At 39.8% G+C, this 125,000-nt stretch overlaps 4 protein-coding genes across 6 annotated transcripts; 3 read left to right on the forward strand and 1 right to left on the reverse strand.

Annotated features, from left to right (window-relative positions):
• The first annotated feature begins 2,857 nt into the window (after nt 1-2,857).
• samd1b (sterile alpha motif domain containing 1b) lies at nt 2,858-27,739 on the forward strand. Its single transcript, XM_061988106.2, has 7 exons — nt 2,858-3,878; nt 12,509-12,713; nt 12,868-12,983; nt 21,721-21,757; nt 21,846-21,963; nt 25,611-25,725; nt 25,824-27,739. The coding sequence occupies exons 1-7, from the start codon at nt 3,060-3,062 to the stop codon at nt 25,968-25,970; spliced, it is 1,557 nt and encodes a 518-aa protein (XP_061844090.2). The 5' UTR covers nt 2,858-3,059; the 3' UTR covers nt 25,971-27,739.
• A 21,447-nt stretch (nt 27,740-49,186) lies between these two features.
• On the forward strand, nt 49,187-58,755 carry ndufb7 (NADH:ubiquinone oxidoreductase subunit B7). The gene is made up of 3 exons (XM_061987794.2): nt 49,187-49,473; nt 51,271-51,439; nt 58,596-58,755. The coding sequence occupies exons 1-3, from the start codon at nt 49,362-49,364 to the stop codon at nt 58,681-58,683; spliced, it is 369 nt and encodes a 122-aa protein (XP_061843778.1). The 5' UTR covers nt 49,187-49,361; the 3' UTR covers nt 58,684-58,755.
• Nucleotides 58,756-61,355: 2,600 nt separating this feature from the next.
• tecrb (trans-2,3-enoyl-CoA reductase b) lies at nt 61,356-98,870 on the reverse strand. 3 transcript variants are annotated; one of them, XM_072916415.1, is made up of 12 exons: nt 98,758-98,870; nt 89,980-90,030; nt 79,656-79,707; nt 79,536-79,580; nt 79,358-79,461; nt 68,247-68,362; nt 68,001-68,106; nt 67,861-67,934; nt 67,745-67,802; nt 67,610-67,667; nt 63,579-63,667; nt 61,356-61,659 (listed from the first exon to the last, which is right to left on the reverse strand). In XM_072916415.1, exons 1-12 carry the CDS (start codon nt 98,770-98,772, stop codon nt 61,486-61,488), a joined length of 942 nt encoding a protein of 313 aa, XP_072772516.1. In that variant the 5' UTR covers nt 98,773-98,870; the 3' UTR covers nt 61,356-61,485. The 3 variants fall into 3 exon arrangements, with proteins under 3 accessions (XP_072772516.1, XP_061844088.1, XP_061844087.1); XM_061988104.2 differs by having other exon boundaries at nt 67,745-67,788; nt 67,862-67,934; nt 98,758-98,861; XM_061988103.2 differs by lacking the exon at nt 98,758-98,870 and having other exon boundaries at nt 67,745-67,788; nt 67,862-67,934; nt 89,980-90,232.
• Nucleotides 98,871-107,317: 8,447 nt separating this feature from the next.
• On the forward strand, nt 107,318-120,978 carry dnajb1b (DnaJ heat shock protein family (Hsp40) member B1b). Its single transcript, XM_061988105.2, has 3 exons — nt 107,318-107,727; nt 119,749-120,332; nt 120,424-120,978. The coding sequence occupies exons 1-3, from the start codon at nt 107,517-107,519 to the stop codon at nt 120,655-120,657; spliced, it is 1,029 nt and encodes a 342-aa protein (XP_061844089.2). The 5' UTR covers nt 107,318-107,516; the 3' UTR covers nt 120,658-120,978.
• Nucleotides 120,979-125,000: the final 4,022 nt, after the last annotated feature.

Consider the following 125,000-nt stretch of genomic DNA (forward strand, 5'->3'; position numbering starts at 1 on the left):
GTTTTATTGTCATCTCACTCACAGAGACTTCATATGATAAGACACTATTGGAGTGAGTTACCCAGAACAGTGATAAATACAAAACACATTTGTAAAAAAAACCATTTTACTATAAGAAATCACATAATTGGGACATTTTTCCTGACCTTTTTTTAGCATATGTGATGAATGATTACTGTAACTTGACAAAATATTTCGGCAAATCCACAGCAATCGTCATTGTTTACTTTGAAGTGGGCCTATACGTAAAGACCTAAAGAGAAAGTAAAAATATCCTGTAATCTTTTCAAGAACTGCTCAACAATTAATTAAAATTTGAGACAAATACAAAGGTTTGAAAAAAAATCTGGAGATAAATAAAAATGACAGCATAGAGTATAGGCTACATGTGAAGACTTAGGCAACAGCAATGTTTGAAAAAAAAAATAATCTGGAGATAAAGATGTGTGTATCACAATCCTAAGTGTGTGTGTAAAGTGTGAAAATGGGTGTATCACAACCGTTATATGTGTGCAAGATGGGAAGGTGTGTGTAAACCAGTGGCCCAGTGGTTAGAGTGTCCGCCCTGAGATCGGTAGGTTGTGAGTTCAAACCCCGGCCGAGTCATACCAAAGACTATAAAAATGGGACCCATTACCTCCCTGCTTGGCCCTCAGCATCAAGGGTTGGAATTGGGGGTTAAATCACCAAAAATGATTCCCGGGCGCGGCACCGCTGCTGCCCACTGCTCCCCTCACCTCCCAGGGGGTGAACAAGGGGATGGGTCAAATGCAGAGGACACATTTCACCACACCTAGTGTGTGTGAGACAATCATTGGTACTTTAACTTTTTCAACCTTTTTTGAGCCAAGGCGCATATTTTTCATTGAAAAAATCTGGAGGCACACCACCAGCAGAAATCATTAAGAAATTAAACTCAGACAATAAAAAGTCGTTCTCGTAATTGTTGGATATGACTTTAAACCATAACCAAGCGTGCATCACTATAGCTCTTGTCTCAAAGTAGGTGTACTGTCACCACCGGTCACATCAAGCCGTGACTTATTTGGAGTTTTTTGGTTGTGCTCCTGTGCATAGTGTTTTACTTCTTGTCTTGCGCTCCTATTTTGGTGGCTTTTCCTGTTTTGTTGGTATTTTCCTGTAGCAGTTTCATGTCTTCCTTTGAGCGCTATTCCCCGCACCTGCTATATTTTTAGCAATCAAGAATATTTAAGTTGTTGCTATCTTTTTTGTGTGTGGACATTGTTGATTGCCATGTCATGTACGGATGTACTTTGTGGACGCCGTCTGCTGCTCCCACACGCTGTAAGTCTTTGCTGTCGTCCAGCATTCTGTTTTTGTTTACTTTGTCGCTATTACAGTTTTACTTTCGTTCTGCATAGCCTTCCCTATAGCTTCAATGCCTTTTCTTAACGGCACTCACCGTTTGTTTACTTTTGGTTTAAGCATTAGATACCTTTTTACCTGCACACCTGCATATTGTGATCACGACAAACCATCGTCGTCTCACACGACTTGTTCCCGACATCTACAAAGCAATTAGCTACCAGCTGCCACCTACTGATATTGAGGAGAATAACACGGTTACTCTGCCGAGCTCGAGACAGCACCAACACTCAACAACAACACATTATTTGCAGATTATAATTACTGGTTTGCAAAAAATATTTTTAACCCAAATAGGTGAAACTACATAATCTCCCACGGCACACCAGACTGTATCTCACGGCACACTAGAAATATATGTATATCGCTATTACAGCATACATGTAAAGTAAAGTAAAGTACCAATGATAGTCACACACACACACTCCACTGTAAAAAAATATTCTGTAAAAAAACGGTCATCTACTGGCAGCTCGGGCTGCCAAACGAAAACCATAAAATTAAAGTATAACATTGTAAACCAAATAATGATCAAAAACATTATATTTACAGAAATGTTCATGAAACGTTTTGCGGAAAAATATCGTAATTTTACATGAATTTGAAAGTAATTTAAGAAAACAGAAAATGCTATGTATAATTAATTTGGTATTTTTCTGTAAAAAAAAAGAAGAAATATACATAGTTTGTCATTACTGGCATATTACTTAAAATAACACGCGGATTGTTTATTTACAGATCATGTCTTCAATTCTACAGTTTTATAAACTATTTAAAAAAAGAAAAGAAAAATTACAGTAGAAATTTAGAGTAAATTAACTATAAAAATATATATATTTTTTTTACAGTGTAGGTGTGGTGAAATTTGTCCTCTGCATTTGACCCATCCCCTTGTTCACCCCCAGGGAGGTGAGGGGAGGAGTGAGCAGCAGCGGTGGTCGTGCCCGGGAATTATTTTTGGTGATTTAACCCCCAATTCCAACCCTTGATGCTGAGTGCCAAGCAGGGAGGTAATGGCTCACTTTTTTTTTTTTTATAGTCTTCGGTATGACTCGGCCGGGGGTTTGAACTCGTGCAACAGTGCAATACATTTTCATAACATGGTCACTACTGCCTAGTTTCTCTAGTTACATTCTTATTTTTTCTGTTATATTTGAATTCTTATTGTGGCTTTTTATTTTTAAATCTTAATTGTTATATTTTCTATTTTATTTCCATTTATACCTCCTTTATTTACTTTTTAAATTCGATCTCAATTCTGTACACTGCTGCTGGAATTAAAATGTTCCTGAGAGAACGCTCCTGGAGATATCAATAAAGTACTATTTTTCTAGTATCCGCAGTGTCGATATTCCAGTATCGACCCGCACATTACTAGTTCCTCACCACGCGGCCCGCACGTACGGACACGCACGTACCGCGCGTCAGTCTTTATGTTCCCACCGTGGACCGGACGCGATGACACTGCGAACAAAGAACGCGGCTGTGATGCGCCAAAAAGCGAGACAATTCCACCTTAAATAGCGTTGAGCGGGCGCCATCTTCAGTCCACCTTAAGCGCACGTTGTGGCGAAAAAAGGAACGCCGCGGAGTCCTAAGCGGGCTTCCGTAGCCGGGGAGTCGCACTTGAGGAACAACCCCGCCGAACATCATCCGCATTATTGGGGGAGAACATGTCCGGACCGAACAACAAGTACCGGGAGTGGATACTGGAAACCATCGACTCGCTCCGCTCCAGGAAAGCGCGCCCGGACCTGGAGAGGATTTGTCGAATGGTCCGCCGACGACACGGGTCAGACCCGGACCGAACCAGGGCGGAACTGGAGAAACTGATCCAGGATCAGACTGTGTTGAAAGTTAGCTACAAGGGGTCTATCTCGTACCGGAACGCGGCTAAGGTGCAGCGGAAGAGCCGGAAGAAAGAGGCGGCGGCGGCGGCGGAGCTTGTGAGCAACAACAACGGCGACAGCGCGCTCAGCCTCACCGACCAGGAGGAGGACTCCGGGGAGCCCAGCCCGGACCACCGACCGGTGAAAAAGAGGCGAATTAATAAGTCTCACGGGAGTGGTGGTGCGGCGGCGGCGGCGGCGGAAGAAGATGAATCAGGACCGCCAGAAGTCCGCCCGGACACGCGGGACAGTGAACCGTCCGAGCAAAGTTCCACCGCATGCGCCGGCGAACACCAACAAAACGCGCCGCTTCGCCCCAAACTTGGACTCGGGAGACCCGCATCCAACTTGGACCTGTCCGAGCGGAGCCTCCGCCTCGGCCCCGACGTCGCCATCCCCGCCAAGCCGCTCGTACTGCGAGAGCTCTGGGGCTATCTCAGCGGCCAGGAGCGCCTCTCGGAGGAGAAAGTCAAAGTGGTGATGGAGAAAGAGGTGGCGGTGAGAGGCCGGCTGCGCAGGACCCGCTGCGGGAACGCCACTCTCCCCCCGCGGGGGGCGAGGACGGCGGAGGGGTCCGGCGGGAGACTCGCAAAGGACAAAAAGGTGGGCGACATAACAATAAACTTAACATTGGCGACACGTCCGGGGGGGGGGGTCGTGCATGCGCGCGTTGGCGGGGGCGAGCGTGCTGTCTGCTGCTTTTAATGACCACCGTGCGACGCGCGCCAATGTGTTTTGCATCATCACACGTACACGCGTGTGTGTGTACGTGCGCGCGGGGTGGGAAAAAAAAAAAGCCGCTTCATAAATAAACACGCGCGCGCATCTCATAAATAAAGACACGCGCGCATCTTGTGAGTGTCTCTGCATGGCGCGTGCACGAGAGAAGTGGGGTCGGTGACGTGTATACTCAACATGGGCCAGCTGGTGACCCAACCCACGTACGTGACGCTCCCTTGCTCATTTGCATAATCACCTGCTCACTTTTGCTTGTTTTTCCCCACGCCACACACGCACACACACATATTCTTGTATTTGTTACCTTCTTGAGACCTCCGAAAAAAAAATGCCTACCTCTTTAGGACCACCCTTTCTAGATATTAATGTTGTAAATACAAATCTGTATATAATATATACATACTATGCAAATATAAGAAACGCTTGTTGTGAATGTCACAATTTCACACGAGAAACTTAATAAAAGTCGTAATTTTACTCAACGCAAGTCAAGAAAAACTGAACATTATTGCAATATTATCAATCAATCAATCAATCAATGTTTATTTATGTAGCCCTAAATCACAAGTGTCTCAAAGGGCTGCACAAGCCACAACGACATCCTCGGTATAGCCCACATAAGGGCAAGGAAAAACTCACCCCAGTGGGACGTCGATGTGAATGACTATGAGAAACCTTGGAGAGGACCGCATATGTGGGTAACCCCCCCCCTCTAGGGAGACCGAATGCAATGGATGTCGAGTGGGTCTAACATAATATTGTGAGAGTCCAGTCCATAGTGGATCCAGCATAACAGCAAGAGTCCAGTCCACAGTGGGGTCAGCAGGAAACCATCCCGAGCGGAGACGGGTCAGCAGCGCAGAGATGTTCCCAACCGATATACAGGCGAGCGGTTCACCCCGGGTCCCGACCCCGGACAGCCAGCACCCCATCCATGGCCACCGGATCTGTGTGTCTCCCCTTCCACAAGGGATAGGGGGGAACAGAGGAGAAAAGAAAAGAAACGGCAGATCAACTGGTCTAAAAAAGGGGGGCTATTCAAAGGCTAGAGTATACAAATGAGTTTTGAGATGGGACTTAAATGTTTCTACTGAGGTAGCATCTCTAACTGTTACCGGGAGGGCATTCCATAGTGCTGGAGCCCGAATAGAAAACGCTCTACAGCCCGCAGACTTTTTTTGGGCTCTGGGAATCACTAATAAGCCGGAGTTCTTTGAACGCAGATTTCTTGATAAAAATTTGAATTTTACTCAATAACAGTCGCAATTTTACAAGAAAAGCTTAAAAATTTGGCAATTTTGCGGAAAGAGTCGTTATTTTACTCGACAAAAGTCACAATTTTATAAGAAAACTTAAAAATGTTGGCAATATTCTAATAATAATCGGAATTTTACTTGGCAAAATGATGACAAAAGTCATTATTTTACTCAAAAAAATGTCACTGTTTAACAAGAACAACAACAAAATTGGCAGTATTGTGATAAAAGTCAGAGTTTTAGAAGACAAATGTCACGATTTTGCATTAAAAAGTAATCATTTTACATGAAAAAGTCATAATTTTACGAGAAAATATTGCAATACTACAGAAACAGAAAGAATATGAGAGATTGTTCCCAAATTTATAGTAAAAAAGTCAACATATTGCGAAAAAAAGACTGCTTTTAGTTGTTTTTTTGTTTGTATTTGTTACTTTCTTGAGACCTCCGAAAAATGCCTACCTCTTTAGGACCACCCTTTCGAGATATATAAAGATTTGTATTTACAACATTAATAATATATGCCTACTATGCAAATATAAAAAACGCTTGTTGTGAAAGTTGGAATTTCACAAGAAAATGTCACAACTTCACAAGAAAAACTTGATAAAAGTCGTAATTTTACTCAATGCAAGTCAACGTTTTACAAGAAAAACTGAACATGTGTGCAATATTATGATAAAAGTTGGAATTTTACTCAGTAACAGTCGCAATTTTATGAAAAGAGTCGTAATTTTACACGCCAAAAGTCACAATTTTATAAGAAAATGTTAAAAATGTTGGCAATATTATAATAATAATAATTGGAATTTTACTTGGCAAAATTATGACAAAAGTCATAATGTGGCAAAAATCATAATTTTACTCCAAAAATGTCACTCTTTTACAAGAACAACAACAAAATTGGCAGTATTGTGATAAAAGTCAAGAGTTTTAGAAGACAAATGTCACGATTTTGCATTAAAAAGTAATCATTTTACATGAAAAAGTCATAATTTTACGAGAAAATATTGCAATACTACAGAAACAGAAAGAATATGAGAAATTGTTCCCAATTTTATAAGAAAAAAGTCAACACTGAAAAAAAGACTGCTTTTAGTTAATTTTATTTTTTTATTTTTTGTTTGTATCTGTTACCTTCTTGTCACCTCCAAAAAATGCCTACCTCTTTAAGACCACCCTTTCGAGATACATAAAGATTTGTATTTACAACATTAATAATATATACCTACTATGCAAATATAAAAAATGCTTTTTGTGAAAGTTGGAATTTCACAAGAAAAATGTCACAATTTCACAAGAAAAACTTAATAAAAGTCGTAATTTTACTCAACGCAATTTTACTCAACATTTTACAAGAAAAACTGAACATATGCGCAATATTATGATAAAAGTTGGAGTTTTAGTCAGAATTTTACTCAAAAAATTTCACTATTTTACAAGAACAGCAAAATTGGCAATATTGTGATAAAAGTCAGAATTTTATAAGACAAATGTCACAATTTTGCATTTTAAAAAGTAATAATTTTACATGAAAAAGTCATAATTTTACAAGAAAATATTGAAATATTACAGAAACAGAAAGAATAAGACAAATTGTTCCCAATTTTATAAGAAAAAAGTCGACATTGTGAAAAAAAGACTGCTTTAGTTAATTACATTTTTAAATTTTTTGTTTGTATTTTTACCCTCTTGTTACCTCTGAAAAATGCCTACCTCTTTAGGACCACCCTTTCTAGATAGACAAATATTTGTATTTACAACATTAATAATCTAAACATACTATGCAAATATAACAAAACGCTTGTTGTGAAAGTTGGAATTTCACAAGAAAAATGTCACAATTTCACAAGAAAAACTTGATAAAAGTTGTAATTTTACTCAATGCAAGTCAACATTTTACAAGAAAAACTGAACATGTGTGCAATATTATGATAAAAGTTGGAATTTTAGTCAGTAACAGTCGCAATTTTATGAAAAGAGTCGTAATTTTACACGCCAAAGGTCACAATTTTATAAGAAAATTGTAAAAATGTTGGCAATATTATAATAATAATTGGAATTTTACTTGGCAAAATTATGACGAAAGTCATAATGTGGCAAAAGTCATAATTTTACAAGAACAACAACATTGGCAATATTGTGATAAAAGTCAGAATTTTATAAGACAAATGTCACCATTTTGCATTTAAAAGTAATCATTTTACATGAAAAAGTCATGATTTTACGAGAAAATATTGAAATATAACAGAAACAGAAAGAATATGAGAAATTGTTCCCAATTTTCTAAGAAAAAAGTTGACACTGAAAAAATACTGCTTTTAGTTAATTTTATTTTTAAATTTTTTGTTTGTATTTGTTACCTTCTTGTCACCTCCAAAAAATGCCTACCTCTTTAGGACCACCCTTTCTAGATATATAAAGATTTGTGTTTACAACATTAATAATATATACATCCTATGCAAATATAAAAACGCTTGTTGTGAAAAATGAGTTGGAATTTCACAAGAAAAATTTCCCAATTTCACAAGAAAAACTTGGAATTTTGGCGGTGTTAAGTCGTAATTTTACTCAACGCAAGTCAACATTTTACAATAAAAACTTAACATTATTGTAATATTATAATACAAATTTGAATTTTACTCAATAACAGTCGCAATTTTACAAGAAAAGCTTAACAATTTGGCAATTTTACGAAAAGAGTTGTTATTTTTCTCGACAAAAGTCACAATTTTATAAGAAAACTTTAACATTTTGGCAATATTATAATAATCTGAATTTTACTTGCCAAAATGATGACAAAAGTCATTATTTTACTCAAAATATTTCACTATTTTACAAGAACAACAACAAAATTGGCAATATTGTGATAAAAGTCATAGTTTTAGAAGACAAATGTCACGATTTTGCATTAAAAAGTAATAATTTTACATGAAAAAGTCATAATTTTATGAGAAAATATTGCAATATTACAGAAACAAAAGATATAAGAAATTGTTGCCAATTTTAGAAGAAAAAAGTCAACAAAATGTGAAAAAAATACTTCTTTTAGGTTGTTTTTTTTTGTGTTGAATTTTTTGTTTGTATTTGTTACCTTCTTGAGACCCCCGAAAAATGCATACCTCCTTAGGATCACCGTTACTAGATATATATGTATCCCTCCATCCATTTTCTACCGCTTGTCCCTTTTGCATTTACAACCTAATACATACATACTATGCAAATATAAAAACGCTTGTTGTGAAAAATGAGTTGGAATTTCACGAGAAAAATATCACAATTTCACAAGTCGTAATTTTACTCGATGCAAGTCAACATTTTACAAGAAAAACGGAACATAATTTTACATGAAAAAGTCACAATTTTATGAGAAAATATAGGCAAAATAGGCAATATTGTGATAAAAATCTGAATTTTAGATGGCAAATGTCACCATTTTGCATTACAAAGTAATCGTTTTACATGAAAAAGTCATAATTATGAAAAAAAAATCCAAAATTTATAAGAAAAAAGTCGACATAATGTGAAAAAAAGACTGCTTTTAATAAAAACAATTTTTTGGTATTTGGTACCTTCCTGAGATTCCTACCTCTTGAGGACCACCCTTTCTAGATATATAAATATTTGTATTTACCACATTAATAATATATACAAACTATGCAAATCCAAAAACGCTTGTTGTGAAAGTTGGAATTTTACAAGAAAAATGTCACAATTTCACAAGAAAAACTTAGAATTTTGGCAGTATTATAATAAAAGTCATAATTTTACTCAATGCAAGTCAAAATTTTACAAGAAAAACTGAACATTTGTGCAATATTATGATGAAAGTTGGAATTTTACTCAATAACAGTCACAATTTTACAAGAAAAGCTTAACATTTTTGCAATTTTATGAAAAGAGTCTTAATTTTACTCGACAAAAGTCACAATTTTATAAGAAAACTTTAAAATGTTGGCAATATTATAATAATAATCGGAATTTTACTTGGCAAAATTATGACAAAAGTCATGTGACAAACGTCATAATTTTACTCAAAAAATGTTACTATTTTACAAGAACAACAACAAAATTGGCGATATTGTGATAAAAATCGGAATTTTAGATGACAAATGTCACCAGACATAATAATCTTAGGGAGAAATGTAATTTAAAACATTTGTATGCACGTACAACACTTAAGACCTTCAGTATATCAGTATGTGGAATTAAATTATGGAATGGATTTAAGCAAAGCAATCAAACAATGTACTAATATGATCCACTTCAAGAAACTCTTCAAACTTAAAGTGTTTACAAAGTACAAAGAAGAAGAACCATGATAAACATTCTGAATTTATTTAACTCATCCATTCTTTCATTATTTCACTCACAAAATAATCTTACTTATCTCAACATATGAAATGTAACTTACTTCACCAATTATCATTTATTTACTTATTGTATTGTGATTACTTATGGAGTATATTGTGAATAAATTGAGAACAGGAAGTGAACAAAAGTTTTAGCAACTGTTATGTAAAAGAAAAGGGGTAGGATTAAATAAGCTCTGCTTCTTCCTACTCCTTTTCGAACATGTTGAAAAGAGAAACTGGAGATTGTGATGTATCATGTTGTATACTTGCATGTTCGAAATAAACTCAAACTCAAACCATTTTGCATTAAAAAGTAATAATTTTACATAAAAAAGTCACAATTTCACAAGAAAAACTTAGAATGTTGGCAGTATTATAATAAAAGTCGTAATTTTACTCAATGCAAGTCAAACATTTGTGAAATATTATGACAAAAGTCGGAATTTTACTCAATAACATTCGCAATTTTACAAGAAAAGCTTAGAATTATGGCAATTTTATGAAAAGAGTCATACTTTTACTCGACAGACGTCCCAATTTATAAGAAAACTTAAACATTTTGGCAATATTATAATAATAATCAAAATTTTACTTGGCAAAATTATGACAAAAGTCATAATGTGGCAAAAGTCATTATTTTACAAAAAAAAAAATGTCACAATTTCACAAGAAAAACTTAGAATTTTGGCTGTATTATAATAAAAGTCGTAATTTCAATCAATGCAAGTCAAAATTTTACAAGAAAAACTGAACATTTGTGCAATATTACGATAAAAGTTTGAATTTTACTCAAAAAAAGTCGCAATTTTACAAGGCGCAGTCAGGGCGTTGAGGGGATCCGGTTTGGTGGCTGCAGGATTAGGTCTCTGCTTTTTGCAGATAATGTGGTCCTGATGGCTTCATCTGGCCAAGATCTTCAGCTCTCACTGGATCGGTTCACAGCCGAGTGTGAAGCGACTGGGATGGTAATCAGCACCTCCAAGTCCGAGTCCATGGTTCTCGCCCGGGAAAGGGTGGCGTGCCATCACCAAGTTGGGGAGGACATCTTTCCCCAAGTGGAGGAGTTCAAGTACCTCAGAGTCTTGTTCACGAGTGAGGAAAGAGTGGATCGTGATACCGACAGGTGTATCGGGGCGGCGTCTTCAGTAATGCGGACGCTGTATCGATCCGTTGTGGTGAAGAAGGAGCTGAGCCGGAAGGCAAATCTCTCAATTTACCGGTCGATCTACGTTCCCATCCTCACCTATGGTCATGAGCTTTGGGTTATGACCGAAAGGACAAGATCACGGGTACAAACGGCCGAAATTAGTTTCTTCTGCCGGGTGGCGGGGCTCTCCCTTAGAGATAGGGTGAGAAGCTCTGTCATCCGGGGGGAACTCAGAGTAAAGCCGCTGCTCCTCCACATCGAGAGGAGCCAGATGAGGTGCCTCAGGCATCTGCTCAGGATGCCACCCGAACGCCTCCCTTGGGAGGTGTTTAGGGCACGTCCGACCGGTAGGAGGCCACGGGGAAGACCCAGGACACGTTGGAAAGACTATGTCTCCCGGCTGGCCTGGGAACGCCTCGGGATCCCCCGGGAGGAGCTGGACGAAGTGGCTGGGGAGAGGGACGGCTGGGGACGGCGTGGCGAAGTTGGTAGAGTGGCCGTGCCAGTAATCGGAGGGTTGCTGGTTACTGGGGTTCAATCCCCACCTTCTACCATCCTAGTTACGTCCGTTGTGTCGTTGGGCAAGACACTTCACCCCTTGCTCCTGATGGCTGCTGGTTAGCGCCTTGCATGGCAGCTCCCGCCATCAGTGTGTGAATGTGTGTGTGAATGGGTAAATGTGGAAATACTGTCAAAGCGCTTTGAGTACCTTGAAGGTAGAAAAGCGCTATATAAGTATAACCCATTTATCATTATTATAAGTCTGGACTTCTCTGCTTAGGCTGCTGCCCCCGCGACCCGACCTCGGATAAGCGGAAGAAAATGGAAGGATGTATAAATGGATGTTGATTTATTTATGATAACAAAGTTATATACCTTCCAATTACAGTACAAACAATTCTACAGTAATGAAAAATAAAAGTTGATATATTTTTAAATGGTCACTTGCATTATTATATATTATGATTACATTACATTATAAACACTGTATGGTTTTTATCGGGTATTTCTTCAGTTTAAAAGCATGATATAGACAAAAGCTCAGAGTCTGTCTGCATAAAGCCAACTATTTTTAAAAGTAAATTATTACATATTTTTCTAATGTGTGGCACTTTTAGACAATAATATGTTGATTCACAGTAACATATCTTCCTTCAGTTGTTATTTTTGCAGTTTTATGCGTTTATATGTATAAATTATAAAAATGTAGGTTTTTTATTAAAATCGTGCAGCCCTAATTCATACAATGTATTACTTTTAATTATTTTTCATGTATAAGACCCACATTTTTGAAGTGTGGCAGCTTTTATTTTGCCGTGGTGCCACAATCAACTCCATATAGGAGAAACCCTGCAATAGTGTTTCTCACCTTTATCAGTGCTGATGCTTTCACCTTTCTTTGGTGCAATATCTGAAACATCATACGAAAAGGGAGGCCGTTGTACATCGTTAAAGCACCTTCAGTTTGAATTTGAATAGTCGTTTTTTGGGGGGTTAGAGTCTATCAGCACAGCAATATTTGCTCACCTTTCCCCGCAAATGTGCTCCAAATCTGTCCGATCTCTTTTGCCCAGCGCTCAAGGTACCCCTCAAGTTTTTGTGTCAATTCTACCATCTTGTGAGTTTTTTCCTCCTTAACTGCACTTTCTGCTCCACAGAAGCAGCACAAAGTCCTCCTTAAAGTTGTTTCCATTCCTGTCAAAACAGCCAATTCTGACGACTTACACATTGCTCCAGGCTCTACAGGAGAGCGAACGGATGGAGGCAGCCGGTGAAATAGGTGTGCAAGAGAACGAAGAGGAGGATCCCATTGAGGAGGGACGAACATCCCTGGTAGCCATGACAACCACAGCAGGTGTCAAGGAGAAAGCCACAGAAGATGGTGAAATCCAAAGATCCTTGGAGGAGGAGAGTTCTGGTCAGCATGAACATAGTGACAAAGGTGTGTATACCATACCTCTCTGTACTTTTATTTTGTGCATATTTTCCCTAATGAATTGTCTGGTGACTAACATACAGTACTGTATGTTTTAATGAGCATATATATAAGCATCTGTGATAAGTGCTTATCTCCTTCTCCTCGTTAACATGTGCAGAGGGCCTGTCAGGTGTGGACCCCATCGCTATGACTGAGTGTTCGCCTCCTTTGGGTGCTTCCCCATCACGATGCAACAGTAAACATGCGGACCAGACACCTGCCACACCTGATCAGGTACCTATGGACACACAGGCCAATCACTATTTGTGATTATAATCATTAAAACCAAATTATTTAACTTCCATCACGTTTTGTAAAGAATAATGCCCCATCCACATCATTTAGCAGCTTTATATGAAAATATGAATGCAAGTAGATTAATACAGTGTTTTTCAACCGCTGTGCCGCGGCACACTAGTGTACCGTGAGATATTGTCTGGTGTGTTGTGGGAGATGATGTCATTTCATCTAATTGGGTTAAAAATATTTTTTTGCAAACCAGTAATTATAATCCGCAAATAATGTGACGTTGTTGAGTGTCTGTGCTGTCTAGAGCGCGGCAGAGTAACCGTGTAATACTCTTCCATATCAGTAGGTGGCAGCAGATAGCTAAATGCTTTGTAGATGTCGGGAACATGGTTTGTCGTGATCACAATATGCAGACGACAGCGGGAGACAACGTGCAGGTAAAAAGGTGTCTAATGCTTAAACCAAAAATAAACAAAAGGCGAGTGCTGCTAAGAAAATGCATTGAAGCTTAGGGATGGCTATGCAAAACGATGCTAAAACGGAACTGGCTGCAAAGTAAACTAAAACAGAATGCTGGACGACAGCAAAGACTTACAGCGTGCGGAGCAGCAGACGGCGTCCACAAAGTACATCCGTACATGACATGACAATCAACAACAAAATAGGAGCGCAAGACAAGAACTAAAACACTACACACAGGAAAACACCCAAAAACTCAAAACAAGTCACGGCGTGATGTGACAGGGTGGTGACAGTACACCTACTTTGAGACGAGCTATAGTGATGCATGCTTGGTTATGGTTTGAATTTATATGCAACAATTGTACGACTTTTTACTGTCAATATCGGCTGCAGAGTTTCATTTTTTAATGTTTTCTGCTGGTGGTGTGCCTCGGGATTTTTCCAATGAAAAAAATGTGCCTTGGCTCAAAAAAGGTTGAAAAACACTGGATTAATATACATTGGAATGGGCACCAATTACTTTTATAAATACCGACCATGTTCTGTCGGCAATACCAAGTACCGATTCACATAAAATCAAACGGTACTGTCATAATAGCTGGCGGTGTGAGCCTGAGATGCAGTGGCGGCAAGCGAATTGCAAAAGAGAAGGTATTTTAATTAGGACTAGGCAGGCAAAAATCCAAAGACAAACCATCACCACCATTAGTCATTAAAGTAGTCTCGAAGGAAGGCGACACTGGCAGGTAAATCCTTTTAATTAGTGATAAGGGACAGGTTAGCCACCGGATCACAAATCAAGGACACGTGAGGAGAAGCAGCACACAAGCTATAGGTAAGTTGGCAGAGAATGAGGGCAGACCGGAAGTGGAACGGGAAAACAATTAGCGCTGCACAGGAAACAATACCAAAAACAGAGCAACAGGAAGCATAAGCACAACTTGTCATGAGCAATTTTGACAGGTATCATTTCGATACCTTTGTTGCACGCGACATCGCGCCCGGTTGCAGACTCTTCGGCACCGGCTCAAGCACTTGGCGGGCAAACAGTCGTAATTGTAGCGGATTGCCTGTTAGAAAACACTTGAAAGTAACGCTCCACTTTTCAAATTGCATTAGCCCGATGTAATTTACATTTATTATGCCATATACATGCTACTGATTAGCAAACTGCTGGTGTGTAACAAGTATCGTATTTTCCGGACCATAGGGCGCACCGGATTATAAGGCGCACTGCCGATGAACGGTCTATTTTTGATCTTTTTTCATATATTAGGCGCACCGGATTATAGGGCGCATTAAAGGAGTCATATTATTATTATTTTTTTCTAAATGGAAAACACTTCCTTGTGGTGTACATAACATGTAATGGTGATTCTTTGGTCAAAATGTTGCATAGACCATGTTTTACAGATCATCTTCAAGACGCTTTCTGACAGTCGCTTCCGGATGCGCCGTGTTGTGGGTGGTCTTATTTACGTGGTTCACCTTCGGCAGCGTCTTCTCCCCGTCATCTTTGTTGTAGCGGTGTAGCGTGCAAGGACGGGAGTGGAAGAAGTGTCAAAAGATGGAGCTAACTGTTTTAATGACATTCAGACTTGACTTAAATCAATAATTGAGCAGCATCTCCTCACCTGGAAACAACAACACAGGAAATGTGTTCCGTGAAAAACCGTCCGACCGGAACTCTCTAATAACTAAAGTTCCTTGGGTGAATAATGTAAACTCACTACACCGGTATGTTTTAACATGGCGAGTTTACTGACAGATATAAGAACTTTACACTACTTCATGTTAGAAATGGCAACAGCGGAGGATGAATGCCACATAACAAGAAGATAGAGGAAAAAAGAAGCTTATCGACTCGCGGATGCGCGCAATTTTTCAGGACTTATGCAGATCCCAAATGCAGATCAGCAGGTACCAGAGGGTAAGAAAAGTTGCTGTTGCATAATATTGCGAAACAAAACACCAGATAATGTCTTACCTTATACACACACTATAATAATACTCGTATGTTGAATGCGCCGACAATCCATCAAGCGGTGCGGCTTCAAAGCTTACCAAAGTCGTACTAAAACATTTTGATAGATTTTTCAGCGCCGTGTGTAATGTTCTATATTTTCATTGGAACATTTACTTGAGACATATTGCAAGCATAGTGCTGTCTGCCATCTACTGGTCACACTTATTACACCATGCAAATAAAATAAGCGCAAAGTAAGCGCAACCATACGTATTCCTTACATTAGGCGCACCGGGTTATAAGGCGCACTGTCGAGTTTTGAGTAAAACATAGGGTTTTAAGTGCGCCTTATAGTCCGGAAAACACGGTACAATACTTAATATTATGTAGAGCTAAAAAAAAAACACAGGACTGACACATTAATCTTAATGGCAGAGACTACTTCCTGACTACAACAACACACCTCGGACAAACTGAAATTAACGCATGCTTGCAAATGAGACTCAAGTGTAAGAGAACAAAATATAGAAACTGGGTGGCACATTTATTATCAGGTCACTGTTAAATGTTAAATAACAAAATAAATATTATTATTAAAGAATTAAATAACATTGATTAACACATGAACACACACAAAAGTAGCAAAAATAGGGACCATTGAGTACCGGTATCGATTCCCGGCAGTCACGTGCAGTGGCCTTTGACGCCTTTGGAGGTTATTTTTGTAACTTAAATTCATATGCTCTCATATTGTTAATAAAGGTCGTACACTAAAATAACAACAAAAAGAAGGGACTAATTAATATTTCATAAAAAACATTGTGAAAATGATATGATATGATGAATAGAACCAAAACGTATTTGATAATGTCGTTATTAAATGCTTTTTGGTCCCATTAGCTTTAAGGTTATTTAGTATCTGAAGTAGGGTTGCGCGATATTGTCAATTTACGTATTAAAAGATACACAGTACAGGCCAAAGGTTTGGACACACCTCATTTAATGCGTTGTCTTTATTTTCATGACTATTTACATTGTAGATTGTCACTGAAGGCATCAAAACTATGAATGAACACATGTGGAGTTATGTACTTAACAAAAAAAAGTGAAATAAATGAAAATATATTTTATATTCTAGTTTCTTCAAAATAGCCACCCTTTGCTCTGATTGCTGTTTTGCACACTCTTGGCATTCTCTCAATGAGCTTCAAGCACATCTGTGAAGTGAAAACCATTTCAGGTCATCTAATCTAATAAAAACACATTTTGCAAAGTTAGTAGTGAAATAAGACTTCTGTGGTTACAAAAATAGTGTGTGCATGCACAAATATTGCATAGATTGTATTTGTGCCATAAAAAAATGGGTTTTCTTGGACAAAAAGGGCGTAAAACAAAAAAATAAACTTTATGTGGATGGACAGAGCTAAAGTTTATCTAGAGATTTAAGCGTTGAAAATCGGAAAAAAATATATTAATGCACGTCCGGCCGATAGACCCAGGACACGTTGGGCAGACTATGTCTCCCAGCTGGACTGGGAACACCTCGGGATCCCCCAAGAGGAGCTAGACCTGGAGAGAAGGTAGTCTAGGCTTCTCTACTTAGGCTGCTGCCCCCGCAACCCAACCCCGATGGATGGATATTAATGTTTATGACTTTAAGAACTTTTATGGCTGAAACTTTTTCAGATACCTGGGACCTCTAATATTCCCTGCATCTGTGGGATCCCCAATGTGTAATTATACAGATCTATACGTCTGAGCGCATCAAAGACACATTAGGTCATTTCAGGTTGTCACCAAAGCAGACGCCTCAGGGCCATGAAGCTCATCAAGCAGAAGAAATGCTAAAACTGTGAGCCTTCAAAGGAGTTACGGATTTTATTTGACATGGCAACTCATCGACATTCTCAAGAGTCCATGAAACTGAATCGATACAAGACATATGCCAATGTTTAGGTCGGGGGTCAGCAACCCGCGGCTCTTTAGTGCCACCCCAGTGGCTCCCTGGGGCATTTTTAAAAAAGGATTAAAAATGGAAAAAGATGGGGGAGAAATATTTTTTTTGTTTTAGTATGTTTTTTGTTTGAGGACAAACATGACACGCATATTCCCGATTGTTAGAAAGCCCACTGTTTAATATATTTGTGTGTATGCTTCACTGATGAGAGTATTTGGTGAACATCGTTTTGTCCTACTAATTTTGGCGGTTCTTGAACTCACCATCGTGTGACTGTGACGCAACAGGTTGTTTACATGTAAAATCTTCCACTCCTTCTTTGTCTCATTTTGTCCACCAAATGTTTTATGCTGTGCGTGTATGCACGAAGGTGCGCTTTGTTGATGTCATTGACATTGGCCATCTGTATGTACATATTGCATCATTATGCCTTATTTGTAGGTATATTTATATATTTTATCTTCTTTGTATATAATTTAGTTTTGCATGTCTCATGACACATTATGTGTATGTAATATTGGCTGCATTTCAGATAGTTGTTTGTGTGCCATGTTGTTCCAGACCACAGCAAACATTACCTAACTTGCCAAAGATTGTAATATATCTATTGTTTCCTTTAACTTGGACACACACATCTATACCTTTGGCCATTAAAAGCCAGTAATTTCCAGAAGTTATCTCACCTTCTAAGTAGCCTCTGATTTACTAATGGTTTCTAATGTTGTAAAAATGTGTAGAATAAATATAACATTTCAACATTTCTGTCAACAAAGATTTGCTTCAGCCTGCGACACATAGTCATTTTGATAGTATGCTATTATAGCTAATATAGACACTTACATCATGTGTTGCCTTCATTATAACACTTATATACACTTATACACAGCTTTTAATTTTTTACGGCTCCAGACAGATTTGTTTTTTTGTATTTTTGGTCCTATATGGCTCTTTCAACGTTTTGGGTTGCCGACCCCTGGTTTAGGTCAACAAATAAAAAATTAAAAAAGTATAATCTGGCCTTCACACAGCTTGGTGTTTGGGCCCTAAAAAGATACTTGAAAATAACCAATGAAGTCATTTTCAATTCTGTTGTAACACTCGATATCAAAGACTTTATACCAGCAGCATGACTTTCTGGGAAATCCAATTGGAACCACACAAAATGTTATTAGCAAGATGTATGTATTATTGCAATGTATTGCAGTATCAAAACATAAATAAATAAAGAACACAGTAGCTGCAGTACACAAGGCTGTACAAGGGAGGGCGCTCAGAGTTAGACTGTTACAAGTAAAGTCTTTATATGTTTTCATATTGACTCATGGACAGCTTTCCCAAAACAAAGAGAGAAAGGACTTATTTAAGCAAGTAAAGTTGCATTATAAGTTAAAGTTAAAGTCCCAATGATTGTCACACACACACTAGGTGTGGTGAAATTTGTCCTCTGCATTTGACCCATCCCCTTGATCACCCCCTGGGAGGTGAGGGGAGCAGTGGGCAGCAGCGGTGCCGCGCCCGGGAATCATTTTTGGTGATTTAACCCCCAATTCCAACCCTTGATGCTGAGTGCCAAGCAGGGAGGTAATGGGTCCCATTTTTATAGTCTTTGGTATGACTCGGCCGGGGTTTGAACTCACAACCTACCAATCTCAGGGCGGACACTCTAACCACTAGGCCACTGAGTAGGTCCACTAGGCCACTGAGTAGTATAAAGGGTTATCTTACGTCAATATGAAAATATGGTAACACTTTAGTATGGGGAACATATTCACCATTAATTAGTTGCTTATTAACATGAAAATTAGTAATATAATGGCTCTTAATTAGTCATTATTAAGTACTTATTAATGCCTATTTCTGCATGGCCTTATTATACAACCAGTAAGCCATTAACTAAGAGTCTTCCCTCAATAACCTCAGAATTATTGCTTATTGGTAACCCTAACCCTAACCCTTATATGTTCCCCTAGTGTCCAAATAACTCTAAATTAAGTCTTTGTTACTTAGAACAGTGGTCCCCAACCACCGGGCCGCACAAGAAATTAAAAAATAAATAAATAAATATATTATTTTATTTTTTTATTTATTAAATCAACATAAAAAACACAATATATACATTATATATCAATATAGATCAATACAGTCTGCAGGGATACAGTCCGTAAGCACACATGATTGTATTTCTTTAGGGACGGCGTGGCGCAGTGGAAGAATGGCCGTGCGTGACCCGAGGGTCCCTGGTTCAATCCCCACCTAGTACCAACCTCGTCATGTCCGTTGTGTCCTGAGCAAGACACTTCACCCTTGCTCCTGATGGGTGCTGGTTAGCGCCTTGCATGGCAGCTCCCTCCATCAATGTGTGAATGTGTGTGTGAATGGGTAAATGTGGAAGTAGTGTCAAAGCGCTTTGAGTACCTTGAAGGTAGAAAAGCGCTATACAAGTACAACCCAAAGTTGGCTCGGGCGAGACGGGAATGTGAGTACATGATTTATTAAACACTATCAAAAAAGAACAAACGAAAGGCGCACACAAGAGTGGAGGTAAAAAAACTTGGCTAATGAAAACAAAAGACTTGCATAAAGGCAAAAGACTATGAACAAAAAACAAAAACTTACTTGGCAAGTACAACCCATTTATCATTTATCATTTATGACCAGAAAAAAAATAAAAATAAAAATACCCCACCCCCGTTGACTGGTCCGCAGCTACAAAAAGGTTGGGGACCACTGACTTAGAATATGTTCCCCATACTAAAGTGTTACCGAAAATATTAGCAAATTATTTTTTTCATTATGAAATGTGTCAATTTGAAAAAAAAATAATAATTGAAAGTTACAGTGGAATAGATCCACCTAGTGTATCATTGGGTCATGATGAGTTCAGTGTATCGGACTGTAGGTCAGCAATTCATTTCAGTTATTGTCATTAAGCAAACAAGTGCGGCAGCATCACAATGATGTCATCCGCTGCTGAATTTGTGAGTTTTGGTCTGTAAAATTGTCAATTTATGAATTCATGGATGCAAAACTGTCGTATTATTTGGTTGACCACTGACCGAAGAAATAATAAACTAAACTAATATAAATTTGGCCGACAAGAGCGCTTTTAATACTATCGTGATATCGTGATAATGCATGTTGATGACATTCCAGCTGTATCTCGCAAATTTGAGAGCGACAGGTGAACAAAGGCTTTCCTCAACGCAATGTAGCATTCTCACTAGCGGCTAATGTCCCTCTACAGTGCAAAGCCACTTCGAAGTCAACAATCCTCGCCACCATGGCGGCAAATAAACTATGGTTCTAACAAGTAGCATTATCACTGGAGGACGAGGAATAGCTCAACATGCTACACTACACACTGTAGGAGGATATGCTAACCCCAAGCTGGAGCTCTTTAATGTAAACAAAGGTGGATGGATCGATACAGATAACAATAACGATACCAAGTTCAGTATCATTGTATGGTCGATAGTGCAGTGATTAGATCAATTATTTTTTTTCTCACAAGATTTTTTTGTAGTTTTTGTTATTGTTTACAAACTGAGGAAATAAGTCCGTGGACACAGGATGACTCTAAGGGCAAAAACCGTATGGATTCAAATCAGAGCCAATAGTATGAAATCATTTTAATATTAAATTGCTATTGTTACGAGGCAATCCTGTGTTTTTGTCTGAATATGATTGTGATCAAAAATTGAATTATTTATCGAGCTTGAAAATTTGAAGAATCAGTATCAGCACGGGTAAGACCGATACGGCCCCTGTAACTAACTCAATTTGTAGTATCACCTAAAAGTATCCAAACAACAGAAAAATAAGTTTTACATTTTAACAGAAGTGTAGATACAACCAGATTTAGAAACAGTAAATTAGCAAGTTGACTAAAATAATGACCAGAAATGACGCAATATGTTACTGCATATGCCAGCAGCCAAATTAAGAGCCTTTGTAACCCATTCTGAAATGGTTATGCTATAATTTACATAGCAAATAATATATTGTGATATATATATCGTTATATATATTGTTAAAAGCTATGAAAATAACTTATGGGAGACAAATTGTAATAGACACAAAATAAATTAAACAAATTCAGACAAATAAGAGTTTATTTAAATAGAATTATATGATCAATTATACTGTTATAAAATTATATTATTACATTTAAACTAAACGATATGTAAGTGAGTACAATAAGTATTTAATCCCCTGCCAACCAGTACTAATCCTAACCCCAACAGTCAAATTAGCATCATTTTACCAGAGACACCCTTTATAACAGGTGCCAACTTTTTGTTCATTGGTTTCATTTAAAAAAATATTTTTCCATGCAGATCGATTCGCTCGAAGACGCCCAGTCGGGCTTTAACGGTGAGTTCCTTGCTCCTTCTCAAGATGGATGTGTGTTGATTAAATTGTACTTTGAGTGGATTTTAGCCACCGTTTCTTTTGCGATTAGGTGTTGAGCGTAAGACAGAAGTGGGCGTGTCCTCCTGCCTGCTCACACCCACCGCCTCCCCCAGAGACAACGGCCTGTCTGAAGAGCCCGGGATGAATTGTGGCGTTACCAATGGAGGGTAAGCACAGTCTTTAGTCACATGTAAAAAAAAAAAAAAAAACTGAGGAAAAATTCCCACACGGTACATATTAAATAGTGAAAGACTGCAATATTATTATTACTATTTCTGTATGAATTCATTAATCAAATACAAGCAGTCACCAAAGGTAAAGTATTTGCCGCAGGAATGAAGATCCAGACATGGGGCTGGGCGATATGGCGAATAACTGTATCACGATGTGTTTTACATCGGCCGATATCAATAATAATAATATGTTTGTGATCCATTAAAAATAAGGACTGGGAGAAAAATATCTTAAATGTAAATATTTTTTATTTCAAAAGTAACCTTACCCTGATTATAATCCCCAAAAGGGCCCCCTTGAAGCTCATCTGATATCTTAAAATTATTGTATTTTTATTTTTTTCACCGCCGCCATGAAAATTGAGGTGTGGAAGCGTGCAGCCCAGTGTTTTGATTAGCAGGAGTCATGACTAGTGATAGTGCTAAAAAGACTACGAACCTAGAGACTCTTTTCTATTGTTCGATGACACAAATCTTTTGTAAGGCCTTTCAGGTGTTCACTATACGCCTATATTTAATTGTATTCATTTAAGTCAGGGGTGTCAAACTCATTTTAGATTGGGGGCCACATGGAGAAAAATCCACCCCCAAGTGGGCGGGACTGGTAAAATCACGGCACGATAACTTAAAAATAAAGACAACTTCAGATTGTTTTCTTAGTTTAAAAATAGAACAAGCACATTCTGAAATTGTACAAATCATATTGCTTTTTTGAGAGAGAACTGGTTCCAGAGCCCTTGCTGTGCGTCGAAGTGAGTCCGACTATATCTAGCCGGAACTTCTCGACCTCGCGCACTAGCTCAGGCTCCTTCCCCCCCCAGCGAGGTGACGTTCCACGTCCCAAGAGCTAGCTTCTGTAGCCGAGGATCGCACCGCCAAGTGCCCTGCCTTCGGCTGCCGCCCAGCTCACACTGCACCCGACCTCTATGGCCCCTGCCATGGGTGGTGAGCCCATTGGAGGGGGGACCCACGTTGCCTCTTCGGGCTATGCCCGGCCGGGCCCCATGGGGACAGGCCCGGCCACCAGGCGCTCGCCATCGTGCCCCGCCTCCGGGCCTGGCTCCGGAGGGGGGCCCCGGTGACCCGCGTCCGGGCGAGGGAAATCTGGGTCCTTTATTTTTATTCTTCATGGAGGTCTTCGAGCTGCTCTTTGTCTGATCCCTCACCTAGGACCAGTTTGTCTTGGGAGACCCTACCAGGGGGCATAAAGCCCCCGGACAACATAGCTCCTAGGATCATTGGGACACGCAAACTCCTCTACCACGGTAAGGTGGCAGCTCAGAGAACAGTGTGTTTTTCGTCCTGGTCGTGGAACTGTGGACCAGCTCTATACTCTCGGCAGGGTCCTTGAAGGGTGCATGGGAGTTTGCCCAACCAGTCTACATGTGCTTTGTGGACTTGGAGAAGGCATTCGACCGTGTCCCTCGGGAAGTCCTGTGGGGAGTGCTCAGAGAGTATGGGGTATCGGACTGTCTGATTTTGGCGGTCCGCTCCCTGTATGATCAGTGTCAGAGCTTGGTCCGCATTGCCGGCAGTAAGCCGGACACGTTTCCAGTGAGGGTTGGACTCCGCCAAGGCTGCCCTTTGTCACCGATTCTGTTCATAACTTTTATGGACAGAATTTCTAGGCGCAATCAAGGCGTTGAGGGGATCCGGTTTGGTGGCTGCAGGATTAGGTCTCTGCTTTTTGCAGATGATGTGGTCCTGATGGCTTCATCTGGCCAGGATCTTCAGCTCTCGCTGGATCGGTTCGCAGCCGAGTGTGAAGCGACTGGGATGAGAATCAGCACCTCCAAGTCCGAGTCCATGGTTCTCGCCCGGAAAAGGGTGGAGTGCCATCTCCGGGTTGGGGAGGAGACCCTGCCCCAAGTGGAGGAGTTCAAGTACCTCGGAGTCTTGTTCACGAGTGAGGGAAGAGTGGATCGTGAGATCGACAGGCGGATCGGTGCGGCATCTTCAGTAATGCGGACGCTGTATCGATCCGTTGTGGTGAAGAAGGAGCTGAGCCGGAAGGCAAAGCTCTCAATTTACCGGTCGATCTACGTTCCCATCCTCACCTATGGTCATGAGCTTTGGGTTATGACCGAAAGGACAAGATCACGGGTACAAGCGGCCGAAATGAGTTTCCTCCGCCGGGTGGCAGGGCTCTCCCTTAGAGATAGGGTGAGAAGCTCTGTCATCCGCGGGGAGCTCAGAGTAAAGCCGCTGCTCCTCCACATCGAGAGGAGCCAGATGAGGTGGTTCGGGCATCTGGTCAGGATGCCACCCGATCGCCTCCCTCGGGAGGTGTTTAGGGCACGTCCGACCCAGGACACGTTGGGAAGACTATGTCTCCCGGCTGGCCTGGGAACGCCTCGGGATCCCCCGGGAAGAGCTGGACGAAGTGGCTGGGGAGAGGGAAGTCTGGGCTTCCCTGCTTAGGCTGCTGCCCCCGCGACCCGACCTCGGATAAGCGGAAGAAGATGGATGGATGGATGGATGGATAATGCTTTTTTGTTGTTGTTTTTTTTACAATTACCTGTTGCGGTTAATAGTATATATACTTTATTTCTCGTTATTTATATTTTCTGAATAAATTATGAGTAGGGATGTCCGATAATGGCTTTTTTGCCGATATCCGATATTCCGATATTGTCCAACTCTTAATTACCAATACCGATATCAACCGATACCGATACATACAGTCGTGGAATTAACATATTATTATGCCTAATTTGGACAACCAGGTATGGTGAAGATAAGGTCCTTTTTAAAAATAATAATAAAATAAAACAAGATAACTAAATTGAAAACATTTTCTTGAATAAAAAAGAAAGTAAAACAATATAAAAACAGTTACATAGAAACTAGTAATTAATGAAAATGAGTAAAATTAACTGTTAAAGGTTAGTACTATTAGTGGACCAGCAGCACGCACAATCATGTGTGCTTACGGACTGTATCCCTTGCAGACTGTATTGATATATATTGATATATAATGTAGGAACCAGAATATTAATAACAGAAAGAAACAACCCTTTTGTGTGAATGAGTGGGGGAGGGAGTTTTTTTGGGTTGGTGCACTAATTGTAAGTGTATCTTGTGTTTTTTATGTTGATTTAAAAAAAAAAAAAAAAAACGATACCGATAATTAAAAAAACGATACCGATAATTTCCGATATTACATTTTAAAGCATTTATCGGCATCTCTAATTATGACATAATGTTCATCAGTCAACTCATTGGTGTTAATTTTCAATGTATCAAGATAAAACAATTATATCAAAATCAAATTACAGTATGTTATTTATGTAGTTTGGTCATTTTCCTTGACTGATGTACTAACATCATGTGGTTTATTTTGTACATATGTAGCATCGTCTACAAAGATACAAAGAACTGCTATTGCGACATCCAGTGGACACATTTAGAACAGCTGTTTCTTTCATTCAAAAATTTCAGGGTAATTTTTATACTTAGCAAACTCATCCCGCGGGCCGGATATAACCTGGTCGCGGGTCTGATCCGGCCCTCGGGCCGTACGTTTGACATCCCTGATTGTTAAGTCATGAATTGGAAGCCTCTCTTGCTTATCTTAACAGGTTTATTAAGATAGAAGTGGTCAGCGGGAGCCCAGTGAACTGGACCGTGTCTGATGTGGTCTCCTATTTTACCAGCGCCGGTTTCCCCGAGCAGGCCGCTGCCTTTGGGACACAGGTGAGTCCGCATCTCCTCTCGCCACCAGCAGGGAGCGCCACAGGCAGACAGTACACACATCCAATGCATCTCGACATGGCTTTTGCTCTCTGCCTCAGGAAATCGATGGGAAGTCCCTTCTCCTAATGCAGCGTAATGACGTTTTGATTGGCCTGTCAATCAAACTGGGCCCCGCCCTCAAGATCTACGAGCACCATGTGAAGGTTTTGCAAAAAACTCACTTTGAGGATGACGACTGTACATGAATACGCGCGATAGTCAAATATTTAAACAGACGCACACATGCATAAACACTTCCAGGGCCTTCTCTGCTCAATGAGTGGCAATACACATAAAAATGATTTCTCACCAATGTGAGAAGTATTCAACATGTTTGGTTTTTTTCAGCCGTTTCTCAGTCAAAGTGTGCGCAGTTTTGCTCATGGGCATTCACAGATGCTGACTTTGATGTTAAAAAAGTGAGAACTTGCAGACGACCTTCAAGCTATTTGGCATATCCGTGCACGACGCCGAGTAGATTTTTGGATGCTGTGAAAGGCGCACGTCTCGCTGAGAGTCTCTGCGAGGGGGGATGTTTAATGGAGCATGTCGGATTGAGAGGCAGCAAATTAGAAATTAATCAGATTGACACGTCATTAGGCTCAGTCTAATGCGATACAGTACCGGAGCTGGTACTTTATTACAAGGTCTGCATTTACAAAGATAGGTGTGATTGACACAGTCGTGCAGTGTGTTGATGTAGTTTGCAGTGGTGGACACCTCCACTGCAGGATACTGAAATGTATCAACTATTAATTCGCTATCTTAGACCACAGGTGTCAAACTCAAGGCCTTATGTGGCCCGCCTTGTCATTTAATGTGGCCCTCCATGTCATTTATGTGGTCTGATGTATCATTTTATGGGCCGCGACATTATTTCAAGTGGAACATAGCTCGGTTGGTAGAGTGGCCGTGCCATCAACCTGAGGGTTGCAGGTTCGATCCCCGCTTCCACCATCCTAGTCACTGCCGTTGTGTCCTTGGGCAAGACACTTTACCCACCTGCTCCCAGTGCCACCCACACTGGTTTAAATGTAACTTAGATATTGGGTTTCACAATGTAAAGCGCTTTTGAGTCACTTGAGAAAAGCGCTATATAAATGTAATTCACTTCACTTCCGCCATCCTAGCCACTGCCGTTGTGTCTTTGGGCAAGACGCTTTACCCACCTGCTCCCAGTGCCACCCACACTGGTTTAAATGTAACTTAGATATTGGGTTTTCACTATGTAAAGCGCTTTGAGTCACTAGAGAAAAGCGCTATATAAATATAATTCACTTCACTTCACATTTAAAAAGTTAAAGTTAAAGTACCAATGATTGTCACACACACACACTAGGCGTGGCGAAATTATTCTCTGCATTTGACCCATCACCCTTGATCACCCCCTGGGAGGTGAGGGGAGCAGTGGGCAGCAGCGGTGGCTGCGCCCGGGAATCATTTTGGTGATTTAACCCCCAATTCCAACCCTTGATGCTGAGTGCCAAGCAGGGAGGTAATGGGTCCCATTTTTATAGTCTTTGGTATGACTCGGCCGGGATTTGAACTCCCAACCTACCGATCTCAGGACGGACACTCTAACCACTAGGCCACTGAGTCAGCCGCATTTTTTTATGTGGCCTCCCACAACATTTATGTGGTCTGCCACATTGTTTCTTAGTTTAAGTGGCCTAACAAATTATTTTATGTATCGTTTATATCAGGGGTCCCCAAATTACGGCCCGCCAGCGTCTGAAATCTGGCCCGCGGGAAGTCCCAGGTTAAAAAAAAAATTATAATTTATTTTTTTTATTATCCTTTTTTTAAATCTGTCCTTTCTCATCCATTTTCTACCGATTGTTACTCTCCGTGTCTCCGAGGCGCTCGGGCAAATCATGAAAATGCATTTTCCCATCGATAACGTGATATCATCGCGCTCAGAATATACAGTCGTGGTCAAAAGTTGACATACACTTGTAAAGAACATAATGTCATGGCTGTCTTGAGTTTCCAATCATTTCTACAACTCTTATTTTTTTGTGATTGAGTGATTGGAGCACATACTTGTCGCTCACAAAAAACATTCATGAAGTTTGGTTCTTTTATGAATTTATTATGGGTCTACTGAAAATGTGGGTCAAAAGTATACATACAGCAATGTTAATATTTGCTTACATGTCCCTTGGCAAGTTTCACTGCAATAAGGCGCTTTTGGTAGCCATCCACAAGCTTCTGGTTGAATTTTTGACCACTCTTTGACAAAATTGGTGCAGTTCAGCTAAATTTGTTGGTTTTCTGACATGGACTTGTTTCTTCAGCATTGTCCGCACGTTTAAGAGCTTAACAGCTACCAAACAGCTACATTTTTGTTTCATCTGACCACAGAACTTTCCTCCAGAAGGTCTTATCTTTGTCCATGTGATATCAGATGGAACAAAAATTGAGCTGTTTGGCCATAATACCCAGCAATATGTTTGGAAGAGAAAAGGTGAGGCCTTTAATCCCAGGAACACCATGCCTACCGTCAGGCATGGTGCTGGTAGTATTATGCTCTGGGCCTGTTTTGCTGCCAATGGAACTGGTGCTTTACAGAGAGTAAATGGGACAATGAAAAAAGAGGATTACCTCCAAATTCTTCAGAACAACCTAAAATCATCAGCCCGGAGGTTGGGTCTTGGGTGCAGTTGGGTGTTCCAACAGGACAATGACCCCAAACACACGTCAAAAGTGGTAAAGGAATGGCTAAATCAGACTAGAATTAAGGTTTTAGAATGGCCTTCCCAAAGTCCTGACTTAAATGTTGTCATGACGAGGATTATTTTCCCGGGATGCAAACCGACTAGACAAGACATCGGTAGAAGGTAGGAACATGATTTAATCTTGACTATAAAAAGTACAAACAAAAGGCGGAGACACAAACTTGGCGCAGGGAACAAAACTAATACTTTAACGTAAACTATGAACATAAAACAAACAACACTTAGTGGGACATGAGCAGAGCAGCATGAACTATGAACTATGAACAAGAACTATGGCGTGGACAGAGCAAACACAGAGTAGAAATGAACGTCCATGTCGCCAGGCCGACTAACTGAAAAAGACAGGCTTAAATAGTCTCTCCTGATTAAAGCCAGGTGCGTGTGTCAAAATGAGTCAGGTGCAACTAATGAGTTGCCATGGTGACCAAACAAGGGAACTCATGGAGTCCAAAACTAACAGAACATAACTAAACAAAACATGATCTAGACCACCGATCATGACAAATGTGTGGACAATGCTGAAGAAACAAGTCCATGTCAGAAAACCAACATATTTAGCTGAACTGCACCAATTTTGTCAAGAGAAGTGGTCAAAAATTCAACCAGAAGCTTGTGGATGGCTACCAAAAGCGCCTTATTGCAGTGAAACTTGCCAAGGGACATGTAAGCAAATATTAACATTGCTGTATGTATACTTTTGACCCAGCAGATTTGCTCACATATTCAGGAGACCCATAATAAATTCATAAAAGAACCAAACTTCATGAATGTTTTTTGTGAGCAACAAGTATGTGCTCCAATCACTCTATCACAAAAAAATAAGAGTTGTAGAAATGATTGGAAACTCAAGACAGCCATGACATTATGTTCTTTACAAGTGTATGTCAACTTTTGACCACGACTGTATATATATATATATATATATATATATATATATATATATATACAGCCGGACACCGGGCCAATTTTTTTTAACCCAATGCCGCCCCCGAGTCAAAAAGTTTGCTGACCCCTGGTTTATATGGTCCCACCACATTATTTTACAAGGCAGGCCACTTCAATCATGTGGTCCGCAAAATTATTTTTGCGGGGCTTGCGAAATGCTGGAAATGATGAAGCAATTTCTGGCTAAATGTATTTTTTTTTTTCAAATTTAAGAGAAAACTGTATTGCATGCAATTGCATATGTTCTACACTTAAATGTTCCATCCATCCATTTTCTACCGCTTGTCCCTTTCGAGGTCGCGGGGGGTGCTGGAGCCTGTCTCAGCTTAATTAATTTAATTTAATTATTGAAAATAAATACTCATATCTGTCACCTTGACTTACGATTGACTTACGATTTTCACACACGTACACACAAGATTTTCCTTTCTGTCATTTAAATATGTAAGTTATACAAAAAAAAAACTTGATATGAAATAAATATTGCCGTAAACCTTTAATAATAAGGTTGCTTGAATCAAAAAAGGAATGCCTAAGAGTTCTATAGCTTCACCCCCTATCAAAAATGCAAAATATTTGTTCTGCCTGCATAGTGGAAAACCCAGCATGGAACCCTCGACTCGACACAGACGTCATAACGTCGTCAAAGCTCACATTTAACCCTTGGGGAGACCTGGGACTTTTGTAGGTTTTTCATTGCCTTTAAAGATGACATCATGCAAAAGGTTAGCAAGATTAAATATGGCCATATTGTCCGTTCTTTGCTAAGTTATTTTTAGCACGAGCTATTGAGTGAGTAAACATTGGAGTTCCCCGGGACCTTTTTGTCCCCCATTGACTCCCTTTTATAATGGCCATTTTTATATACTGTAAACCTATTATTTTATAACGCTTTTTCCATGAAAACCAAATGAATCCAAGCATTTCCCTTTGAAATATGTGCAAATCCTCTTAGAGGTATAATTTTACCCCTCAACCAGAGTACCATATAGAATAGAATAGAAAGTACTTTATTGATCCCTGGGGTAAATTCAGCACCACAGTTCGCTCACAATAAACAATAAACACTTAGGTATTTTTTACATGTGAATAATATAAATACAGTCTATTATACAGCATTATTTACACGTGAATAATATAAACACAGTCTATTATACAGCATTATTCACATGTGAATAATATAAATACAGTCTATTATACAGCATTATTTACACGTGAATAATATAAACAAAGTCTATTATACAGCATTATTTACATGTGAATAATATAAATACAGTCTATTGTACATTCAAGTAGTCAAAAAGGAACATATGCATTATACAGTATCTTTATATTAGACGCATAGTTGCTTTGCCAACAACTTATATGTAATAAAAAACAATGTGAGTTGGTAGTGACATAAGAGTTGTGTGGATGTGGTTTCAAAAATATTGTGCGTGCACAAATATTGCATAGTTTGTTTTTTCTATGAAAAAAAGGCTTTTCTTTGACAAAAAGGGCACAAAACAACAAAAAACTCAATAACTTTATATCATCGTAGATTTGAAGTTGATCGAGAGCAGTGGTGTCAAACGTACGGCCCGAGGGCCGGATCAGGCCAGCGAACAGGTTTTATCCGGCCCACGGGATGAGTTTGCTAAGTATAAAAAATAATCTGAAATTTTTGAATGAAAGAAACAGCTGTTCTAAAAGTGTCCACTGGATGTCGCAATAGCAATTCTTTGTATCTTTGTAGATGATGCTACATATGTACAAAATAAACCACATGATGTTATTAGTACATCAGTCGAGGAAAATGATCAAACTACATAAATAACATCCTGTAATTTGATTTTGATATTATTTTTTTTTATTTCGATTGATTGAAAATGAACACCAATGAGTTGACTGATGAACATCATCACATAATTTATTCAGAAAAAGAACGACAAATAAAGTATATATACTTTAAAAAAACAAAAGCAACATTATGATTTGTACAATTTCAGAATGTGCTATTTTTAAACAAAGAAACCAATCTGAAGTTGTCTTTATTTTTAAGTTATCGTGCCGTCATTTTACCAGTCCGGCCCACTTCGGAGTAGATTTTTCTCCATGTGGCCCCCTAAATGAGTTTGACACCCCTGATCTAGAGATTTAAGCGTTGAAAGTTAAAAAAAAATCAAATATTTGACTTCCTTTTACGACTTTAATGACTGAAACGCTATAACCTATAACATTCGCCACATTTGGTGGATCCCCAAGGGTTAAGCATTCACACAGAGCACCAGCATGTTGGACGATGTGATAAAAGAAAGGTAAAAACAAAATAAATCTATATTAATTAGCATAGAAGAAAGTTATGCACTGTATTTTTCGGAGTATAAGTCGCATCGGATTATAAGTCGCACCTGCCAAAAATGCATAATAAAGAAGGGAAAAAACATATATAAGTCGCACTGGAGCCCGGCCAAACTATGAAAAAAACTGCGACTTATAGTCCGAAAAATACGGTACAAGTTTTCACTTTTTGCATCTCATTGCGCTTAACTGTGATGCGTTCAAAGACCCTCGATTTAAAGTTAGAAACAGAGGTGTCACTAAGTTTTAAAGACAGAGGGAGACTTAACCACTAGGAAATGTATTAATTTATCATATTAATATGATTCATATTGTCCGCTAATAATAATCCTATGTATATCTCTGCTTTACACTCTGAAGTAAAGGGAAACTTGACAGATTTTTTTATCATATTTAAGTGAATGACATGTTTTATAATTATTAAAAAATCATATCCTGGCCATTTTATATTCAATTAGTTTGCATTGTTTTAAAAAGTTGGTTTAATAATTATTAATCAGCTGGGACGTTATTCACTATAGTGTGTCCACCATGTCTCAAAACCACCTGCAGAGTGAAAAAAAAGAATTAATGTGGAAAATATTTAAGTGTTTTGTGTCAGTTTCAGTGGGCGTTTAAACTCGGGCTGTTACAAGATATTAACATTTGTAATCAGATGAATTACCGTCTGTTTTTATAAACAAATTATGCATATTAATGTGGACCTGTTACTCGTTTTGTGTTATTGATGTGCTCTTTTACGATGGAATTGCTTCGGTGAGAAGAAAACGCCTTCTTGCAGAGTGTCGCTCGACTTTTTTTTGTCATATTTTGGTTTTTTTTTCGGTACCCAAACTTTCCAAGGAGAGTACTTCCACGCTGTGTGGCGTCTTCCATATTGACATGTGCAGCCTGTCACTACCGCATCAACTGCACGAACACTCTTTGGACAAACTGCCTTGCCAGAGATGTTCTGGAGATGGGTTAATTTACTCATTTTTAATCAGATTAGTAATGATGACGAATTAATTCACGTAACATTCATTTAGACGGCCTTATGGGCCTGCTGCAATGCAAGCGCCCATTCACTGGGCCCGTTCATGTTGCCCATATAAGGGCACGTGGATTTTTTTTAACTTGAATATGCAATTTCGGGAAAAAATTGTGTGTGAGTGCTGAAAAGCGGAGCTGAAATACGAACAGGCAGCACCGCCCGCCAGGTAGTGTCGATTTACAAAGCATGCCCTGACTCTAGGACCCATGTCAGTAAAACTGACACATGCTAACAGCATGTGTCAGTTTCCACCCAAAACAGATGCTTATAAGGTGTCGTTTACTTTGTTTAGCTACAAAAGATAGGTAAATGGGTTCCCTTGGGTGTGTGATTAACTGGCAGATTGCAGTCTCAAACTGCAATAGAAACAATCAAAAATGAGCATTATTATCTTTGTAAAGGCAGAATGCTCTTGTATATGATCTATTTAGGTCTTTTTAAGTGTCCCTAATTTTGCGAATGGTTAATCTTATGTTTAAAGGGGAACTGCCCTTTTTTGGAAGTGCGTCTATCATTCCCAAACCTTAAACAAACACACGTTTTCCGTTTTTTTTTTATGCATTTTAATGTGTAATATAAAGCATGTACGAGGTGGTTAACAATACAAGTAATGGGTTTTGCTCTATTTTGCCTATAAAGCGTTCTAAAAAGCACCCCAAAAAATCTCCAACATTGTTTCATATACAAGCTGTAGGTATATATGTAATGTAGTAACAGGCACTATTATAATAACATGTAATAGTTACGTATTTTGCTCATTTTAAGCATTCACAACGTTCGCTATTTCTTTCAACAACAACACCACTACTCATGGCAGACTTCCATGAGACAACAACCACTACTTCGGGACAAACGATGATTCAGAACCTTATATTTTTGAGCCTGAATATAAGGAGGATGACTTACAAGTATTGAAAGCTGAGCGATAAGCAGATCCACCAATTCAAATTACGAACATAATAAAATAATCACTTCCTGTACAATGTCTGCTCTCACTGGGATGCCGACGGATAGGATGTTTTTATCTTTCCGTTTGAATAAATAATTAATCATAATCCTCATTAGACTTCTTTCTGTTTAAATAAAAAATGAATCATAATCCTCATTAGACTTAGACTTAGACAAACTTTAATGATCCACAAGGGAAATTGTTCCACACAGTAGCTCAGTTACAAAGGATGGAAAGGGTAATGCACCCAAGGGCACAAAAAAAGGGCAAAAACAAAAGGTATAAAGTAGACTAAAAATGTACCTCATGCAGGTTAAAAAAAAAAAAGGGAGAGGGATGAATTATAACCTAGAATGAACTTTTACCAATTCAGAGGCGAAGCAGCAGCTCACCGACTCAGTATGTCAATAGATGCATAAACTAGTTACCTCCGCAGCTAAAAGTAGTTCCTCGGCGTTAGCATTATATTAACACTGTCGCTAATGCTTAGTTAATATTCAGGTCACACCATGTAAATGGAGTTCTGCTGATGTTTTTTGATTATTTTTTTTATGAGTGTATTAGATGACTCCCCGCATTGTTAACCACCTCGTACTTGCCATATATAGAACTTATGTGTTCTTGTTTAACATAATGATTGTGAATGAGAGGCAAAATTACCCCCCAAAAAAGGGCATTTCTCCTTTAAACATAAGATTAACCATTCACAATACTAGGGACACTTAAAAAGACCTAAATAGATTATATACAATAGCATTCTGCCTTTACATAAATAATAATGCTCATTTTAGATTGTTTCTATTGCATTTTGAAACTGCAATGAGAAACATAAAAAAATGATATGATCATATTTTCCTCACACAAACATTTTTAAAATAAAAGTGTTCATATTGTTGTAAATAGACACATGAGCGAGTGTTAACAGAGAGAAAAAATTTAAATATATCTAATCTTCTCTTCCCAATTAGTTGTAAATGTAATTGATTCCCCCAGCAACAAAGAGCCCAGGTTGTACAGTTTGACACAAAGTGTGTTTATACTTGACGTTTTGTGACGTATGTTCTCCAACACCACATTCAGCATCGCTACCTCTCTCTCTCTCTCTCTCTCTCTCTCATCGCACCGTTCTCTTAAAGTCGCGGCAATCTTGTCATCCGGAGCGTGTCCGTTTGATTCTCACGTTGAGGGCGCACAGTCAGACTCTGACCTCTCTGTTGTGATTTGCTAACATTTAGTAATAAAACATGAATAAAAGAACAAAGACGTGTCTCCTCTTGAGTGTGTGTGTCCATACAGTTACTATATGATACAGCAGTCTCTCATTACAACATGTTTAAAAAGCAGAAGAAAGAAGCAGATATTATTGTATCCTACACTTTTTCCATTTTATAGCAATTACTTGCTTTTTAACATAATGTACTCCACAAATAAAGTTCTCAATAAGCATAAATTGAAAATCACATGAGATTTTTGAAATAATTTCATTTTTTTTTAAATGTTTGTTTGACATCTTTACTTATTCTATTCCATAATTTAATTCCACACACTGATATGCTAAAGGTTTCAAGTGTTGTACGTGCATACAAATGTTTTAAAAATAGAAGGTTATAATTCTCCTTTTTGAGAAGAATTGTAGATTCTTAGGTAGAAGGTTATAATTTGCTTTGTACATCATTTTAGCTGTTTGCAAATGCACCGAGTCGTTGAATTTCAATATTTGTGATTCAATAAATAAAGGGTTTGAATGTTCTCGATAGCCAACATTATGTATTATTGTAACTGATCTTTTTTTTGTATCATGGTTAGTGAATGAAGTGTACTTTTGTAGTTGTTTCCCCATATTTCTACACAATAACTGAGATATGGTAACACTAGCGAGCAGTAGAGAATGTGGAGTGATTTTTGGTACATATTTTGCTTTATTCATTTTAGAAATATTTCTTGCCACTTTATGTTATACGAGATTTCGAGTTCATTTTTGTCACTTATTATTGCACCCGAAAATCTGATTTCTTTCACCCTGGCAACTCTGTCTATTTGTACTTGTGTTTGACTTTCTCTTCTACTGTTACCGAATAGCATTATTTTGGCTTTACTGAGATTTAAGGACAGTCTGTTTTTGTCAAACCATCTCCTTAATTAATTACCGTATTTTTCGGACTATAAGTCGCTGTTTTTTTCATAGTTTGGCCGGGCTTCAGTGCAACTAATATAGGTTTTTTTCCTTCTTTATTATGCATTTTTGGCAGGTCCGACTTATACTCCGGTACGACTTATACTCCGAAAAATACGGTAATTTCTTCTGTTTTTATTTGTTTTATCTTTTGTGCGTTTTCTCCTAAACAAAACACAGTCGTGTCGTCTGCAAATAATATTAACTTTAAAGGGGAACATTATCACCAGACCTATGTAAGCGTCAATATATACCTTGATGTTGCAGAAAAAAGACCATATATTTTTTTAACCGATTTCCGAACTCTAAATGGGTGAATTTTGGCGAATTAAACGCCTTTCTAATATTCGCTCTCGTGACGTCATCGGGAAGCAATCCGCCATTTTCTCAAACACCGAGTCAAATCAGCTGTTATTTTCCGTTTTTTCGACTGTTTTCCGTACCTTGGAGACATCATGCCTCGTCGGTGTGTTGTCGGAGGGTGTAACAACACGAACAGGGACGGATTCAAGTTGCACCAGTGGCCCAAAGATGCGAAAGTGGCAAGAAATTGGACGTTTGTTCCGCACACTTTACCGACGAAAGCTATGCTACGACAGAGATGGCAAGAATGTGGGGATATCCTGCGACACTCAAAGCAGATGCATTTCCAACGATAAAGTAAAGAAATCTGCCGCCAGACCCCCATTGAATCTGCCGGAGTGTGTGAGCAATTCAGGGACAAAGGCCCTCGGTAGCACGGCAAGCAATGGCGGCAGTTTGTTCCCGCAGACGAGCGAGCTAAACCCCCTATCGACCCTAGCTTCCCTGGCCTGCTGACATCAACTCCAAAACTGGACAGATCAGCTTTCAGGAAAAGAGCGCGGATGAGGGTATGTCTACAGAATATATTAATTGATGAAAATTGGGCTGTCTGCACTCTCAAAGTGCATGTTGTTGCCAAATGTATTTCATATGCTGTAAACCTAGTTCATAGTTGTTAGTTTCCTTTAATGCCAAACAAACACATACCAATCGTTGGTTAGAAGGCGATCGCCGAATTCGTCCTCGCTTTCTCCCGTGTCGCTGGCTGTCGTGTCGTTTTCGTCGGTTTCGCTTGCATACGGTTCAAACCGATATGGCTCAATAGCTTCAGTTTCTTCTTCAATTTAGTTTTCGCTACCTGCCTCCACACTACAACCATCCGTTTCAATACATTCGTAATCTGTTGAATCGCTTAAGCCGCTGAAATCCGAGTCTGAATCCGAGATAATGTCGCTATAGCTTGCTGTTCTTTCCGCCATGTTTGTTTGTGTTGGCTTCACTATGTGACGTCACAGGAAAATGGACGGGTGTTTATAACGATGGTTAAAATCAGGCACTTTGAAGCTTTTTAAGGGATATTGCGTGATGGGTAAAATTTTGAAAAAAACTTCGAAAAATATAATAAGCCACTGGGAACTGATTTTTAATGGTTTTAACCATTCTGAAATTGTGATAATGTTCCCCTTGAAGTCTTTTGTAAATTTACAAATGTTGTTTATACAAAGATTCAACAATTTTGGTCCCAGTATCGATCCCTGCGCATACCACCGTTCAGGCCTCTGCCAGCGCCGCTGAGAGCACCGCCGGACACGCCCCTACACGGGGCACCTGTTCCTGATGAGACTCCACACCATAAGAGCCAGCATGTCCTGAGATCCAGTGCTAGAACATAGTTCTCTGATCCCATATTCCTTCCGCATCCTCGGTTCGAGATGTGCGCCTCGCTTCCCTGGACTCCCCCCCTTCATTTTGACTGCCACCCTGGATCCTCGACCTTCGTTTGGACACGGACTCTGACGCCTCTCTCCAGCCCCGGACCTCCTGCCTGTTTTACGGACCTTCCACCAGCCTCACCCTATTGGACTTCCTGACTCCCATTCAACAACTCCTGGTAACATTTCATTGCTTTGATTGATTGATTGATTGAAACTTTATAATTAGTAGATTGCACAGTGCACAGTTGTAACAAATAATAATTCTATTAAATAGGCTTTACTTTGCATTTTAATTAACGTGGGATTATTTTTTGTATTTAGAAATAATAGTACCAACTTTTTTTCTCTTTTTTTTTTTTTCTCTCCAACATTTGTGGCACTTGCGTGGCGCCCCCTGATGGACGGCGCCCTTAGCATTTGCCTATACGGCCTATGCCACGGGCCGGCCCTGGTTACAGCAGCATTTAACCGTATGTAAATTTGCATACTAAACATTTTTCATGCATGCGTTATTTATTTTCTTTAACAACCAGCAACATGCATGTTTATGCAACTTCTTTAGTACATGACATAGTCCTTAGTCCAGTTAGGCGGTTGCCTACACCTCTCAGGTCTACTGTTCACATTTGTCTCTTGTTTAGGTTCGGTCTGTACAGTGTCATTGTCCATAGTGGTCACTTGTGGTAGTACAGAAAGGTGTGATGTATTCCAAACTCTACCATCATCCAACAGGTAGGTGTATGGGCCTTTCTTCCGCACCACAGTTCTTGGCTTTGTGAACTTTTGTTCTCCTTTCATTACCTTCCATGGCTTCCGAATCCTGACCTGATCACCAGGGTTGAAGAATGTCTTCTTTGCACTCCTCTTCCTGTCTGTGTACTGTTTTGCGTATTCCTTTATCTTTTTAACTCGTTCACGCACCACATTCTTATTTACGTGGACAGGAGTCACATCCATGATTTGGAGTTTTGTTCTCATTTGTCTTCCATGAAGCAGCTGTGAGGGGCTCACCCCAGTGGTTGAGTGTGGAGTAGCTCTGTAGTCCATAAGAAAGGACCTTGTGAATGGCTTCCAGGGTGTCCCTTGTATAGAAGCAGTCTGCAGGCAGTCTTTGAGCACTCGGTTGAACCTCTCAACTTCTCCATTTGCACGGGGATAATATAGAGATGATTTCAGGTGCACAATTCCTCTTTGTTTTAGGAAATTTTCGAATTCAGCTGATGTGAACTGAGTACCATTGTCACTCACTAACTCTTTTGGATTACCTTCCCGTGAAAAGGTTGCTATGAGGAACTGGATGATTGTTGCAGTATCAATCTGTGCCACAAAAGCTACTTCCGGCCATTTACTGAAGTAGTCCACAAGCGTTACAGCATATCTGCAGTCTCTTGGTGCAGATTCAAAAGGACCAACGATGTCAATTGACACTTTTTCCCATGCGGCATCAGGCAAAGGCACAGGTTGGAGTGGGGCATTGTAGGTAGTAACTGACTTGTCATTTTGTCTGCATGTAGTACAGTCTTTGATGAGTGATTCAACTTGTGCGTCCATTTTAGGCCACCAGTATAGTTCTCTGATGCGTTGTTTTGTTCTGACAATGCCCTGATGAGTCTCATGTGCAATATCTATGAGCCTTTTCTGTAGTGACCCTGGAACCACGAGACGGTGAGTGCCTCTGACCACGCAGTCATCCAAAATTGCCAGTTCGTCACGTATCAAGTAGTATGGCTGTAGGTCATGGTCAAGCACTTTTTTTTGTCTTGGCCAAGGCTTTTGTAGCTGTGCGCGAAGTTTGGTCAGCACAGGGCACAAGTTACTCTCCGCTTTGAAGTCCGCTTGAGTGACTGCTTGAATGTCGTCCAGTATTGTTGCGACTGACTCCACGGTCTCAGTATAATCCTTGTTTGTCGCAGGAAGTGGTAGTCTGGATAAGCAGTCGGCGACGCTGTTCAGTGTTCCAGCTCTGTACTGGACCTCATAGTCAAACTCCATTAAGCGAGCAGACCACCGGGCAACCCGAAGTCCAGCTCGATTATTTCCCTTGGTAGTCAGGAGTGTAGTTAGAGCTTGATGGTCAGTGCGTAACAGGAACTTCCTTCCCCAGAGCCACACACGCCACTTTTCAGCAGCCCAAACGCATGCGAGAGCCTCTTTTTCAACTATAGAGTACTTTCTTTCAGCATCTGATAAACTGCGGGAGGCGAAAGCGATTGTGTCTTCCTCTCCTGCCTCATTCACCTGTGTCAAAACAGCTCCAAGTCCATAATCAGAAGCGTCAGTTGAGACCACTGTTGGTTTGTTTGGGTCAAACAGTGTCAGTGCTGGGCTGTTGACAACCATGTTTTTGACTTGATCAAAGCTCTGTTGTGCTGCATCATTCCACTTGAAAATTGTATTCTTCTGCAACAGAGCTCTCATTGGCTCTACCAGGCTGGCGTAGTTAGGTATAAATTTGCTATACCATGCACTTAAACCCAGGAATGAGCGCAGGGTAGCTGCATCGGTAGGAGCAGGCGCATTCAGGATTGCAGTTACATGGCCATCGCTTGGCTGTAAGCCTTCAGGTGAGAGTCTGTGGCCCAGGAATGTCAGTGTAGTCTGACTGAAGAGGCATTTTTCTTTGTTGAGCTGCAGACCCGCTTCCTGAATACGGTTCATTACAGCTTTCAGGTTAGCGTCATGTTCTTCCTGTGAGGGCCCATAGATTATGACATCATCTAGGTAACACTTAACCCCCTTTAATCCACTGAGTATTTTTGTCATCATTTTCTGGAATGCTGCAGGAGCTGAACTTAGTCCATAAGGAACTCTGCGGTATCTGTACAATCCTTCGTGTGTAATGAAAGCAGTGAGATTTCTGCTCTCCTCATGCAGTTCCAGTTGATGGTATGCGCTTTTCAGATCCAAGGTGGAGTACATCTTTGACCCGCGCAGCTCAGCAAGTACGTCCTCGATCAGTGGTAATGGATGGCTGTCAGGGACCACTGCCTTGTTAGGTTCCCTCATATCCACACACATGTGGATTTTCCCGTTCTTCCTCCGAGTGACTACAATAGGGGAAACCCATTTGGATGAATCAACTCCCTCTATGATTCCCTGCTTTTCCAGTTCATTCAGCTCTGCCGTGACGGTATCACGTACTGAAAGCGGCAGGCGTCTGAGTTTTTGTTGCACTGGTTTAACATCTGTGCGTATCTGCACCTTATGTACAAAACCTTTAGCATGTCCAATGTCCAACGTGGTTGTAGTTTCAGGGAGTTTAGGTAACTGTGAAAGCATGGCACAATCCACCGTTGGTTCCACCAACTTTCCTCCTTTAATCTCTGTGTTGAGGTCTTCACATAGATCTAGCCCAATGAGGGGTGTACCGGACTTTACAATGTTGAAAAATCCAGTTGCAGTTCTCTGTTGGTATGTTACTGTCGCTTTAAGACGTCCAAAAACTTTTAGGTTCTGTCTTGAGTATGTCAACAGTTTTACTGTAGGTGGGCTAAGTTTACTTGTGCTGAAGTTTTCTTTGTACAGTTTTTCGGGTAGTATTGAAACAGCAGATCCTGTGTCAACTAACATGTCACTTGTATGTGTACTTGTAGGTGATGTAGCCAGAGTGAAAGTTCCAATTAGTTTTCCTTGTATATCAGTCTTCTTGCCAACATTGAGGACAGTCACTTCAGGCAAACTCACTTCATTGACTGATTTAGCAGAGGATTTGCACACTCTGGAATAGTGGCCTATCTTCCCACATGTTTTGCATTTAACTTCTTTAGCTGGGCATGACTGGTCGTTAGCAAGGTGATCAGCAGAGCCACATCTGTAACATTGTTGAATGGCGTCATTCCGTTTTCCCCCTTTGTGCTTATACTTGTCTTTGGGGTGTCCTGCCTTCTTGTTTCCCTGTCTGTAGACTGCAGAGACTAGCTTCGTTCCACTGTCAGTGAATGTTTTTGCATCAGCAACGGCAATTTCAATTCGTCTGGCTAGTGTAAGTGCCTTGTCAAGAGTTAGCTCGGGTTCTAACAGTCTTTCACATATACGAGGCACACACGTTTTCTCCACTATCTGATCACGTATCATTTCATTTTCCATTGCACTGAAATTGCACGTTTTTACTAGCTCACGCAGCGCTGCCACATAGTGATCCGTTGACTCACCCATAGCTTGAGCGCGCTGCCGAAAACGGTACCTCTCGGCGACCACGTTGACTTTCGGGGTGAAGAATGTTTGCAAAGCCAGTAAACTACCATTGTAGGTATCCTCAGTAAGCGGCAAGGTATTGTACAACCTTTGTCCTTCTGTTCCCAGACAGTGAATCAGCAGGGCTCTTTTCCTCTCCGCGGAAAATTCTTGACCTCCGATTGCTAGCAAGAAGTTGTCGAATAGCTTCCTCCAATCCTCGAACGTAATCTTCGGCTCTCCCGGGCACTCCAGGAACGCAGAGGGCGGTTGTAAACCGAGTAAAGCCATTCTTTTATTTCTTTATCCTCGTCGCCACTTGTTATGTTGGGTGTGTAGTAGTAACCAACACGAACGCGTTACCGTATTTTCCGCACTGTAAGGCGCACCTAAAAACCACAATTTTTCTCAAAAGCTGACAGTGCGCCTTATAACCCGGTGCGCTTTATTACGATTCATTTTCATAAAGTTTCGATCTCGCAACTTCGGTAAACAGCCGCCATCTTTTTTCCCGGTAGAACAGGAAGCGCTTCTTCTTCTACGCAAGCAACCGCCAAGGAAAGCACCCGCCCCCATAGAACAGGAAGCGCTTCTTCTTCTACCCGCCCCCGGAAGAAGAAGAAAAAACGCGCGGATATCACCGTACGTTTCATTTCCTGTTTACATCTGTAAAGACCACAACATGGCTCCTACAAAGCGACAAGGATCCGGTTCATAAAAAGACGCAATCTCTCCATCCGCACACGGATTACTACCGTATTTCACAGCAACTGATATTCCTGTGAACCGCACTGTGGAACGGGAGCACGTACGGTGAATATTCGCACCACAGGGAATGAGAAGTCATCCTTCACTGTGGTTCTAGCTTGCCATGCTAACTTCCACCCATGGTGATATTCAAAAGGAAGACCTTGCCAAAAGAGACCTTTCCAGCCGGCGTCATCATAAAAGCTAACTCGAAGGGATGGATGGATGAAGAAAAGATGAGCGAGTGGTTAAGGGAAGTTTACGCGAAGAGGCCGGGTGGCTTTTTTCACACAGCTCCGAAGGCGAACACACCTTCACTAAGACGGGCAGACAGCGCCGGACGACATACGCCAACATTTGCCAGTGGATCGTAAATGCCTGGGCAGATATTTCGGTCACAACTGTGGTCCGAGCTTTCCGGAAGGCAGGATTCACAGAACTGCTGCACAACAACAGCGACACTGAATCCGATGACTTCGACGAGACGGAGCCGGCCATTTTTGGATCCCACGCTTGCGCAACTTTTCAATTCGGACACCGAAGACGAAGAATTCGAAGGATTTACGAATGAAGAATAACTTCAGAAGGTGAGCGCTATGTTTATTTTGTGTGTTGTGACATTAACGTTCGAGCAACATTATGTTGCTTTTGCTCTACACCATTTTGAATTTTACTATGTTTGTGATTGCACATTTGCGTACATTTTGGGACAGAGTTGTTAGAACGCTGGTTTTCAATATATTATTAAAGTTTGACTGAACTATCTGACTGTTTTTTTGACATTTACTTTAGCGCAGCGTTTTTTTGACATTCACTTTAGCGCAGCGTAGGCGCGGCTTATAGTCCAGGGCGGCTTATTGGTGGACAAAATTATGAAATATGTAATTCATAGAAGGTGCGGCTAATAATCCGGTGCGCCTTATAGTGCGGAAAATACGGTACTTTCCAGTCAGCATCTTTATTCACGTACCTGTATTTACCTACATTACATTCTTCTTCTCTCCTCACCTCACCGCACCTCCTCCGTCTGACTCACTACGCCATCTAGAGGCTGTACAATGTAACTGAACTAACTATATGGTTACCTCAATGCAGTAGTGAACACAACACCACGTTAAACCCAGATTCCGATCTAACAAAGGTCTTAACTCATTCTACTTCTATGCCACTTCAATATGGAATGCACTCCCAACAGGTGTAAAAGAAAGGGCATCTCTATCCTCCTTCAAAACCGCACTAAAAGAACACCTCCAGGCAACTACAACCCTAAACTAACACCCTCCCCCTTCCACATCCCACCTCCCCAGATTGTAAATAATCAAATGTAGATACTTTTTCTTATGCTTTCTGATCTCTCTCTCTATGTCCACTACTTGCTGTACATATACTACCAAGTCAGTCCTACACTGTTTCAATATCCATTTCTCTGATGAGGCAATTGTTGATGACTGAAGTGATGATATCAACCAAACCTAACCCCCCTCCTCCACACACCACACCTCGGATTGTAAATAATGTAAATAATGCAATGTATATACTCTGATGATTAACTTGTGTGATGACTGTATTATGCTGATAGTATATATTTGTACCATTAATTGATTAACGTGGACTTAAACAAGTTGAAAAACTTATTCGGGTGTTACCATTTAGTGGTCAATTGTACGGAATATGTACTGTACTGTGCAATCTACTAATAAAAGTTTCAATCCATCAATCAAAAGTCTCGAGTGTTGTAAACCGGTTTTCATTTTGTTTGGGAATTTGCCCGTTTGAAATGATAAAAATAGATAACCTACCTGGAAAGTGTCCTATCAAATATAGAAAGTCTACAATCACCGAATGTCACCTTGAAGAGTGATGCATGACTTCAAAAGGAATCCTGGAGACGCAATGAAGAATGTTGAAATCAGCACTGCATGAAGATATAAAGGTCCTTTGCTGTGAAAAATACCACACTGCAGATGAGATGGATAGGAAGACAAGAATGAATAATGTGATTGTGACTGGGCTCCGGATTGGACCTCGATCACATGCCAGAGCAGTTGACAACACAGGAGAACCAAATTAAATGGATGTTGCCTTTGACACATGCTTTCCATTGTGATGATAAAACAATACCACACTAGTCATGATTGTTAAGGTTGTGTAAAAATAAATAACAATTGCATCATCAGAGAAATGGGCATTGAAACAGTGTAGGTCTGACTTGGTAGGATATGTACAGCGAGCAGAAAACAGTTCAGATAGCATAAGAACAAGTATATACATTAGAAATACATTTGATTATTTACATTTGGTTATTTACAATCCGGGGAGGTGGGATGTGGAAGGGGGAGGGTGTTAGTTTAGGGTTGAAGTTGCCTGGAGGTGTTGTTTTAGTGCTATTTTGAAGGAGGATAGAGATGCCCTTTCTTTTACACCTGTTGGGAGTGCATTCTATATTGATGTAGCATAGAAAGAGAATGAGTTTAGACATTTGTTAGATCAGAATCTGGGTTTAACGTGGTTTGTGGCGCTCCCCCTGGTGTTGTGGTTATGGCGGCCATTTACGTTATAAGGAAGTAGTTTGACATGTACTTCGGTATCAGGGAGGTGTAGCGGATTTTATAGACTAGGCTCAGTGCAAGTTGTTTTACTCTGTTGTTTTACTCTCCAAACATGTGTGTAAGAGGGAAACATCATAGGACATTAAAAGAGCAGAGCTGATGCAACCAGATGCCACTCCAGCAGTGCCTTTTCTACATACAGCTACAAAAGTAAAACAACAAAAAATAATTAAGCAATAATATATATTGCGCATACACGATTGCACCATGCATAGACAAGCAACCAAACAAAAACATCTCAACACCCATATACACTGTGGTGGCCTCTGCGGCATACTTGCCAACCCTCCCGGATTTTCCGGGAGACTCCCGAAATTCAGCGCCTCTCACAAAAACCTCCCGGGACAAATTTTCTCCCGAAAATCTCCCGAAATTCAGGCGGAGCTGGAGGCCACGCCCCCTCCAGGTTTATTGTTAGGCAGTTTCATTAACGTCCTCCCAGCACGGCAACAACACACAACAACAGCAGTCACGTTTTCGTCTACCGTAAAGCAGTTTGTCTGCCGTAAACAGCAACGTTGTGACACTCTTAAACAGGACAATACTGCCATCTACTGTACATGCATATGTGACATTAACATCTAGGGCTTTTAGAGAGTGCAGTGCACAACTGCGCACACAACAAGGAGACGAAGCAGAATGCATCATCAGAGAGGGTGTTCAGCATGGTTAGAAAAATAGTGACAGAGCATAGAACAAGGATGGACAATTCAACCCTTAACTCAACAATGAGTAGATGAGTGTTATGTGTGTGTATATGTGTAAATAAATGAACACTGAAATTCAAGTATTTCTTTTATTTATTTATATATATATATATATATATATATATATATATATATATATATATATATATATATACATATATATATATATATAGCTAGAATTCACTGAAAGTCAAGTATTTCTTATATATATATATATATAGCTAGAATTCACTGAAAGTCAAGTATTATATATATATATATATACGGTATATGAAATACTTGACTTGGGGAATTCTAGCTGTAAATATACTCCTCCCCTCTTAACCACGCCCCCCGTCCCACCCTCGACCACGCCCCCCTCCACCCCCACCCCCCACCTCCCGAAATCGGAGGTCTCAAGGTTGGCAAGTATGCTCTGCGGTGTTCCACGCCATAGTCTGCTGGGGTGGGGGGAGCACGGCCAGAGACAGGAGCAGACCCAACAAAGCAACCAAGAGAGCCGACTCCACCCTCGGCCGCCCACTAACTCTCGGCCAGTGTCCAATCCGCATGCATGAGCGAGGATGCGTCTAAGGAGACCACTTGTTTGATTTGATTCCACTTGTTCCAACAAGGGTTTATGTGAGTGCTCAATAGCGCCCCCGGGCTATAAATAGGCAGGACTGGCATTACAGCTGCCAGTTCACTACTGCTATAATCAAGGTGAGTAGGGGAGCGCTGCTCAAATACAAATGATGTACTATTTTTCATAGTGTGTTGTAAAGGGCGTCACCGGTGCACATTCCATTCCACATCAGGTAAAGGTTGATGTAAAATTTAAAATATATTCAGTACTGCCATGATCGAGTGTGTTGACCGGTGCACATTCCATTCCACATCAGGAAGTAAACGGTGTCCATAACATCACTCAAGTCTACTGTCTATCATTACAAAAAACACAACGCGGAATAACAAAAGCTTTAATTGAGCTATCACTCAACATATTTGATCATCAGCATGAATTTGTAATAGTCCACGTTTTTGTAAATGTCCTGAAACTTAGCGTATTAAACATTGAAGTGAATTAATCAACTCATTATGTTCAACATATGGTGAATGTTTATATTCAACTTGGAGAAAGCGAACCACCAGATTTAAGTAAATATTGGTTGAGTCCATAATAAATTAAGGAGCCTTAGTTCATACTTGCCAACCCTCCCGAAATTCAGCGCCTCTCCCGAAAACCTCCCGGGACAAATTTTCTCCCGACAATCTCCCGAAATTCAGGCGGAGCTGGAAGCCACGCCCCCTCCAGCTCCATGCGGACCTGAGTGACGTGTCAACAGCCTGTATTCACGTCCGCTTTCCCACAATATAAACAGCGAGCCTGCCCAAACACGTTATAACTGTAGAATGATCGAGGGCGAGTTCTTGGTTTCTTATGTGAGTTTATTGTTAGGCAGTTTCATTAACGTCCTCCCAGCGCGGCAACAACACACAACAACAGCAGTCATGTTTTATTCTACCGTAAAGCAGTTTGTCTGCCGTAAACAGCAATGTCGTTGTAATATATTGAGTTGGAGGCAACAAACAGGCGAGGTGATGAAGTACGTCTCTTTAGTGTAGACTTCAGAACATGACTCACACACTTGACGTCAGGTGCGCAACACCACGTAAATCGTTGGCCAACCAAAAGGTAACCCCAGTACGCTATAGCCAACATTCACCAGGAGATGGCAACAGACAAACATAGATCACTCTATTACATTCCTCCCCTTTTAGAAATGTAGAAGTTACTCAAAATAAATAAACAACCCAACCAAAAAATGCAGCAGCTCAATTAAAGAACTGTACTTAAGCCACATTCTTTTTTTTTTTTTTTTTAGTACTGAACTCTTAACCCTCATTTGTAAACAATAACATGCTTATTATGCAAACAGTATTTGAACACCTTTAACACTGATTTTTATACTGTCTTCAGAGATTCAGTTTTTTTGGTGGTGCTCGAAACCTTTCTGGGTACCTGTGAAAGGGTGTTCAGCATGGTTAGAAAAATAGTGACAGAGAATAGAACAAGGATGGACAATTCAACCCTTAACTCAACAATGAGTAGATGAGTGTTATGTGTGTGTATATGTGTAAATAAATGAACACTGAAATTCAAGTATTTATTTTATTTATATATATATATATATATATTCTATATATATATATATATACATATATATATATATAAATAAATATATATATAGCTAGAATTCACTGAAAGTCAAGTATTTCTTATATATATGAAATACTTGACTTGGTGAATTCTAGCTGTAAATATACTCCTCCCCTCTTAGCCACGCCCCCAACCACGCCCCCACCCGACCACGCCCCCACCCCACCCCCACCTCCCGAAATCGGAGGTCTCAAGGTTGGCAAGTATGCCGTAAGTCTTCAACTATACTAAGTCTTTCAATGCTTGGAATCTGCATGATATACTAGTTACTCTCACAATATTATGTCAGACCCACTCGACATCCATTGCTTTCGGTCTCCCCTAGAGGGGGGGGGGGTTACCCACATATGCGGTCCTCTCCAAGGTTTCTCATAGTCATTCACATCGACGTCCCACTGGGGTGAGTTTTTCCTTGCCCTTATGTGGGCTTTGTACCGAGGATGTCGTTGTGGCTTGTGCAGCCCTTTGAGACACTTGTGATTTAGGGCTATATAAATAAACATTGATTGATTGATTGATTGAGTTACCATGGTCATCTAATTAGTTACTTTGGTCACTATGATATATCTCAGATTGTAGGTGTTTTTTTTTTTTACCCCTCGCGTTCATATTTCACTATGTTTGTTGCATTTTGGTTGTGTTTTGCTTGATTGTAAAATATGTTGTCAATATTCAGTGTTTTATCTTTCATAGTTAATATTGTTAATCCCACATTTTTTATTTTCATGTACATTCTGGTTGTCCCATTCAGTAAAAAAAAGGCAAATACCATTCCGTTTTTTAAGGCGGTCTGTCATAACGTTTTTAGCTTTGTGAGGTTTTATATTAGTGTTCCTAAAAATAGATATACCGGCCCCCAGACACACTTTAAAAAAAAAATCTAAAATCAGGATTAGACCTTATCCATGTTAAAAAAAAATGCAATAAAAGGAGGCAAAACAAGTGCTCAAAGCAATATATTACTACGTTTTATGAGTTACACAGCGTCAAATTAATAATAGAAATATTAGAAAAGAAGTATCAGACAATTACTTAAAACGTGTATTAGCGGAACTTTTATTTTCTTACTGGGGAGGACATTTCTGAAGAACACAATCTCGCCGCTGTTTATTTCCGGTGGAAGCGGAAGTGGAGGCAAGGTGCTGGTGTAGGTGACCGTAAAGAAGATTGTTAAAGAATATTGTCAATATTAGCCGGCAGTCGAGCACAAGACAACCCCATTAAAGTATTTCGACGTCGTAACCATGGGAGCTCACCTGGTGAGGCGGTATGTCACCGAGACGGACACCGAACCTGACCCGGCCAGGAAATTCGAGTTCGACCCCCAGTTTGGTTTCGCGGAGAGGAAAGAGCGAGGTTTGTGACAAAATGTCGGCTCATTGCAGCCTTAAATGTTTTACTGCAGCTTCAATACAACGCAGATATATTAGCAACCTAGCATGTAATAATAATAATAATAATGGATTATATTTATATAGCGCTTTTCTAGACACTCAAAGTGCTTCACGGAGAAGTAAATATTAATATGTTTCCAGAAGTGGTCCAGAAGAAAAGCAAAGGTATGAACAAATGTAAAACAAATATGTACATCATAAAAAGGAGTTAATCTATAACATCATTAAAAATTAAAAATGATAATAACGCGTTAACTGAGCGACCTCGTATTAACCCATTTATGTAATGTATGTGTCAAACATAATGTTGCTGCTTTTGTGTTTTTACTGGGTTAAAAGACTTGCTTTATCCTAAATGTGTTGTTTTGGTATCTTCTTGTGTCAACCATTCAGTGCCATTCTTATCATTGAGGTGTGATCTTAATACTAGTATCAATACCGACGTGATGAGATTAATATGTTTGTTAATTTTCACCAGTATCGTTTTTTTGTTATTGTGTTCATATTGCTACATTGATTATTTTATTATTTGCAAACTAGGAGTAACGTTAAACTAGGGGTATACTTTTTCCCCCCTCAAAAATAAATAAATAATAAATGATAAATGGGTTGTACTTGTATAGCGCTTTTCTACCTTCAAGGTACTCAAAGCGCTTTGACACTACTTCCACATTTACCCATTCACACACACATTCACACACTGATGGAGGGAGCTGCCATGCAAGGTGCTAACCAGCACCCATCAGGAGCAAGGGTGAAGTGTCTTGCTCAGGACACAACGGACATGACGAGGTTGGTACTAGGTGGGGATTGAACCAGGGACCCTCGGGTCGCGCACGGCCACTATCCCACTGCGCCACGCCGTCGCAGTAACTAGGACGCTGTTGCGTCCTAGTTTATATTGCAGGATAAGGATCAATACAGATTGCATGCGTGCAGGTAAAAAGGTATCCTAATGCTTAAACCAAAAATAAACAAAAGGTGAGTGCCCCCAAGAAAAAGCATTGAAGCTTAGGGAAAGCTATGCAGAATGAAACTAAAACTGAACTGACTACAAAGTAAACACAAACAGAATGCTGGACGACAGCAAAGACTTACTGTGGAGCAAAGACGGCGTCCACAAAGTACATTCGAACATGACATGACAATCAACAATGTCCCCACAAAGAAGGATAAAAACTGAAATAGTCTTGATTGCTAAAACAAAGTAGATGCGGGGAATAGCGCTCAAAGGAAGACATGAAACTGCTACAGGAAAATACCAACAAAACAGGAAAAGCCACCAAAATAGGAGCGCAAGACAAGAACTAAAACACTACGCACAGGAAAACAGCAACAAAGTCACGGCGTGATGTGACAGGTGGTGACTACACCTACTTTGAGACAAGAGCTATATTGATGCATGCTTGGTTATGGTTTAAAGTCATATCCAACAATTGCAACAACGGCTTTTTACTGTCAACTGAGTTTCATTTTTTTTATTATTTCTGCTGCTGGTGTGCCTCCGGATATTTTCTATTAAAAAAATGTGCCTCCGCTCAATTTTTTTTTTAAAACACTGCAATAGACAATCTATTTAATTAGTTTCTTTTGTGAGATAATCCTGGGCGGTGGACGGCGTACACCCTGTATTATTCACCATTCTCACTAATAGTTTGGAGTCTCCATTCAACCTAATATTTTTGGGATGGCGGAGGAGGCCATTTTGTTCTTATTTGACAAGTACTCCTGGTCATGGGTTATTTGTCCCCTGTTGCAGAGATGGTTGCCACCCAGGAGCAGATGAACTTGGCCCAACTGCCTTTGGAGCAGAGGGACTTTTGTGCTCATCACCTCCTCAAGCTGATGAAGTGCAAGAGGGACCACTGGCCCAACTTCCTCGCCTGCAAGCATGAGAAGCATGACTGGGACTACTGTGAACACCAGGAGTAAGTTCATAACAAAATGTGTCTGAGTTGGTGTGTGTGTGTTACAATTATGATCGTTCTACATTTTTAGAGTTAGGTTTGTGTGTAATATAAAATGAATATGATAATTACACACTGTTGGCGTTAACGCACTTTTTGTGTCTTTTTACGCATTTAAATCAGAAAGGACGCGCATTTTCGGAAGTCCGAAATAGTTTTTAGCGACCCTGCCTTCTCCGTGTCAAATTGGTGTTTTGTTTAGGGCTGGAAGTAACGATTAACTTGATAATCGATTAATCTGTCGATTAGTACTTTGTTTAATCGATTAATAATCGGATAAAAGAGACAAACTACATTTCTATCCTTTCCAGTATTTTATTGGGAAAAAAAACAGCATACTGGCACCATACTTATTTTGATTATTGTTTATGTTTTATAAAAAAATAAAAAATAATAATAATAAAAAATTGCCTCTGTGCATGCGCATAGCATAGATCCAACGAATCGATGACTAAATTAATCGCCAACTATTTTTATAATCGATTTAATCGATTAGTTGTTGCAGCCCTAGTTTTGTTTATATTTGCAGAGTCAAATTTCCGTCCCCGTTTATTGCGTTTTTATTGGTCGACTTCAAAGTAATGGACTTTGCGGTACAATTTCTTACATTTTGATTCGCCGAAAGTTTTATCGATCACAAATACTGCATTTCCGGTATTAGGACTCAAGCGTGTTATTGTTTTGGTCATGGCGAGCAATAAACCCAAGAAGCGAAGCTTCATTGAAAAGTGGCTTCAGGAGCCACTTTTCAGCAAATGGCCCGCTTATGAAGATGGAAAGATGTTTTGCACGCCATGTGAACGGGCTAAGATAAAAAAAAACACCTTTACGACCGGGCGCACTGATTTTAAAACATCATTGTACATCCTGCTTGTCGGCTCCCAGACCGTGGTCGAGGAGCGCAGGGGAGACGTTCCCTCCAAGGCCGATATATTGTCTGGGGTAACATCCTCCACTTTACCCGGCAGTGGGGCCCTACAGTTCCGCTCTTTGGTTGGAATGACGAGGCCGTCGATGTATTACAACTCTTCATTTATGTTTACCACAAAGCCAAGCGGACATCCAAAATGCTGTTAACACTCCTGAACATGCTAGCGCTCCCTCTCCTAACTTGCCCACTCACTTACACACCTCACTCACATACCGCCTTCTTAAAGGGGACCCACAGCTCATGGCCATCATGAAGCCAGACATGAAATGCTAGAGGCATTGAGTGCCACTCTATTAAATTACATTGGAACTAAAATTCTAAGTTTGTTGGCATTATTTGCCATGAAAGTGTAGATGTGGTAGTTTTTAAACGACTGATGATCTACATACAGGTGAGAATAATCTATTAAATTTGTCATATGCATGTATGCCCTGGAACACCATTATCATCATTTCATAACTGAAGCAAAAAACTTTTTACACATTTTTCTACTGAAATAAATACACCTAAAACTTATTAAATGAAATTTTTTTTTTTTTTTAAATACCGGCAGCGGTAAAGTTTAGATCCATGAAGGAAAGATGAAAGTGAATGAATGTTTATAACTGAATACATTTACATATGCATAAAAATGTGTTTTCTTTTGGATTATTTTTTTAATGAATTGAGTTACGTTTATGACAACCTTTTTCCAAAACACAATATAGAATGTGAGATATAACAGGATAATGCATACATTTATAATTTGTTTTCAAAAGGCTTACAAAAAAGTGGGACTCCAAAAATGTACTATTGGACCCCATTTTTATGACTTGATGGGGTCCCTGGGACCCAATTAAAAAAATTCCTAGCGCCAACACTGATTACAGGATTGAGCCAATATATAAGGCGACCTTTTCTCAGGGTTTCCGCCGGTCATTAAAACGCATTAAAAGTCATTTAAAGGGGAACTGCACTTTTTGGGAATTTTGCCTAATATTCACAATCCTTTTGAAAAACATGACGGGTGTATTTTTTTATGCATTCTAACTTGCGAATAAAAGTCAGCTTGCAGCGGAACCAATGGGATGTCCTCTATTTAGCCCATAAAACCCAATAAAAAAAACATCCAAAAACCACCAACAATACTCCATTTACATTTTGTGACTTGAATATTAACCAAGTATTACTGATTCTGTTATTATAAGCGCATACGAAGACAAACTATTTATAGCGGCGTTGTGATCACGAGCTTGTGTGCCGATGTTGACATGATCGACTGATCAGCTGCTTCCTCGTTTCCTTGCCCGTCAAACTTTATTGTAGATCATTATTCATGCCTCGCACCTGGATAGTGGAAGGATGAAGACATATTCTAACAAGTTGGTACACTTTGACAGCCAATTTAGACCCGGAAATGGCGAGAATGACACAAAAAGATGCTTGGTTCCACCCACTTTTTCTTCGCGAGGACTATGAGTCATTCTTCGTCTAAAAATGGGAATACATCAACATCCCAAAAGTCAGCATCCTAATGACAGCAGACCTTGTACAGTAAGTGATGTGTTATTATGTTTGTTGGCTCTCATGAAGTCTGCAGTGAGCAGAAATCAAAGATGTAGAGGGGAAAAAAACGAACGCTGTAATGCGTTTTTGAAATGACTGCGTCGTGTATGCTTAAAATGAGCAAAATACGTAAATATGAAATGTTATTTCAAATTTGCCCATTACTACATTACATATATACTTACATCATGTAGATACAACCTTAATGGAGGTGTTTAGATGTTGTTTAAGGGCTTTATATGCAGAATGGAGCAGCTCCCATAGGTTCCATTGGAAGCAGACTTTTAATCACATGTATTACTACTTAGAAAAAACATTTTTTTTTAAATACATCCGTCGTCATGTCTTTCTTCATGACTAAATAATAGGCAACATTTAAAAAAAGTGCAGTTCCCTTTTAATTGATTTTTCCAAAATTAAGGCCTGAAATGGCATCAAAAACCATTAAACGTAATGTCATACAATGCATGCCCGGCCAGTAGTCAATAAGTCAATTAATTGAACGATAAATGACGACATCGATAAATTGCTGTGTCCGTGTGTCTTTTTTTTTTCTTCATGTCCGTCTTTCGAAATGGATTAAGGCTGAAACGACGCGTCGACGTAGTCGACGTCATCGGTTACGTAAATACGTCGACGTCGTTTTTATGCTTCGACGCGTCGCATATTTACGTCACACTGCCGTCATGGCGGAGCGCAAAGCAGATGATGCGAGCGGTGCGAGCGAGGGAAAAAAAGCACGCCAAAAGTCGTCAAAAGTGTGGGAGTATTTCAATAAATAATAATGTTGTAGCGGTGAACAGCTGTCTCGTCAGCTGAAGCGCGAGCTCGCAACCGTGGCTGTTTAGCAACCAGCCAAACCCCACTTAATAAAATTATATTTTATCTTAGAGCACATCCGCATCCCTATTCACCTAGGCAACCCCAGGAAATGTATATAATTCGGCATTATTTCGGCCAGTCGGCTTATAAAATCATAGCCGATCAGTTTACGTTCGCGCGCAGGTATAACGCGGCGCGCTGCTGTCTCATCTGCTGGTGCGCGAGCCCGGTAATTAGACCGCTGTGTCAAATCAAGGAGTACAAAAGACGCCAGCGCAGAGTGGAAAAAGGTTTAGTTCATTACAGATAACCAAGAGTTGTGCCAAAAGTATGTAAGATTTAATATTTCTCTTCGTGTGTGTGGCGCACCTGTTGCGCTGGTGAGATATGGAGGGGGGGGGTTGTGTGCATGTAGCGTGCTTAGTCTGGAGGCTAAATACACGCAGTGTGTTATGTAACTGTTGTTTAGTGTTGATATTCTTTGCTTAGTTTGATAAATGTTGGAGCAGTTTGCTTCATCAGGAGGGTGAAGTCGCTCAATTTAAAGTGTTGGATTTAACTGTGTTGGTGAGGGCGTAGAAAAAGGGGCATTTTTCTACCAGTAGACAGCGTTTAAGATTGAGTGTTTCACTGCTAAATTAATAATATATTTATATTGAATATGGATTTTAAATATGTATCTAAATAGGTGGTTAATTGGTTAGGTATTTATGTATTTGCATATCGGGTTTTCTGTTGCATTTATCTATTGTGTTTCTGGTGTTAAATGTATTTTATATGTATCTTGGTGCATTTATGTTGAGACAATTTATTTAAAATCTGTTTTAACTTAAAGGGAAAAGATGTGTCCATTTTCTTGCACTTGTTTAATGGTTAAGAGTTTGATAGCCTAATTAATAGTTGTAAATTATGGGATTGATAATTGATTGATTTTTTTACAGCATGTTAATCTTGTGGTGTTTTGTCCTTAAAGGTTTTTCACCTACTAAAGAAGCTAAAGGCTACTAAAGGCTACTAAAGACAGCTAATGACAGCTAAAGAAACTAAAGTCTATTAACACTGCTAAAGACTGCTAAAAAGACTAAAGAAGAAAAAAGAAGCTGTTTCTTGGTTGGAAAAACTGTTGCAAACTAAAGGAAAATAAAAGGAAAAAGTAACTACGGTCTGGTCTTTTGAGTGAAATCCAGAAGCCACATTCAGCACTGGTACATCCCTTCAAGTGTGGGATAAGCACAGCGAAAAAAGCAAAACACTTGACAGTTGTTGTATGCACACTGTGTCGAGCGGAAATGGCCTATCATAGCAGCACAACGGCTATGAAGGAACATTTGAAAAGAAAACACCCGACAGCGTTCTTGCCATCACCATCAACTAGTCAATCGTCCGCGTGAGTATACGTTGTCATCATTACACAAAATCATGAATGTGTCATTTGTATCTGCGTTGTAAATTCATAAACTAAAACACCGTTTCGCTCTGAGAGGCGCGTTTGGCGTGCCTGTTCAGTGTTTACAAAGACGCGCTCCTCTTTAACGCTAACGTTAATTAGTTGTGCAAATACCTTTTACAACATTAACAGTTACATATACATGTACAAACCAACAATTAACTTTCACTTTAATCATACTATCATTGTTGTGTTATTAAGCAAAATAAGCAATACTTTGACTTTTGTTGAAATGTTTACACTGTTACAGAATATTTCCTTTTGCACTTTTTTGTATTGGATGTTTATCTTTATTTTTGCACATTTTAAAGCAAAATAAGCAATAATTTTACTTTAGAAATGCTTATACTATTGCAGAATATTAAGATTTGCACTGGATGTTTACTTTTATATTTGCACATTAAAAAGCAAATAAGCTACTTTTAATTTTGTTAAATGTTAAAAGTTTTAAATGTTTACATTGTTACAGAATATTTTGTCATGTTGTTGTCAATGTTGACTGAGTGGCCATACTTTTTTTTTTTTGTATATAAAAGTCATGCCTTTTGAAAAAACTGGCCAACATTTATTTTTTCATCTTCATTTTAAATAAAAAAAAATAATCGGGAAAAGGAAAAATAATCTATAGATTAATCGAAAAAAATAATCTATAGATTAACCGATTAATCGAAAAAAATAATCTATAGATTAATCGATAGAAAAATAATCGTTAGCTGCAGCCTTAAAATGGATGCAAGAGTTATCAGCCTGGACGAACTCGCAAGTATGTCGCAATGTCTTTGGCAACAAAAAGACAACAAAACAAACCACCCGACCGAGTTTTTCCAACCGGGTAAAAAACTGCACTTCAAGATGTTCAATATTTGTTGAAGTGCAATTTTTGCTAACAGAGATTGAGAGTCCATTTTATTTTTGTTTGTTTACCTATATAAGACCTTCCAGGTGCAATTGTAAAAATACTACAGTAATGATAAATGTGGTTATTGTGTTTTGAAAAGGTCACTTGCATTGTTATTATAACTATATATACACTATCATTATTAATGTAACTGTAACCTTAAAAAGAAGTTTGTTTAATTGTAAGAACAAATTAAAGTAATATAATGTATTTTAGCCTCCAGGAGGAGTCAAACTTCATATACGGTATTTTTCGGAGTGTAAGTCGCACCAGCCGAAAATGCATAATAAAGAAGGAAAAAAACATATATATGTCGCATTTTTGGGGGAAATGTATTTGATAAAACCCAACACCAAGAATAGACATTTGAAAGGCAATTTAAAATAAATAAAGAATAGTGAACAACAGGCTGAATAAGTGTACGTTATATGAGGCATAAATAACCAACTGAGAACGTGCCTGGTATGTTAACGTAACATATTATGGTAAGAGTCATTCAAATAACTATAACATATAGAACATGCTATACGTTTACCAAACAATCTGTCACTCCTGATCGCTAAATCCCATGAAATCTTATACGTCTAGTCTCTTACGTGAATGAGCTAAATAATATTATTTGATATTTTACGGTAATGTGTGAATAAGTTCACACATAAGTCGCTCCTGAGTATAAGTCGGCCAAACTATGAAAAAAACTGCGACTTATAGTCCGAAAAATACGGTACACGCAAGGTCTTATGTTCTTAAATTTACTCAATCGATGGATTGCTTTTTAAAAAGACTTTGGATCGATACCTATCTTCCAGAAGGCAAACTGGCCGAGCATTGATCAATATACTTAAAATTTAGGAATATAAATGGATTAATCGCAACACCCCTAATTAAAAAGCATTAAAATAGATTGGCTGAAAGCCAGGGATGGGAATTGGTAAGATTCTTTCCATTCTGCTTAACGATTTGGTTGTTTAATGGTTTTCTTATTAATTCTTATTTGGAAGTAAAGAGAAGAAAAAGGCAGATTAGCATCAAATGTGTCAAGTTTTGCTTTTTGCATGGGACTAATGCGTCTGTCTCCAATATTGTCCACACCTGTGGCCTTCTATAAGAGCAGTGCGCTCTTAAACACACACAACACTCCACGGGAGTGAAGCGAAGCGATCGACTGCAGCAACCTTGGGAAAAACGAGTTAATAATAATGTTAAATTTGGAGTTTGGCGTGGTGATATGCTGTTGGTGCACATTCACACACAATGGTCTGGATGCTTCACAGAGTTGTTCTCTGCCATTGCGCTTGTGAATTGTTATGGAGTGGCGCCTGCGAATATTGCCGACAGCCAAGATTAAGATTAGATTTGTGCAGCCCTAGTGTTTAACTTTACTAAAACACGTTTTAATGACACACTCAGCATATTCCAGGAGCAACATTTACCTCCAAGCAAATATTTAGTGATCTTTTTTGTTTGTTTCCAGCTATGTGATGCGGATGAAGGAGTATGAGAGGGAGAGGAGACTCCAACTGAGAAAGAAGAGAATTGAGGCCAAGGCTCAAGCTGCATAAATAAACACACTTAAGTTATATACATAGAGGAAGGAACTTATGTTGCTCACATTAAACAGTGCTGCATAGGAAGCTTTGGTCGACTTTGCTTACTGCAGGCTGCGGAGTTGTCCATTGTTGAAATAGCCAGAAGTTGATCTGTTGTGCCCCCTTGTGGCCATATAGCAGTACCGTTTTTCATTTATTCTGTTCAGGGTCAGCGGTGAGCTGGAGCGTATCCCAGCTAACATGGACATACTAACCTTGTACTATTCACTTGATTCCCCAAAATGAAATACAAAAATAACTAAAGCTTCAACATCTGCATAAGAAGCTCAAATATTTAACAAAATAGTCATGGATTGAGGAGGGGAAAAGGCACCAAGCCTTTAACTAAATGGGTAATAAGATATACAGGTAAAAGCCAGTAAATTAGAATATTTTGAAAAACTTGATTTATTTCAGTAATTGCATTCAAAAGGTGTAACTTGTACATTATATTTATTCATTGCACACAGACTGATGCATTCAAATGTTTATTTCATTTAATTTTGATGATTTGAAGTGGCAACAAATGAAAATCCAAAATTCCGTGTGTCACAAAATTAGAATATTACTTAAGGCTAATACAAAAAAGGGATTTTTAGAAATGTTGGCCAACTGAAAAGTATGAAAATGAAAAATATGAGCATGTACAATACTCAATACTTGGTTGGAGCTCCTTTTGCCTCAATTACTGCGTTAATGCGGCGTGGCATGGAGTCGATGAGTTTCTGGCACTGCTCAGGTGTTATGAGAGCCCAGGTTGCTCTGATAGTGGCCTTCAACTCTTCTGCGTTTTTGGGTCTGGCATTCTGCATCTTCCTTTTCACAATACCCCACAGATTTTCTATGGGGCTAAGGTCAGGGGAGTTGGCGGGCCAATTTAGAACAGAAATACCATGGTCCGTAAACCAGGCACGGGTAGATTTTGCGCTGTGTGCAGGCGCCAAGTCCTGTTGGAACTTGAAATCTCCATCTCCATAGAGCAGGTCAGCAGCAGGAAGCATGAAGTGCTCTAAAACTTGCTGGTAGACGGCTGCGTTGACCCTGGATCTCAGGAAACAGAGTGGACCGACACCAGCAGATGACATGGCACCCCAAACCATCACCCAACCATGCAAATTTTGCATTTCCTTTGGAAATCGAGGTCCCAGAGTCTGGAGGAAGACAGGAGAGGCACAGGATCCACGTTGCCTGAAGTCTAGTGTAAAGTTTCCACCATCAGTGATGGTTTGGGGTGCCATGTCATCTGCTGGTGTCGGTCCACTCTGTTTCCTGAGATCCAGGGTCAACGCAGCCGTCTACCAGCAAGTTTTAGAGCACTTCATGCTTCCTGCTGCTGACCTGCTCTATGGAGATGGAGATTTCAAGTTCCAACAGTACTTGGCGCCTGCACACAGCGCAAAATCTACCCGTGCCTGGTTTACGGACTATGGTATTTCTGTTCTAAATTGGCCCGCCAACTCTCCTGACCTTAGCCCCATAGAAAATCTGTGGGGTATTGTGAAAAGGAAGATGCAGAATGCCAGACCCAAAAACGCAGAAGAGTTGAAGGCCACTATCAGAGCAACCTGGGCTCTCATAACACCTGAGCAGTGCCAGAAACTCATCGACTCCATGCCACGCCGCATTAACGCAGTAATTGAGGCAAAAGGAGCTCCAACCAAGTATTGAGTATTGTACATGCTCATATTTTTCATTTTCATACTTTTCAGTTGGCCAACATTTCTAAAAATCCCTTTTTTGTATTAGCCTTAAGTAATATTCTAATTTTGTGACACACGGAATTTTGGATTTTCATTTGTTACCACTTCAAATCAACAAAATTAAATGAAATAAACATTTGAATGCATCAGTCTGTGTGCAATGAATAAATATAATGTACAAGTTACACCTTTTGAATGCAATTACTGAAATAAATCAAGTTTTTCAAAATATTCTAATTTACTGGCTTTTACCTGTATGTAAAGACATGCACCTGGGGATAGGTTGATTGGCAACACTAAATTGGCCCTAGTGTGTGAATGTGAGTGTGAATGTTGTCTGTCTTTGTTGGCCCTGTAATGAGGTGGTGACTTGTCCAGGGTGTACCCCGCCTTCTGCACAAATGCAGCTGAGATAGGCTCTAGCACCTCCGTGACCTCGAGAGGAACAAGCGGTAGAAAATGGATGAAGAAAAAGGCACCTCTGGTTAGGGATTATTTAACAAAAGTAACTAGTATTTTTTTTTAACACAAGTATGTTTAAACTACTAATGACCCGACTTTATTCTAGTATCACTATTTCTTAAAAAAAGACAACATTATTCTCATACATTGTTTTTAGCATGAGCCTAAAACACCATAGCCAAACATTAACATATTAAGAAAAAACTAAACTAAGTTAAGTGTTTTATAATATTCCAAACAAAGAAAAAAAAATGCGGTTCGTTTTTTATTAATAAATTACGTTCTCCAGACACACAGTTTCAAATGTAGATGAATGAATTTGAACAACAATTGAAAGACAACAAGACCTACACTGTAAGTTGTGTCTTTCATTGCACAAAAAAGTCTGAACAGCTCTGGAGATCTGCAACATAATTCAAATAGGCAAGAAGGGAAATGAAGCCAGTGTGGTGTTAAACATTAATTTCAGCAACGACCAAAATGGTTTTGGGGGCATGTCAGTCAGTTTAGATTCCAGTGTATATTTGGGGGAGAATGCTATTCTAAAGTTTGAGCGCAGAAGTGAGGTTTCTTAGATAAATGCAGCTGATTGAGCGTCCGTGAAGAGAGTCCGTTACAGCACAAAGGGCAGGATGGGTGATCGGAGCGGAGGGTAGTCTCGGAACTCTTTCAGGTAGCTGCGATGCTTTCCTTTGGCCCACACGGTCATCTGGATGAAACCCACCAGGGTGAAGAAGGCCACGGGCAGACACTGAGTCATCACAGTGAAGCCCAGCCAAGACCCCAACTGCAAGACAAGGAGGACGCTTCCAGTTACAGTTACTTTACAATCCTAACTGGACAGTATTTTAAACGAAAAGAAACAAATTACTTTCCCTTCAATTTACAGGTACTTTCCAGGAACAATTAACTTCCTGTTAGTTACTTTCCAGTTATGATTACCTTCCAGTTAGTTATTTTTCTGTTGGTTACCTTCCAATTAGTTATTTCCAGTAACAAGTACTTTCCAGTTACAGTTTATTTACGGTTACAGTTACCATTACTTTTCAGTTACAACTGCCTTAAAGTTAGTCATTAGGGACAGAGGACCCTATTGAATTTCTAGCGTTTTATTATTTTTTGAGCTGTAATTTGACCCCCTTAACATGCTTCAAAATTCACCAAATTGGACACACACATCAGGACTGGCAAAAATTGCGATCTAATCAAAAAACCAAACCCCAAATCTTAAAATTGCGCTGTAGCGCCCCCTAGGAAGAAAACACAGACAAAACTGCCTCTAACTCCCAGTAGGAATGTCGTAGAGACATGAAACAAAAAACTCTATGTAGGTCTCACTTAGACCTAGATTTCATACACTGACAACCCCCAGCAAAAGTCAACAGGAAGTTTGCAATTCCCCCTTCAAAACAAAAGTTGTGTAAAAACAGTCACCTTTTTTCAAACATTATCTCCTCTGAGCGCGTTTGACGTGTCTGCTTCAAATTAGCACAGGAGAGAGATTGAACCCTTCTGATTAAAAGTTGATGAAAGAGTTTTAATTACTGCTCCAGTTTGGATTTTATGAGCCCTCAAAGTCGGTCCCGTCCATCGCTGCTTGCAGCTTTAATTTTTTATCTAGTTACCTTCCAGTTACCATTATTTTACGGTAAAAATTACTTTCCAGTTACAGTTACAGTTATTACCATCCAGTTACAGTTACCATTACTATTCAGTTACAGTTACCATTACTATCCAGCTTCAATTGCCTTAAAGTTAGTCATTTTCCAGCCAGTTACTTTCCAATCAGTTACTTCATAGCTAGTTACTTTCCGATTACAAATACTTTCCAGTTAAAGTTAGCATTACTTTTCAGTTACAATTGCCTTAGAGTTAGTCACTTTCCAGCTATTTACTTTCCAGTTACAATTACTTTCCAATCAGTTACTTTACAGTTACCATTACTTTCCAAGTAGTTTCTTACCAGTTACCATTATTTTGCAAGCAGTTATTTTACGGTAAAAATTACTTTCCAGTTACAGTTACAGTTATTACCATCCAGTTACAGTTACCATTACTATTCAGTTACAGTTACCATTACTATCCAGCTTCAATTGCCTTAAAGTTAGTCATTTTCCAGCCAGTTACTTTCCAATCAGTTACTTCATAGCTAGTTACTTTCCGATTACAAATACTTTCCAGTTAAAGTTAGCATTACTTTTCAGTTACAATTGCCTTAGAGTTAGTCACTTTCCAGCTATTTACTTTTCAGTTACAATTACTTTCCAATCAGTTACTTTACAGTTACCATTACTTTCCAAGTAGTTTCTTCCCAGTTACCATTATTTTGCAAGCAGTTATTTTCCGGTAACAATAACTTTCCAGTTACAGTTACTTTCCCGTTACAGCTATATTGCAGTTACTATTTCTTTCCAGCTAGTTACTTTCCAGTTACAATTACTTCCTAGATACAGTTACTTTCCATTTACAGTTGCCTACTTTCCATTTACAATTACCTTGCAGTTACTTTCAATTTACAGTTACTTAACATTTAGTTACCTTACAGTTACTTTCCATTTACAGTTACTGAACATTTAGTTACCTTACAGTTACTTTCCATTTACAATTACTTTCCAGTTATAGTTACTTAATATTGCTTGTTTCAAGCAACTTTTTAGCTGCAGTCTGGAATGCACCAGAAGCGATTTAATGAGAATAAAAGACAACCTCATAAGTGTAGTTGGGGCACGAGACCAGCAGGAAGATCCAGGTGAAGGGGTTCTTTGTTGGGTAGGGAATCTTTCTGGTCTTGGACCCTGAGTAAACATGGAAGCAAGAGAAAACACATTCATCTGAGAGCAGGATAGATAGATTCAGTCTGACCAATTGAAGTGTTTGAGCATGACGTGGAACATCTTCTAAGACAAATCGGACAGTCCAGTTGCCTGCTCTGACATTACAATGAGCTGGACAATGAGAACACCCATAGACAGGATAGATAGTATTAACCACTACCAAGAAAGAAGGTCAAGTAGTTTGTTGTTTCTTTCATGCCGATGAACACAACACCCTTACTTGATTTGGAAACAATCTATTTCACTAGTCCACCTTTGGCCAACAGAAATTGTTATAGAATGTGCATCCCTCTAAAATATTAGGAGAGCCCAAACAACACCTCGGGTGATCGTGTATGGCAGAGCTGGGCAAATATTTGACTTGGGGGGGCCACATTGAGAGAACAAAATGTGTCTGGGGGGGCCGAGGTGTATGTGTGTATAAATGATATGTACACATTTAGCTGTAAAAATCTGCTGTACAGTATGTGTGTGTGTGTGTGTGTTTGGGTCCCTTAATTTTCAGGAACACTAATACCAAAAGTTACAGTTCTAAAAACATTAGGACAAACCACCTCAAAAAAACGGAATGGGATACCAAAAAATGTACATGAAAATATAGAAAGTGGGATTTACAATATTAACTATGCACAATAAAACACTGAATATTAACATATGAACGTCAATCCTCTTTTACTTCTCAGACCAGCTCCTCCATAGTTGTGTATCTTTTACAATCAACAACAACAACAATTTAAAAAACAGCAAAATATGAATGCAAAGTGTAATAAACACCGACAATATAATATACTATCACGTAAAACAGCAAAATATGCATGCAAAGTGTAATAAACAGCAAAATATGAATGCAAAGTGTAATAAACACCTACAATATAATATACTATCACGTAAAAACACCTACAATATAATATACTATCACGTAAAAACACCTACAATATAATATACTATCACGTAAAAACACCTACAATATAATATACTATCACAACAGCAAAATATGAATGCAAAGTGTAATGAACACCTACAATATAATATACTATCACGTAAAAACACCTACAATATAATATACTATCACGTAAAACAGCAAAATATGAATGCAAAGTGTAAAAAACAGCAAAATATGAATGCAAAGTGTAATAAACACCTACAATATAATATACTATCACGTAAAAACACCTACACTATAATATACTATCACATAAAACAGTAAAATATGAATGCAAAGTGTAAAAAACAGCAAAATATGAATGCAAAGTGTAATAAACAGCAAAATATGAATGCAAAGTGTAATAAACACCTACAATATAATATACTATCACGTAAAAACACCAACAATATAATATACTATCACGTAAAACAGCAAAATATGAATGCAAAGTGTAATAAACACCTACAATATAATATACTATCACGTAAAAACACCTACAATATAATATACTGTCACAACAGCAAAATATGAATGCAAAGTGTAATAAACAGCAAAATATGAATGCAAAGTGTAATAAACACCTACAATATAATATACTATCACGTAAAAACACCTACAATATAATATACTGTCACGTAAAAACACCTACAATATAATATACTATCACGTAAAACAGCAAAATATGAATGCAAAGTGTAATAAACACCTACAATATAACATACTATCACGTAAAAACACCTACAATATAATATACTATCACGTAAAAACACCTACAATATAATATACTATCACAACAGCAAAATATGAATGCAAAGTGTAATAAACACCTACAATATAATATACTATCACGTAAAAACACCTGCAATATAATATACTATCACGTAAAAACACCAATATAATATACTATCACGTAAAACAGCAAAATATGAATGCAAAGTGTAATAAACACCTACAATATAATATACTATCACGTAAAAACACCTACAATATAATATACTATCACGTAAAAACACCTACAATATAATATACTATCACGTAAAACAGCAAAATATGAATGCAAAGTGTAAAAAACAGCAAAATATGAATGCAAAGTGTAATAAACACCTACAATATAATATACTATCACGTAAAAACACCTACACTATAATATACTATCACATAAAACAGTAAAATATGAATGCAAAGTGTAAAAAACAGCAAAATATGAATGCAAAGTGTAATAAACAGCAAAATATGAATGCAAAGTGTAAGAAACACCTACAATATAATATACTATCACGTAAAAACACCTACAATATAATATACTATCACGTAAAAACACCTACAATATAATATACTATCACGTAAAAACACCTACAATATAATATACTATCACGTAAAACAGCAAAATATGAATGCAAAGTGTAAAAAACAGCAAAATATGAATGCAAAGTGTAATAAACACCTACAATATAATATACTATCACGTAAAAACACCTACACTATAATATACTATCACATAAAACAGTAAAATATGAATGCAAAGTGTAAAAAACAGCAAAATATGAATGCAAAGTGTAATAAACAGCAAAATATGAATGCAAAGTGTAAGAAACACCTACAATATAATATACTATCACGTAAAAACACCTACAATATAATATACTATCACGTAAAACAGCAAAATATGAATGCAAAGTGTAATAAACAGCAAAATATGAATGCAAAGTGTAAGAAACACCTACAATATAATATACTATCACGTAAAAACACCTACAATATAATATACTATCACGTAAAAACACCTACAATATAATATACTGTCACAACAGCAAAATATGAATGCAAAGTGTAATAAACACCTACAATATAATATACTATCACGTAAAAACACCTACAATATAATATACTGTCACGTAAAAACACCTACAATATAATATACTATCACGTAAAACAGCAAAATATGAATGCAAAGTGTAATAAACACCTACAATATAATATACTATCACGTAAAAACACCTACAATATAACATACTATCACGTAAAAACACCTACAATATAATATACTATCACAACAGCAAAATATGAATGCAAAGTGTAATAAACACCTACAATATAATATACTATCACGTAAAAACACCTGCAATGTAATATACTATCACGTAAAAACACCTACAATATAATATACTATCACGTAAAAACACCTGCAATGTAATATACTATCACGTAAAAACACCAATATAATATACTATCACGTAAAACAGCAAGATATGAATGCAAAGTGTAAAAAACAGCAAAATATGAATGCAAAGTGTAATAAACACCTACAATATAATATACTATCACGTATAAACACCTACAATATAATATACTATCACGTATAAACACCTACAATATAATATACTATCACGTAAAACAGCAAAATATAAATGCAAAGTGTAAAAAACAGCAAAATATGAATGCAAAGTGTTAAAAAACAGCAAAATATGAATGCAAAGTGTTAAAAAACAGCAAAATATAAATGCAAAGTGTTAAAAAACAGCAAAATATGAATGCAAAGTGTAAAAAACACCTACAATATAATATACTATCACGTAAAAACACCTACAATATAATATACTATCACGTAAAAACACCTACAATATAATATACTATCACGTAAAAACACCTACAATATAATATACTATCACATAAAAATCTACTTCCGCATCTGTTTCTGACACAGGCGTTTCGGACTGCCTGCTCTGAAAACAAACCCCCTCACTCTGCTTTGTTCCTCGTCTGAGCTGCTGTGACCTAGATTACCGTTATAACTCCTATAACACTCAAAAGCGCAGATTTCGACCATTGAAATACTTTGTATAGTTCAAGACTTACGATAATTCAAAAACAGCACTGCCCGCCATAATGGCGGCGACAGTTTTGATGTTAAAGGTCTAAATATAAATGGTGTAGAACGTAACGGGCCTTAATTTGCCCAGGGCTGGTGTAGGGTGTACCTGGGGGACGGAGGTTGCGGAGGGCAATGTGGATGGAAAAGTTGCCGATTTGACAGAACTGAAGGAGAGAAAGTGACATCACTGATTAGACCGGTGTGGATGTACGAGGAGGTCACGTGACCGAAGGATTCTCACCAGGAATAAGATGAGGGCCAGTCTGATCTGTTGCTCTCCATAAACTGGAACAATAAATCCCACACAGGAAGTCAGGATGGCAACAGTGTGTACATTATGTGTAGTGAATGCACTCACCAGGTGGCGTATAGAGCGGGTGATTGATATAATAGGCCATCCACGCTGCAAAGCCCCAATAGTATGTACAATTCTGAGAAAAAAATAAGTACATTTTGACATCAGAGTATTGACGACAGGTGGGATGATTGAGGCTCACCTTGAAGATGTTACGTAGCGGCATGGTTCCATGAGAGAAGCGATGGACGAACAGAGTCTCCAGGAGCCTCTTGACGTAGTGGAAAGAGTGACACATGCAGGCCAGACTGGGGACAGCAGAGGATTTTTGTTAAAAAAAGCTCACCGCCTTGTTGTCATGGCAACAAGGTGTCACGAATGCATCATGTTGCGAAACACCAGCCATGCAAAACCGTCATTTCCCAGATGGGTTTTGTGGGCCACTCACTGTACGACCCAGTGTTTACTGGTGGTGAAATCATATTTGGGTGCGTAGATGAAGGGCACCCTGAAGTAGAACATCAGGTAGATGACAAGAGGACCCGTGTACTCCGTCAGGAACACCTGGAAGTCACAACGACACACTGCAAAAAGTCCGTGCTCAAAAACAAGAAAAAAATATCAAAAAATTAGGGGTATTTTATTTGAACTAAGCAAAATTATCTGCCAATAGAACAAGAAAATTCGGCTTGTCAAGACTTTCCGAAACAAGTAAAATGAGCTAACCTCAATGAACCCAAAAATACCTTTAAAATAAAAAATATTCTCACTAATAACAAGTGCACTTTTCTTGGTAGAAAAAAAAGAGACCTTTTTGCTCAATATGTTGAAAAATATTCTTAAATTAAGTAAATGCTAGTGCCATTATCTTGACATCATGATATGCGCTCGGCATCATGGCTTTTTTTTTTTCATGCTTGAAGTAAGAAATGATTACTTTAAAAAAAGTAGTTGTATACTTGTGAGTGTTAATAACACAGCTTTGCATCAGTTGATATTCTAGTTTCAAGCAATATACCGTATTTTCCGCACTATAAGGCGCACCTAAAAACCACAAATTTTCTCAAAAGCTGACAGTGCGCCTTATAACCCGGTGCGCTTTATATATGGATAAATATTAAGATTCATTTTCATAAAGTTTAGGTCTCGCAACTACGGTAAACAGCCGCCATCTTTTTTCCCCGTAGAAGAAGCGCGCGGTGCATGCTGGGATATGTGACGTTTCATTTCCATTTGTGTGTTTATGTAAAGACCCCAAAATGGCTCCTATTAAGTGTGTTGTCTGTCTAATTATAAATAATGCAGACGAGGCGTGTTAACTGAGTTCTCAACGTTTACTCACAGCGTGCTCATAACCACATTCTAACTGCCAGCATACAACGCTTCTCAGGGCTACCGCGCATGCTCGTAACTATCGTTGCATGCTGGGTAGTGTACCGTATTTTCCGCACTATAAGGCGCACCTAAAAACCACAATTTTTCTCAAAAGCTGACAGTGCGCCTTATAACCCGGTGCGCTTTATTACGATTCATTTTCATAAAGTTTCGGTCTCGCAACTTCGGTAAACAGCCGCCATCTTTTTTCCCGGTAGAACAGGAAGCGCTTCTTCTTCTACGCAAGCAACCGCCAAGGAAAGCACCCGCCCCCATAGAACAGGAAGCGCTTCACCCGCCCCCGGAAGAAGAAGAAAAAACGCGCGGATATCACCGTACGTTTCATTTCCTGTTTACATCTGTAAAGACCACAAAATGGCTCCTACTACGCGACAAGGATCCGGTTCATAAAAAGACGCAATCTCTCCATCCGCACACGGATTACTACCGTATTTCACAGCAACTAATATTCCTGTGAACCGCACTGTGGAACGGGAGCACGTACGGTGAATATTCGCACCACAGGGAATGAGAAGTCATCCTTCACTGTGGTTCTAGCTTGCCATGCTAACTTCCACCCATGGTGATATTCTAAAGGAAGACCTTGCCAAAAGAGACCTTTCCAGCCGGCGTCATCATAAAAGCTAACTCGAAGGGATGGATGGATGAAGAAAAGATGAGCGAGTGGTTAAGGGAAGTTTACGCGAAGAGGCCGGGTGGCTTTTTTCACACAGCTCCGAAGGCGAACACACCTTCACTAAGACGGGCAGACAGCGCCGGACGACATACGCCAACATTTGCCAGTGGATCGTAAATGCCTGGGCAGATAGTTTCGGTCACAACTGTGGTCCGAGCTTTCCGGAAGGCAGGATTCACAGAACTGCTGCACAACAACAGCGACACTGAATCCGATGACTTCGACGAGGCGGAGCCGGCCATTTTTGGATCCCACGCTTGCGCAACTTTTCAATTCGGACACCGAAGACGAAGAATTCGAAGGATTTACGAATGAAGAATAACTTCAGAAGGTGAGCGCTATGTTTATTTTGTGTGTTGTGACATTAACGTTCGAGCAACATTATGTTGCTATTTATTGCTCTACACCATTTTGAATTTTACTATGTTTGTGATTGCACATTTGCGTACATTTTGGGACAGAGTTGTTAGAACGCTGGTTTTCAATATATTATTAAAGTTTGACTGAACTATCTGACTGTTTTTTTGACATTCACTTTAGCGCAGCGTTTTTTTGACATTCACTTTAGCGCAGCGTAGGCGCGGCTTATAGTCCGGGGCGGCTTATTGGTGGACAAAATTATGAAATATGTAATTCATAGAAGGTGCGGCTAATAATCCGGTGCGCCTTATAGTGCGGAAAATACGGTAGTTGTTATATTTGCTAGCTCATAACAGCACATTAAGAGACACGCTTACGCGCTTAATTCAATACTCGCCGTCATTCCGGGTGGATTGACAAAAGACCTCCAGCCGCTAGATATTGGTGTCAACAGGGCATTCGAAGCTAGACTGCTAACTGCGTGGGAACAATGGATGACAGAAGGCGAACACACCTTCACTAAGACGAGGAGGCAGCGCCAGACGACGCCAACATCTGCCAGTGGATCGTAAATTTGCCCAACTTTTCACTTCGGACACCGAAGACGAAGGATTTACGAATGAAGAATAACTTCAGAAAGTGAGCGCTATGTTTATTTTGTGTGTTGCGACATTAACGTTCGAGCAACATTATGTTGCTATTGCTCTGCACTATTTTGAATTTTACTATGTTTGTGATTGCACATTTGCGTACATTTTGGGAGTGAACAGAGTTGTTAGAACGCTGGTTTTTAATATATTATTAAAGTTTGACTGACCTATCTGACTGTTTTTTTGACATTCCCTTTAGCGCAGCGTAGGCGCGGCTTATAGTCCGGGGCGGCTTATTGGTGGACAAAGTTATGAAATATGCCATTCATTGAAGGTGCGGCTAATAATCCGGTGCGCCTTATAGTGCGGAAAATACGGTAGGTCATAAAATCTCAGCAACAAGCTGCAATATCTTACTGAGATCATTTAGGACCAAAACCCTTAAAACAAGTAAAACACTCTAACATAAAATCTGCTTAGTGAGAAGAATTATTTTATCAGACAGAAAATAAGCAAATATCACCCTTATTTGAGATATTTAATCTTACTTAGATTTGAGTTTTTGCAGTGCACGGACTTCAAATTGCAGAGAAATACTACTCCGGTATATAATTACCGTGCTTGTCAGCAAAAAATAAATGATTGACAAGAGATCTGCTCAAAGACTAGCGCCAGCAGGCAGACGCCGGAGGATGCGGTCTTATTTAAGTGCCTCCCCTTTGATAGAGTCTTCTACCCGCCATCTTTGTTGTACAGGTAGTTTTAGCGCTTCCATAGCGAGTCTACTCAAAGATATAAGTTAGAACTGTATAGAATAGAATAGAAAGTACTTTATTGATCCCTGGGGGAAATTCTGCACCACAGTTCGCTCACAATAGACAATGATAATAATAAATAATATAATATATTATATATATAATATATGAATAATATAAATATATTCTACATTTAAAGGGGAACATTATCACCAGACCTATGTAAGCGTCAATATATACCTTGATGTTGCAGAAAAAAGACCATATATTTTTTAAACCGATTTCCGAACTCTAAATGGGTGAATTTTGGCGAATTAAACGCCTTTCTAATATTCGCTCTCGGAGCGATGACGTCACAACGTGGCGTCACATCGGGAAGCAATCCGCCATTTTCTCAAACACCGAGTCAAATCAGCTCTGTTATTTTCCGTTTTTTCGACTGTTTTCCGTACCTTGGAGACATCATGCCTCGTCGGTGTGTTGTCGGAGGGTGTAACAACACGAACAGGGACGGATTCAAGTTGCACCAGTGGCCCAAAGATGCGAAAGTGGCAAGAAATTGGACGTTTGTTCCGCACACTTTACCGACGAAAGCTATGCTACGACAGAGATGGCAAGAATGTGTGGATATCCTGCGACACTCAAAGCAGATGCATTTCAAACGATAAAGTCAAAGAAATCTGCCGCCAGACCCCCATTGAATCTGCCGGAGTGTGTGAGCAATTCAGGGACAAAGAACCTCGGTAGCACGGCAAGCAATGGCGGCAGTTTGTTCCCGCAGACGAGCGAGCTAAACCCCCTATCGACCCTAGCTTCCCTGGCCTGCTGACATCAACTCCAAAACTGGACAGATCAGCTTTCAGGAAAAGAGTGCGGATGAGGGTATGTCTACAGAATATATTCATTGATGAAAATTGGGCTGTCTGCACTCTCAAAGTGCATGTTGTTGCCAAATGTATTTCATATGCTGTAAACCTAGTTCATAGTTGTTAGTTTCCTTTAATGCCAAACAAACACATACCAATCGTTGGTTAAAAGGCGATCGCCAAATTCGTCCTCGCTTTCTCCCGTGTCGCTGGCTGTCGTGTCGTTTTCGTCGTTTTCGCTTGCATACGGTTCAAACCGATATGGCTCAATAGCTTCAGTTTCTTCTTCAATTTCGTTTTCGCTACCTGCCTCCACACTACAACCATCCGTTTCAATACATTCGTAATCTGTTGAATCGCTTAAGCCGCTGAAATCCGAGTCTGAATCCGAGCTAATGTCGCTATAGCTTGCTGTTCTTTCCGCCATGTTTGTTTGTATTGGCTTCACTATGTGACGTCACAGGAAAATGGACGGGTGTATATAACGATGGTTAAAATCAGGCACTTTGAAGCTTTTTTTTAGGGATATTGCGTGATGGGTAAAATTTTGAAAAAAACTTCGAAAAATATAATAAGCCACTGGGAACTAATTTTTAATGGTTTTAACCATTCTGAAATTGTGATAATGTTCCCCTTTAAGTGCAGTCAAGGAACATGTGCATTATACAGTCTGATGGCTGTCGGTATGAAGGACCTCCTGTGTCGTTCCGTGTTGCATTTTGGGAGTCTGAGCCTTCCACTGAACGTGCTCATTCTCTCCGCAAGGTCCCCGAGTGTAGTGGGTGGGAGGTGTTGTCCATAATGGCAAGGAGTTTTGCTAGACTTCTCCTCTCTGACATATACTACTTAGTATTAGAAAATGGCAACAGCAAAGGATGAATGCACCACAAGAGGATAGAGAAACAGAAGGAGTTTATGGACTACATCGCAAAGCACTTTGGATAAACCTTTACCGTGGATAATCCGCTGATGTCAATTCAACAGACATCATCCTGCAACCCACACGTACATCTTATGTGTGACTGCCATCTACTGGTCACACTTACCATTACACAATCTACCAAATAGAATTGCTTCTGGGTCGGTAAGTCTGGGCTGCCGTGGAAGATGGATGTATTAAGCGCACTGGTTTATAAGACGCACTGTGCGCCTTATAGTCAGAAAAATACGGTATATCATATAATATCATGAAGAGAAAAGTTAAAGTACCACTGATTGTCACACACACACTATGTGTGGTGAAATTACTCTCTGCATTTGACCCATCCCCTTGTTCCACCCCCTGGGAGGTGAGGGGAGTAGTGAGCAGCAGCGGCGGCCGCGCTCTGGAATTATTTGGTGATTTAACCCCAAATTCCAACCCTTGACGCTGAGTGCCAAGCAGGGAGGTAATGGGTCCCGTTTTTATAGTCTTTGGTATGACTCACAAACCTACCGATCTCAGGGCGGACACTCTAACCACAAGGCCACTGAGCAAACCAAATAGTTTGATTTTAATGTATTTGTTTATATTGAGTTCTTTGGAAACTTGAAAACACAGATGTAACATATACCTGTAATTAGAGAGGTCCGATAATGGCTTTTTTGCCGATATCCGATATTGTCCAACTCTTAATTACCGATTCCGATATCAACCGATAGCGATATATACAGTCGTGGAATTAAGACATTATTATGCCTAATTTTGTTGTGATGCATTAAACAATGTAACAAGGTTTTCCAAAATAAATCAACTCAAGTTATGGAAAGAAATGCCAACATGGCACTGCCGTATTTATTATTGAAGTCACAAAGTGCATTATTTTTTTTTAACATGCCTCAAAACAGCAGCTTGGAATTTGGGACATGCTCTCCCTGAGAGAGCATGAGGAGGTTGAGGTGGGCGGGGTTGGGGGGTAGGGGTTAGCGGGGGGTGTATATTGTAGCGTCCCGGAAGAGTAAGTGCTGCAAGGGGTTCTGGGTATTTGTTCTGTTGTGTTTATGTTGTGTTATGGTGCGGATGTTCTCCCAAAATGTGTTTGTCATTCTTGTTTGGTGTGGGTTCACAGTGTGGCGCATATTTGTAACAGTGTTAAAGTTGTTTTCTTCGGCCACCCTCAGTGTGACCTGTATGGCTGTTGACCAAGTATGATTGCATTCACTTGTGTGAAAAGCCGTAGATATTATGTGACTGGGCCCGGCACGCAAAGGCAGTGCCTTTAAGGTTCATTGGCGCTCTGTACTTCTCCCTACGTCCGTGTACACAGCGGCGTTTTAAAAAGTCGATAATTTTGAAACTGATACCGATAATTTCTGATATTACATTTTAAAGCATTTATCGGCCGATAATATCGGCAGTCCGATATTATCGGACATCCCTAGTTTTTACTGCATGAAATACAGTCAAGCACTAATAGAAAAGCTTTCTGTCCAACTTCCTTCTCACTAACTACGTTGCCATACACTAAATTAGTCTGATTTCTCAAACAGTTGTTTTTTTCTGTATTTACACCCCTATGTGTGAAGTCCAAGTGACCGTGCACTCTCTCTAACGAGACTATTGGTCATACGCGCTTATTTCTTTCTAGTGCGGATAAATATATCGCTTTTCCGGTTGACCTCGGACGTTGACTAGGCTCCGTGGCTCCTTACAAGTTACCATGTTGTACGTGATGTCCGCTGTAATATGGGCACAGATTACAAACATTACATCGCTAACGGCTATGCTGATATTATATAGCAGACAGCATCAAGATATGATCTTAGATGGCGCCATGATAACTACCAACAATGTATCTGAGCGGATGCAGCTCCAAAGCAAAGAAAGAAAGGCGGGAGAGTTTTTTCGAAATAATTTTCGGACGGAGAATCACGGAAACAAAACTTCTGAATGTCTCGGCATTCATTTAAAAGGCTTTGTGGATTGATGGAAGGAGTTTTAAATCCGACACAACAGAGCGTTGGTGCCCCGGCAAATACTGTTCCAGGTGAGGGTCGCTATTGTTCTGGACTATCTTGCCAGTTGTGTGGAATACAGAGTTATTTTTAATCATTTGGCTTGCACAAATGCAGTGTGAAGAGGTTTGTGTACGCTTTATATGTGCCTTGTTATATACCTGCTTCTTTTTCCTCCATCTCATCTGTATTTAATTCGTGAGTCCGAATTAAAGCTGACATTCTCCATTTCCTTCGCTACCTTCTTCGGTAAATCTATTTCTTTTTTTTCTACCATTTATGCACTTGTAAATGTTCTGTTATTTTAATTTGTGAAGCTCAGTGGCCTTGTGGTTGGAGTGTCTGCCCTGAGATCGGTAGGTCGTGAGTTCAAACCCCGGCCGAGTCATACCAAAGACTATGAAAATGGGACCCATTACCTCCCTGCTTGGCACTCAGCATCAAGGGTTGGAATTGGGGGCTAAATTACCGAAATGATTCCCGGGCGCGGACACCTCTCACCTCCCAGGGTGTGTGTGGAACAAGGGGATGGGTCAAATGCAGAGGGTAATTTCACCACACCTAGGGTATGTGTGACTATCAGTAGTACTTTAACTTTTTTTTTAAACAGTCTACTCTTCATTACAAATGTTGCTATGTTTTTACTGAATGATATCTGCTTCTGGGTTGTATTCCGTGCATTTAGACTGGTGCATGGGCTATACGAAGGGTGCACTCGGGCGAACACAACCACTTGAGAGATCTGGTTTCCAATTGCATAATCCAGGTGTGTTAGTTTGATTTTTCAAAAAAAACCGAACACGATCGGATTATGGCGTTTCAATGGGCTGTAGAACGCAAATTTAGGGCCAAACTATTTGGGAAATCGGACTAATTTAGTGCAAGGACATGTACTGACTGTCTTTTTCCTCCCTACAGGGGAATGTGCTTTACTATACCCTTTTTCTCTTCAAAGTCCACTGCAAATGTCAGCTTTACAGATGCCAGGTCAGAGTATCTATTAGAGTGGAGGCCACTTTTTAAAGGGGAACATTATCACCAGACCTATGTAAGCGTCAATATACAGGTAAAAGCCAGTAAATTAGAATATTTTGAAAAACTTGATTTATTTCAGTAATTGCATTCAAAAGGTGTAACTTGTACATTATATTTATTCATTGCACACAGACTGATGCATTCAAATGTTTATTTCATTTAATTTTGATGATTTGAAGTGGCAACAAATGAAAATCCAAAATTCCGTGTGTCACAAAATTAGAATATTGTGTAAGGCTAATACAAAAAAGGGATTTTTAGAAATGTTGGCCAACTGAAAAGTATGAAAATGAAAAATATGAGCATGTACAATACTCAATACTTGGTTGGAGCTCCTTTTGCCTCAATTACTGCGTTAATGCGGCGTGGCATGGAGTCGATGAGTTTCTGGCACTGCTCAGGTGTTATGAGAGCCCAGGTTGCTCTGATAGTGGCCTTCAACTCTTCTGCGTTTTTGGGTCTGGCATTCTGCATCTTCCTTTTCACAATACCCCACAGATTTTCTATGGGGCTAAGGTCAGGGGAGTTGGCGGGCCAATTTAGAACAGAAATACCATGGTCCGTAAACCAGGCACGGGTAGATTTTGCGCTGTGTGCAGGCGCCAAGTCCTGTTGGAACTTGAAATCTCCATCTCCATAGAGCAGGTCAGCAGCAGGAAGCATGAAGTGCTCTAAAACTTGCTGATAGACGGCTGCGTTGACCCTGGATCTCAGGAAACAGAGTGGACCGACACCAGCAGATGACATGGCACCCCAAACCATCACCCAACCATGCAAATTTTGCATTTCCTTTGGAAATCGAGGTCCCAGAGTCTGGAGGAAGACAGGAGAGGCACAGGATCCACGTTGCCTGAAGTCTAGTGTAAAGTTTCCACCATCAGTGATGGTTTGGGGTGCCATGTCATCTGCTGGTGTCGGTCCACTCTGTTTCCTGAGATCCAGGGTCAACGCAGCAGTCTACCAGCAAGTTTTAGAGCACTTCATGCTTCCTGCTGCTGACCTGCTCTATGGAGATGGAGATTTCAAGTTCCAACAGGACTTGACGCCTGCACACAGCGCAAAATCTACCCGTGCCTGGTTTACGGACCATGGTATTTCTGTTCTAAATTGGCCCGCCAACTCCCCTGACCTTAGCCCCATAGAAAATCTGTGGGGTATTGTGAAAAGGAAGATGCAGAATGCCAGACCCAAAAACGCAGAAGAGTTGAAGGCCACTATCAGAGCAACCTGGGCTCTCATAACACCTGAGCAGTGCCAGAAACTCATCGACTCCATGCCACGCCGCATTAACGCAGTAATTGAGGCAAAAGGAGCTCCAACCAAGTATTGAGTATTGTACATGCTCATATTTTTCATTTTCATACTTTTCAGTTGGCCAACATTTCTAAAAATCCCTTTTTTGTATTAGCCTTAAGTAATATTCTAATTTTGTGACACACGGAATTTTGGATTTTCATTTGTTGCCACTTCAAATCATCAAAATTAAATGAAATAAACATTTGGATGCATCAGTCTGTGTGCAATGAATAAATATAATGTACAAGTTACACCTTTTGAATGCAATTACTGAAATAAATCAAGTTTTTCAAAATATTCTAATTTACTGGCTTTTATCTGTATACCTTGATGTTGCAGAAAAAAGACCATATATTTTTTTAACCGATTTCCGAACTCTAAATGGGTGAATTTTGGCGAATTAAACGCCTTTCTATTATTCGCTCTCGGAGCCATCGGGAAGCAATCCGCCATTTTCTCACTTTCGTCGGTGTGTTGTCGGAGGGTGTAACAACACGAACAGTGACGGATTCAAGTTGCACCAGTGGCCCAAAGATGCGAAAGTGGCAAGAAATTGGACGAAATTTGTTCAAAATACGAGGCTGTGGGGAAAGCCGACGAAATGGTCAGTCGTTTGTTCTGCACACTTTACCGACGAAAGCTATGCTACGACAGAGATGGCAAGAATGTGTGGATATCCTGCGACACTCAAAGCAGATGCTGACATCAACTCCAAAACTGGACGGATCAGCTTTCAGGAAAAAGAGAGCGGATGAGGGTATGTCTACAGAATATATTAATTGATGAAAACTTTATTCATTACTCGCGGTTTTACGTAAATTATTATACATAAACTGTGTTTACCAATAATTTAGCTTAAAAACATTGATTTTTTTCAATCATTCGAGTACATTCGGGTAGTCTTGTGTAATGCAGTATTTTGTGTCTATTTAGGTATGGTTAACTTGAGTGCTGAAATCGTGGAAAAATATATGTTCTTAGCGCGCCTAAAAATGGGCTGTCTGCACTCTCAAAGTGCATGTTGTTGCCAAATGTATTTCATATGCTGTAAACCTAGTTCATAGTTGTTAGTTTCCTTTAATGCCAAACAAACACATACCAATCGTTGGTTAGAAAGCGATCGCCGAATTCGTCCTCGCTTTCTCCCGTGTCGCTGGCTGTCGTGTCGTTTTCGTCGGTTTCGCTTGCATACGGTTCAAACCGATATGGCTCAATAGCTTCAGTTTCTTCTTCAATTTCGTTTTCGCTACCTGCCTCCACACTACAACCATCCGTTTCAATACATGCGTAATCTGTTGAATCGCTTAAGCCGCTGAAATCCGAGTCTGAATCCGAGCTAATGTCGCTATATCTTGCTGTTCTATGGGCCATGTTTGTTTGTATTGGCATCACTATGTGACGTCACAGGAAAATGGACGGGTGTATATAACGATGGTTAAAATCAGGCACTTTGAAGCTTTTTTTTAGGGATATTGCGTGATGGGTAACATTTTGAAAAAAACTTCGAAAAATCAAATAAGCCACTGGGAACTGATTTTTAATGGTTTTAACCCTTCTGAAATTGTGATAATGTTCCCCTTTAAAGAAATGTGCGAGCTCTCCTTGTTGACTGTTACTGGACTGGTTGGGTCTGTGGTACAATGTGTACTTACCGTGACCCAGCTGATTTGAGCCCCAAGGTCTCGGAAGTAGAAAGTTGCTGTGGTTCCCACAGGGAGCTGCTGCAGAACATCCTCATCCTTCAGAGATTTCCCCTCTGAAACACACCGTTGCTTTAACACACACTCACAAAGTTCCACACGGCGACTGTGATTGCCTTAAGGAACTTACTGGGATCCAGTCGAATGGACTGTCTGGCTGGGTACCACTGAGGATCTAAAACAGACAAGACAGTGTGAACATTTGCTGGCTTTTAATTGGGACGTATGAGGCCATGGCGAGAACACTCACGGCTCTTGTGGAACATAGACTTGATCTCCCCGATGGTGGCATTTGGCTCCACCTACAAATAACACAATGACAAATAAGTTGGCGCAATCATACAGAAGAACAAACAACAACCCAGTTTTCCATTCATGACGGTGATTAGCGGTAAATTTAGCTCTGGCTGTGCCCACACACCCCGTGGATGTGAGCTATCCAACAGCTGGTATTCGGGTTTTAAAAAGATCCTCGGGCCACAGCCAAAGTACGCGGCATCGTGCCAGACTGACAGCGACCGCATACAAACCCCAACCCGCAACGAACACAAAGGAGTAGCAGTTCAGTCAAATAATGACGCAATACTCAACTCAATCAAATTGATGGACAAACTAATTAGCAAAGTACAGCTTTTGCTTTTTTACATTTTTAATACAGCACCATCCATCTGTGATGACCATTATTGCGGATGTTCCAGATGTCTTCCAAAAAGTTCCATCATCCACATCATCATGGTCACAATCCATATTTCTTTCTGTCTATCTGTGAAAAGGTTACATTTTACTCCATACATCATTACCCCCATGCATGAGCCCTTGTGCAAGCTCAAGATTGACTATACAGAATTACTGTTATGATTAGAGATGTCCGATAATGGCTTTTTTGCCGATATCCGATATTACAACTCTTAATTACCGATTCCGATATCAACCGATACCGATATACAAAGTCGTGGAATTAACACATTATTATGCCTAATTTTGTTGTGAGGCCCTGCTGGATGGATTAAACAATGTAACAAGGTTTTCCAAAATAAATCAACTCAAGTTATGGAAAAAAATGCCAACATGGCACTGCCATATTTATTATAGAAGTCACAAAGTGCATTATTTTTTTTTAACACGCCTCAAAACAGCAGCTTGGAATTTGGGACATTTCCCCCTGAGAGAGCATGAGAAGGTTGAGGTAGGTGGGGGGTGGGGGTGGGGGGGGGGGGGGGGTGTATTGTAGCGTCCCGGAAGAGTTAGTGCTGCAAGGGTTTCTGGGTATTTGTTCTGTTGTGTTTATGTTGTGTTACGGTGCGGAGGTTCTCCCGAAATGTGTTTGTCATTCTTGTTTGGTGTGGGTTCACAGTGTGGCGCATATTTGTAACAGTGTTAATGTTGTTTATACGGCCACCCTCAGTGTGACCTGTATGGCTGTTGATCAAGTATGCATTGCATTCACTTGTGTGTGTGTGAAAAGCCGTAGATATTATGTGACTGGGCCGGCACGCAAAGGCAGTGCCTTTAAAGGTTATTGGCGCTCTGTACTTCTCCCTACGTCCGTGTACCACTCCGTACAGCGGCGTTTTAAAAAGTCGTACATTTTACTTTTTGAAACCGATACCGATAATTTCTGATATCACATTTTAAAGCATTTATCGGCCGATAATATCGGACTGCCGATGGTCAAAAACGTAATCGCGTGTTAAAAAAAAAATTATCGCCACTAAACAAACTTATAGTTAACGCGTTATCGTGTTAACTTTGACAGCCCTAATATATATATATATATATATATATATATATATATCCATCCATCCATTTTCTACCGCTTATTCCCTTCGGGGTCGCGGGGGGCGCTGGAGCCTATCTTAGCTACAATCGGGCGGAAGGCGGGGTACACCCTGGACAAGTCGCCACCTCATCACAGGGCCAACACAGATAGACAGACAACATTCACACTCACATTCACACACTAGGGACCATTTAGTGTTGCTAATCAACCTATCCCCAGGTGCATGTCTTTGGAGACATGCACCTATATATATATATATATACACATACACACACACACACACACACACATACATATACCCAATATAGATATATACACATTAATACGTACATATACATATATACATTGATAAATGTACACACATATATGCACACATACATACACATATATATGGTATATATATATATATATATATATATATATATATATATATATATATATATACACACACACATAAATATATATACACATATATGTGTGTGTACATATAATATTGATATAATGGATGTATAATTAATATATCATGTAATTGGATATTAAGAGTATGTGAAAGTTCGACTCCTACCTTGTTTACTTCCGTGACGACTTCCTTAAAGTTGTGTAATGAATCAGAAATATCAAGCAGCTACAATGCGCTAAACATGATGGATAAGTGTGGAGACGTATCCCCTTTTTTGGACCATGACTAAGGAAGGTGTTTTGCATTGGGTCTTATAAGTAAATGATGTGCATACTAGTAGTCAGATCATAATTAAAAATCATTGATCTGAATGATGTATGTTGTCCACTAGATGGTGACATAATAGCAGTGTCAAAATTGTCAGACTTTTCAATTGAATGCAATCTCCATGTGGGCAAGATTTGTTATTAAACTCAGGACGTTTCGCAGGGCCAAATTGAAGACGTCGGCGGACAGCAGTGGCCCGTGGGCCTTAGTTTGGACACCTGTGGTAAAGGTTTGCCCACAGAGCTTTGCGCAAGTCCGCCATAGTAGTCTGACATTGTAGTCAATAAGTTGTGGGGCAGATTGGCTCGTACATGCACATGCATTCTCCGCTGCTATTGCCATTTCTAAATTGTATCTGTCAGTAGACTTGATATGGAAGCGCTAAAAACTACAAAATAGCTGACAAGGAGAACACACAGTGGAGGCACGTAAATAAAACTGCCCATAATACAGCGCATCCTGATAAGATAGTCAGAAAGCGGTTTGAATACAGTCTGTAAAACATAATGTATGCAACAGTTTTGACCAAAGAACCACCATTACATGTTATGTAATAGACTGTAAGGAAGTGTTTTAAATGTAGAAAAAATATATAATATATCCCTCTTAGGAGACCGTATTTATACCTTGTTTATATCCTATTCTAACAATCAAACCAAAAACAACAAAAAACTTGCAATTTCATAAAACACAGCACCGAGAGGGACAAGCGGTAGAAAATGGATGGATTTTAAATAAAACTCCCTGTCAAAATTTCAGACTTCTAACCTTAAAACTAAACAATCATATCACATAAGGAACACATGTAATGCCTGTTTTGGGCCCTAGGGGTGCAAAAGGGTTCATTATTGTGCTATACCGCTGCTTCAGCATGGAACCTGACAAGACACATTAAACAGATTACTTTAAAAAAAATCAGAGTAAACAAGTGTATACTTGCAGCCAACAACTAATTACAATTCAGCCTTTTTTAAAAAGGTTTCATACTTGACAGCGCTTTTTAAATAGAAACAAATTAGTTAAAACTCACCATAACCACTCTCATAATGATGAACAATAAACACTTTGGAAGACCATTTTTGTCCACGTCATTTCGAAGACCTTGCACCATTTTCAGCAGGATGACATCAGTAAGAAAGTGTGCAAATGATCCACGTCACTACATGGGCCTCATTTAGTACTCCGATCACGGCTTTGTCCCATAAAGCCTGACTAGACATGATAAACCATTTAAAGAAACAATCCCCCAGTGTACTCCCTCTCAACTCCCCCCACCCATTGTTTATATATCAGGCATATACCCCTATGGACAAAATTGGGACACCTGACCATAGCTGTAACTGCTACAGATCCTAGGATGCACAACCTTGCACTAACAAAATAATCATTTGATTAAGACGTATGCCAATATAAGTTAGTCTAGCTGCCACTAAAAAGATGAGTTAACATTTGAATAAGATCATTGTGGAAATTCTCGTTAGGAACCTCATTGTTTGATCGAGAAACAGGAGAATCTTTACTAGTCTGCCTGCACGGACCAGTTATAAACATTGCAAATGCAACTGACACGAACGCAGGCCACAAGCCTTCATGACTGATTTACAAGCCTCACATTTAAAACTAAAATAGGACAAGTGCCTATTATATATTTACTGTCAGTGAAAAATAATCTACACAAGTGCTATCAATTCAAAATGAATGGTAGTTGTGACTGTGGAGGACTGTAGAATCAAACGTATTTTCTGTTTTATCTATCAAATACTGTGTAACAAAGTGGTGCAGGGAAGTTAAAAGTGATGCTCAAGTTTTGGAATTAGCTGCCAAGATGCTATTTGTTCACTCAGCTGCTACAATAAACAGAGCATAAGCACTTATTCATCAGAAAAAAATGCCAGTGACAAATTGCATAATAAAAAAGAACAATTAATGCAACACACTTGATCCCAACTTTGATTTAGTACAGTGGAACTTCTGCTGCTAAAGTGTTACAGTTTAGAGTTCAGCTAAAAGTCTCAAAAGTTAAACATCGAGCTGTCGTCTTGCTAAACATCTACCCTGGCAACTCAGTTCAATACAATGTGGCTAAAGCAAATATAGATTGCAAAGAAGTAGCTCTGTTCAGGGACTGTGAGTTAATGTGAAGGGAGTCACCTGCCAGTCCCATGCAGTTATCACCACTACCAATCATCAAAGTTAATGGCGAGTGCGTCATTTGTTGTCGTTTAAGTTTTTCCAGGCACAAAGGCAAACTAGTGGATACACTTATGAATACTGAAAAGTGCAATGGATGGAGCTAGCTGCCCTCTCAACTCTATGTTTACTCCATGCCTGATCAAAAGGGGGAGTCGTTTTATTCCATTTTGGTTTTGTAAAGTCTTCTCCTCAAATGTTATCAACTTTCAATGACATTGGCTCACGTGCAGCGAAAGAAACAACTATATTTTGGTAAAAATCAGAATACAATTGCTGACATACTAATGCATTTTCTGTGGTTTCCTGTTTTCCTCAAAAGAAGCTCCAAACTGAGCGAGCAGATACAGAATGATGCTCGGTTTGTTAATAGACGGTGTGTTTGGTACGAAAGGTATTTTTTAGACTGCCATTAATAATAATAATAATAATAATAGTGGATTAGATTTGTATTGCGCTTTTTATAGTAGGACCGAATTGTGCCCAAAATGCTACCAGATGGTTGAACTAGCGTCTACAGAACATAAACAAAGACAATCTCTGTGCAGGAGTAGTAATGGCAATAGGAAAAATCTATTAGTATTCTATAATATTCTCTTGCTTAAAGGGTGAGCATTTAGCAGGAAAACAAAGTGATATCACTTTGCTATGGCGTCACATTAGTGCCAAAAATCAGAGCGCATAAAAACTGTTATCGCGCGCTGATTCTCCAATTCGTGCGCGCGCGACACTCTTTTGCGCGCGCGCGGTGCCTTTTTGCGCGCGCGTGGTGCCTTTCTGCGCGCTCTCTGTGTACTCCTGGCATCTCTCCTCGCGCTGTCATGTTTCTTTTTGGCACTTTGGGGGCGGGTATGCTTAGACGGCCCCTCCTTTCTGATTGGCTCTGAGCATTTTTCATATGACCAATGATTCTCCAGCGTAGCAACGTTGTAGCCATCTTACCTCGGACAGCTAGCCTCAATCATTACATTGATGTCAATGGTACATGTACTAATTAAATTACCATAACTTGCTCGATTTTCGACCAATTTACAAACGGTTTGCCTTGATACAAATCTTATTACATGTAGATATGACATAGGATGCTGTACCTGTTGAAAATACCTCTTTCGCTTTAAAAAAAAAAAAAAGACTTAATTGTGCAACATAGTTGTGTAGGGTCAGTGTTAGTCAGTTCTCTGATTATTTTAAACTGTTTCCTAATACATTATTAAAAGCTATTTTTAACATTTTAAAAACAAAATTCAAAGATTATTTCATTCATTTTATGGCTGAATCAAAAGAAATTCCATAAATTAGAAAACAAATGTTCAAGAAGAAGTGAAAATATAAAATAATGTTATGGTTGGATGTTATTGCTGGTGGACCAGTTCTGGCTGAAAGATGTGATTATGGTGTTTGTTGTCTTATTATTTATTTGGGTCACATTTTGTATTACCCTGTATTGTGTTTATGTGGTATGAAATAACCTTCATCAGCGCGCAACATTTTTTTATCCACTTCTTCCTCTGTAAATCTCGATACATATTGACGATGACCCGCCCTGCTATACTTCTGATTGGCTCTGAGCATTTTTCAGCATTTTTCGCCTGACCAATCAGAAAGAAGGGGCCGTCTAAGCATACCCGCCCCCAAAGGGCCAAAAAGAAACATGACAGCGCGAGGAGAGATGCAAAAAAGGCACCGCGCACGCACACGAAGTGGAGAATCAGCGCGCGATAACAGTTTTTATGCGCTCGGATTTTTGGCACTAATGTGACGCCATACTTTGCTTTCATCTATATTTCACCATAGATGACGGCATAGTAATATCATTTCAAAGACTGACATTTGTTTAGTTTTACATTGACATACATTTTAGGATAGGATAGACTTTGTTTATGAGATGCTGACTTGTCCAGGGTGTACCCCGCCTTCTGCATGAATTAAGCTGGGATAGGCTCCAGCCACCCCCGCGATCCCACAGTAGGGAAATTATGTGGTTGCGGTAAAGATACAAAAAGTCCACAAAAAATAAGGTAAAAACACATGAAAACACGAGGGGAAACATTAAAGAACACAAAGGACAAAAAGAGATTAAAGGAGCACTGACCTAATGCAACCAGCCGCCACTTTCTACATACATACAACAACCAAAGTAAAACCAAAACAATTTTAATAGATAATACATATTGCAGTGCAGAAGTCATGAAAGGGCTATCCCTTGTTACACAGTCCATGAAAACAAGAGGGAAACATCAAGATAACAAAGGAGTATACTATACACAAGTGCCCAGGGCTCCTGCAACCAGCAGCTACTACAGCGGCGCCATCATAAAAAATATAGAAATAATGTTGATGGAAAAAGTAAATAGCTTGCTAGTTTCTTAAAATAACAGGTAGTGTAATGAATGTAGTATGCACATCTTAATGGGGGGTTTTATTGCACATTTTCACCTAATTTTACCAACCACCTTAGCCACCAACTACACCTTTTGTCTGTCTGTTCCAGCTATTTCCGTTTTTTTTTACCTCACCTTAGCTAACAGCAATTGCATAAGTCCTCACGTCCTAGGAAACTTGACAGGGCACCTTAATGTAAACTCCATTAACTTGTTGAATGTTACCTGCTTCCCATTACAAGTAACTAATTATTTCATTACAAAAAATGGAAGTCTACATTTGTCAGAGAGTGGACTGGAGGTCCCACTGCACTTAAACATACAGTATAGACTCTTTACCAATTTGCATGACAATACTTTTTTCACATTCCAACTTGAGGCTATGGCAGCTGCTACTAGTTGTAGGATGAAGATCGAGAAGACATTAGCGCCTACAAAGCTAGGGGGCTGCAGTTATTATTTGTGCGTTATTGTCAAATTGCACACTAATAAACAAACATGGGTACAGTTGATTTATTTTTTTCAATTATTACTATTGGTTGGCAGAAACCCTATATGAACCAAAGTTTTGTGAAGCATTGCACCAATTAATTAATTAAATTAACGAATGTGATAAGAAAAAAGTTTTGATTTATATACAGTTGTTATATACAGTCCTCAATTGTTTACTGAGTGTAACTAATAATAATGATGTGGAATGTTGATGGCATTAATAACAAAAACAGAGGAAATTACCAATGCAATAGATCGAAGGAATACTGTGCAGCTGCAGTATTATGGATCTGACAAAAGCATTTGACACAATTACCGTATTTTTCGGACTATAAGTCGCAGTTTTTTTCATAGTTTGGCCGGACTCCAGTGCGATTTATTTATGTTTTTTTCCTTCTTTATTATGCATTTTCGGCAGGTGCGACTTATACTCCGGTGCGACTTATACTCCGAAAAATACGGTAATCAAAATATCTTAGTCAACAAATTAGAACGGTATGGAACAGAGGATTGGTCTTAAACTGGATAAGAATCTAATCTAATTAAATAACAGGCTTGTTATACCTGAAGATAGGTGAAAATATGTCAACAACGCCAGAGATAGCTCACAGCGTACCCTAGGGTTCAATACTAGGACCAAAGTTGTTAAATGCTTTTTTATAAACGACATTTGTAAAGTTACAAAGGACTTAAAGTTAGTATGTGCAGACAACACAACTGGGTTTTGTTCAGGAAAGAACAAACAGAAGCTAATACAAATAAAAACAGAAGAAATTAGCAAATTAAAGACATGATTTGACAAAAACAGACTACCCGTGGATTTCAGTAAAACTAAAATAATGTTATCTCTTAACAGTAGATGAGAAAGTCAAACACAAATACAAATAGACAGAGTAGACATTGGAAAGGCAAAACATTTTGGGGTGTAATATTAGATGATATAATTAACTGGAAATCTCATGTAAAAAATATACAACATAAAGTAGCAAGAAACACGTCAATAATGAATGAAGCAAAATATGTTCTGGACCAAAAATCCCTATGTACTCTTTAATGTTTGTTAGTGTCACCATATCTGAGTTGTTGTGTAGAAATATGGGTAAACAAGTATAAAAGTACACTTCACTCACTAACCAAGTTACAAAAGAGGTCAGTCAGAATAATACATAACACTCGCTATAGAGAACATACAAACCCTTTATTTTCTTAAATCAAAAGTATTTGAAATTCAATGATTTGGTGCATTTGCAAAATTAAATTATGCACGACGCAAACTATAACCTGATACCCAAGAATGTGCCACAATTCTTCTCAACAAAAGAAGAGACATATAAACTTAGAGAAATATCTAACTTAAAACATTTGTATGCATGTACAACACTTAAGACCTCTATCAGTATGTGGGAATACATATGGAATGAATTAAGCAAAGAAGTCAAACAATGTACTAATATGATCCAGTCTAAAAGGCAGTTCAAACTACAAGTGTTTACAAAATACAAGGAAGAAAATTATGATACTTATTGGAAATAAGATATTCATCTCATTAAGTGAATCATGAGTGTTGTATTTAGAAATCAATCATGTAAATTGTCTTACAAATTAATAACAGAAAGCGAACATACAGTATGTGTAAGTAATTGCTATTCAGTGGAAAGGGGGTGGGATTAAATAAACTTTGCTTCTTCCTACTCCTTTTCGGGCATGTTGTAAAGACAAATGGAAAATATGTGAAACATGTGATGCATTATGTTGAAACTGCATCCATGTTCGAAATAAACTTGAACCTAAAAATGGATAAAATCTGGACTGTATGAAGTGCGTGGATCTTTAAATACGTACGACTGCTGCAATAGAGCGCACATAAGAGCGGGGTGTGGGGGCAGTGACCTGTGTGGCAGTGAACAGCGGAGTTTTTTAAAATTTCATTTTTATTCATGCACACATGTTAAAAGTGCAATTTCAATGTTAAAGATGTGCATATATTAGATTGAAATAATTAAGGTTAAGGAAAGCAGAAAGTGTTTATTTCAACTATTTTCCGTCAAGTACCGTATTTTTCAGACTATAAATCGCAGTTTTTTTCATAGTTTGGCCGGGGGTGCGACTTATACTCAGGAGCGACTTATGTGTGAAATTATTAACACATTACCGTAAAATATCAAATAATATTATTTAGCTCATTCACGTAAGAGACTAGACGTATAAGATTTCATGGGATTTAGCCATTAGGAGTGACAGATTGTTTGGTAAACGTATAGCATGTTCTATATGTTATAGTTATTTGAATGACTCTTACCATAATATGTTACGTTAACATACCAGGCACGTTCTCAGTTGGTTATTTATGCGTCATATAACGTACACTTATTCAGCCTGTTGTTCACTATTCTTTATTTATTTTAAATTGCCTTTCAAATGTCTATTCTTGGTGTTGGGTTTTATCAAATACATTTCCCCAAAAAATGCGACTCATACTCCAGTGCGACTTATATATGTTTTTTTTCCATCTTTATTATGCATTTTCGGCAGGTGCGACTTATACTCCGGTGCGACTTATACTCCGAAAAATACGGTATACATTGAAACTGTAAAAAAATGTTTGAACAATTACTCCATTAATCCAATGAACTGATCGATAGTAATCGACAGCTGCAGCCCTAGTTTCATGCCACCTGACTACAGTAGAAATTAAGGACACGGAATGTGTACGACTCAAGATTGTAGATATGATCACCATGTGGCCAAGCAGGCAGAATTGTGTCACGTGGGAAAGTATGGGTTTAGAGTTGCGCACCATCTGACGACAACTCCGGCAGCTTCACTATGTTCTAGAAAGGTCTGACTCTCACTGACACACAGTAGGATATTTTTACATTACACAGGACCACCTCAATTATACCAATTGTGTGTAACAAGCGTTCACATAGCCAGTTCATGCATTAAATGTGCACACAGTCAGTCCATCACCATTAGTTTAAAGAGTTAAGTGTGTTGCTCTCACCTTGTCTAGGAAGCAGAGCTTGTCCTTGGTCTTCGCATCAAGGATCTCCACCTCAAAGAAAACAACAGCTTTTTTAGTTTTTTTAGCAGGTTTGCGCTTGACCGGCGCTGGTGTCAGCACAGGTGCAGCTGCTGCCGCCCCGTTGGCCGGCTTTTTACCAATGGCGGCCTCGAGCGCGAGGGCATCCATGTCAACGGTCCGCACTCTAGACTCTAGTTTATTCCCGTCTCCCCACCACCCGGTAGTCTAGCCCAGAACCACACCGAGCCTAAGAGAAGCGGTGCGGCACTCAGCTGTGGAAATAAATCTGTCTCCCCCACGCTTGGTGCTTCGGCAGCCCCTCCCTCTTTCTCCTCTTTACCTCATCCAACCAGCCCCCCTTCCTTCCTTGCTGGCTGGCCCTGTCTCATTCCTTCACTTCTGGTCAACTGCTTATTTTAACTGCCAGTCGACCCCTGGAGAGTGGACACATGTGCTTGCACAGTTGCAGAGTCAGGAAGGGCGATCTATAACTATATGGTGAAGGGAAACTTCTCTAGATGTCCAATCATTATGGAACTACTGTGAATTGATTATGAAACCTCTTTAAAAAACGCTTTGACCTCTGACACTTCTCAGTCTGCAGCAAAGTGGGCAGAAGGGGGAGAGGTGTTATGACAACCAACACCGTTCGGCCCCATCTTTTCCTCTCCCTGCAGCTAAATATAAAATCCACTGCTAACTCTGCACAACCCTCCTGCCACTGACTCGCCCATCTGTGTCTATGGGGTGAGGTCATTAGATTGGCACTGCCATTTGTGTCTAAAAACCACCTTGGTGACTTATTCTGCATGTTCAGTTGGTTGCAGGGAGCCATACCGTAACATCAAACTCTCCTATCCCGTCTTGCAGTCACACACACACACGGAGGGACTTGCCCTTTCCTTCCCACCCTAGGGTGATAAGACCTCAGATTCTCCTAGCTTAGTTGGGGTATTCCCTTTGGTGAAGCCCACCCCAGCCTCTCCACCCTCTAATTGCCAACAGTTGCCATTTCTCAATGAAAGACATACAGTCACACCTTGCAACATGGCACTTTAAATTTGACCTGTTAACCCTTAAGGCAGTGGTTCTCAACCTTGTTTCAGTGATGTACCCCCTGTGAAATTTTTTTTAGTTCAAGTACCCCCTAATTAGAGCAAAGCATTTTTGGTTGAAAAAAAGAGATAAAGAAGTAAAATACAGCACTATGTCATCAGTTTCTGATTTATTAAATTGTATAACAGTGCAAAATATTGCTCATTTGTAGTGGTCTTTCTTGAACTATTTGGAAAAAAAGATATAAAAATAACTAAAAACTTGTTGAAAAATAAACAAGTGATTCAATTATAAATAAAGATTTCTACACATAGAAGTAATCATCAACTTAAAGTGCCCTCTTGGGGATTGTAATAGAGATTCATCTGGATTCATGAACTTAATTCTAAACATTTCTTCACAAAAAAAGAAATCTTTAACATCAATATTTATGGAACATGTCCACAAAAAATCTAGCTGTCGACACTGAATATTGCATTGTTGCATTGTAATGAATGGAATAGCCTACTTGATTTGATGTTCAGTTTATGAACTTACATTCATATTTTGTTAAAGTATTATTCAATAAATATATTTATAAAGTATTTTTGAATTGTTGCTGTTTTTAGAATATTTAAAAAAAAATCTCACGTACCCCTTGGCATACCTTCAAGTACCCCCAGGGGTACACGTACCCCCATTTGAGAACCACTGCCTTAAGGTATGAAATTGTCCGTGAACCACAGAGTATAATGTGCACACTTTTACTGTACTTCACAAGCAAGTTGATAATGAAAATGAGCAGAATAGAGTGCTAATTTAGAGTGACTCCAGTTGAACCAGTAACACAAATTGAAAAGTTGTTAAAGATTTTAGTTAGTTCAAATTGTTTTAACATTGAGCCATACACAAGTTAGGGCTATTCAATTAAATTGTTCGGAGGATGCATTTCCAGAAATCTAAGAACCAACCTGGACTTTTACCTTTACCTATTTGTGTATAATCCACCTCTGTGGTGGATGCTTGCTGTTTGTATATTTCTAAGCCCTAAGTATCAACGTAAGACTTCCCAATTCCTTAAAAATGTTGTTTTTAATGGACCTATTGCAGAAAGTTTAGCCAAAGATAATCTATATGACAACACTGGGAGTTCACTTCCTGTTGTAAACACTGCATCATTATTCCTTTGAGTATCGATTGATCATTCTGTTCTAAGAGAGCACAGATTGTAGATTCAATGTGCACAATTGAAATGATTAGTTGTTCAGACGGTAATGTGTTTATACAAATTTAGATTGGAGTATGTTGTTTGTAAAGGCTAATGGCGTTAATGCCTCTTGTATTTATGCCGGCAATTAAGCTAGCTGGCGCTATCTTGCTTCTCCAGTTAAAGAGCAGTATAACCGGTTTGTTTATCAAAGTGTGGTTATCAAACACGGTTTTATGATCAATTTAATTTAAAACAGTAATATTTACTGTCGACCCGACGGTGAATATAACTGTGGGACCGATAAAACGTTATCGTTTGTATCATTTATTGCTACATCCCTAGATCTATAGACCCGTTTCCACCAACAAGTTCAGGAACTATAGGTTCCTGGAACCTCTGGTTCCTGTAGAAGTGTGTGGTTTGTTTCCATCGCATTTCACAGTTCAGGGTAGTTTAAACCAATCAGGCTGATGAAATCTTCAGGATACGCACTTTTTCATTAGCGGTTCTTTTAATCTCCTAAAAATAACAACATGGACAGTTATATTGGTTTGAAAATTTTAACTTTGAGCAAGTTGCAAACAAACTCTTTTTCACCATCGACAACAAACTCTTTTTCATCATAGACGTCCCATTGGGGTCGGGAGTTTTTCCTTGCCCTTATGTCGTTGTGGCTTGTGCAGCCCTTTGAGACACTTGTGATTTAGGGCTATATAAATAAACATTGATTGAACTCTTTAATGGGCTGTTCCTTTGCATTTGTGCCACCCCTCCACAAACTTTATAACATTTGGTTTTGTAGTTTTTGCATAATCCTGCTACCACCACCACATTTATATTTAGTCTTTTGTCGATATTTTAGTTGTGTAAATGGAATCACATGTAAATATATACTTTATTATTTTTGCAATTGTCTCTTACAATTATTGTCAGTGCTTGTTTTATTAATTGAACAAGAGATAAAGCATGTCACACTACAGTGTAAGATTAACTGGACACATCTGACTCGTCTCCGTTCCAAGCATCCGAGCATACCCACGGCCACTGTACACCCTCACGCCCACCCCCTCACATCCTTGTCTATATAAAGGCTCTAGCGATTAGCCACAGTCTGTCCCACAAACGCACGATGGTCTGAATGCGAAGCAAGGAGAATTAACTGCAACAGCACACCCTTGGTACGGTGAACGCAAGTAGAAATAGAGTCGTTTGCCAGAACCTTCTGCTGAGGAAGCTGCCAGGTAAGAAACCTGTTATCAAATCATGTGCTTACATTTTCGGTTTGATTTTGAGTTTGGACATACACGTTGTGTAAGTGAGCGGAGTAAGGATGATGCAGCACTCTGGTGCTGAAACATGGATATATGGAAAGAAAAAACTGTTGTAGTGCGCAGTACAGCATGCAATTGTTTTGCAGTTGCATTGTCAAAAGTTGTAATGGGTGATATACTACATACTCATTTCTGGTGAGGCTACCTGTTGTAGTTTGAAGGGTACGAGGGGTGGAGTTACCTACCTTGCAGTTATTTGTTCAATTAACAGAGAATTGTCACTTAAAATGTAATAGTAAGTACACAAAAAGTCCCTTTTCTCAAACAAATTCCATTCCAATTAGTTTGAATACTGGGTGTCTTCAGTTTTCCTAACTCTCATAGCTGACACAGCCATCGCCATCCCGAAACGTATACAATGAAGAAAACCACATGAATATTACTTACTTACTTACTTACTGGTGTCATTCGCAAACATTGCAAAAAGTTTGACTCTCAATCAGCTCATCACCTGTTTTTTCCCGATTACATTCAGAGCAAAATTAGTAGAGAGTGGCGACTGTAATATTAAATAAGTCATATTACGATTGTTTTTTTCTACATTTAAAACACTTCCTTGTGTTCTACATAACACGTAATGGTGGTTCTTTGGTCAGAATTTTGCATAGATTATGTTTTACAGATCGTTTTTAATCTGCTTTTTGAGCGGTCTTATTTACGTGCCTACACTTCGACAGCGTCTTTTCTTCGCCTTCTTTGTTGTAGTTTTTAGCGCTTCCATAGCGAGTTTACTGACAGTTATAAGTTCGAACTATACGCCAATTTGTATTAAAAATGGCAACAGTGGGGGATGCACGTGCATGTACGAGCCAGTCTGCCCCACAACAAGAGGCTAGAGAAAAAAGAAGGAGTTTACTGACGACAATGGCGGACGCGCACAACTAGAGGTGGGAATCTTTGAACACCTCACGATTCGATTACGATTCAATTAAAAATGTATTGTTGATGCATCTTGAATTTCAAAAAGTACAAAAAGTGCACTTTAATTTAGTGTTGTTTTGAAAAGTCATCTTAGTGACGTCATGCACAAAAAAGTGCACTAATAGCTTGTTTTACAATCTTGCACTTTCTGTTTTGGAAATGACATGAATGTTTGTGCCACTGCTTAAAGGGGAACATTATCACCAGACCTATGTAAGCGTCAATATATACCTTGATGTTTCAGAAAAAAGACCATATATTTTTTTTGGCGAATTAAACGCCTTTCTAATATTCGCTCTCAGAGCGATGACGTCACAACGTGACGTCACATCGGGAAGCAATCCGCCATTTTCTCAAACACAGAGTCAAATCAGCTCTGTTATTTTCCGTTTTTTCGACTGTTTTCCGTACCTTGGAGACATCATGCCTCGTCGGTGTGTTGTCGGAGGGTGTAACAACACGAACAGGGACGGATTCAAGTTGCACCAGTGGCCCAAAGATGCGAAAGTGGCAAGAAATTGGACATTTGTTCCGCACACTTTACCGACGAAAGCTATGCTACGACAGAGATGGCAAGAATGTGTGGCTATCCTGCGACACTCAAAGCAGATGCATTTCCAACGATAAAGTCAAAGAAATCTGCCGCCAGACCCCCATTGAATCTGCCGGAGTGTGTGAGCAATTCAGGGACAAAGGACCTCGGTAGCACGGCAAGCAATGGCGGCAGTTTGTTCCCGCAGACGAGCGAGCTAAACCCCCTGGATGTCTTGGCTCACACCGTCCCTTATGCCACCGAAGATGATCAAGAGAAGAATATGGACCCTAGCTTCCCTGGCCTGCTGACATCAACTCCAAAACTGGACAGATCAGCTTTCAGGAAAAGAACGCGGATGAGGGTATGTCTACAGAATATATTAATTGATGAAAACTGGGCTGTCTGCACTCTCAAAGTGCATGTTGTTGCCAAATGTATTTCATATGCTGTAAACCTAGTTCATAGTTGTTAGTTTCCTTTAATGCCAAACAAACACATACCAATCGTTGGTTAGAAGGCGATCGCCAAATTCGTCCTCGCTTTCTCCCGTGTCGCTGGCTGTCGTGTTGTTTTCGTCGGTTTCGCTTGCAGACGGTTCAAACCAATATGGCTCAATAGCTTCAGTTTCTTCTTCAATTTCGTTTTCGCTATCTGCCTCCACACTACAACAATCCGTTTCAATACATGCGTAATCTGTTGAATCGCTTAAGCCGCTGAAATTCCGAGTCTGAATCCGAGCTAATGTCGCTATAGCTTGCTGTTCTTTCCGCCATGTTTGTTTGTATTCACTATGTGATGTCACAGGAAAATGGACGGGTGTATATAACGATGGTTAAAATCAGGCACTTTGAAGCTTTTTTTTAGGGATATTGCGTGATGGGTAAAATTTTGAAAAAAACTTCGACAAATACAATAAGCCACTGGGAACTGATTTAAATAGTTTTAACCATTCTGAAATTGTGATAATGTTCCCCTTTAATAACTGTTGAATAAATACAGTTTTGGTCAATTGACTTAGTTTTGATTTCCTTCTCTGCCTGAAAGTTTAAAAGTAGCATATATTAATGCAGTATGAAGAAGAATGTTTTAATGCAGACACATAGAATCATCATACTGGTGTGATTTTATGTATCAAGTGTTCATTCAAGGCTAAGGCAAAATATCGAGATGTGCATATCGTGTATCGCGATATGGCCTGAAAATATCGAGATATTAAAAAAGGCAATATCGCCCAGCCCTAGCCTAAACACTACCAGCAGTGACTTCCATCATAATAATAACTTCCTGAGCCTAAATGAAGATAAAACAGAAGTTATGTTGTTCGGTCCAAGTCGCTCTCCCTCCCCCAACGTTGACCTCGGCACTCTGACCCCGTATCTCAGCGACTGTGTCACAAACCTGGGGGTAAAGTTTGACTCAGATTTTAAATTCGAAAAACAAATCAGCAGCGTCGTTCAAAAAAGCTTTTATCAATTACGCCAAATAGCGAAAGTGAAACCGCTTCTATCAAGACATGATCTTGAGAAATTAATCCACGCTTTTATCTCGACTCGTCTTGACTACTGCAATGCCCTGTATGTTGGCATTAGCCAGGCCTCCCTCGCCCGCCTGCAGCTCGTGCAGAACTCTGCTGCTCGTCTGCTAACACAGACCCGCAGACGTGAGCACATCACCCCTATTTTAGCGTCCCTTCACTGGCTCCCTGTGCGTTACCGAATACATTTTAAACTCCTTTTATTTGTTTTTAAATGTCTAAACAACCTCGCGCCAACCTATCTCTCCGACCTCCTTCAGCCTTACTGCCCCACCCGATCCTTAAGATCAGCCGATCAGCTGCTGTTGACGGTCCCTGACACAAGGCTGAAGCTTAGAGGTGACAGAGCTTTCGCCGTTGCTGCTCCCAAGCTCTGGAACGACCTACCCCTGAGTGTTAGACAAGCCTCCTCTCTTCCTGTTTTTAAATCTCTCTTAAAAACATACTTTTATTCCATGGCTTTTAACACTGAGTGATATCCATCCTGCAATGGCGCCCCATAATACACCTGCTGTGATCCTGTTTTTATGTTTTTATTAATTCTATTTTAATTATTTATTTTTTTATCGTGTTCTGTTTGTGTTGTGTTGTGTTTGCTCGGTACTCGTTTTATCTTTTAACCTGTTCATTGTACAGCACTTTGGCTACCCCTGTGGTAAATTTTAAATGTGCTCTATAAATAAAGTTGATTTGATTTGATGTATGTATGTATGTTTGTGTGTGTATGTATGTATAGTATGTGTATGTATGTATGTGTGTGTGTGTGTGTGTGTGTATGTATGTATGTATGTATGTTTTGTATGTATGTATGTATGTATGTATGTATAGTGTTTGTATGTATTTTTGTATGTATACATGTATGTATAGTGTTTATATGTATGTATGTATGTATAGTATGTATAGTATGTTTTGTATGTATTTATGTATGTATAGTGTTTGTATGTATTTTTGTAAGTATGTATGTATAGTGTTTGTATGTATGTATGTATGTATGTATGTGTGTGTGTGTGTGTGTGTGTGTGTGGATGTATGTGTGTATTGTATGTATAGTATGTTTTGTATGTATGTATGCATGTATGTATAGTGTTTGTATGGTTTTTGTATGTTTGTATGTATGTATGTATGTATAGTATGTATAGTATGTTTTGTATGTATGTATGTATGTATGTATAGTGTTTGAATGTATTTTTGTATGTTGTATGTATGTATGTATGTATGAATGTATTTATGTATGTATGTATGTATGTATGTATGAATGTATGTGTGTGTGTGTGTGGATGTATGTATGTATAGTATGTTTTGTATGTATGTATGTATGCATGTATGTATAGTGTTTGTATGTTTGTATGTATGTATGTATGTATGTATGTATGTATGTATGTATGTATAGTGTTTGTATGTATAGTATGAATAGTATGTTTTGTATGTATGTATGTATGTATAATGTTTGAATGTATTTTTGTGTTGTGTTTGCTCGGTACTCGTTTTATCTTTTAACCTGTTCATTGTACAGCACTTTGGCTACCCCTGTGGTAAATTTTAAATGTGCTCTATAAATAAAGTTGATTTGATTTGATTTGATGATGTGGTCTTCTCTTATCTCCTTCAGACTGTGTGAGGACACCCTCCGGTTGGATCGGTTTCTGTCAAAGCTGCTTACAAGCCTGTTGGATGGCTTTTTGGTGCTCATGAAACTTCGAAGAAATATTTGCCTTGTGTTGCGTTTTTGTAGCAAACAGTAGATGAGTGGGTTCTTTCCTTTTCGGGGGTTACGGGCGACTTTTCCGCCAAATCACAGGCGGGAGCGTGGAGACGGGGACTGATTTATCAGATGGATTATTGAGTAATAACAAGATAAGGAGCGCAATGAGTCGTTCCAACCAGTGCTAATGACAAACGTCTGCTTTCCAAATGTGTGTGGTTATGTCACGTCATCAAAAAAAAAAAAGGAACATATACATTTTGAAATTGCTGAGTATTTGTAGTTATTGAGTATTGTACATTAGCTAATGTCCGCACACGACATGCTACAAAGCCCCGGTCACCGCAACCAGGCGGTTTTGTAGCCCCTTGCTGTACACGCTGAGCTTTAACTACATTTAAATGGGTGTTGGTTGGAATACATTCATGCAAAAAAATAATCCCCGACTCCTTAAACGGGTAGAATGTTAGTTTCATGCTCACTACTTACCTCGTAGTGCTTCATCTTGTCCACCCTTTTCCTTGGTATCCCAAATGATTGACACGGCGACAGCCAATCAGACGAACGGTATTCAACGGCTGAGCGAAAAGTGGGCGGGCTGGGGTGATGACTATTAGCCTATCAGCGTTAGCGTTAGTTGGAAGAAGACGCCCACAGTGTTGGCGACCTAGCCAATAGAAGTTGAGAGAATTGAAAGGTCATTGTCAACGTTGTATGAAGAAAATACATGAATACTGTACCGACTTTGTGTGTTATTATCAGAGGTGGGTAGAGTAGCCAGAAATTGTACTCAAGTAAGAGTACTGTTACTTTAGAGATTTATTACTCAAGTAAAAGTAAGGAGTAGTCACCCAAATATTTACTTGAGTAAAAGTAAAAAGTATGTTGTGAAAAAACTACTCAAGTACTGAGTAACTGATGAGTAACATACACACTCATATCATATATATATATATATATATATATATATATATATATATATATATATATATATATATATATATATATATATATATATATATATACGGTATATATATGTATGTGTGGGGAAAAAAATCACAAGACTATTTCATCTCTACAGGCCTGTTTCATGAGGGGGGTACCCTCAATCGTCAGGAGATTTTAATGGGAGCATTCGCATACCATGGTTTATATAGGGCACAGAGTGGGTGGTTACAGGCTGGCCTAGGGGCGTGGTGATTGGTTCATGTGTTACCTAGGAGGTGTTTCCGTCTATGGCGGCATGTTGTTACAATTTCGCTGCGCTTGTTGAGGGATGACAGGTCTGGACGGTAGATAATAAACAGTTTCTCTTTCAAACATAGGTTGCATCTTTTATTACCACTATTGTAAGGTGTGCTGGATGCAAGAATTTGCCATGTTATTGAATATTCAACATTATTGTCTTTGAGGTCCCAAATGTGTTTGCTGAGTTCTGTGGTATTTCGCAGGTTTTTGTTCCTGAAAGAAGCCTTGTGGTTGTTCCATCTGGTTTTGAATTCACCCTCGGTTAAAACCAGATGGAACAACCACAAGGCTTCTTTCAGGAACAAAAACCTGCGAAATACCACAGAACTCAGCAAACACATTTGGGACCTCAAAGACAATAATGTTGAATATTCAATAACATGGCAAATTCTTGCATCCAGCACACCTTACAATAGTGGTAATAAAAGATGCAACCTATGCTTGAAAGAGAAACTGTTTATTATCTACCGTCCAGACCTGTCATCCCTCAACAAGCGCAGCGAAATTGTAACAACATGCCGCCATAGACGGAAACACCTCCTAGGTAACACATGAACCAATCACCACGCCCCTAGGCCAGCCTGTAACCACCCACTCTGTGCCCTATATAAACCATGGTATGCGAATGCTCCCATTAAAATCTCCTGACGATTGAGGGTACCCCCCTCATGAAACAGGCCTGTAGAGATGAAATAGTCTTGTGATTTTTTTCCCCACACATACATATATTGCGCTCTACTACGGTATCGAGCACTATTTTTTGGATAACCTTATTAAGACATATATATATATATATATACATACATACATACATACATATACATTGATATATACAGTATATAATTTATAAGTATTTATTTTGCTGTTTTTGTTTACATGTTAAAGGTGTTTTAATGAATATACATGCATGTTTAACATATAGATTCCTTTCTTTAATGAAGACTAGAATATAAGTTGGTGTATTACCTGATTCTGATGACTTGCATTGATCGTAATCAGACAGTCGTGATGATAACGTCCACGTTTTCAAATGGAGGAGAAGAAAAGTTCCTCCTTTCTGTCCAATACCACATGAAAGTGGTGGGTTTTTGGCATCCTATTTGTCCAGCTTCCATATTCGTTTTTATACACTTTACAAGAAATATATTGGCGTCAAACTCCGTAGCTTGCTAGCTTGTTTGCGCTGGCTTTCGGAGACTCTTGTTTTGAAAGCGCAGGCGCGATGGCGCGGCACTTTTATTGTGAAGACAGGAACGTCCTCATGTGCGGTCAGTCTTGAGGCTTTTGACGGTACGGTTGAAATAAAACAAGTATCTTTTTTCCCTCACACTTTTGATTGATTGATTGGAACTTTTATTAGTAGATTGCACAGTACAGTACATATTCCGTACAATTGACCACTAAATGGTAACACCCCAATAAGTTTTTCAACTTGTTTAAGTCAGGTCATGTGACCACCTGGCTCTGTTTGATTGGTCCAACATCACCAGTGACTGCATCTGATTGGTGGAACAGTGGCCTAGTGGTTAGAGTGTCCGCCCTGAGATCGGTAGGTTGTGAGTTCAAACCCCGGCCGAGTCATACCAAAGACTATAAAAATGGGACCCATTACCTCCCTGCTTGGCACTCAGCATCAAGGGTTGGAATTGGGGGTTAAATCACCAAAATGATTCCCGGGCGCGGCCACCGCTGCTGCCCACTGCTCCCCTCACCTCCCAGGGGGTGATCAAGGGTGATGGGTCAAATGCAGAGAATAATCTCGCCACACCTAGTGTGTGTGTGACAATCATTGGTACTTTAACTTTAACTTTAACTTTTAAACGCACCAGTAAGGCAGGCACTTTGAAGGTCTGTCTGACAGACCAAAACAAAGCGTGCATTAACAGATCGATAAAAATTAGTAGCGAGTAGCGAGCTGAATGTAGATAAAAGTAGCGGAGAAAAAGTAGCGTTCCTTCTCTATAAATATACTTAAGTAAAAGTAAAAGTATGTTGCATTAAAACTACTCTTAGAAGTACAATTTATCCCAAAAGTTACTCAAGTAGATGTAACGGAGTAAATGTAGCGCGATACTATCCACCTCTGGTTATTATTAGCTAGTAACTACCAAGTCCTATGGCACACTTTCACACTCACTGGTGGTCAATTTTTTGTTATAAATAATATGTTAGTTTATAAATAATAATGATTATTAACAATAATAATTAGGGATGTAAATGAGCTAGGTAACATAAGAACTCCATTACCCAGCATGCCACAGAAGTGAAGAGCATGTGCAGTCGCCCATTTAGCCATGCCAGCAGCCAGATGTTTTTGATGAGCACCTTGTGGAGTAAAGTTCTCAGCCAACACCCAAATACTTCTATAGCGCTTTTTTACCTTCAAGGTACTCAAAGCGCTTTGACACTATTTCCTAGTGGCGGGCCGTGCGTTTCCCACCTCGGCCTTAAGTGATGTCCTGTGTCCAAAGATTACCTCTCAAAATACCATAATTTATGTGCCCACATGCCCATTGCCGCCAAGTGCCCTGCCTCGGTGGCAAGGCCCCGGGGGTGGATGAGACCCGTCCGGAGTTCCTTAAGGCTCTGGATGCTGTGGGGCTGTCTTGGTTGACAAGACTCCGCAGCATCGCGTGGACATCGGGGGCGGTACCTCTAGATTGGCAGACCGGGGTGGTGGTTCCTCTCTTTAAGAAGGGGAACTGGAGGGTGTGTTCCAACTATCGTGGGATCACACTCCACAGCCTTTCCCGGTAAGGTATATTCAGGTGTACTGGAGAGGAGGCTACGCCGGATAGTCGAACCTCGGATTCAGGAGGAACAGTGTGGTTTTCGTCCTGGTCGTGGAACTGTGGGCCATCTCTATACTCTCGGCAGGGTCCTTGAGGGTGCATGGGAGTTTACCCAACCAGTCAACATGTGCTTTGTGGACTTGGAGAAGGCATTCGACCGTGTCCCTCGGGAAGTCCTGTGGAGAGTGCTCAGAGAGTATGGGGTATCGGACTGTCTGATTGTGGCGGTCCGCTCCCTGTACGATCAGTGTCAGAGCTTGGTCCGTATTGCCGGCAGTAGGTCGGACACGTTTCCAGTGAGGGTTGGACTCCGCCAAAGCTGCCCTTTGTTACCGATTCTGTTCATAACTTTTATGGACAGAATTTCTAGGCGCAGTCAAGGCGTTGAGGGGATCCGGTTTGGTAGCTGCAGGATTAGGTCTCTGCTTTTTCTAGATGATGTGGTCCTGATGGCTTCATCTGGCCAGGATCTTCAGCTCTCACTGGATCGGTTCGCAGTCGAGTGTGAAGTGACGGGGATGAGAATCAGCGCCTCCAAGTCCGAGTACATGGTTCTCGCCCGGAAAAGGGTGGAATGCCATCTCCGGGTTGGGGAGGAGACCCTGTCCCAAGTGGAGGAGTTCAAGTACCTAGGAGTCTTGTTCACGAGTGAGGGAAGAGTGGATCGTGAGATCGACAGGCGTATTGGCGCGGCGTCTTCAGTAATGCGGACGCTGTATCGATCCGTTGTGGTGAAGAAGGAGCTAAGCCGGAAGGCAAAGCTCTCAATTTACCGGTCGATCTACGTTCCCATCCTCACCTATGGTCATGAACTTTGGGTTATGACCCAAAGGACAAGATCACGGGTACAAGCGGCCGAAATGAGTTTCCTCCGCCGGGTGGCGGGGCTCTCCCTTAGAGATAGGGTGAGAAGCTCTGCCATCCGGGGGGTGCTCAAAGTAAAGCCGCTGCTCCTCCACATCGAGAAGCGCCAGATGAGGTGGTTCGGGCATCTGGTCAGGATGCCACCCTAACTTCTCCCTAGGGAGGTGTTTAGGGCACGTCCAACCGGTAGGAGGCCACGGGGAAGACCCAGGACACGTTGGGAAGACAATGTCTCCCGGCTGGCCTGGGAACGCCTCGGGATCCCTCGGGAAGAGCTGGACGAAGTGGCTGGGGAGAGGAAAGTCTGGGCTTCCCTGCTTAGGCTGCTGCCCCCACGACCCGACCTCGGATAAGTGGAAGAAGATGGATGGATGGATGGATGGATGGATGGATGCCCATTGCTGGAGAAATACTATACAGAAACACATTTGCGCACAGCTGTGCATTGAATCACCGCCAACAGTGTACATAATCAAAAAAACACGCATCAGCAATTAAAACATATCTTATGTGGTACTGGCAAAATTTAAATTGCAAAAAACATATTAAACGTGAAAAAATAAAGAAATAAAATATCTGAACTCACAATCTGTAAAACCCATTTGAGCTTCCGGGGTTGGCCGACATCGTCTGACAAGATGTGGTTTCTCTTTAAATATCCTTCTTGAAAATGGCCTTGCAAATATATTTGTTGTCTTGTCTAATCATAAAAGATGGCCGAGTTCTTAAAGTTTACTCCACAAGGTGCTCATTAAAAACATCCCGCTCCCAGCATGGCTAAAAGCAGCAACTGCCAAGCTCTTCCCTTCTGCGGGATGCTGGGTAATGGAGTTCTAATGTTACCTAGCTCATAACATCACAATAGGCCTTAGGCCATCTAGAAGGCCTTACTGACAACAACTCGTGATCTGATTGGCTATCGAAACTGTCTGTCAAATGATTGTGTCTGTTCAATTAGAGTGCACAGACGCCAGCATTGTTGATTCTGAAGGCTTCGGGCAGATTTGGTACAGCATGGCAACATAAGCAAGCTGAATTCTGATTGGATAAAAACTCCATAACCTAAAAAACAACAGCGCTGGAAGGAGCATAATATGACATGAAGAGAATATGAATACATTTAGATTTATAGGGAAAGTAAATAAAAAAATACTTCTACTATCTTTAATTATGATCATGATTTCTGGTTATGTTAGGCCAGCAGACAAGACTGTGCTGGCCCTGACGGCACACCACTGCTATATCCACATTCACCCATGCACACACACATTCACACACTGACACGCAAGGCGCTAACCATGACCCATCAGGAGCAAGGGTGAAGTGTCTTGCTCAAGGACACAACTGGTAGAAGTTGGGGATCGAACCAGGAACCCTCAGGTTGCTGGCACGGTCACTCGCCTAACCGCGCCACACCGTCCCAATGTAACGAATATGAACATTTCATATCAGAATCAGAAATACTTTAATAATCCCCGAGGGGAAATTAAGATTTTCAGCACAATCCCATTCAAGAACAGACAAACATCAAAGAACACAAAGGACATTAAAGACATTTAAAGAGCAGAGCTGTTATGGTTTATTTATTTTTTGGTCATAAAGAAATACAATCATGTGTGCTTACGGACTGTATTGATCTATATTGATATATAATGTACAAATTGTGTTTTTATGTTGATTTAATTTAAAAAAAAAAAGTTGTTCTTATTTATATATATATTTTTTTTAATTTCTTGTGCGGCCCGGTACCAATCGGTCCGGTGGTTGGGGGACCACTGCTGTACAGCACATTACGATGTATTTAAATTAAAAGTGCTTTGCAAAAAAATATTATTATTTTATATTATCTCATTATATTACTTTTGGCATGCGTTGTGGCGTCCCACTCTGTTCAGCGGCCCTTGAACGTACCGTAAAAACACCTCCGTCTCCTTTATTCTTGAATATAGAATGATGACTCAGTTCTAAGAGATCACAGCTTGTAGGTTCATTGTTGAATATTTTAGTTGCTCAGACAACAATATGTACAAAATTAGATCGAGGTATGTTGTTTCTTGATGTGGAAAGACCTTCATGTCTCTTGTTTTCATCACATGGACAAAGGTAAGACCTTCTGGAGGAAAGTTCTGTGGTCAGATGAAACAAAAATTGAGCTGTTTGGCCACAATACCCAGCAATATATGTTTGGAGGAGAAAAGGTGCGGCCTTTAATCCCAGGAACACCAATCCTACCGTCAAGCATGGTGGTGTTAGTATTATGCTCTGGGCCTGTTTTGCTGCCAATGGCACTGGTTCTTTACAGAGAGTAAATGGGACAATGAAAAAGGAGGATTACCTCCAAATTCTTCAGGACAACCTAAAATCATCAGCAATCATCACAATCATTGGGTCTTGGGCGCAGTTGGGTGTTCCAACAGGACAATGACCCCAAACACACGTGAAAAGTGGTAAAGGAATGGCTAAATCAGGCTAGAATTAAGGTTTTAGAATGGCCTTCCCAAAGTCCTGACTTAAACGTGTGGACAATGTTGAAGAAACAAGTCCATGTCCCTAAACCAACACATTTAGCTGATCTGCACCAATTTTGTCAAGAGGAGTCAAAAATTCAACCAGAAGCTTGCCAGAAGCTTGTGGATGGCTACCAAAAGCGCCTTATTGCAGTGGAACTTGCCAAGGGACATGTAAGCAAATATTAACATTGCTGTATGTATACTTTTGACCCAGCAGATTTGGTCACATTTCCAGTAGACCCATAATAAATGTATAAAAGAACCAAACTTCATGAATGTTTTTTGTGAGCAACAAGTATGTGCTCCAATCACTCCATCACAAAAAAATAAGAGTTGTAGAAATTATTGGAAACTCAAGACAGCCATGACATTATGTTCTTTACAAGTGTATGTAAACTTTTGACCAGGCCCGGCCCTAACCAATCTGGCGCCCTAGGCAAGATTTTAGGTGGCGCCCCCCCACATCGGCAGTGAAGTGTATATACTCACAAGAAACCAAATAGCTTTGTCTTTGACCTTTTTTTTTTACTTACAACTATACCTAATATATAAAGGGGTGGAAAAGTGACTATTACCTGCAGGGCAAACATTAGCTAACCAGAAGGCAATAACAATGTAAACAAAAAACACCTGCTTAAAAGATCTAATACAAATGTCCCTGAGGAATGTAAGGTGGGAGTACTGTAATTACCTAACGTTACATTATTATTTTCCATAACAATTTGGCCCCCTCCACAATATTAACCCGACGTTAAAACAGAACTAGCTATTTATTGATTAGCAATTGCCGAATCATGTAACATTAGCTTAATGCTAAAAAGCCAGGTTACTATCACATTCTGTAACAGACAAATCATTTCATGTAGGCTAACGTTACCTACCTGATACCTCTGTCTTTTCTCGTTTCTCCTCCTGTTCTTTTCTCTTTTTTCTTCCCTGGGCACCTGACAGTTTTGGCCGTTTTGACATCTTGTGTTGATATTTTGAAGTGGTGACGTCCAAAAAGAGTCATGATACGGGAAGGGAGGGGGCGCACCGTGCGGGGGCGGGGGGGGGCGTAATGTTGTAACAAATAATATTTCTATTAAATAGGCTTTACTTTGCATTTTAATTAAAGTGGGATTATGTTTTGTATTTAAAAATAATAGTACCAACTTTTTTTTTTTCTCCAACATTTGTGGCACTGGCGTGGCGCCCCCTGTTGGACGGCGCCCTTAGCATTTGCCTATACGGCCTATGCCACGGGCCGGCCCTGCTTTTGACCATAACTGTATATAGATAAAAAGAAAAAAATACGGCCGCCCTGCAGTACCTCTGTGGACCCTATAGGAGTCGCAGACCCCCATTGAAGACCTCTGAACTAGAGAATTCTCGAGCATTCTAGCACCACCCTGAAATTTCACATAACAGACAAGTGGCCCTATCATTTTGTGAGTTGTGTCATTTTTATGTACCGCTTATTCAAGTCCCAGTGTTTTATACTAGCTGTGAAATAAAATAAAAAAAACTAGTACATACCACTTTAAAAATAGAGTCGCGGCCATGTTCTTGTGATTTTAGGAGACTAAATATGGGATGGGGTATTACTGTACTAGATGGAATATGTCTGGCTGTCCATGAAGGCATCACCGTGTGACGTAGGAAGGGGCGGGGCTTCACTCGGTCGCCACATTGGAATGGAGATTGTCCTGTCTTGTTATGGAACGCTCTGGAACTTTCCACGCTGTTTAAATTGAACATATCTCTGGCTGCGTCGCGGAGTTGAAACAGGACGACTGAGCGAGAGGACAAACACTTTGTACTTCTTGAAAGGACTGGCTGCCGGGCGGTCAGAATGGGGAAAGACTACTACGACATTTTAGGCACTAAGAAAGGCGCCTCGGAGGACGAAATCAAGAAAGCTTATCGCAAGCAGGCGCTCCGATATCACCCCGACAAGAACAAGTCGCCAGACGCTGAGGAGAAATTTAAGGAAATCGCCGAAGCTTACGATGTGCTGAGCGACCCAAAGAAAAAGGACATTTACGATCGCTTTGGTGAAGAAGGTGAGTTTATTTTTTTATTTTTATTTGTAATCGGACACCAGCTTGAGATACCGATGATCTATTTTTTAAATAGCATGTGAAGTATGTTATGCTGATGGCACCGCAGGAAGATACTTTGGCAGGCAAGACTCTGCTCAGTTGGCCGTTAAAGTTGCCTTTGGGCCTGGAAAAGCGGGGCTCTTGAAGCAGGAAAGTCTGTCGTTGTTGTTACTCGTTTTACCAAGACGTCTTAAAACGTAGTATGAAGCGGGCGGGCCCATCTATATATTTTATAAATAATAAATACAAGTTGATACCATTTTGATGGTATCAACACCAGAGGGATCGATACCTGTTTTTTTTAATTTGAGGAATGAGAGTCATTAGTAGTTTTCGATTTTGTGTTCTTCTTTTGCACTAAGTATCAAAATGAATATTTATATTTTTTAGTATCACTGTTTCAAACTCAAGGCTCGTGGGCCAGATGTGGCCCGCCACATTGTTTTATGTGGCGCGCCTAAGGAGTAACTGCACTTTTTTGGGGAATCTCGCCGATCATTCACAATCCTGTAACATAAAAATGCATACACTATATTGCCAAAAGTATTTGGCCACCTGCCTTGACTCTCATATGAACTTGAAGTGCCATCCTATTCCTAACCCATAGGGGTCAATATGATGTCGGTCCACCTTTTGCAGCTATTACAGCTTCAACTCTTCTGGGAAGGCTGTCCACAAGGTTGCGTAGTGTGTTTACAGGAATTTTTGACCATTCTTCCAAAAGTGGTGAGGTCACACATTGGTCGGTCGAGAAGGCCTGGCTCTCAATTCATCCCAAAGGTGTTCCATCGGGTTCAGGTCAGGACTCTGTGCAGACCAGTCAAGTTCATCCACACCAGACTCTGTCATCCATGTCTTTATGGACCTTGCTTTGTGCACTGGTGCACAGTCATGTTGGAAGAGGAAGGGGCCCGCTCCAAACTGTTCCCACAAGGTTGGGAGCATAGAATTGTCCAAAATGTTTTGGTATCCTTGAGCATTCAAAGTTCCTTTCACTGGAACTAAGGGGCCAAGCCCAACTCCTGGAAAAACAACCCCACACCATAATTCCTCCTCCACCAAATTTCACACTCAGCACAATGCAGTCCGAAATGTACCGTTCTGCTGGCAACCTCCAAACCCCAGACTCGTCCATCAGATTGGCAGATGGAAAAGAGTGATTCATCACTCCAGAGAAAGCGTCTCCACTGCTCTAGAGTCCAGTGGCGACATGCTTTACACCACTGCATCCGATACGTTGCATTAGACTTGGTGATGGATGGAGACCCATTCCATGAAACTCTCCGCGTACTGTACGTGGGCTAATTGGAATGTCACATGAAGTTTGGAGCTCTGTAGCAACTGACTTGCACTATGCAGTTCAGCATCCGCTGAACCGCTATCAGTTTAAGTGGCCTACCACTTTGTGGCTGAGTTACTGTTGTTCCAAAACTGCCATTTTCCTATAATAAAGCCGACAGTTGACTTTGGAATATTTAGGATTAAGAAAATTTCACGACTGGATTTGTTGCACAGGTGCATCCTATGACAGTTCCACGCTGGAAATCACTGAGCTTCTGAGAGCGGCCCGTTCTTTCACAAATGTTTGTAGAAACAGTCTCCAGGCCTAAGTGCTTGATTTTATACACCTGTGGCTGGGCCAAGTGATTAGGACACCTGATTCTCATAATTTGGATGGATGGCCAAGTACTTTTGGCAATATAGTGTATGTTTTTCTTATTTTATGCATTCTAACTTGTAAATAGATGCGATTAAAAAGTAATTTTATAATGGAACCCATAGGAGTCGCTCTATTCTGCAGATAAAGTTCTTTAAAAAAAAAAGGATCCAAACATTGCCATCAATACCGTGTTTTCCGGACTATAAGGCGCACTTAAAATCCTTTTTTTGTTTCTCAAAACTAGACAGTGCGTCCTTTACTCAGTGGCCTTGTGGTTAGAGTGTCAACCCTGAGATCGGTAGTTTGTGAGTTCAAACCCTGGCCGAGTCATAACAAAGACTATATAAATGGGACCCATTACCTCCCTGCTTGGCACTCAGCATCAAGGGTTGGAATTGGGGGTTAAATCAGCCCACCGCTGCTGCTCACTGCTCCCCTCACCTCCCAGGGGGTGAACAAGGGGATGGGTCAAATGCAGAGGTTAATTTCACCACACCTAGTGTGTGTGTGACAAACATTGGTACTTTAACTTATTTAATAACCAGGTGCGCCTAATGTACGGAATAATTTTGGTTTTGCTTACCGACCTCAAAGCTATTTTATTTGGTACATGGTGAAATGAAAAGTGGGACCAGTAGATGGCAGTCAAACTTAAGAGATACATATAGAACATTACACACGGTGCTCAAAAATCTATCAACATGTTTTAGTACGACTTTGGTAAGGTATGAAGCGGCACCGCTTGATGGATTGTACTGTGCTTCAACATACGAGTATTATTATGGTGTGTGTATAAGGTAAGACATATTATCTGGCGTTTTGTTTTGCAATTTTATGCAAAAGCAACTTTTCTTACCATCTGGTACCTGCTGATCTGTATTTGGGATCTGCATAAGTCCTGAAAAATTGCACTCGTCCGCCTTTGTAGTCCGTGCCGACACCGTAGTCGATAAGCTTCTTCTTTTTCTCTATCTTCTTATTATGGGACATTCATCTTCCGCTGTTGCCATTTCTGTAGTGTAAAGTTCTTACTTATATCTGTCAGTAAACCCGCCATGAAAGCGCTAAAACATACCGGTGTAGTGAGTTTACATTATTCACCCAAGGAACTTTAGTTATTAGACAGTTACAGTCGGACGGTTTTTCACGGGGCACATTTCCGGCATTGTTATTGCACTAGTGAGCCACGGATAAGGAGGTGCTGCTCCGTTATTGATTTAAGTAAAGTTTGAATGTCATTAAAACAATTAGCTCCATCTTTTGACACTTCTTCCACTCCCGTCCTCGCACGCTACACCAAAGGTGACGTGGAGAAGACGCTGCCGAAGGTGAGCCACTTAAATAAGACCGCCCATAAAACGGCGCATCCTGAAGCGACTGTCAGAAAGCGGCTCATAACCTATTCAACATTTTGACCTAAGAACTACCATTACATGTTATGTAGACCACAAGGAAGTGTTTTACATTTAGAAAAAAATAATAATATGACTCCTTTAATGCGCTCTATAATCCGATGTGCCTTATATCTGAAAAAAGATAAAAAATAGACCGTTCATCGACAGTGCGCCTTATAGTCCGGTGCACCCTTTGGTCCGGAAAATACGGTACATGCTGTAAGTATATATATAATATAGTAATAGACACATTTATAATAACATGTAATATTACATTAACATAACATTAATTTTACAAACGCATCACAAGGTTCGCTTTTTCCTTCAACTACATCACTCGCTGCAGACTTCATGAAAGCCAACAAACATAATGAAAACATCACTTACTGCACAAAGTCTTCTTTCACTCGGATGCCGACTGTCAGGATGTTGATGTATTCCTGTTTAGATGAAACATGACTTAAAATCCTTGCAAAGAAAAAAAAGGAGTGGAACCAAGCGTCTTTTTGTGTCTTTCTCGCTATTTCTGGGTCTAAATTGGATGCCAGATTTAACCAACTTGCCGGATTATATCCTAACCCTTTTACTACCAAGATAAGAGGCATTATTTATGAACTGGAATAAACTTCCACAAGCTCCAAGGTGAGAAAGCAGCTCACCAGCCCAATTCGTCAATATAGCAGCAAAAGCCAGTTAGCTCTCTTTGACAATGCGCCGCTAAAAATAGTTTGTCTTTGTTAGCGCTTATAATACAATATCAGTAATATTTGGTTAAAATTCAGGTCACGAAATATAAATGTAGTATTGTTGGCACTTTTTAGATAGTTATTTAGAGGGCTTTATGGTTGGAATAGAGGACATCCCATTGACTCCATTTGTAAGCAAACTTGTATTTACCTTTTTTTTAGGAGTTATAATGCATTAAAAAATATATTTGTCTTCTTGTCCCTAAGAATAATTGTGAACGATAGGCACAATAAAAAAAAAGGTATTTAAGCTGATGTTGTGTGTAGCATTGTGTGTCCACGACATGCTTGTCATCACGATCATACGTAATACAAAAAGGAGATCCAAACACCAGATCTAAGGAATGGTGGATGAGCTTCCATTTTTGGTTTAATTAAGGTATTAGCCAAGGTGTAACCAGCTAGATTTGCATGTAGCTTCTGTCTCAACAGCTTGTGGGTGAGGCAGATTAATGGATCTGCCTTTGCAAAGCAGCCTAAGGCAGAGTAGTAAAGTGCAAATCCTCATCGTCAGAATTTTTAAAATAAATATAACATTGTGTATCGTTCGATTTGTAGTAATACTTGAGACCACCGTATAAAAAGGTTCATGCTATGTTATGTGTATCTTTGCACACCTCAGACTTTTCCCCCAGATTGCAAATATACTTGTGGTGGTGGGGACGTAGTCTATATGTCATTATTATATAATTTGCACGATTGGCAATGATGTATATATTTTCTTTAAAAAGGCTCAACAAAGTTCTTATATTACATCATTTTGATCTATTTTTAAATTTTTGCTCTTTATTGTACAATGTAACACCAGCTACGCTATATATATATATATTCTGCCCTCCCTGCCAAATATATAAACAGAATTAGAGATAGAAAAAAGAACTTGGTGGTTTATTGATAATCTAAGCACACAAATAAAGTACATTGATATACACAAGAAGTGCACAAATATGTAGGAATCACATTCAATTAATAATACCCTTTGTAATTAACTGTAAAAAAAAGCGATACTATTATATAAGGGTGTAACGGTACGTGTATTTGTATTGAATCGTTTCGGTATGGGGGGTTCGGTTCGGTTCGTAGGTGTACCGAACGAGTTTCCACATGGACATATTAAGTAGCGCACCGCACGTTGTGTAAACAATGCACACTGAGGCACAACACACGGCATGCTAGCAACGACCAGGCTACTACAACATGCAAAAGCCAGAGCTGGAAGACCCTCTTGCCTCGTTAAGATCTCTCGTTTGGGAACATTTGGGCTTCGCGGTGCGATACAACAATGGATAACATCGCTTCAACGAAGAGAAAGACGAACAAACACAGCTCCCACCGCATTCAAGCAGCTTCTCTTCGGCGAGTCAGGCAGGGCTAAAGCAATAACAAATGCTGTTGGTGTTTTTATAGCAGCAGATTTAAGACCATATTGCATTAAAAACTAGATTTTGACCCACTTCTGTGGTGGAAGAACAATGAGCCCATATATCCTCTTACTGCCAAGTTAGCCAGGCACTACCTCGCCATACCTGCTAGCTCCGTGCCCAGTGAAAGGGTATTTTCCACAGCTGGAGACATTTTAACTGCAAGCAGGTCTGCTCTTTCTGCAGACAATGTGGATAAACTGATTTTTCTGGCAAAAAACATGAACATTGAGTGAAAGTCACCAGGGTTAAAGGCTGGGGGGGGGGGAAAAAGAAAAGTTAATCTGAGGCTGAGTTGACTTGAAACTGTTTAATGTTGCACTTTTTGTATGTAGACGAATGGCAAAAAGAAAATAATCACTAGTAATTTATTTCTTCTCATCCGATCTCAATATCATAATTTTTTTTTTAATTAAAGGTGGATTGTCTCGTGCAAGATAATACAGAGTATTGCTGCACCCCTACTGTTTGCTACTGCGGTATTTTGTACCAGACATTTCTGCCATGTTTGATTGAGGTAATATATGCTAACAGCTGACAACTGTCATTTTGTTCATTTATATAATGGTGTTTACTAGAGGTGCAACGGTACCTCTGTTTTAGGGCCACGGTTTTGCTTATTTTTCCAGTACATTTTGTGGGGGTAAAGAGAACAACTTTTTTCCCCGTCAAAGTTATTTATTTTTTTTGTGCTTTTTTTTGCAAGTTTAACATTTACTAAACAACACTTTCAAATGGAAAATTATTATTTGTATTTTTTAATTACTTTTATACATCAGTGCTTCTCACCAGTGCTTTGGCAAGCGGTGACCCAGATTGTGGAGTTTTTTTTTCAAACCCAACTACTGTAGCTTATATTTAATAAAAGTACATTAAAGTGCAGTTTCATATAATTCGATCATATAATCGCCCAGCCCTAGATGTAGGTTGGCTTTAATGCTAACGTACAATGGACCAGCTCATTGACAGGCTAACGGAAATTAGCAAGGCCAATCTTAGGGTACATGTAGACAAACAGTGATTCACACTACAAATCAATACCTCTCCTTATGTTTGTCGGGTCGATCAGGCATGCGACCATCTGTAGTGCTTATGCTGACAAGCGATTCAGGTGCACGATTTTCAATATAAAGCATTTAGGAGCATTTTTATGACATTTAAGATGTTTTTTAAACTGATTATGGCCAATAATGTGTAAATAATAGACAATATACAGTGTATTCATTTTATACAATATATTACTTAAATTGAGATCGACAGGCGGATCGGTGCGGCGTCTTCAGTAATGCGGACGCTGTATCGATCTGTTGTGGTGAAGAAGGAGCTGAGCCGGAAGGCAAAGGTCTCAATTTACCGGTCGATCTACGTTCCCATCCTCATCTATGGTCATGAGCTTTGGGTTATGACCGAAAGGACAAGATCACGGGTACAAGCGGCCGAAATGAGTTTCCTCCGCCGGGTGGCGGGGCTCTCCCTTAGAGATAGGGTGAGAAGCTCTGTCATCCGGGGGGAGCTCAAAGTAAAGCCGCTGCTCCTCCACATCGAGAGGAGCCAGATGAGGTGGTTCGGGCATCTGGTCAGGATGCCACCCGAGCGCCTCCCTAAGGAGGTGTTTAGGGCACGTCCGACCGGTAGGAGGCCACGAGGAAGACCCAGGACACGTTGGGAAGACTATGTCTCCCGGCTGGCCTGGGAACGCCTCGGGATCCCCCGGGAGGAGCTGGACGAAGTGGCTGGGGAGAGGGAAGTCTGGGCTTCCCTGCTTAGGCTGCTGCCCCCGCGACCCGACCTCGGATAAGCGGAAGAAGATGGATGGATGGATATTACTTAAATTTGTTTTCACGTAAAAAACCCTCAGGTTTAAGGTGTGGCGGTGCGCCACAATCAATTACATGTAGGGTAAACCATGCATCTATTTATGTGTTGTTAAGTTGCCGATCGATACATTTACAAGAATTTAGGCCATGATCAAAAAAAGAAGACAACATTCAATAGTCTGAAAAACAAATCAAGTAAAAAGCGTCAATATCGGACGGTATTGACCACACTGGCCCTGTAAGCTGCTCTAGTATTATTCTCCTAATGGTGGGAATGTGTGCTACACACATCGATGAGACGTTAGGTAACCTTTGGGGATGGACACTAATTTATGACAGCACTTGTGAAATCTGTCAGCTGTGGCCTAAGTTATGTCACCATGGCAACACTGTGGCCTTCATAGAGACTCATAGTGGAAGAATGTAAGCGAAGGTGCAAAGGGCAATTCATATTTCAAAAAGAAAAAGGGATCTATTTTATTTTGCCACAGAAATGGTTGGATGTTCGGGTGCCACCAGAAAACTTTTTTTTTAGTTGTGTGTCATGTGCCCTTTTGCAACAGCTACATCCTGATTTTACCATGAATAGATAAAGAGCAATCAATGCGTAGTCAACCTAAAGTGAGTGCTTTCGGTTGACAAAATCAGTTTTATGATCACTCGATAAAATATTTGAATACAACAGGTCATCTGTTCATTTAATTTTTAGTTTGGCAAAGTAAAGCATTCTCCCCTAAAAGAACCGTTCTATTCCAGGTGTTGTGACTTTGATATTGTCTTTGCAATCAGTATGTTGACAGATGAAAACTGTGATCAGATAGTAAAGTTTGAGGTAGAGTATGTGACTCAAAAATGTTGTATTGTTTGAAATAATACTATAGGCAAGTCGGGCTGTAACGATTAATCAATTGATTTGATTTAATTAGAAAAAAGCTTTGTTTTATATTATGTTCCTTCGATTATTCGTTGAATGACTGTACCGTATTTTTCGGAGTATAAGTCGCACCTGCCGAAAATGCATAATAAAAAAGGAAAAAAAACATATACCGTATTTTCCGCACTATAAGGCGCACCGGATTATTAGCCGCACCTTCAATGAATGGCATATTTCATAACTTTGTCCACCAATAAGCCGCCCCGGACTATAAGCCGCGCCTACGCTGCGCTAAAGGGAATGTCAAAAAAACAGTCAGATAGGTCAGTCAAACTTTAATAATATATTAAAAACCAGCGTTCTAACAACTCTGTTCACTCCCAAAATGTACGCAAATGTGCAATCACAAACATAGTAAAATTCAAAATAGTGCAGAGCAATAGCAACATAATGTTGCTCGAACGTTAATGTCACAACACACAAAATAAACATAGCGCTCACTTTCTGAAGTTATTCTTCATTCGTAAATCCTTCGTCTTCGGTGTCCGAAGTGAAAAGTTGGGCAAATTTACGATCCACTGGCAGATGTTGGCGTCGTCTGGCGCTGCCTCCTCGTCTTAGTGAAGGTGTGTTCGCCTTCTGTCATCCATTGTTCCCACGCAGTTAGCAGTTTAGCTTCGAATGCCCTGTTGACACCAATATCTAGCGGCTGGAGGTCTTTTGTCAATCCACCCGGAATGACGGCGAGTATTGAATTAAGCGCGTAAGCGTGTCTCTCAATGTGCTGTTATGAGCTAGCAAATATAACAACTACACTACCCAGCATGCAACGATAGTTACGAGCATGCGCGGTAGCCCTGAGAAGCGTTGTATGCTGGCAGTTAGCACGCTGTGAGTAAACGTTGAGAACTCAGTTAACACGCCTCGTCTGCATTATTTATAATTAGACAGACAACACACTTAATAGGAGCCATTTTGGGGTCTTTACATAAACACACAAATGGAAATGAAACGTCACATATCCCAGCATGCACCGCGCGCTTCTTCTACGGGGAAAAAAGATGGCGGCTGTTTACCGTAGTTGCGAGACCTAAACTTTATGAAAATGAATCTTAATATTTATCCATATATAAAGCGCACCGGGTTATAAGGCGCACTGTCAGCTTTTGAGAAAATTTGTGGTTTTTAGGTGCGCCTTATAGTGCGGAAAATACGGTAATTAGAAAAAAACTTTGTTTTATATTATGTTCCTTCGATTATTCGTTGAATGACTGTACCGTATTTTTCGGAGTATAAGTCGCACCTGCCGAAAATGCATAATAAAAAAGGAAAAAAAACATATATAAGTCGCACTGGAGCACGGCCAAACTATGAAAAAAACTGCGACTTATAGTCCGAAAAATACGGTAACTAATATACAGGGTGATTAAAAAAGAATATGCCAAAATGACCACTCGATATTTCAAAAAGGAAAAACAATAGAAAACCTAGCTTGAACACATGTGTAGTACATAGCTTCGAATATTTATTTCAAGCTTTACAAGTGCTCAATATGGCTACCACCGGCAGCACGGACGGCATCAAGACGATATGAGAATTCCTCTCTAAAACGATCCACTGCGTTGATTGGAGGAGTCCCCATTTTGAGGGTAACTAAACAAGTGGTCTTCCTACATTTGAACGGACGGCGCCGAAAGGATTATATGACCACAATGGTAAAACTTGGATAACTCCTGTATCAAATGACCATTGATTCTGTCTATTACAATGCTTTGGAACTGAATAAATGCGTGATGATTTAGGCGTATTATTTTTGAATCACCCTGTATATTGCTAACTTTTAAAAAACGGACATAGTTTCCGCACGAGCGCTGCTATAGAGCGCCCCTATGGGGGGTACGAGATGAATGAACGGCAGCATGATATCGAGGTTTTAATTAGTGCGGTAATGTAACCGATAGAGACAGGGTTTTTTTTTTTCGCCGTCTTCGGCATTTGAGTGACAGACATATTTGCCAGTTAGAATTGTTGAGCGTCGCGTCAAGCAGATAGAAAGACGTCTCACTCTGTGAATTGCTCTCAGCACCTGAGAGCATTTATTTAACAGTATAACTAACCGAACGCAGTGAGTCCTCTTTTCAGTCATTCACAATCTTTGTCTCGGTGGGAGGAGAGCGACTCACCGAGGCCGCAAACACAGGAAGCACAGACTGAGCGCTTTATGACTCGCGAGTGAGAAGTTCCACAAGGTAACATAAGTTAGGAGGAGAAAATATGATTACAAAACCTAATGTCCCGTTATGATAACATTTCAGCTCCAAAGCAGACCGGCAATAAAAACCATCAACACGGACATGAAAGATAGAGAATTCTGTGTTTACGTGGTGGCAACAAAAAAAAAGACAATGTTCGGCCTAGTTTTTCCAACTGGGAAAGATGTTCAGTATTTATTTTAGTTAAAGTTTTGCCAGCAGAAGTGAAGTGAAGTGAATTATATTTATATAGCGCTTTTCTCTAGTGACTCAAAGTGCTTTACATAGTGAAACCCAATATCTAAGTTACATTTAAACCAGTGTGGGTGGCACTGGGAGCAGGTGGGTAAAGTGTCTTGCCCAAGGACACAACGGCAGTAACTAGGATGGCGGATGCGGGGATCGAACCTGCAACCCTCAAGTTGCTGGCACGGCCGCTCTACCAACCGAGCTATACCGCCCCATGTGAAAATGTTTTGTTAAGTTATTTACCTTCCAATTACAGCACAATATTTCTACAGTAATGAGAAATACAAATCTAAAGCTTTGTATATCGTACTAGCATTATTATTATTATTATTATTATATATTAGGGATGTCCGATAATGGCTTTTTGCCAATATCCGATATTCCGATATTGTCCAACTCTTTAATTACCGATGCCGGTATCAACCGATACCGATATCAACCGATATATGCAGTCGTGGAATTAACATGTTGTTATGCCTAATTTGGACAACCAGGTATGGTGAAGATAAGGTACTTAAAAAAAAAATAAAAAAAAACATTTTCTTGAATAAAAAAGAAAGTAAAACAATATAAAAACAGTTACATAGAAACTAGTAATTAATGAAAATGAGTAACATTAACTGTTAAAGGTTAGTATAATTAGTGGACCAGCAGCACGCACAATCATGTGTGCTTACGGACTGTATCCCTTGCAGACTGTATTGATATATATTGATATATAATGTAGGAACCAGAATTTTAATAACAGAAAGAAACAACCCTTTTGTGTGAATGAGTGTGAATGAGTGTAAATGAGGGAGGGAGGTTTTTTGGGTTGGTGCACTAATTGTAAGTGTTTTTTATGTTGATTTAATAAAAAATAAAAAAAAAAACCAAAAAACGATACTGATAATAAAAAAAACGATACCGATAATTTCCGATATGACATTTTAACGCATTTATCGTCCGATAATATCGGCAGGCCGATATTATCGGACATCTCTAGTTACATTACATCATCCACACTATAGTTTTTATCGATACATTTTTCAGTTTAAGAGCATGATGTAGACAAAAGCTCCGAGTCTGTCTGCATAAAGCCTAATATTTTTTTTTAAGTAAACAATTGCATATTGTTCTAAGGTGTGACATCTTGAGACAAGAATATGTTGATTGACAGTCTAAAAGTAACATGTCTTTCTTCACTCGTTATTTTCGCAGTTTTTGCATTTATAATGTAAAAAAAAAAAAAATCGCTATTATGGAAAGCGCAATGGCAATTAGTTTTTTTTCTCAAAATCGTATTGCCCTAGCAGAGAGTTATTTTTTATTTTTACTAACGCACACATTTTAAAAGTGAATGTTGATGAAAAAAATAATGAAGGTTATGGCAAGCGGGCGAATCTTGGTTTATTTCAAATATTTTCTTAAAAAAAGTGTGTTTTATCCGTTTGCTCGAAGAAGTAATCGATAGATTACTGGATTACTAAAATAATGGATAGCTGCAACCCGAAAGACAAGTGTAACATTTTGCATTTCATCAGACTTTTGATCATTAACCATTATCTGTTTTCCTCTTTTTTTATGTAGGTCTTAAGGGTGGAGGGCCGTCAGGGGGCGGTGGTGGTCCAGGAAACTTCAGCTACTCCTTCCAAGGTGACCCACACGTGATCTTCTCAGACTTTTTCGGTGGACGAAATCCTTTTGAGCAGTTCTTTGGCGGGCGCAATGGCATGGATGAGCATATGGACGCTGATGACGCTTTTGGCCACTTTGGAATGGGCGGCGGCGGCTTCCCACGCTCCTTCAGCTCCGGTATGGGAGGCTTCGGCGGCCACAGCAGCGTCGTGAAGAAGCATCAAGACCCCGCTGTCGTCCATGAGCTGCGCGTGAGCTTGGAGGAAGTGCTTTCTGGCTGCACAAAGAAAATGAAGATCAATCGCAAAAGGTTGAACTCTGATGGGCGAACTCTGAGAACAGAGAGTAAGATCCTGGAGGTGGAGATAAAGAAGGGATGGAAGGAAGGCACTAAAATCACATTTCCTAAAGAGGGGGATGAAACTCCAACAAACATTCCAGCTGATGTGGTCTTTCTGCTGAAGGACAAACCGCATCCAGTGTTCAAGCGTGACAACTCGGACGTCATTTACGTTGCCAAGATCACACTCCGAGATGTAAGTTGAAATGCTGCTCCCTATAGCGTTTGAATACCTCTTTTTAAAAAAAGGTATGATTAATGTTTAAATGTTGTTTCTGTCCAATTAGGCGTTGTGTGGCTCCACAATCAACGTACCCACCCTGGAAGGCAAAATGGTCCCAGTGACGACAACGGAGGTGGTGCAGCCTGGGATGAAGCGGCGCATTAGCGGCGAGGGGTTGCCTTATCCCAAGCGCCCTGACCGCCGAGGGGACCTGATCGTGGAGTATGATGTCAAGTTCCCGGATAGGCTTAGTCACAGCGCCCGGGACACCTTGGCTCAGGTTCTCCCTCGTTCGTAAACAAGTCAAACTGGACTCAAAAGTACCCTTTAACTACTCCTTAAGATGCCAATTGTATGTTATTTCTTTGTCTTGGAGTTGATGTTGGGTTTTGTTTTCATACAAGACATATGGGATGCTAAAACCTGGTCACCCATATTGTAAATGCCACAATGGAAACCATTACCGTAACAGATTGTAAATATAACCAATATGGTTTGGTGTTTAGTTTTATTATTGAGATTATATTTTGATGATATATATGAATATATATACTTGTTTAGGGGGCTGATACAAAGACATTGTATTAACAGCAATAAAATATTCATTACACCATGAAAACATGCGATCTTCGGCTCAATTGAATGACCTTTCTATAGGCATAAGCAATTAAATTATATAAATGAAAATTAAACAATAAATGTCCAGCAACTTTTTGCATCTTAACGCTAAGAAAACGGAAATGCTGATTATCGGTCCTGCTCGACACCGGCACCTATTTAATAATACCACCTTAACATTTGACAACCAAATCGGTAAAGATTCTCGGTATTATCTTCGACCCAACTCTCATTTGAGTCACACATTAAAAATGTTACTAAAACAGCCTTCTTTCATCGCCGTAATATCGCTAAAATTCGTCCCAATTTATCCACCACCGACGCTGAGATCATTATTCATGCATTCGTTACGTCTCGTCTATATTGCTGCAACACATTATTTTCGGGTCTCCATATGTATAGCATTAAAAGATTACAGTAGGTACAAAATGTGGCTGCTAGACTTTTGACAATAACAAGAAAGTTTGATCATATTACGCCTATACTGGCTCACCTGCACTGACTTCCTGTGCACTTAAGATGTGACTTTAAGGTTTTACTACTTACGTATTAATTGTATTGTACCAGAAATCTGCGTTCAAAAAACTCCGGCTAATTAGTGATTCACAGAGTCCAAAAAAAGTCTGCGGGTCCTTTTTCACCACGACGGACCGATGCAGGGTCCGCATCGATGTAGACGCCGCACCGATCCACCTGACGATCTCATCCTGTCAAGACTTGGTCCTTGGGTTTTGTTTTTCCGGAAGGCAATGGAAAGTTGGCTCGGGCGAGACGGGAATGTGAGTACATGATTTATTAAACACTATCAAAAAAGAACAAACGAAAGGCGCACACAAGGGCGGAGGTAAAAAACTTGGCTAATGAAAACAAAAGACTTGCATAAAGGCAAAAGACTATGAACAAAAAACAAAAACTTACTTGGCATGGAACTGTGAACATGGCATGAAGAAGAGTGATCATAAAGAGTGATGTTGCCAGAAAGACAGCCTGACAACTCGAAGCTTAAATAATAGTGACATGATTAGTGAAAACAGGTTTGGACTCAAAACATGAAACAGGTGCGTGACGTGACTGGTGAAAACTAATGGTTGCTATGGTGACAAAACAAGAGAGTGAAACCAGGAACTAAAAAGCAGAGGTGTGGACTCGAGTCACATGACTTGGACTCGAGTCAGACTCGAGTCATGAATTTGATGACTTTAGATTCGACTTGACAAAATGTAAAAAGACTTGCAACTCGACTTAGACTTTAACATCAATGACTTGTGACTTCACTTGGACTTGAGCCTTTTGAATTGACATGACTTGACATGACTTGCTACTTTCCCCAAAACCCAAAGATGAAAAAGTTATTCGGGAGCGCTCCGTATTTTTCATTGTGTACTTGTCTATCAGCGTTGCGTGTGTCAGCTGGTGTGGTCTCAGTACAACAGCCAATCAAATTAGATCTACTTTGTTTTCATCACACAGCATTCATCCAATCAAATTGCAGGACAACCAACGAAGAAGACATGTCCAAACCACACGCCAGTGAACAAAAAATGATACCTAAAATAATTTCGTTTGGGTATAAAAATTACGAGGTGGTCAACACAAAACGGTTTGCAGTATGCAACACATGTGGTTCGAAAATTACTGATGGAGAGGCAACAACTTCCAACTTCGTCCGGCATTTGAAGTTGCACAAAGAACGGTAAGTTTTGAATGTAAGATAACGTTTATTGGCTAAGTAACGTGACTTTTATTTGCTGTGTAGTTAAATCAGTGAGGCTGTAAACTCACTGCTAACGTTATAACGTTATTGCAAACACGGGAATCTGTTGCAGTTCACTACCTTATTCATACTTTTTGTTCAGTGATTTTTTTCAAGCAGGGTTACGTTAGTCAATATATCACACGTAACGTTAGACGGCGGTCAGCAGCACCGCGTATTTTAGCCACCTAAAAAAAGACAAAAATAGTAAAATAAAGGTCAGTTAAAATGTATACTATATTATGAATATGTGTACCGTTTTAGCTAGCTTTCTGACATACTGTTGGTTGTTTGCCTCAGTGGTCCCCAACCACCGGGCCGCGGCCCGGTACTGGTCCGTGGATCGATTGGTATCGGGTCGCACAAGAAATAATTTTTTCTTTTTTCTTTTTTTAATTAAATCAACATAAAAAACACAAGATACACTTACAAGTAGTGCACCAACCCAAAACAACTCTCTCCCCCCTTTTGTTCTGGGCATTGAACATGAAGACTCTTCCTTCACTGTTCCGAGTGGCCATGAGAGTCTTGGCAGTGCCTGCCTCCAGTGCTCCAGTTGAGCGAGTTTTCAGCCATGGTGGCATCATACTGCACAATGACTGACAGACTCTTGGCTAATTTGGTCTTTTGCAAATGCAATGCAGCATAGGGCCCTGACATATAAAAAGTACAACTTTTTTGTTATGTTCACGTATATGTCATGTTTTTTCAATGTTAACACTTTTGTACAAATAAGTACATTTGCACTTTATTTTTCAATGTGTTTGTTCTGTAAAGGAATGAGTTAATGTTTAAAATGACTGGTTAATAGTGCTATTATAAAGTGCAATGTCAGCACAATTTTCTTTCCTGCAATTTAAAATGCACTTGTTTTAATAAATAAATACAGCGTTTGAAAAGCATACACAATCTGTGTTAATATATTAGTCTGTGGTTAAAAGGACTTGAAAGGACTCGAAACTCAAAATGCAGGACTTAGGACTTGACTTGAGACTTTCCAGTCTTGACTTTGGACTTGACTCGGGGCTTGCCTGTCTTGACTCGGGACTTGACTCGGACTTGAGGGCAAAGACTTGAGACTTACTTGTGACTTGCAAAACAATGACTTGGTCCCACCTCTGCTAAAAAGCGTCCAAAAAACAAACAGCACATGGCCAAACAAAAACATGATCAACACAGACATGACACATCCTCACTCGTGAACAAGAACCCGAAGTACTTGAACTCCCTCACATGGGGCAGGATCTCCTCCCCAACCTGGAGATGGCGCTCCACCCTTTTCCGGACGAGAACCATGGTCTTGGACTTGAAAGTCCTGATTCTCATCCCAGTTGCTTCATACTCAGCTGCGAACCGATCCAGTAAGAGATGACCATGCAAGCAGGACCACATCATCCGCAAAAAGCAAAGACCTAATCCTGCAATACATACTGTATATATATATACATTCACGCTTTGGACCCCCTTGTACTAGAACATTCGGGACTCAAAAAAAATCCTGCTTTGCATACTTTGATGCAAGACAATAAGCCTAAAAAGTACTGATTTGTACCAAATTATGCCAATTGAGAACAGCATTCATCTAAGCAAAATTAAAGATGACATTCCATACACAAGACTTAACAGATCCCCAACTAAACAAACACTTTACAATGTGGCGGTTCAGGAATTCTAAAAAGCCACACCTATAATTTATTCCTAATAATTACACAATACAGGAACGGTGAGTTCAAGCAGTACGCTATTCATAAAATGCTGAGAGTGTAGAGGAGGACTTGACAGTGGATTAATAATAGTCTTTAATTACAGAGGGGTAAAAGGCTGGACAAAAGAAAAAAGAAGAATAAGAAACAAGGTTTGAATGAAAAAAGAATATATAGAAGAAAGAAGAATATGTATATGCATATATTTTGTTGTTCTCTTGTCCCCCTCTTTCTATCTCCTCCTGCTCAAATACATTAAGTGAAATACAAATAAGGCAACAAGAGAAGTATTCTCTTTCGTAAAGTACACTGAACAAAAAATATAAACGCAACACTTATGTTTTTGTTCCCATTTTTCATGAGTTGAACTCAAAGATCTAAAACTTTTACTATATACACAAAATAACTACCGTACAACCTCAGTCATTGTTTTCACAAATGCTGGTGGTATAACTTGACCGACAGCTTCATTATTCAGCTGGTTTTGGGGTCCAAACTAAGCACACTGACAGAGCTTCTTGGTTTTTTTCCCCGTATTTCTTCAGGGCATCCTGTTTTTTTTCTTTA

The sequence above is a fragment of the Nerophis lumbriciformis genome, linkage group LG27 (assembly GCF_033978685.3).
Source record: "Nerophis lumbriciformis linkage group LG27, RoL_Nlum_v2.1, whole genome shotgun sequence".
Taxonomy (NCBI): Eukaryota; Metazoa; Chordata; class Actinopteri; order Syngnathiformes; family Syngnathidae; genus Nerophis; species Nerophis lumbriciformis.

Bases quoted from the DNA above. Each gene is read 5' to 3' on its own strand.
- samd1b (XM_061988106.2), top strand. From the start codon at position 3,060: ATGTCCGGACCGAACAACAAGTACCGGGAGTGGATACTGGAAACCATC. The intron at 12,714-12,867 runs GTGTGTATACCA...TAACATGTGCAG, and splicing joins GCATGAACATAGTGACAAAG to AGGGCCTGTCAGGTGTGGAC. The intron at 12,984-21,720 runs GTACCTATGGAC...TTTTCCATGCAG, and splicing joins CACCTGCCACACCTGATCAG to ATCGATTCGCTCGAAGACGC.
- ndufb7 (XM_061987794.2), top strand. From the start codon at position 49,362: ATGGGAGCTCACCTGGTGAGGCGGTATGTCACCGAGACGGACACCGAA. The intron at 49,474-51,270 runs GTTTGTGACAAA...CCCCTGTTGCAG, and splicing joins CGCGGAGAGGAAAGAGCGAG to AGATGGTTGCCACCCAGGAG. The intron at 51,440-58,595 runs GTAAGTTCATAA...GTTTGTTTCCAG, and splicing joins GACTACTGTGAACACCAGGA to CTATGTGATGCGGATGAAGG.
- dnajb1b (XM_061988105.2), top strand. From the start codon at position 107,517: ATGGGGAAAGACTACTACGACATTTTAGGCACTAAGAAAGGCGCCTCG. The intron at 107,728-119,748 runs GTGAGTTTATTT...TTTTTTATGTAG, and splicing joins CGATCGCTTTGGTGAAGAAG to GTCTTAAGGGTGGAGGGCCG. The intron at 120,333-120,423 runs GTAAGTTGAAAT...CTGTCCAATTAG, and splicing joins CCAAGATCACACTCCGAGAT to GCGTTGTGTGGCTCCACAAT.
- tecrb (XM_061988103.2), bottom strand. From the start codon at position 90,168: ATGGATGCCCTCGCGCTCGAGGCCGCCATTGGTAAAAAGCCGGCCAAC. The intron at 79,462-79,535 runs GTAAGTTCCTTA...GGTGTGTTTCAG, and splicing joins GTCCATTCGACTGGATCCCA to AGGGGAAATCTCTGAAGGAT. The intron at 63,668-67,609 runs GTACACCCTACA...ATGTTTACTCAG, and splicing joins CCGCAACCTCCGTCCCCCAG to GGTCCAAGACCAGAAAGATT.